General features: G+C 39.0%; 1 protein-coding gene across 1 annotated transcript; it reads left to right on the forward strand.

Annotated features, from left to right (window-relative positions):
- The first annotated feature begins 17240 nt into the window (after positions 1 to 17240).
- LOC149151888 (uncharacterized) lies at positions 17241 to 81990 on the forward strand. Its single transcript, XM_089441721.1, has 2 exons — positions 17241 to 18030; positions 81577 to 81990. Exons 1-2 carry the CDS (start codon positions 18027 to 18029, stop codon positions 81933 to 81935), a joined length of 363 nt encoding a protein of 120 aa, XP_089297847.1. The 5' UTR covers positions 17241 to 18026; the 3' UTR covers positions 81936 to 81990.
- Positions 81991 to 144179: the final 62189 nt, after the last annotated feature.

The raw sequence follows: 144179 nt of genomic DNA on the forward strand, positions 1-144179 counted from the left end.
AATTTACCCAAACGGGGCCCACAGTTTGGCGTTTCATCTTCTAGGGTTAGGTTTTGGAATGTGAAGGGTTTTCCATTGTTTCTCAATAATAAATAAGCCTTCGAGCCTCATTGTAAGACAGTTTATAGGCATGTAGCCACCACATCTCTTCTCAGAGATAAGCTACCATCGCCCTAGCTGGTTTATTTCCATTACTGTTTGTAAGCATATTTCAACATTTTACATTAATGAAATGAAGTATTATTTCCGCTGCATATCTGTGTTTATGGTTATCTCTGTAATTTGTTGCGTTCCTGTTTAGGTCCGGATCAAGTTGTCTGTACACAAACTTCATCTAGTTTTGTAGGGTTAAACATGAGAATGATATGTCTCAAATAACTATGCAATCCTCCAATTTATTTTAGCAAAGTATCTTGAGAGGAAAAATCTATACCCAAAATCAAAGCTCTTTTCCTGAACTCTTGAGTATAAGATTGCACATTTTCCCCTTAGCTTGCCTAAAGTTTTTCCAATCCATGATAACTTTTTACGTGTATGCTAATGGATAAAATTGTCTTCTTATCGCAACAACACAATCATTCCAAGAGGGTAAAATCTTACCATGTTTCTTAATGTCCTCTTGAGTTTTGGCTTCCCACCAAATAAGTGTTGCACCTTCCAATCTAAGAGAAGCAAGCTGATTTTTGGTATCATCATCTCTTTGTATCCTGTAATACACTTCAATCAGGCGAACCCAATTATCTAATTTCTCAGCATCTACCTCCCCATTGTACATAGGAAATTCAAACTTTATATCAAGCTTAAGCAAATGAGTTTTACCATGTCCCTTTGGATAATTTGGAGGTGTTTTTTTTTGTGAAAGGGTATAAGAAGTATAAGAAGATGAGCATGAGGATGATGGAGGTGAAGGTGGTGGTTTGTCACCATTTCCTCCATTCCCTTTTGGAGGTCTTGAGCTCTCTCCATACAACCTTGCATTTATCTCTTCATATATAACCTTAACCATTTCATACATCTCAAAGAATGCTTTTCTGAAAGTTCTTTCATCTTCAAACATCCCTGCAGGACCTTCTTCATGTGCCATGACTATTGAAGCTTGAGGTGTGTTTGTTCTCCTTGAAACAATTTGAGATCTTGACTCCACAGGTGATGCAGGAGCATTTAGCCCAAGAAAAACCATTGTATTTTAGTAGACATAGGGCTATTGTGTTTTCAAGGAAGTTGGTTTCCTAAGAGTGAATTAAATGTAATTATTAATGTTTTAAGTGATTTTAATGAGAGAAGTTAGAATAGGGAGTTAATTCAATATTGTGAGGCATAATTGTAAATGTTCTTGAATATAGGAGAACATGAGAGATTTAGGATAATTGAGAGATTGAGGGATTTTAGAATTGATTGTAAATCTTAGATTAGGAGTTAGTTCATGAATTTATGGATTAGAGAGGAGTTTTAGGAATGAGGAAGAGATTTAGGAATTTTGTTAAGTAATTTATGGATCTAAACCAGAATTGGTTTTAGAATCCCTTGGTATAAATGTAAGCCTAAAAGGCAAAGACAAGGGTTAGAAAGTTAGATAATTAGTTGGTTAAGCTAGAGTGTGGGATTTAAGCCTACGGGTAGAGTGTGAAACAGAGGCCACTGACATTGAAGATCAAGATGAAGAGATTATTTTATGTAAATATTTTTTTATTAATATACACAACTCAATTATGAGTTCAAACGTGTGTTCGAGTGATTGCATGATAAATTCAATGTGAACCAGAGTTCTGTGCAAAAAGTATATGCAGGCGGAGTCATGGTGAATATACAGAGGAGGAGGAGAGACAGAGGATTGTGTGGATCCTTGAACCATTTGAAGGATCAATTAGAGGCCAAGAGGACAGTGATCAAAGAAATCACAAAGTTAAACTCAATCGGAAGTGAACTGAGAGCGGAAGGTCGAAACCATTGAAAACCCGAACCACAACAAACATTGAAGAAGTGGTGGAAAAACCAAATTAAAGAGGCGGACGAAAGGATGAAGAGTTGATGCACTTCAACTGTTGGATCTTGGAGATCAACGGACGGGATGGAAGGAGATAAGCGGCCATGATTAAATCGCACAGTGTAAAGTCAAAGAAGTGAACGACGGAGATCAAAGAGTGTCGCAGCCATAGATGGTATAACATCTACGGTCATCGGATGTTAACCGTAAGGAGCGGACCCAAACTTTTATAAGTTGGGAGTTTATAATTCCCATTGGGTTCAAAAAGGTGTTAACTCTCGTGCTTGTTGTCAACCCGATATTATTGTGGACCGTTGGATCCGCTAAGGGCAGATCAATGGCAGAGAACCGTCAAAGCAGCTTTGGTGATTGGGAAGATAAAGACCATCCAATCAGAAGGAGGATCAACAACGGGGATTTATTCGCATCACAATGTTTCAATGGTAATTGAATTAACCTTGGAACTCAAGTGGAAGTGATATGTGATCAGTGATGTGATTGAATCACAATATTTCATGGGAATAGACCTTGGCTTTAACACATGTGATTATGCGAAGGGGCGATGAGAGCGGACCCGATAGGGAAATGAAGTGCGGTTAATGTTATTTGAAATCTGGAGGTTAATCGCATATCAAAGGAGATGGGAGAACACATATTAATGTGACCCGCGAATGAGCGATTGCGATAAAGGTGTAGTGTCGAGAAACGTGCAATGACCGTATAAAGGTGGAAAGGTATGTTTTGTAGTTAAATTCCTTTGTAAATGGTTTAGAAGGGTTATAATGTCCCGATAGGAAGGTTTAAAAGAAAGGTTTTAATAAAGTCCTAAATGAAGGATAAGGGGTGATTGAAAATCCCGATACATGCATATTGAATGGAGGACTAGACTATGTTGGGGTTTTAATAAATCTTTCAGCATAGGAATTGATGAATGGGCCTTAGCCATTGATGGATGAAGATTTAACTCAGTAGAGAGTTAAATTCTTGGGACAGATCAGATATATGCATAATCCATGCAAACTGTGGGTAAAGCAGGGGTAACCCTGTGTCATTTGGTATCAGAGCGTAATTGTTATTGGAACAAGTGATAGCAGAACAGAATAAGGGAATTCTATAGAAAAGGACTTAGAACAGAGTTGTGTTTTAAGATGTTTATGCAGGCAAGGGGGATTATATTTTAATCTGACAAATAGTAGGCACACAGAGATAAAGTGCAGCAGAACTTGCAGATGCAAGAAACGGAGGACAATCCATTCAAAGTATAGGTAAATGGTGGAACAAGATCATGTAGATATCTTGAAGATGAGATGACATGTTTTGTTTAATTTGATTTGAAGATTAGAGAATGTGTGGGTTTTATATTGATGCACAGGTAACAACATAAGGAGGTGAGAAGATTGCAGCAACCTAGAGAAAGGAGTGTTGAATTGGTTCCATAGGAAAGAACCAGAGAGATGCTAAAAGACTGAGCTCAGAAGAGGAGAGAAGCTTAGTGAGGCATATGTAGCAAGAAGGAGACTTGTTACTGCAGAGGTATTGTTGCAGCTCACAAAGGAAATTCCACAAAGGATGTGGGTAAAATTGCTAAGAGGTAATGAAGGAAGCTGGTAAGACTTTCTAAGTGAAAGAAGAAGTGGTCAGAACCAAGTATTTCATGGTGATTGAAATACAAGAGGACAATTGTGTTCTTGAGAAGGTGCAGATGAGTTGAAGCCTAAAGGAGCAGAGAAGAGTGCTCAAAGGAGGTTCCAGAGATAGAGAACCAAGGGCTTACCAAAAGACTGAGTGAGGAGAGCTTGGTGAGGTAAGTGGCAGCAGGGAGGACTTGTTGTTGTAGAGGCTTTAATGCAGCTCATAGTAAGTGAGTGAGGAGCTCACAAAGATAGAGAAGAAGATGGCTACTGATAGTCATAGCAGAGGTTCTGAAGAAGACCACAACAGAAGAATGGTGAAGGAAGAAGATGCCAAGGCAAATGGCATGAGGATGAGTCAAGAGGAGCTTGACAAAGAAATTGCAGAAATGAAAGAACAACTCAATGTATTGATGATGATACTTGAGGAAAACCAGAGATTAGGTTGGGTCTTGAGGAAGAAGCCAGTGAGGTGGCATAAATTACAAAGGAGGCTACAAAAGAAGAGAAGTCAGTAGGTGAATATGCAATTAGCAGAAGAGCTGATGAAACTTGAACAAGTACTGGGTGTTCAATTGAGATCTGAAGAACTCAGAGAAGCTGAGTTGGAAATGGAAGTATCCATTTGTGAACCAGAGCAAGGTGAAGTTATGGGTGAAGAGGAAGGAATTATTGATGACTTTCTGAATTGTTGGACAAATGCAAACCAGAAGGAAAATGTAAAACCTTGTATTGTTGAATCTAATAACTTTGATGTGATTACAGGTTTTGCAGAGGATGAGCAATCTTTTGAAGCTGTCAAAAGTATGGGAGAATATCTTTCAGAAGATAAAAACTCTGAAGTAAAGGAGGATGGAGAATATCTCTTAAATGAGAGAAGCAGTGATTTATTGCAGCAGAAAGAACTTAATAATGCATTGATATTTGAAACTGTGACAACATAGGAACAATTTCTTGTGAAAGAAGGAGATGAAATTCAGTCTGAAGAACTGATATGTAAAGCAACAGTTGGGACTGTTGAACCTTGTAAATTTCAGATTGATAATTTGTGTATAAATGCAGGAATCATAAGTAATGATGAAGTACTTATGAAGTGTCACAGAGAACTTGAATTGCTGGAGTATTTGCTGGGAAATTCAGAATATGACAGTGTGATTGCAGAGGAAGGAGTTCACTACAGTGGACAAAGGCAGAAAGACATCATAGAAGCAGATGGTATGGAGGAGAGACTAGTTGACAGTCTCGTGAATTTTGTTGGGAACTCAAATCAGCATACTGATGTGCTGATAAAGGAGGAAAAATCAAAGCAGCATACTAATGTGTTGCCAAAGGGAGATAACGCACAGAAGCCTTATGCTTTTTATTTTAACAAGTGTTTTATGAGTGCAGGTTTAGTTGCAGATGCTCGAGGAAATTTGGCATAGATGAGCAGCCAAATAAAGATGAAAGAAGAAGATTCTATGGAAGACTTTAATCCATGGAACATAGATGTTCAATTGCTGGAGAGAATGTTGGAAAGTTAGGATTCAGTGTAGACAGAGATAATATTGACAGAGGGTAAGGATGAAAGGGAGGCAGTAAGCGTAGGAGTCAAAGTAAGAGCAAGAGCAAAAGTTGGAGCAAAAGTAGAAGAAAAAGTAAGGAACCAGCAACTACAAATTGAAAGTAACCTACAACAGTTTGAAGAGTTAGCGAACAATAGCAACAACCTGAAACAGAGAGAAAGAAGAATAAGTAAGTGGAAAAGTATAGACCAGTCCAAGGATGTGTTGGAGATGGAGATTGAAGAATTATGGTAGTTGATGATAAAACAGTCCATATGGAGGAGATTAACAGCAGCAGGAAGAATGATCAATCAGAATTTGAAACTAATTGACAAGGAGAAGAAGATAGAACAGCAGCAACAAAGGAACAAAGCATTTGGATAGTTACAAACTAAAGTTTGGGATCCTGGAGGTTTTTTTTTATCAACTTATGAAGACACATGATCAGGAGATCATGAAAATTTTCTACTTTGGGAGTCTGATGCAGGAGCATTCAACCCAAGAAAAACCATTGTATTTTAGTAGACATAGGGGTATTATGTTTTCAAGGAAGTTGGTTTCCTAAGAGTGAATTAAATGTAATTATTAATGTTTTGAGTGATTTTAATGAGAGAAGCTAGAATAGGGAGTTAATTGAATATTGTGAGGCATAATTGTAAATGTTCTCGAATATAGGAGAACATGAGAGATTTAGGATAGTTGAGAGATTGAGGGATTTGAGAATTGATTGTAAATCTTAGATTAGGAGTCAGTTCATGAATTTATGGATTAGAGAGGAGTTTTAGGAATGAGGAAGAGATTTAGGAATTTTGTTAAGTAATTTATGGATCTAAACCAGAATTGGTTTTAGAATCCCTTGGTATAAATGTAAGCCTAAAAGGCAAAGACAAGGGTTAGAATGTTAGATAATTAAAGCTAGAGTGTGGGATTTAAGCCTACAGGCAGAGTGTGAAATAGAGGCCACTGACATTGAAGATCAGGCCGAAGAGAGTCTTTTATGTAAATATTTGTTTATTAATATACACAACTCAATTCTGAGTTTGAATGTGTGTTCGAGTGATTGCATGATAAATTCAATGTGAACTAGAGTTTTGTGAAATAAGTGTATGTAGGCGGAGTCGTGGCGAATATACAAAGGAGGAGGAGAGACAGAGGATCGTGTGGATCCTTGAACCATTCGAAGGATCAATTAGAGGCCAAGAGGACATTGATAAAAGAAATCACAAAGTTAAGCTCAATTGGAAGTGAACCGAGAGCGGAAGGCAGAAACCATTGAAAACCCAAACCACAACAAACATTGAAGAAGTGGTGGAAAAACCAAATTAGAGAGGCGAATGAAAGGATGAAGAGTTGATGCACTTCAACAATTGGATCTTGGATGTCAACGGATGGGATGGAAAGAGATAAGCGGTCAGGATTAAATCGCGCAGTGTAAAGTCAAAGAAGTGAACAACGGAGATCAAAGAGTGTTGCAGCCGTTGATGGTATAACATCTACAGTCATCGAGCGTTAAATAGATCAGGTGTTAACCGTAAGGAGTGAACCCAAACTTTTATAAGTTGGGAGTTTATAATTCTCATCAAATCTGAAAAGGTGTTAACTCTCGTGCTTGTTGTCAACCCGATATTATTGTGGACCATTGGATCCGCTAAGGGCAGATCAACGATAGAGAACCGTCAAAGCAGCTTTAGTGATCGGGAAGATAGAGACCATCGGACCGGAAGAAGGATCAATCGTGGGGATTTATTCGCATCGCAATGTTTCAATGGTAAGTGAATTAACCTTGGTCCGATCAACGATGTGATTAGATCGCAATATTTCACGGGAATAGACCTTGGATTTAACACATGCGATTATGAGAAGGGGCGATGAGAGCGGACCCGATAGGGAAATGAAGTGCAGTTAATGTTATTGGAAATCCAGAGGTTAATCGCATATCAGAGGAGATGGGAGAACACATATTAATGTGACCCGCGAAGGAGCGATTGCGATAAAGGTGTAGCATCGGGAAACGTGCAAGGACTGTATAAAGGTAGAAAGGTATGTTTTGTAGTTAAATTCCTTTGTAAATGGTTTAGAAGGGTTAAAATGTCCCGATAGGAAGGTTTAAAAGAAAGGCTTTAATAAAGTCCTAAATGAAGGATAAGAGGTGATTAAAAGTCCCGATACATGCATATTGAATGGAGGACTAGACTATGTTGGGGTTTTAATAAATCTTTTAGCATAGGAATTGATGAATGGGCCTTAACCATTGATGGATGAAGATTTAACTCAACAGAGAGTTAAAATTCCTGGGACAGATCAGATATGTGCATAATCCATGCAAACTATGGGTAAAGCAGGGGTAACCCTGCGTCAACAAGTTCTCCTTCTCCTCTTTTAAGCTTAAGCATTGTAAGCATAAGAAAAACACTTCCAAATAAATCAAACGTTCGCAGTAACCTGATGCTCTGATATCAAAATGATCTGTAATTGAAAACTAAAGGTGATATACAAATTGCAAGTGAAATTTTAGATGTGTTTATGGTAATGGATCAAGTTACTAAACACATAAACAAATTATTTTTAACCAAATTTAACAACCAAATAGAGACAAATAACCATAACTAAAACAGATAACACAAAACATGATAAAGGAGTTCACTCCTTTCTTGGGCTACATCTCCTAGTCCAACTTCCAATGTATGGCCTCTTTCACTAAGTGATAAAATTCTGTTTACATGGCTTTAAAATGCTCAAATAGAAGAAATGATGTCTCCAATGGACCCAAAACTGTCAAAAATCCCCATTTGGGTTCTTTCTGCACCTTATTTGGTGAAAAATTAAGAAATTTATGCTTATTTCTAGTTTTTTTTCTATAGCTAGTCATCCTACAATTTGACCCAAATCTAGCTTCATTGCCCCAAACCTGGAATTGACATGAAAATATGGCCTACAATTTTGCTCGATGGGTGAATTTTTTAGACAATTAAACTGCCCATTAACCCCCCAGTTCCGAAAATCATGGTTGCATGGTGGCCATGTGCCTAGGGGCCATGGCTAACCACGCACCACCGTCGGCCGAGCCCCCAACACGTAGTGCTCGATCATTTCGTGCCCATAAAACCTGGGCCTGGTGCCTAAAATTTCACGTTGAGGGATTTAAATCCATGCCTTAAATTTTCAAAATAGCCCCCGCCTGTGGTTGCATGGGTCGCATGTGGCCTGGGACTAGTCCCCTAGGGGTTGGCCCCCCTCTACTCTCTGTCCATGGTCATGCAATAGTAATGTGACCCAGGGTTGGGTCTTTGGGGATGGACCCATTTTAACTCCTCAGTGCTCCTGGTTCCATTGAGGGTCATGTGATCTCGAGGCTAGCCCCTTTTCCAAACTAAGTCGTCGCTTCAACTGTTAGCTCCTGCCACGGTTCTTTGCGATGTGATTATATGTGGTGTGGCTTTGTGGGAGGGCTAGACCATGGGGATGGGTCTAAGCCCTAGCCCTTGGTCCCACCCCTTGGTTCCGAGGGTGTGAGGACTAGGGCTGGGGCTTAGCCCCGACCCCAACCTCCAATGCGATTTGCATTAAACTTTAAATAAGTTTGTATCCTTCTATGGTTAAGAGACATAAAGTGGCATAGTGGTAAAGGCCCTGCACTACCCGATGATAGGTCTTATGTTCGATCCTTTCCAGGCCTGTTCCAACCCAAACAAAATTTTACACCAGTATGAGGAGGCCACGTGGCAGCCAACCATTGGCCCATGTGGTCCTCCGCCATTTGTCCAAATCAAAAACACTAACAACCAATCGAAAACCACAGAATTTTGACCAATCAACGAAGGAAACTTGGCGAGAAACCATTGGTCCGAAATGCATAGTTAGCCTATCCAGTCACCTTCTTAGTCAACGTACATACTACTGACTGGGCTTACCTGCAATTTCAACTTTTAAAAAATTTAATTGTTTGGAAAATCGATTAGAATTCGATATTGAGAGCATACGATATCGGTTTTGAGTTAAACGAGTTGTAAATTCAGATTATTGAGATCTATACAGTCGTTCAAGTTTCTAGCTTTGTCGCATACTTTAAATTTTGAGCACTAAATTGAACCACTGGATCAACCAATAATGAAATCTTACATTCTTTACAAAGGCCAATAGCTGGATCTCTAAGGGATCATAGAAAAACCTTTACACATTTACCAAAATAAATTTGAAAGACTAAACTTGTTTTTGACTACTATAATATAGGACACTGACAATTATATCAAATAATATGGTATTTTGTATTGATGTGTTTGGTTCGATCATGAAACTTTGGGTTCTTGGCCAACTTTATTGCAGAAGTGTTGTCAATCAAAAGAGGAGTTGAATGCACTTGTTTCTCCTGCAAATCTTCTAGGATTTTTCTGAGCTACACAATTTCCTTCATTGCTTCAACTGATGCCATATATTCTGCCTCAGTTGTGGAATCTGCTAGAAATTATTGTTGGTGTGACCTCCAGGAGACAATTCCCGATCCCAGAATCATAACATAACCTGAAGTAGATACCCCAGTTTCTCTATCTCCATTGAAATATGAATCGGAGTATCCAATAAAGCTAAAGTCACGCACCTGTGTATACTTGATTCCAAAGTCTTGAGTTTCCTTCAAGTACTTTAGAACTCTTTTTGCAACATACCAATGACCCTCATAATGTTTTTACATAAATCTGGATAGGATTCCAATAGTAAATGAAATGTTTGGTCTAGTCGTAGTCAGATAGTTGAGACTTCCTACGAGTTGTTTGTACTTTGTTGCATCCTCAAATTCGTTTCCTTCAATGGGTGTGAGCTTTAAGTTTTGTTCCATTGAAGTAGTCAAAGGATTGCACTCAGTCATGCCAAACTTGTTCAACAGATCTCCAATGTACTTCTTCTGAGAGAGGAATATAAACTTCGGATGTTGGGTTACTTCAATACCAAGACCAAATTTGTCATCTCAAAACCTTTCCTCAGTTCCTTCTGTATGGATGCAATGTAACTCTCATTGTTCCCTGTCATCAGAATATCACCTACATACACCACAAGAGATATACTTATTTTGCCAAATTTCTTGACAAACAAAGTTGCATCATGAAGATCATAATGTTTGAAATTGAGTTTCAGAAGATACTTAGTCAATTTCTCGTACTAGGCTCGCGGTGCTTGCTTGAGGCCATACAAGGATTTTACAAGCTTGCATACTTTATGTTCTTGACCCTTCACAACAAATCCTTCAGGTTGGGACATAAAAACATTCCCTTTCATATCTCCATTCAAGAAAGCAATTTTTACATCCATTTGATGCACTTTCCAACTGTTCTGAGCTGCCAAGGCAAAGAGTGTCTGAATGGTAGCCCATTTTGATGTGGGGGCAAAAGTCTCCTCATAGTCGACTCCTTCCGTTTGTGCAAAACCTTTTTCCACAATCCTGGATTTGTGCTTATCAAGTGAGCCATCTGCTTTATACTTCTTCTTGAAGACCCACTTGTAGCCTATTGATTTGGTTCCCAATGGAGGATCAATCAGCTTCCAAGTGCCATTCTTTATCAAAGCATGATATTCTTTCAGCATCACTTCTTTCCATTCATCACGAGAAGTGACTTATTTGAAGGAAGTTTGTTTGAAATCTGTAGACAAATTCAGTTCACAATCGTAAGAAACATCCATATCAATAGGTGAATCAGAATCGTCTACATCACCTCCTTTTTTTCTGGTTGAGCTTCTTGTTCCTATATTTCCAACCTCATCAGGAAGAACACTTTCAAGTGTCTTTGTCGGCCATTTTGGAGGACCTTTCCGAGATGGCCCAAGTTGCTCAGTTGACTGAGATGGGGCTGAATCAAGATTTAGTCTCCCAAGTCTTTTAATCACATCATTCAAAGTGTCATCAGTGGCTGGAGAATCATGCGGGGGAGAGAGTGATTCAAAATAAGATTCCACATATTAATCCAGTATAGGAATCCCCCCTTCAAGATGTGGAATCTCATTATCAAACTCTTGAAAAGACTTTACATGTTCGAATCTATCCAAGCCATCAAGCTACCGCTCAACAACATTGTCAATCTTGAAAGATTTAAGAAAGATCACATCACTAGATGTTATAAACTTCTTATTCGCTTCATCATAGAGACAGTATGCTTTAGAGGTATTTGAGTACCCCAAGAAGATACATTTGCAACTCGCACCGAGTTTGTTTCTCTGTTCTGTGGGTTTCAAGGCATAACAAGTGAAACAAAAAACCCTGAGATGCCTCACCAAAGGAATGTGGCCATGCTACATTTCATAGGGAGTATTTTTTTTATAGTCTTAGATGGACTACCTATTCTTTATATACACAACACATAGAACTGCATCAGCCCAAAACACCAGTTTAACATTCTTGAAAAACATCATGGAACATACCATATTTAAGATTGTCATGTTCATTCTTTCAGCTACTCTGTTCTGTTGGGGATTATAAGGCACGATTGTTTGATGTTTGATCCCATGTTGGCGAAGATAGTTTTCAAATTCATTTGATGTATATTATTTTCCATTATCAGTACGAATAGATCCAATATGAGATTGTGCATCATTTTCAATCCATGCATGAAAGTTCTTGAATGTTTCAAAAGCTTCATATTTTTTCTTCAATAAATAAACCCAACACATTCTGGTGTAGTCATCAATAAATGTCATCATATATTTATTACCATTTGCAGAAGGAACATACATTGGGCCACATAAATCAGAATGAATGAGTTCAATTTTTCTATGTGCTCTGGAATGAGAATCATGAAAAGATTGTTTGTTGTGCTTTCCTAAGATACAAGCATCACATTGCTTAAGTTTCCTAGGAATAGTAGGAAAACTAGTAACACCATTTTTCTTCAACAAACGGAGGTTGTCATAGTTCAAGTGTCCAAATCTAGCATGCCATAAAAGACTTGATGGAAATGTACCTTCATCATAGTCAGAATTGTGTGAAAAGTTATGTGCGTGAGCAGAGTTTCCTTGAAACTTTAGAAGTCTTTCTTCTTCTATCCCAGTGATGACAGGTGAGTGATATGATGTTTTTCTAACCTTAACCTTGACATCAAATATGTGAATGGAGTGTCCTTGCTGGCGGATGTGGACCAAAGACAACAAGTTTATCCTCAACTCCGGGAGGTATAGAACATCATGTAGAAGGAATTCTGAAAGACAAGACATTTTGAGCATGATGGTTCTAAGCCCTGATGGCTTGAGTTTCGACTTATCTACAAAGTATATTGCTCCATCAACATTATCAATGAATTCTTCAAAGAAATATCTCCTGAAAGTCATGTGGCAAGTTTCTCCTGAATCAAGAAACCAAGAATCTTTACATCAAGCAAGTGAAGCATTGAATAAGTCTTCAGTTACTCCAATGTTGAAATGTGCCAAAACATAATGAGTGGACTCAGGTGCTTTACCCTTCCCTTTGTCAGATATTTTACCTTTTCCTTCATTTCTTTCCTACTCAATTCTGTCCCAAGGCAAATTACATGTGGAAGCATCATGTCCATCTCTATTGCATCGTATGCAATGAAGATTAGACCTTTCTCCTTGGAAATGTCTGCCCCCCTGCCTCTAAAATTCTTCCTTCCTCTTCCTCTTTGGCCACCTCTTCCTCTAGAAGAATCTTGTGCATGATTCTTCTCTTTTTATGCAAGGCACACAACTTCTTTAGAAGACTGAGGAGTTGTCTTCTTCCCAAAATCCTTCTCTCTTTCAAAAAATTTCTTCTTAAGGGAGTCAAAGGTAATCTCCTTAAGGTTTCCACTTGCTTGCAATGACTCAAGATAGTGTGAATAAGTGGGATATAGTGCCTTGACTTAAGCTATGAGAGGAATATTTTTTTCAACACCGGTGGCTTTTATGTCATGCATAATGGATCTTACTTCAGATGCTAAGGCAAGAGGGTCATGATTTTTCAACTCAAGATTGAACAACTTGATCATCAATTGAACAACTTCAACTTCATAACGTGAGCCATACAATTCCTTCAACTTATTTAAGGCTTCAAAGGCATTTGAAAATGGAGAAATATGTCGACTCACCTCTTCATTTACTGATGTTGCAATTAAGGCATAGACCTTGATGTTCTTGTTTTCTCAAAAGGCAAGCTCCTTATCTAAAGTAGGCTTTTCCGGTGCATTGTCTCATTTTCCTTCACAAACTCCTTTCCACAAGTCATTAAAAATGAGAGTGTGTTTTATCTTCCAGGACCACGCATGATAGTTCTCTTTGCTAGAGAGAACTACTCCCACAATGGAAATTAAAGAATGCATCATAAAAACTGATCTGGGCCAGAAATTTGCAACAAAAAATTGATGTCTGCAATTGTCTTCAAACAACCGTAATAATCTATTTCAATAATTTAAATAACACCATATATGATCTTCTCAGGCTTTAACTGTATATGTTATAAGGTCTTCAAAAGAGAAACTTAATGCCTATACCATATATCACTTATATATATTTTATACCATATGCTCCTATGGTATTATAATTCCAACTCATATAAAGCGTTTTTTTTTTGAACTCATGAATCCACATGGTTAAAACATACCACTCATCTCTCTTTTCTTTTTGGTTTAAAAAAAAAAACAAGATTTCAACCCACCATTCACGAAACTAAATGCATACCATGACATGAGTTCAATCAACCACTCACAAAACTCAAGAAATAAGTTAACGTAGAGAGGATAACATGAGAGGAGTTCTCCTCATGGTCTTCAAATCACGACTTTAACATATAAATTATGGTGTTCAAAAAACTACTCCAACACACTCTTCAAACGTAACTCCACATAACATATTATAAACACCCCTCACAATACTTTATGATCGGTCTTTAAATCACACCATTCAATATTATTTTACCACAACCAATGCACAATTCAGTTATAAAAATTCAACGCGTCTTTCAACACAGTGACTGAAATGAATTGCTTGAAGGAGATATCGTAGGGAGACCGAAATGAACTGTTAATACAGTCGTTACATGCTGAACTCAACGAAAGACATGGACGTCCACCATATAACAAGGCAACAACGACGCTTTTAAGCGTTATTCCTTTCTGCAACAGTGAAACTCTTCAAGTTCCATTCATCACATGACCTTCAAAAAAACAACGCGCATCAAAGGCATTCCACGCTGCTTCGATGCATAGCTCCAATGCATTGTAGAGATTACACTTGAATTAACACAGAGGTACAATGCAGGGCGTTCCCTTTCTGGCCTATGGATCTCGATGGACTTAGATGCATATAGATTTGAGATTCAAGAAGAATCTGAAATGAAATTTGAGTGGGAGCATAGAACTGTATGCATTCAGCGGACAAAGAAGAATCTGAAATGAAATTTGAGTGGGAGCATAGAACTGTATGCACTCGGCGGACAAAGGACAGAGCAGGGACAACTCTAAGTGAAATCAAGAAAATAGAAGGAGTTATACATTAGCAAAGAGCTAAATTTTGGATTTGGCTCTAATACCATGTCAATGGGAGTAACTCCATGAATTTGAATTAATACCATGTCACTAGGAGTAACTCCATGAATTTGAATTAATTTGTATTAGGAGAGAATGTTGTTAAAATTTTTTTGAATTTGAATTAATTTGTATTAAGAGAAAATGTTGTTAAAATTATATAACTTCAGTCAAATTCCATTTTGGAAAACATACATAATGGAGATAATCATTGCATTGAATTCTTATTTTCGAGAAGATCAAAATAGATCTAAAAATCATTTTATTTAGACAAGCAGAAGTTGATTTTTGAATTTATTTATTTACTCATGTATATTGTATTAGCTCAGCCCTATTCCCATATACAATTGCACAGGCGGGTCTCAACATCAAATGGGTACTCATGAAAGCCTATAAATGGAAGGGACCTCAAGCTCATTTTGGACACGATCATCAAGCACTCTCTCCTCTCTTCTATTGATAGGAGAAAGCTCGTGCAAAGGGTCTAAAACTATAGGGTCAAAGCTCACACATGTTTAGGGTTTTTGTTTCTCGAACGCATGCTCGTAACTAAGCATTCTAGGCCCCAAATGCACGCACAGAGTGGTCAAAGGTGCGTCTGGGAAGTCTCAGATGCACACACACAATGTCTAAGGATGTGTTTAGGAGGCTAGGGTTTCCGCAATCCAGTTTGGCGCATGTAGTTCACATGGGAGCGTCCAACTCAGTCTCAAACGCTTGCATAGAGTGTCTCAGGGAGCATCCAGGACCAAAGGATGAAGTATCAGTGTTCTGAAGATTCTGCCCAGTGATAGCCATATTCAATAGTTGACTACAGTCAGTGACAGTGCATTATAGTTCTCAGAATAAGGGTTTTTGAGCACAAGCATGTTTAGGGTCATGTCATGGATGTTCTAGTTGTTTTGTTACATTGATGAAGATATGGATCATTGTACTCTATTTTGTTAAATCATTTGATGACGATCTAAGAAGAAGAAGAATTTGCAAGGGTTTTTCCCGTAGTGGGTTTTACCTTGGTCTCTGACAAATCGTGACATCTCTCTGTGTGCATGCTTTTCTTCTATTGTTCTTTATGTTTTGCTCCATTGATGATGATGATATTGTTCTTTTTCCATAGTTCCATATGCTGATGAATAATGATGCAAATCTAAATAATGTTATAATGTTATGGAGTGAATTTAATATGTTAATGAAGAAATGTAATTATCAAAGAAAAGAACAATGTAGCCCTAAGAAAAATTAACAAATATAAATATATACAAGGAGAGGGAGACTATTAGGTTTCATCTCCCAATGTCTCTCCATCTGCAACTTCTTTTTATTTTTACTATTTACATTAAGAACAATGTAGCCCTATGAAAAATTAACAAATATGAATATATATAAGGAGAGGGAGACTATTAGGTTTCATCTCCTAAACAAATATGAATATATACAAGGAGAGGGAGACTATTTTCATCTCCCAATATCTCTGGCTCTGCAACTTCCTTTTATTTTTACTATTTACATCAGTTAGCCTAATCCAAAGATTAAATGTCAAAAAAAATATATTTTTTAATAATTTTTAATGATGAAAAATATTCATATTTATTTAAAATAAGATAAATTTATTTTATTAAATTGAAAGAACTTCTTGACTCATTTGAAAATTACCCATTCCACTAAGTAGAAAGTATTCATTCTTATATATTTATATATATGAAATGTAAACATAGAATTTTGGACTTCTCTAATCGGCAAGATTCAAATCAGAATTGTGACCCATTCTTTTTTTTTATATATATTATTTTATTAAAAAAATTATTAATCTAAAATGGTGTAGTTTATATACATATAATAGAAATGGACTTGTCTAATCAAGTGAATATTTGGCACTAAGTCCAGAAATCACTCATTCTTTTATATATATTCTCGAAACGTTAGGACTTTTGTAAGGAGAGGACAATTTCACCCAGATTGTGATTTGTTTGTAGGAAATTATTTATTTTTGTTTTTATATATTTAAGATATGAATATATATTTTTGGATTTGTCTAAGTAGATGATGATTTCACTTGGAGTGTGAATTTCGTATTTGATTTCGTATTTGAATTGTTTTTAATGGTGAAAATAGATTTAGGGCTGCCAAGAACGCATAAGACTTAAAATTATAAAAATTGATAATTATAATTTTATTTCCAAAAAATTCCATCAAATTTCGTCAACATTTATAAAAATGTTATACCTATATAGTCTACCCTTATAATTTTTGACAAGTTTTTTTTTTTTTTAATTCTTTTTTAAATTCAATCTCACACTTTATCAAATATAAAGTTTTAAGAAATCTTCATTAAATTTCAAGTAAATTTACCCAAATTTATATTGTAAAAAAATATCAAAATTAAAAATAATTAAACTACGATTATAAAAATAAAATAAAACGGAAAGGTAGTCTAACTAATAAACAAAATCAGGGAAGAAACAAAGAAACACGGGACTCGACAAAATCAGGGAAGAAACAAAGAAACACGGGTTTCGAGTCTTGAGACCAGCGAAAAATAAGTAGAGCGGAGCCTTTGAGCTTTGATATTCTCATCTTTATGGCCGCAAACTTACCTCATGTAGGGGTAACGGAACCGGTATGGACGAACGCCGCCGGATTTGTGTCCAGGCGAGAAACCTGTCGTGGTTTTGGTTTCAATGGGCTTCCGAGCACCAAGTTTATCACACAAATTCGCCGCAGGTCTAATTAATACCTCCAACTCCAACCCCGCGTTTAGTACTGAGAAGCGGACGCACCCTACCGATCCGCTCCCGGTTTAATTCAAACCATCTTTAGTACTGAGAAGAAGAAACACACCCACCCAAAAATTCCATTCTCTACTCTTACCACCCGCCCACGGATCTCTTTTTCAGATTGCAGGTTAAATCGTAGCCCCAACCAGCCATCCAAGTGGGCATCTTCATTTTCATCCATCCTCCTTTTCATTCTTGGCATAATTCTCCCTCTCCTGGCCATCATTTTTTATCTCTGTTCATCTTGCTCTGCATCTCAAAGCCAAGTTTCTCTTTATTTGGGATTTGGGGTTGGAAGGAAGGATCGGGAAAGAGAAGTATGGATTTGGCTACAGACGTTTTCATTCCGGAGGATTATGTGAAAAGCCGCTACAGGAGGACGAGCGGTAGAACTGAATCACCTTACAGTAATGAACACAAGTATCAGAGTCCAGCTAATCACATCAATCACAATGGGGACTTTGCCTCAAACTCATCCTCAGCTAGATGCACTAGTACTATTTCTGATAGCGCAACCAAAGGAGGATCATGGAGTTGGGAAATCATTATTCTGAATTGTCTCACACCATAAAATTGATTTGAAATCTGTTCAAAACATGGGTAAGATTCATCAACCATACACTTGGTTAACTTGCCTTAACATTTTCCTTTAGATTGCAATGATTAAATAGCTGTATATTAAAAAGCATTGAAATGAGTAAGCAGCTTTCTATTAAAAACTAAGAAAAACATTATATTGGAAAATAAAGTGTCCTCTTTTCCCTATATAAAGAAAATGCGTTTACTTTTAAACAAAAATTCAAGGTTTCTGATCAATCAATGTTTCAAACTCTGTTTAGAAGAGGAAAATGGTACAATAAGACATTAAAAATGGCTCAAAATTTCAAATTAATCAATGTGAAACTCTGTTTAGAATAGGTAATGGTCTCAAACTCTGTTCAGAATAGGAAAATTGTACAATAAGATATGAGACTTGCTTATAGTAAAACTTTCATTATGCTTGAAAATTTTACCTAATTCAGCTGCAAATTATTATCCAATTGAAAATCCATTTGCTATATATTGAGCTGATTCCTGATTTTAATACTTAGTAGACATTTAAATGACAACTTTGCGCAGTATAATTGCCAGAGTTTTGCAGATATAAGCATTTGGTTGGTTTTCATTTTTAGCATTATGCCAGATAATCATCATACAGGTTATTGACGCTCACCCATTTCCGTGGAGGAATTCACAACTCTGCACATATACGGAGCATTGGCAATCCAATTTTTGGAATAAATTTTTTGGTAGTTTAAGTTTAGGATGAGATTTTTAATACATGAAGTTAGGTTTCAATTTAGTCCTTGGCTTGTGTTTGAAAGTAAAACTTAGTTAAGATTTCATTCAAGATGCATTCCAAGTTATCATAACAACCCGACTTCTTAAATGGGATCACCGAGGGTTCAATACTCTGAAGAAAGTTCTTGAAATTCAGATACTCTGCTCAAAAGTCCAAGTATTTTCTGTAAACCTCTTATGAAGGTCACTGTAAACCTCTGTCTATTCAAAAAGGAAGTTGCCCACACACTTAACATCTAGAGAAACAAGGAAATCACGTCTTGCAAAACAAATTAACAATCCCTAAACAAAACAAGTGAGATGGAGAGGAGGATGGAGGTCTTTTCAAATGAGAAACTAACCAGATTCACTGAATATGAAAAAAAAATATAGTCTTTGTATGCAAAGAAGAAAATGACCAGAATCAAACTTCTTAGCTTTATTCTTTATATGCAAAATGAAAGAGGATGTGCTTATATGCAAACTTTATGAAAACTCATAATGGTTCATACTAACCTTTGGTTTAATAAAGCCTTTTATAAACAAACTATAATGTAACTGAATTAATGAAATTAAATACATAATTACCATGTCTTTCTTTCACTTTAAATGCAAGCACAACCTGTAGACATGAAGGCAAAAGAAATATCCTACCCTTATCATAATGTGGAGGTAGTCATATTATATTTTAGCAACTCATACCTTCACCTTGAAAGCAAATGCAACATTGTAGACATGAAGACAAACGCAAGATCCTATCATCACAATTGAATGCGAAGGGAGTTATCTCATCTTTTGGAAACTCCTTAACCTTAAACATAAATGCAACATAGTAGACATGAAGACAAACCAAAGATCCTATCATCACAATTGAATGCGAAGGGAGTCATCTCATCTTTTGGAAACTCCTTAACCTTAAACATAAATGCAACATAGTAGACATGAAGACAAATGAAAGATCCTACCTTCACCATGGAATATAAAGGTAGACGTCTTATCTTTTAGCAACTCTTACCTTCACCTTGAAGAAAAATGTAGCATTGTAGACATGAAGACAAAGGAAAGATTCTATGTTTGCCATGGAAGGTGAAGTCATCATCTTATCTTTTATCAACTCTTCAACAATATGTTGGCTTTATGTCCAGAGTTACTCTTTTTGTCCAAATTTCCAAATAATCCAGCATATGAAATATTATTTCCTGTGTCCAAAATTTGTCTTATTAAGCATGCAAAGACAATCTAAAATGACTATATAAGTGGGCTTTTTTGGATTCCATATTGTCCCTCTTCTTGCCTCAAGTGATCAGTAAGTTGGAAACAAATGAATAAAGTCAAAATTACAAGTAACAGATTTCACTGACTTCTCATCAAAGGTTTTTTTGGGGCTTCTATGATCATTTCTTGTTTTCAAAGTTGATTTCTAGGGCTTCAATTTTTAAATTTTAATATATTAAATCTTGAACACCTAACCAAATTTAATACTTGTTTCTTTCTCCATGTTGCTAATAATCTCATGTTGTGTAGAGAACAAAAGTATGATTCTTATGTAACACATATTTAAAAACTACCTTGCATAGCCTGTCACAATCTAGCCATAAACATATGACCAATTGCCCTCTATGTTCTAAACTACCCTACATAACTTGTCACAATATAGCCATAAACATATGATCAATTTCCCTCTATGTTCTGAGTTCTTTACATTTTTTTGAGTGAAAAAATCTTCATATATCGCCAAAAATTCCTATTCGTTCCCGCTCTCTATAACTTGTCACAAGTTCATTTTATATTGGGGAATTGTGTTTATGGGACTTTTTTTTTAAATTGAAACAAGTGAGATAAATCTGCATTTTGATGAAGTAGGCCGTCTGCAAGGCCACCTCAATTAATTTCTCTATACCGTGATTTTCCCGGTATCCTTCTTTGGCTTTATCGTAAGTTTGGGTTTAATCACAAAAACTTCCATCCTTGTGGGAAAAGGGCATCATTCATCTTACTAAGTGCATGTTCTAATTTAAAGATTTGTAAGCAAGTGTTACCAATAATATTCTTACACAAAGCAGTATACAATATTATACAACACACAATAGAGTAGAAAGGAAAATAACACGAAGTAATGGAGAGAAAAACAATAAGAACTTTATTATAATATCACAACCACAACACCAAACTCTAATTGTCTATTTGTTACATTCATGCCATAATTATACTTAGTATTCAATGATAAGATAGTTATTGGTGTTTAAATACCTCAATTTGTTGACCAACTGTTGACGGTGCTGGACCCGCTAACATGTTAGGGGATCTCCTTGGTAAGAAGTCCTAACTAGGCCTCAAACCTTTTGGTGTAAGAGTCCCAGCAGTGGGTCGTACGGTAATGCCTTGACCGCAATTTCGCACAGAGGAAAGTAAGATAACTCTGTTGGTAACAAGGGTGTGACAGTTGCAGTAAGACAAGGAAGGTGCATGAACGATTCTAACACACAGAGAGTTGGGTGAGTGCGCCCCTTCGAAACCTGTGGTAGCACGCGGGTTGGAAGGCAACACACGAGCGAAGATGCATCACAAACTGGAAAGCAAGTTAGCTAACAATCCAAAGTGATGGTTAAACCAATCAACACATTTAAGTAAGATTCATATATACTTATACAAAATAGTCCATACATGCATGCGTAAGCAAAAAAATACATATACCATTTAGAGTAAACAAGATAGTTGGAATACAATATGACATATGCATGAAACATGTTGGCTTTGTTATATTAAGAAGTGTAAGTTCCAGTCATACAATACATCCATGTCCAGTCACTAGTTTTGATAGCGGAATGTTACATTCACAATTGCCTGCTCCTCCAAAGAGATGTACTAGCTCTACGTAGTGCAGAATCCAAGGCTCGTTACAATATTGTCCAAGCTCTCTCTAAGATAGTCTTATCGGAAGCTTGGTTGACCAAAAGCCTATAAAATGAGTTATGAGGTGCACTATTTATAGCAAAGGGTGGGGTGACCCTTGACATTCTCCTTTGAGATCATTCATCTACCCTCATGACTCTTCAAATACTCTATGATTGTTACATTCAACTATTGACACTTGAACTTCCACTTGACAAGATGTTACATTACAATGCACATGTGCCCATGTGAGACAAAATGGCTTGAGCAAGCCATGCAAGACATCACTAACACTCAGACCATTGTGGTGAGACCAACTCTTTGACATGCTTGTGATGGTCAGAGGTGATGAGCTGATGTCAATCTTGGTTGTCCGTGATGGTGTCCATGCGCTAAATTGTGACATCTTGCTGAAGTGAACTCTTGCCCTCGTTGCATCTGGGTGCACTGATATGGCTCCTCTGTCCAACTCGTCTGATAGCATGTGCATGGTCGTCCTGGTGCAACCGGATCGACAACATGTTGATGCATAGTGTCTATGCTGCTCTCCAAGCATGTGCTGGTGGCCGTGCACATCAACTTGTCGAGGTACATGTTTAGCTCTAGTCGGACTTGCTTCTTGTCTTCGCCTCGATGAGTGTGCCGAATGGGTGGGATCGCACGCTTGCGCACAATGACATGCATGTTGTTGCATTCCCTTACATGCAATCAACAACATTGCTCACCTTGTCTGCTCTGTGCCAGTAGCTGGGATGGATCTATAACTTGTACGTATTAATTTCCTTGTCTACAAACAACTTGATGTCTTCGTGGGTAGGCAAGTTCATAGACACTTGACGACTACATACCCAAGTGTTCTCTGAACGATGTCCTCTACTCTGCTCTCCTGGAAACCATTCTACATGTTTTTCTGAGAGACAGATGAACACCTACCATACCTAGAGACATGGCAACACTCATGGCAAGAAATTTTTCAATCGAAAACCAAAATGAACTTAAGAACTGATTTGCAACATACCTGTGTGACTGATCATGAAGGTTGTGCAATTTCTGTCGGGATGTCGGGAGACTGACTGCCAAAACTGTGCAAGGCACAGTCCAAGCTGTCAGGGGGCTGACTGACTACTGGAACTGTGCAATGCACAGTCCAACCTGGCCTGTTAAGGACTGAAACTGTGCAATGCGCAATTTCAGTCAGTAGTGACATGCAAGCAGTAAACTGCATTGCGCAGTTTTTGAGGCCAACAAGACACTGCCTCCAAGAATTGTGCAATGCAAGCCTGGAGGTCAGTGCATGGCTAGATTTGTGCAATTTCTAGAGGGAAGGCAGAGCCTTCGCTTCCGAAAATTCGTAGTGATAGCCGAGCGAGGCACAGTCCGGGCCAAATCAACCTAGTCCGACCGACGGGCGATTGAAAATATGAGAAGTGTGAATGCATGAGGAGATTAGTGCAAACAAGAGTGAATGATCATTCATGCAAACAACAAGTGCAAGATTTAGGAAACAAGAAATCATGCAAGTGTGTGAAGCGATTCGCTGCAACAACGACGTCCGTGAAAAAACAATTCCATTCATGCGACAGGAGTGAGATGCAAACGAAAATTGAAACGGTGCTATTACAAGCTAGTATGCATGTAAACGACAACAAGCACTCACTGAAATCGAGCAAACAACACTCACACAAAGTGAAACACAAAAAGCGACAGAAATGCAGTGCAAGTCATGAATAGTGAGCTTACCCCAAGAAAACTGAGCTAAATGTACCGACGACTCCTAGATGCAATGTGGGATGCCAGAGCTATAAGGTCGATGTGAGGAATGAGCTCTGTAATGTCCAGTTGATGAGTTTTGATAAGATCGAGGTTGTAACGTGCATGCCACAAATCTAGGAAAAGCGACACTTGGCGGGAGGTTTCTGAGATGATCCTTTCATATAACCTCTAGCTACTAAAAATAGATCCTTGAATCAAGGGATGCCTTTGCATGTTTCCTTGGGAGGAGCAGCCCATGCATGCAAATCAGTTTTGCTCGGTCCCGGAGGGAACCGGTAAACTCAATTGCACATGCAAGAGCCTACTCAACTGTTGGGAGAAAATGCGCATTTTTGGGAGGGAGCTAGGCTGGCTGCCTAGGAGATTTGCTCAATTTCTGGGCAGAGCAGTTGACTGGTGCCTAGGATTGCACAATTTATGGACTGAGCAGCCCTGCTGGGAAGAATAGCACAATTTTCTCAATGAAGCTTAACTAGAAGATCTACACAATTCTAGAGCCCAGCAAGCTGCCAGATAGAATTGCGCAATTTATGGAGGGAATGTTCGTTTCCCTCCAGAATTACACAATTTCTTGAGGGAGTTGCTCAGCCTGCAGCTGCACCAAGTCCGGAAGAACAACCTGTGATGGGAATGGAACAAGCTCTGATGGACAAGCTATCATTCTACAAGAAAATCATTGAATCTTGTGTACTTGATGAAGCAAGACATGCTGCTGTGAAAGGTTGGTAGGGAGGCTCCAAAACAAAGCTAAGGCAAAATTTTGGAGGGTGGTTGTAGCCGCTACAACACTTGGCGACACACTGGTAGAAATCCAGTTCTCTAAATGGACCTTGTTCGTGAAAAACAAGTCTAACACCTTCGGAAGTATTGTTCAGTTCTTAGTTCGTCTTGGTTTCACACTAGCCTGATTGTAAGATGTAGCATCTGCCAAGCTCTTGGTCGAATGACACACATTCCAAGCCAAGGCAACACAGTTGTTTCGATTGGGGTTGAGGGGTATATTGGTGCACAAGCAATATAGTCATCAAAGTCTTAGTTTCATCTCTGGTGTTGCTCCTCTGCCAACAGGCCTGGACAATACCCAAATGGAGTCACAACGGAACACTAGCATGGCTCCACTACCAGCGAGCCTGGTCAATACCTCGTCGGAGTTACTTGCATCACCTCTCTATGCAAGAAGCCTTTCTCTTCTTTTGCCTTATTCATTTTTCATTTTTTGAAATTTTCACTTTTCATTTTTTCATTTTCACAACTGTGCATAGCACTTATTCATTTGAGAGGCGGAAGAGGGATCCTGACTTATTTAGAGCATAAGAGGTTGTTCTTGTAGAGAAGTAGTTTATTGTACCTTTGACATGCCTGTTAAGGTTTTCCCCCTCACCTTAATCTACTTGACTGATCTGGCAATGGCTAATCCAAAAGCAACTGACTAGAGTACGTGACATTAGTTAGCACACAAAAGCTGTGTTTTCACCAAGGTTCACTTCGAACAATACATATTTTCCATCGACGTATCATGGACTAAAAGTAAAAATTTCTTCATACAGAGGCGAGATGACAGATAACCAAGTATTGATAGTTGTACAAGGCCTCTTGTACTTTACCCAGCTTGTTTCAAGAGTCATACATGGTTTCATGCGAAAATAACATATGAACAAAACAAGAAAACGAACAACAAAGCAAAGCAGAAGCAAAAGAAAAGTGAGTAAGAAAACAAGCAAGCAGACAAACAAACAAACAAAACAAGTAAGCAAACAAGCATGCAAGCAAACCAACTAAAAGCAAACAATACTCTTACTCCTAAGCTAACGATGCATGGGCCTGATCAAGTGAAGTGATATTTCCAATGTAGCCATTGGCGCATTGGTTGACCCATGTTGGTGAAGGCTTGTTCCGTGAGCAACCTAGTTATGTGGACCAACAAGCAAGAAAGATATAACAATGAAGGCAAACACACCTCATGTTTAAAAGTTCCCACATGACATAAGTGAGTGCAAGTACATGACAAGCAGTCCGTGACTTATCATGGTGTTGTGCGACACTGCGTGTAGCCGTGAAGCATATGAACATTCTTCAATGTCACATGCAAGAAAATGAAAGAATCAAAGACAAATTGCATCGTGCACATGTGCTTGCAATGTAAGATTCTTCCAATGCATAAGTGATGGGATCGTGCAGTTCGAGTGCAAAAAGCATGATCTGTGTGTGAGATTTATATTCAATGCACACAGATGAGTGATGAGGAGCCTTAGGTGATTGAACAATTTCTGATCAGAAGTGAAACTAACCCCAAGAGAGCGAGGGCCTGACATAAGCATCAGCTCAGGATGAAGTGCCTTAAAATTCTTGGGTGTTTCAACTTCATCGTCAGATAGATCATCATAAACTGGTGGCTTCGAAAAATAAACTACAATAGAATCATGATCATGATCGAATATGGAAGTAAATGGATCACGAAAGCCACGATCAAAAAAATCAGTGTTTTCATCAGCATCCTCATGATCTGATGAATCAAACAGAGGGGTATATGTTAAGTGAACAAATTCATCCTCTGTGTTTCCGGAAAAAGGCAGTTGAAAAACCAAGTGGATTTTCAATGAATAACTTATCCTCTCTGTTTTCAAATGATGTACTTCCATCTAGTGTGTCTTGCGAGTGATCAACAATGGGTGCGTCCGATACACATGCGAAATCATGGATGGCAGGTTCACCAAAGATGTCAGGGAAGAATGGAGGAGGCTTAGACAGAAGGGAGTCATCCTTCGTCAAGTGTTGATGCTCAAGCTCCCAGTATAATCTTCATGAATGACAGCGCATGTTGGTTGTGCAACACCAAACTTGTTGATGGCTTGATCCTCGTTCACAACAAGTGTAGAGTCCGGAATGGAAGAAAACACGACAGTATCATCCGTAGGATTAGCTAAGTACAAAGACGGAGGTTGTGGAACAAAATGCATGTGACAACTCGATGGATTCACAACCAAATCTGCGTGAAAATTAAGTGAATTGATGTTGGGAGGATGTGATAGCTGAACTGATGTGTGAGCTTGATCTCCCGCATCACTCTGCAGTGATGGAGCTATTTGATGAGGGGGCAGCGGATAGTCACTTGTGACAGTGACCGTATCCATCTGTGATTGTGCAGCTCCATCACTGAAGAATACTGAGCGAGTCTTGATTTCAAACTTCTTCTTGGGACAAGCAGATTTCTTAAGGAAATACTTGAATCGGTCCCAAAGATAGAAATACTTCATCTGGCTCTTTGGATCTTGAAACTGCAAATCATGGAAGCACTACCAAAAATCCATAGGTGATTCATGCGGAGCCTTCCATTGTTGTAGCCGTTTTTTGTCAAGATGGTCTGGATCAAAATGATAGAAGGTGTCTTCAACGAGATCACAAAAGTGCTCAAGAGAGTGCACGATGTTAGAAGGCAGGCTGCACAACCATCAATGTGGAGATTCGCGAATTGTGTATGCAAGCAACAAACTGGCCTGTTCATCAGAACATCCATCTTCCTCATGAAGCATGGAAATAAAGTCATGTAGAAACTTAGGCCAGGCCACTTCGCCTTCACCATCATACATGTAAGTGGACAAGAGATCAAAGAACTCCCCTCTGATGGTGACATCTTCAACATGCGAAAAACATCGTGGAGGGAGTAGAGTGCAAGAATCCATGATAGATATGCAAAGTATCAAAATAGGATGAGAGGACACAACTTGTCATCTAGCCCTCCTTCTAGCACCAGAAATGTTGACGATGCTGGACCCACCAACATGTCACGAGATATCCCCAATAAGAAGTCCCAATTAGACCTCGAACCATTTGGTGTAGGAGTCCCAACAGTGGGTCATATGGTAATGCCTTGACCGCGATTTCGCATAGAGGCAAGTAAGATAACTCTGTTGGTAGCAAGGGTGTGACAGCTGTAGTAAGACAAGAAAGGTGCATGAACGGTTCTAACACATGGAGAGTTGGGTGATTGCGCCCCTTGGAAACTTGTGGTAGCACGTGGCTTGGAAGGGAACACACGAGCGAAGATGCATCACAAACTGGAAAGAAAGTTAGCTAACAATCCAAAGTGAGGGTTAAACCAATCAACACATTTCAGTAAGATTCATACATACTTATACAGAATAATCCATACATGCATGCATAAGAAAATAGACACATATACCATTTAGAGTCAACAAGATAGCTGGAATACAATATGAGATATGTATGAAACGTGTTGGCTCTGTTATATTAAGAAGCGTAAGTTCCAGTCATACAATACATCCATGTCCAACCACTAGTTCAGAGAGCGGAACATTACAACCACAACTGCCTGCTCCTCCAAAGAGATGTACTAGCTCTGCGCACTGGAGAAGCCAAGGCTTGTTACTATACTGTCCAAGCTCTTTCTAATATACTCTTATCGGAAGCTTGGTTGACTAAAAGCTTATACAATGAGTTATGAGGTGCTCTTTATAGCAAAGGGCGGGTCACCCTTGACATTCCCCTTTGGGACCATTCATCTACCCTTATGACTCTTCAACTACTCTATGATTGTTACATTCAACTATCGACACTTGAACTTCCACTTGACAAGACATTACATTACAATGCACATGTGCCCATGTGAGACAAAGTGGCTTGAGCAAGCCATTTAAGACATCACTGACACTCAGACCATTGTGTTGAAACCAACTCTTTGACAAGCTTGTCATGGTCGAAGGTGATGAGTTTATGCCAAGCTTGGTTGTCCGTGATGGTGTCTGTGTGCTCAATGGTGACATCTTGCTGAAGCAAACTCTCGCCTTCGTTGCACCCGAGTGCACTGATATCCCTGCTTTGTCCAACTCATCTGATATCATGCGCATGGTCGTCCTGGTGCGACTGGACCGACAACATGTTGATGTATAATGTCTACACTACTCTCCAAGCATGTGCTAGTGGTCATGTGCATCAACTTGTCGAGGTACATGTTTAGCTCTAGTCGGGCTTACTTCTTGTCTTCGCCTCAGTGAGTGTGCTAAATGGGTGGGATCGCATGTGTGCGCACAATGACATGCCTATTTCTGCATTCCTTTGCGTGCAATCAACAACATTTCTCACCTTGTCTACTCCGTGCCAGCTTCTAGGATGGATCTATAACTTGTAGAGGCGCAGTTTCATTCGTGAGTGCATGTTGCGCCCCCTGTTATACCTGTTCCTACTACAACTCATTCTCTCGTCTATGCATCTCCTGTTCTTCCTTGAGTTCCTGCTTCATTACATGCAACTCCTTCTTTGTTTTGTTCTCTCCCTTCGCGTGATCTTCATGTCGTGTCGTTACCTCATAGCCTGAGTCTCCAAAGTTGCTTTCATCACAAGTGGATCTGCTTGAGCTTGCAACTTTGTTTTGCCTCTGTGTTGTCAACAACCTTCCTCTTACGTTCGTTGCATCCAGTATGCTACCTTCAGTTGCTATTGATGGTGTTGCTTGTTGTGATGTTGTTGCCGTCATATCTTGATGTCCTTGTCTATGAACAACTTGATGTCCTTGTGGGTAGGCAAGTTCATAGACACTTGATCGACTGCATCCCCAAGTGTGCTCTGAACGGTGTCTTCTACTCTTCTCTCCTGGAAACCATTGTACCTGTGCTGCTGAGAGACAGATGAACACCTGCGATACTTGGAGACATGGCAACACTCATGGCAAGAAATCTGTCAATCAAAAACCAAAAATAACTTGAGAATTGACTTGCAACATACATGTGTGACTGATTATGAAGGTTGCACAATTTCTGCCGGGAGGTCAGGAGATTGACTACGAAAAATATGCAAGGCACAGTCTGGGCTATCATGGGGTTGATTGCTGCTAGAATTGTGCAATGCATAGTCTAGCCTAGCTTTCTAAGGACTGAAACTGCGTAATGCGCAATTTCAGTCAACAGTGACATGAAACCAGAAAATTTCATTGCGCAGTTTCTGTGGACAACAGGAAACTGCCTCCAAGAATTGTGCAATCCAAGCCTAGAGGTGAGTGCCTGGCTAGATTTGCGCAATTTCTGGAGGGAAGGCAGAGCCTTCGCTTCCTGGAAATGTGCAATGCTAGCCGGGCAAGGCACAGTCCAGGCCAAGGTAGCCCAGTCTGGCCGACAGGCGACTGAAAATATGAGAAGTGTGAATGCATGAGGAGATGAGTGCAAACAAGAGTGAATAATCATCCATGCAAACAACAAGTGCAGGATTCAGGAAACGGGAAATCATGCAAGTGTGTGAAGCGATTCGCCACAACAACGACCGTCCATGCAAAAACAGTTCCATGCATGTGACAACAGTGAGATGCAAACGAGAGTTTTCTGAGATGATCCTTGCATGTAACCTCCAACTGCTAAAAATAAATCCTTGAATCAAGGTATGCCTTTGCATGTTGTCTTGGGAGGAGCAACCCATGCATGCAAATTAGTTTTTCTCGGTCTCGGAGGGAACCGGTCAACTCAACTGCACATGCAAGAGCATGGTCAACTACTGGGAAAAAATGCACATTTCTAGGAGGGAGCTGGGATGGTTGCCCAGGAGATTTGTGTAATTTATGGGTAGAGAAGCTAACTGCTGCCCAAGATTGCGCAATTCCTGAGTTGAGCAACCCTACTGGGAAGAATTGCGCAATTTTCTCAGTGAGGCTTGACTGGTAGATTTGCACAATTCTCGAGCCCAACAGTTTGTCAGACAAATTTGTGTAATTTCTGGAGAGAAGGTTGGTTTCCCTCCATAATTACGCAATTTCTTGAGGGAGCTGCTTAGCTTGCAGTTGGACCAAGTTCAGAAGAACAGCCTATGAGGGGAATGGAACAAGCTCTGATTGACAGGCTATCATTCTGCAAGAAAATCACTAAAGCTTGTGTACTTGATGAAGAAAGACATGCTGCTGTGAAAGGTTGCTAGGGAGGCTCCAAAACAAAGCTAAGGAAAAATTTTGGAGGGTGGTTGTAGCCGCTACAACACCAACTTAAAAATTCAAATAGACAGTGGATTGCTTTTTACTTGGTTGACTATTGAGTGTAGTCGACAAAGTTGACTAGCCCCTCCAACATCTTCCCCCACAACCAATCATTTTTTGTCCCAAAGAAGAGGGAGATGTGGAATTACAAATACAAAAACAACAAATAAATTTTATTTCAAAAGTGTTGTTAAAAAAATACAAAGTTGAATGATGTGGTGCTGAAGTGGCATGCTTCCTTTCTTATACTTTATCAATATTGCTTGGTCCTGGTACTTTTGATACTATTGGATGCAGTTGATGTGGTGTTGTTGGATCTGTTGGTTCTTCAATTTGCATTGTTTAATTGACAAGTTTTTCAAGAATAGTTTCTAGTCATCTATTCAGGGGCACTTCTTTTTATAGCACTCTAACAAATTTGTCTTGTAGACGCCCACTCGAGAGGTCGAAGCCATCTGCTTCAATGGGATAGAAAAATAAGAATCTTGGTCGTGGAGGAGAACTCGACATAGTCTGTGGTCGTGGTTGTGGTCGATCTTACAATTGACTGAAAGATGTCTGATGGATATGGGGTGTCAGTCATTGTAGTTGATATTCAAATGTAGTCCACTCATTAATGGAGCATTGTGCTTGCACCCAAGTGACTTTATCTTGGAAAAGTAATCCAACATTAATTCAGCATTGTGCTTAGACCCCTAAGTGACTTTATCTTGGAAAGGTAATCCAATTTTGATGTGAGTGAGGTGCCCTATATCTCTGCCAAGTCAGGATTATATTTATGTCCTAAATGTTGCACTTGTTGGTTATTTGGTTTAGATATTCGACAATGTTCCCGACTTCGAGATGTGCTTTCTTTCCCTCGTGAAACCATTATCACTTCTTTTGAATTAGTTTTATCTCACTTCTTTTTCCTTCGTCGATTTTTTCTGCCAAGTCCGTGTATACTCTAAAGTTGGTTGTTGAGTGCTTCTTTGCTTTCAATAAAACTTGTTGTACTTTCAATCGACTACAAGTTGATGCAAACTACTATGGCTAGTTGCACAAGATAGTGCTCATTGTAATGGGTTGCTCCATAGTTGTATCTAAAGATTTCTTTATTTCTTTAAATTTTGAATACTCTGTCTGCAAAATTACTATTGTTTGATCGAATTTTAGTCATTTGTTCTCCTCTTGCATTTGTTTGGTATGCTCCTTCATTTGATTTTTATTTTCACTTATTTATATATTCTGCTCATGTATTTGTAAATTTGAGTCGACCAACTACAATACTAATTGCTTCATTGAATCAAGTCAATCAATTTCAAAATTTGGTGGACCAATATGTAATTTCTCCTAGGATAAGTTGATGCTTTCAATCCATGTAGTTTTTTCCTTCTCCTTTTTGGTCGAGAGTCTTTCTATATCTTTGATAGTATTTCTCCATATTATTCCAGACTCTTTCAATGAATCATTGTGCGAGTTGAAGATTTGGTTGTTTAGTGCTTTATTGGGTCAAAGATCACATTTGCTATCCTAGTTAGTTCTCTTCTAGTTGGAAATCCATGTAGACCTAGGGCTTCTTTGTATTTCCTTGAGAATTTTTCTTGTTGATCCTCTTTTTTCTCAACTTTGGTGTTTTGGACACTATCTTTTAAGTCGGTTCCAATGTGAACTTTCTGTCAAATTAATTAGGTCAGTTGCTAGTGGAGGAGGTGGTGTCAAGGGTAGTACTGTGGACGCAGGAATACACAATCCCGCAATCAACTATTTTATCTATTTTTCTATTAGGTGTCCATTCACTCTTGGATTAGAGATTCGTCAATTGGCCCTTAACCTAATTGAGTTGTGGTTGATTGTGCCTCATTCTACTACTTGTTCCATTTCTCTATCCCCTAGTCCTTGCCCTGATGCTCCTCTATGATATACATCATTGGTTGGTCGGTAGGTCCTTTGTTGGACTAGAGGTTGGTTATTGATGGGGCCAGTCAACTGTTGCTACGTGCTTTCATCTAGTTGAATCAACTAGTATTCTTTGATCATACTTATTTTGGTATAACTATTGTTGCTTGTAATGTGCTAACTATTGTTGCTCTCACTGTCTATTAGAATTCTGGTGCTCCTGTCCTACATCATCATTAACTTGGGAATTTGATTGTGTTTGGTCGACTCTTTCAATTAAATGGGCATCGTCATTGTGCAAGATAGATGGAGCCTTCTCACTTTGTACATCAAACAAAATTTTGTTCAACCGTGTATGTTTGGAAAATTGGGCAACTTATCATGTGAATCAGATGAAACCTTTTGTTCTATTTCATTCAAGTGGACCGAGACTCCTTTGTGAGATCTATCTTGCTGATATTGAACGAACTTGCCTTCTTCTTGGCTTGTTTGGAATGGAATTTGTCTAATTGGCCAATTGTGTCTTCTTTGTTCTGCTAGTGGCAATATGTCAAGTTCTAGAAATGTTAGACTCCTTATCTAGTGTCCGCCTCTTCTCCTTTCTCATTTTCTTTTATGTGGCTATTTTTAATTTTAAAGCCTCAAGGATTATTTTCTTTGCTTGAGAAATTGCTTCGACATAGGCAAGACTAACACTCGACCCAAGGACTTTCCTTGTCCAAGTCATTTCTTGTTGAGTCAAATCCCTTTCTAAGTTGATTCTTGACACACTTCTAGGAGATTTTATCAAGCTTTTTCTTCATTTTAATATCCTCGAAGTTGGTCATGTTCACATATTTGAGGATCCCTTGCCAATTAATGTGAGGTCATGGTTGTGTTGTCTCATTGTGCTCAAGTGTTTTTCTCTTTTTAGCCAATGGTCATTAATGTAGTGAGCCCACTAGTGTTTATTGGTCAACTACAAATAGAACTATGTATAATTCAAATTCTTTTTCCACTGCCAATTCTTGTTGAAAATGACAAAAATGTAAATGATTAGTTATCTGGGTAAAAAAAATGTTTATTGTCAATCAAGTTTATAACGAAAAGAAGTTATGTAACAAAGTAGTCCATATTAATTAGTGATTACCCGAGAGGCTTGTAAGCATGGAGAAAAATTCTTGATCAATAAGAGTTCCAATCGCTTGCCCCGTGGAGGTTTCCTTAACACACTGTCAGGGTTTTACCACGCAAAATTTCTTGTGCTACATTGTGTGTTTGTTTTAGTTTCCTAATTTCATTTCATTTCTTTCTTGATTGAATGATAAGCTCTAAAACCAATAAGTGGTATTAGAGCCTAAGAGAAGTCAGGTTAGGGGAGTCTGCGCGTTTGCGTGGTCGTTGAAGTCGTTGAGGATGTTTAAATTAAAGGGACGAGCAAATTGGTGAATTTCTAGGAGTCTTTGTCGCCCTGCCACCGCCGGAGAGAGAGGTTGTTGATTTGTTAATGACTCGCCGCCAGAGAGTGTATAATTTCCCACTGTAGATCAAAATATTAAGCAATAGACTAAAGCAAAATACAAGATCTGCTTCTACAACAAAGTTTGCGGAAGCTTAACCAAATTGAGAAAGATCAATGAGAACACATATAACTGAGAATGAGAAATCAATCACACATAACACAGAAGAAATAACCCAAGGAAAGCCTCAGCCTAAAACCCCAATCTCTGTATTATCATACGAGTGGAAATCTTGTTCAAGTTAGAAAAAGAATCAGCTCTAAAGCTATCTTGCTCTCTCTGCAATCAAACAATACAACTCACAGACTGAATAAACACTGTATATGTCCTCCTCAAGCCCTCCAAGCCTCCCATTTCCTTGCGCAGTTTTTCTTGGGTTCTAGTGAAGCCACATGTGTGAATTGGCCTCATCACACTCACAAAACCTAAAGAAGTAACTGCACAATCCTCAAGGAAAGAATTCCTTCTGCATGCAAGAGATATTCACAATGGAATATTCTAGCAACTAATAGTACACTGCCCCTCCATCTGATCTCAACTGGGTCTCTATCTGAACTGACATGCATGAGTTATTTATGAGAGAATATTCAGTTATCTGAAGTGCAGCAGTTACATGCATGCATGCATTAACTAACTAAACTCACAATTAATTCAACAAACCATTTGAATTAATCTAACTGGACTTGACTCAGTTAACTAAGTCAACTAATTACAACTCAATATTACAACTCATCCTTATCTCTTTAACTGATGGATAAATTCCTCAATTAATGGAGAAACTATTGCATGTCCCCACATAGACTTCATATTTGATTTTCTACAACTAATTAACTCATGGTGAATTAATTAATTATTTTACAAACAGTTGCTAAGATCAAATTTTAATTTTTACTTCTCTATTTTAGTTCAGGGACTAACTAAAATAGGAAGGTATCCCGAAATGCTATTTATAGCAGTACTAAATTTAGCACTTCTATATTTAGCATTTATTGTTGCTATTTTCAACACTCCCTCTCAACAGGAAAGGGATTATCAGTAACCCCAATCCTGTCTCTGTGGAACTCGAACTTGCATTTTGACAATGCCTTAATTAAAATATCTGCATACTGTTCCTCGGTCAAAACATATAACAATAACATGATCCTCTTGACCACACAATCTCGGAGATGATGATACTGGATATCAATGTGCTTGGACCTGTCATGAAAAACTATATTCTCAAAGATTTTGATACAACTCTGATTATTGCAGTAGATCACGGTTGGATCCATCCTCTGACCAAACAATCCCACTAGAATCTTCCTCATCCAAATGGCCTCACATGCAGCATGACTAGCAGCCATGTATTCAACCTCTGCTCAGCTAAGTACAACTGATCTCTATTTCCTACTGTACCAGGAAACTGCAGCTGAACCAAGGTTGAAGATTCCTCCAGAAGTGCTCTTCCGGTGACTCCCTGCCCAATCCGCATCTGTGAAGCCCTAAAGCTTCACTCCCTCTGTCCGTTTGTACCACAATCTGAACTGAGATGTGCCTCTGAGGTATCTCATCACATGCTTCACTGCCTTCCAAAACAGCTTGGTAGGCTGAACCATAGCTTGACTCAGCTGGTTCACCACAAAGCATAAGTCAGATCGTGTGTTCACCAGATACATGAGTGAACCCACTAGCTGCCGATAAACAATAGCAGCTACTACCTCACCTGAAGTAGCATCCTCCTTCCTCTAGTTCCCAGCTAGAGGAGTTTGCATGGGCTTGCACTTCTCCATGTGAAAGTGCCTGAGTATCTCATTGGCATACGTGCCTTGAGACACAAATACTTCACCATCTTTCTGCCACACCTCCATGCCTAGAAAGTAGTGCATAAGACCCATGTCTTTCATTTCGAACTCTCTTGCAAGGTCCTCCTTACAAGACTGTATTAGCTGATCATCACCTGTCAAAATCAGATTATCGACATAAAGAAAAATGATCAATGGTTTATCTTCTACCATGATGTGGTAAATGTTTGCATCTACTTCACTCTTGGTGAAGCCCAACCCGATGAAATAGATTTCGATCCTGGTGTACCAAGCACGAGGTGCTTGCTTTAGCCCATACAAAGCCCTCTTGAGTTTGCACACATGCGACTCACAATTGAAGGTATCGAAACCTTCTAGCTGCTCAATGTACACCTCCTCCTCAATCTTCCCATTGAGGAATGATGTCTTCACGTCCATGTAGTGGATCTTCCACCCCATCTGAGCTGATAGTGCCAACATCGATCTAATTGATGAGTACCTTGCTACGGGAGCAAAAGTCTCAATGTAGTTGATCCCCTCGACCTGTGAGAAACCCCAGGCAACAAACCTTGCCTTATGTTTCTCAACACTTCCATCAGCTGCCTGCTTTACGTTGTAAAGCCATCTGGAACTCACCACTAGCTTACCCTGAGGTTTTGGGACAACATCCCACACACTGTTCCAAATGATAGAGTCGTACTCGTCTACCATTGCATCAACCCAGACTGGTTGCTGCACTGCCTCCTCGAATGAAGCAGGTTCGTTATCTACACACTCCCCAACTAGGGCCATGTACCCAATGTACTGCTCAGGCGACCTCCTCTATTTGCGCTGAGAAGATGGCTATCCCACATTTTCCCATGCATTCAACATCAACCTGTTAGCTTCCCTTGAGCGTTTCTGCCCATCTCTAGAAGTATCAGCATGAGTGGATGTCTCCACTCCCGGATCCTCTGTATGCGGCTGCTCCACATCAATCTGAGGCTTCTCCTCCTTAGGAACTGAAAAGTTCCTCCTCTGCATGCAACTTGAGCTCCCTCTCAAGTGATAATCGCATGGCTTTCTGCTCGTCGAACTTTAGATCCCTACGTACCACAGTCCTCTGAGTGGAAGGCAGGTACACCTAATAGTTTTGGGGTGTATTCGTGTACCCCACAAGTATTCCCAACTCAGTTGTTGGGTCTAGCTTCTTCGTGGCATCTTTGGTCACATGACAATAAACTGATGATCCAAAGATTCGGAAGTGACTTACATCAAGTTGCTTCCAGGAAAAGGCCTCCATAGGTGTCTTCATCGCTAGTATATGGTGCGAGCTTCTGTTCTGCAAGTAGAATGTTGTATTGCATGCCTCAACCCACAAATGCAGTGGTAGGCTTTGGTCATGCAACATCGATCAAGCTGCTCCCACAATCGATCTGTTCTTCCTTTCGGCCACCCCATTCTACTGTGGGTTATGGGGTTTCATTAGTTCCCGTTTAATTCCTTCTGCAGCGCAGAAGTATTTAAACTGTTGGGAGACATACTCTCCACCATTATCGCTACACAAGGATTTTATTTTCTTTCTAGATTCTTTCTCTGCCAAGGCTTTAAACTCACAAAACCTCAAGAAGTTCTGATCCTTCTTTTGCATAAAGTAGATCCAACATCTACGAGAAAAATCATCAATAAAAATAAAATAATACCTATGTTTAGTGGTGGAGGCTGTAGAGAAAGGTCCACAAACATCTGAGTGACCTTGCTCCAAGATTTCTCCAGCTCTACTGTCTCGATCTGAAAAGGAAGATTTCGCATAATTACCCAAGGTACAACCTTTGCATGTATTCATCTGCTCCAGTTTTCCCTTGGGTAATCCGATAGAAATCCGCTGCATGATCTTCACGGCTCCATGGTGCAAGTGGCCCAGTCTTCTATGCCATAGCTCGCCAACATCTTGGCTCTGCACCATCTCAGCTATGGAACTTAATGCAACACAGTTGTCTACCTCCAGCTTGTAGAGATTCTTTACTTGAATCCCAATTCGCTTTGTCTGTCCAGTATCGATATGCCTCAAGATACCTTTCCTTTACTAAAGACTACATCATATCCTTTATCTTCTAGCATAGCAACAGACATAATATTCTTCTTAAGACCTAGTACATACTTTACATCAGTCAGGGTGAGGGGAGCTCCATGCTCCCTCTGAAACACAACTATACCTTCACTTGAAACACGGTACTTTCCATCATCACCCATCTCGATCTGCATCTGGAGATCCTTCTCCTCCAAGGTACTGAAAAGATTCTTGTCACCTAACATGTGGAATGAAGTTCCACTGTCCAGGTACCACACACATCCCACCATGGATGAAACCATGCATGCGATAAGTGAGAAATCCAGCTCAAACTATGAGGCCAGTGCCTCACCATCATATCCCTTCAAGGAGCCCTTCTTGGATTTCTTCTGTGGACAATTCGTAGCATAATGGCCCACTTCATGACAATGAAAGCATCGCATTTTCGATTTGTCAATCTTCTTCCCACCATGGGAAGAACCGAATTTGGAATGGGACGCCTTCCCTTTCCCTTTCCTCACCTTACTTGCTAAGGCTAGATTTTCCTCATCATCTTGCTTCGATGAGGATCCATCACTAGTGCTTCTTCTTATTTCCTCCTGCATCATATCCGACCAAATTCGTTCCCAATCTGGCAATTTTTCTCTTCCATTAACCGAGTCTTGGTAGCTATGCCAGCTCTTAGGAAGGCCGAGGAGTGCAAGACTCACCATGTCATAATCAGCGGTCGTGATCCCTACACTTCCAAGCTCATCCCTGCAGGCGGTGAGCTTGTTCAGAGATGTAGAGATCGTGTCTCCCTTTTCACACTTGATCTTACGAAGCTTGTCTTTCAGTGCCAACTTCCTCTGATCAATGCTGCTCTGATATAGATCTTTCAATGTTTTCCACATCGAAAACGGTGTGTCCTTCCCATGGAGGCTCGAGACAATGTGGTCTCGAACTCCCTCTAGGAGGATTCTCCTTACTCTAGCTACACATTTCTTCCATTCCGCCAGTTGAGTAGCATCAATCGACTTGGGGACTTCTTGATCAAGGAAGTCCTTTAAACCGTTATCCTCTAATACTGCTTCCATGCGATCTTTCCAGGCTATATAATTTGAGCTGCCATCAAGGGCATACTTGAGTCTTAAAACATTGAACGCCATTGGTGAAATTGAGATGTGATAAGAACTTGATTTCTATATTCAGAAACCACAAACTTCGAACTTCTCCCTTCTTGTATACTGTTCTTCGCCTTGATCATCTTTGCTCTGATACCATGTAGAATTTCCCACTGTAGATCAACAAATTAAGCAATAGACTAAAGCAAAATACAAGATCTACTTCTACAACAAACTTTGCAGAAGCTTAATCTAATTGAGAAAGATCAATGAGAACACATATAACTGAGAATGAGAAATCAATCACACATAACACAGAAGAAATAACCTAGGGAAAGCCTCAGCCTAAAACCCCAATCTCTGTATTATCATACAAGTGGAAATCTTGTTCAAGTTACAAAAAGAATCAGCTCTCAAGCTATCCCGCTCTCTTTGCAATTCAACAATACAACTCACAGACTGAATAGACACTATATATGTCCTCCTCAAGCCCTCCAAGCCTCCTATTTCCTTGCGCAATTTTTCTTGGGGTCCAGTGAAGCCACATTTGTGAATTGGCCTCATCACACTCACAAAACCTGAAGAAGTAACTGCGCAATCCTCAAGGAAAGAATTCATTCTGCATGCAAGAGATATTTACAATGGAATATTCTAGCAACTGATAGTACACTGCCCCTCCATCTGATCTCAATTGGGTCTCTGTCTGAACTGACATGCATGAGTTATTTATGAGAGAATATTCAGTTATCTGAAGTGCAGCAGTTACATGCATGCATGCATTAACTAACTAAACTCACAATTAATTCAACAAACTGTTTGAATTAATCTAACTGGACTTGACTCAGTTAACTAAGTCAACTAATTACAACTCAATATTACAACTCATCCTTATCTCTTTAACTGATGGATAAATTCCTCAATTAATGGAGAAATTGTTGCATGTCCCCACATAGACTTCATGTTTGATTTTCTACAACTAATTAACTCATGGTGAATTAATTAATTATTTTACAAACAACTGCTAAGATCAAATTCGAATTTTTACTTCTCTATTTTAGTTTAGGGACTAACTAAAATAGGAAGGTATCCTGAAATGCTATTTATAGCAGTACTAAATTTAGCACTTCTATATTTAGCATTTCTTGTTGCTATTTTCAATAGAGAGAGGCTGTTGATTTGTTAATCACTCAAAGAGGAAGTTTAAATTTTGTTTTAAGAGCCAAGAAAACCTGCCTGCTCGCTCGATGCTCGAAGAGCTGCCTTGTTGTTTTGTCAGTTGATTGACAGTTTGTGCCGTTGTATGAGGGAAAAACTGTTGTGGAGAATCCAGGGTTTCTTCGGCCTGTTCGGAGGGAGAGAGCAGCACATTGAGCCTTTGTCTTAGAGACTATCATTCTGACTGAGGAATGAAACTGTCATTTTGATGTCTCTGCTAGAGAAAGCCACGTAGCCGCCAAAACAGAGCCTAAGTTGCCAGAGAAGTGTAAAATCGATCTGCCGGAGGTTGAGAAAGCCTGTGCCGAGTTGGGGTCGTTAATGTGAATGTGTGAGTTCACTGAAGCCAAGAGAAATTGATCCGTCAGAGGTTGAGAAAGCATGTCTGAGTTCGCTGAAGCTGAGAGCTCCCAAACAAAAGAAGCATCTGTTTGAGATCGTTGAAGCTGAGAGCACCTAAAACAAAAGAACCGTTGGTTGAACAGATAGAGCATTATTTCTTAGAAAGTCAAGAAAGTGAGGTAGTTTTTTTTTACAACAAAATTTGTTGGAGGGTTTCTCTAGTTAAAGGAAAAAAAAAACAGATATATATATATATATATATATATATATATATATATATATATATATCTATTTTAAATTTTGAAAAAGTAACAGAAAATTGGAATAAGAATTTTTCAAAGGGAAAACCCTAGAAAGAAACCAGTAATACGATTTTTTTTAAGAAACCCTAGTTGAAGGAAGGAAACCCTAGTAGGAGAATTTGTAGAAAGAAATGGAAAAATGACGAATGTTAAGTTTGAGGTGGAGAAGTTCACCGGAAAGAACAATTTTGCATTATGGACACTGCAAGTTAGGGATTTTCTGGTGCAACAAAATTTGCACAAAGATTTAGACGAGGTTAAAAAGAAACCCGTTGGCATGACATATTTGGATTGGGAGGACTTGGATGCCCAAGTTATCAGTAGCTTCAAGTTGTGCCTAACAGATGAAGTTCTCTTCAACATTGTTGAAGAAACATCGACATCAGGTTTATGGGGAAAACTATAAACATTGTATATGACCAAATCTTTAACCACGATAATTTATCTGAAAAGACAATTATATAGTCTTTGGATGAAGGAGGGTATAAAAATTGCTGAACATTTAAATGTTTTCAATACAATTATTTGCCAATTTTTAGATATGGAAGTTAAGTTTCAGGAAGAAGACAAAGTTATCACCTTGTTGTGTTCTCTACCTGAGTCCTGGTACCACTTTGTAACTTCTATCAGTTTGAGCACAACTGAATCTTTGGAATTTGATACATTTGTGGGAGCTCTGTTATCTGAAGAAGTACAGAGGAAGTCCAACATTGAAACCTCCACACCAGAAGCCATGGTAGCCAGAGGCTGATCAAAGGAAAGAGGAGAGAAAGCAAGGAGTTCTTCCAGATCAAAATCAAAGGGAAAAAAGTGTAAATCCAAATGTTGCTACTGCAACAAAATAGGACACCTAAAGAAGGAATCTTGGAAAAGGAAGAAGTCCATTGAAAACCCAAATAAGAAAGCAAATCAAGTTGAGTCAAGTATGATTGATTGAAAGTTTTATCTGCTTAATTGGGCATGATAGATGAAGCTTTACCTATTTATAATGTCTCTCAAAATTATGAAAATTGGTTGTTAGAATCTGGTGCTTCTCATCACATGAGTACGCGCAAAAATTGGTTCACTTCATATGAAATTGTGAATTGTAGTTCTATGTTTATGGGTAATAATGTATCTTGTCAGAATGTTGGGATGGGAAATATCAAAATTAAAATGTATGATGATACAGTTAGAACATTAACTAATGTTAGACATGCACCTAAGTTGAAGAAAATTTTGATTTCTTTGGGAGTGTTGGACTCATTAGGTTATAAATTTACAGGTCAAAATGGAGTGTTAAAAGTTTCAAAAGCTGCTCTGGTTGTTATGAAGGAAAAGAAGATCGAAAACCTTTACAGACTTAAAGGAAGTACTCAGGTCAGTGAGGCAATGATTGTATCTGAGAAGACAGAAGAAGGTACTTTCCTATGGAATCAGTGGCTGGGTCACATGAGTGAGAAGGGTCTTCAGGTACTGATGAATCACAAGTTGCTTCCTGGTTTGAAATCCTTGAGGTTGGATTTTTGTAAACATTGTGTGTATGGAAAACAATGTAAACAGAAATTTAAAATTGGAAGTCATAATAGTAAAGAAATTTTGGACTATATTCATTCTGATCTTTGGGGACCATCTCCTACTGTATCTTATGAAGGTGCATTATACTTCTTAACATTTATTGAGGATTTATCCAGGAAATTTTGGGTCTGTATGTTGAAAAGGAAATATGATGTATTTAATGTTTTTAAGCAATTTAAAGCTATGGTGGAAAAGAAAACAGGAAAATCAATTAAATGTTTAAGAATTGACAATGGCGGTGAATTTACTTTCATAGAATTTGAACAATATTGTAAGAATGAAGGAATTGTTGACATAAAATTGTTGTTTATACTCCTCAGCAAAATTGCGTTGCTGAACGTATGAATCAAACTCTTATGGAAAGAACCAGAATCATGACCAGAAATGCCAACCTCCAAAAGGAGTTGTGGGCAGACACAATATCTGCTGCTTGTTATTTAGTTAACAGATCACCTTCAGTTGCCATTAATTGTAAGATTCATGAAGAAGTTTGGTTGGGTCATTCTTGTGATTATTCATATTTAAGGATTTTTTGTTGTGATGCCTATGCTTTTATTGCAAAGAATCAACGTTTAAAGTTAGGCCCAACAAAAAAGTGTTATGTATTTGTTGGGTATGACTATGCGGTGAAAGGATACAGGTTGTGGGATCGTTCTTCACAGAAGATAGTCATTAGTAGAGATGTAACATTTGATGAATATTCTCTTATAAAATCAGATGTAGAAAAAATTGAATAGAAACAGGTAACACAAAATCATCAAATTCAGTTGGAGGCTACACCCTTTTCAGAAAGTCGAAAGGAAGGAGAGACTTCTGAAGAAAAAGGTGAAGAAGATGCAAAGGAAACTGTTGAAGTTCCAGAACCAGTTCAACAACTAGTCACTCTAAGAAGGTCTACAAGGGAAAGAAAAACACCCAAAAGGTATGGAGATTATGCTTCATCTATTGCATTGATTATCGAAGATGGGGAACCTTCTTGTTATTAGGGAGCAGTGGATGATGCAGCTAGAGAAAAATGGAAAAGGGCTAGAGACGAAGAAATGGATTCCTTAGCCAAGAACAAAACCTGGGATCTTGTAGAACTTCCTGAAGGGAGAAGTGTTGTCGGATGCAAATGGATCTTCAAATTGAAGCGAAATGTTGATGGAAGTATCAAGAGGTATAAGGCGAGGCTGGTAGCAAAAGGGTATTCTCAGGTTGAAGGTATTAACTTTCATGAGATTTTTTCACCAGTTGTAAAACTTGTTTCTATTTGTACTGTGTTAGCACTAACTACATTACTTGATATTGAGTTATAACAGTTAGATGTTAAAACAACTTTTATTCATGGTGATTTGGATGAAGAGATTTATATGGAACAATGATCCGGATTTAAACAGGAACGCAACAAATTACAGAGATAACCATATACACAAAGATGCAGCGGAAATAATACTTCATTTCATTAATGGAAAATACTGAAATATGCTTACAACCAGAAATGGAAATAAACCAGCTAGGGCGATGGTAGCTTATCTCTGAGAAGAGATGTGATGGCTACATGCCTCTGAACTGTGTTACAATGAGGCTCGAAGGCCTATTTATTGTTGAGAAACAATGGAAAAACCCTTACCATTCCAAAACCTAACCCTAGGAGATGAAACGCCAAACTGTGGGCCCCGTTTGGGGTAAATTGGTACATCAACTTCCCGGGGTCGTAACTTTGGCATATGATCTCCGTTTGATGCGTACAATAGCTCATTAGAAAGATCTGTCCGAGCACTATCATTGTTGGAACAGGCAACATCGGTCCATCGGTCCATTCCATGGACCCATGTTGCCCCTGTATTCCCCAAAAAACGTCGTTTAGGGCCTCAAAACGGCTCCGGAAGTTCAGGACCCGAAAAACTGCTAAAAATAGTAAGTTGTGCTACAATTAAGGAAACTGAAAATGCTGAGAAAGACAATGGTGGGGGTCCAGGTGGACTTGGCAGGTGGCCACCAATATCCACCTGGATCATTCCTCCCCCCTTAGGAAGCAATGGTCCCCATTGCGTTGAGCTCGTCCATGAGATGAGGAAACTTCTGCTGAACTTGTTCCCTGGTGAGCCACTTGCCCTGCTGAAGGAGTTGGCCTGCTTTGACAACTCGATACAGTTGGATATTCTGTTGGCGAGTGTTCTTGATCTGTGTGTCCATGATTCGATCAGTTGCAGCTTGTCCCATGCAATCTGGATTTAATTCTGTGGGTTTGAGTTGTTCTGCAATGTCGGATGTGTCTAGCAATGGTGGAAAGTATGGCCGAAGGCGGTCCACATTGAACACTAGGTGCAGGCCAAGGAATGGGGGAATGCTGAGCTCAAATGCATTGTCTCCCATAGCCTTAGTAATGGTGTAAGGACCATATCAGAGTGGTCTCAATTTCCGATAGGCTCCAGTAAGGCGTTCCTTTTGCAAATGCAACCAGACTTTGTCGCCCACCTGAAACTTGTGTGGCACCCGATGTTGATCATGTCGCTGCTTGTACTTGGCATTTGATTTCTCAAGAATGTCATGGACCTGCTGGCGAATATGTTGGATGCGCTCAATGAAGCTGGTGGCCTTATCTGTTTCGGACTGGACATGAGCTGAATTCATGTGAGTAGCTGCAAGTGGCATGGCCACATCAATGGGGCACAGTGGCTGGAATCCCAAACCCACCTGAAAAGGGCTATGGCCAGTGGAGCTGTGAAGAGCTCGGTTGTAGCTGTGCTGAACATAGGGGAGGCTCTCGTCCCATGTGCGTGGATGCTTTGAGTTATACATGCGCAAAATGTGCACAATCATCCTATTGACAACCTCTGTCTGGCCATCAGTTTGAGGATGGAAGGCTGTGGACTTCGTGAGTTTGGTGTCCAGCATTGACCAGAGACTGGACCAAAATGTGCTGAGAAACCGACTGTTCCGATCTGAGATGATAGACTGTGGGATCCCAAAGTGCACCCACACTCGTTCAAAGAAGAGTTTAGTAGTGGCTTCTGCTGTGATATTCTTCTTGCAGGCCACCATAATGGCCATCTTCGAGAACCTGTCGACGACCACAAAAACACAGTCATTTCCATGCTTAGTGGAAGGAAGGCCTGACATGTAATCCATGGAGATGGATTCCCAAGGTCGACTAGGGGTAGGAAACGGGGTATAGAGGCCGTGCTTCTTAATGGTCGGTTTGGCAATGGCACAGGCAGTACATGATCGGATGTACTTCCCAACATCCTGTCGAAGATTCGGCCAATAGAAATAATTTTGCAGTACTGCCACTGTTTTCTCGACCCCGAAATGCTCAGCAGCCCGACTGTAGTGTGCTTCCCAAATCATCTTGGCACGCTCGCTTGAAGGAACACAAAGGTGACCGAGGTGGCATAATAGGGCATCCTGGAGGTGAAAATCTGCAACATGCCGACCCTCCAAGAGTGTCTGGTATGTGTGGCCGAATTCTGGGTCGCTTTTGTAGAGAAGTGGCCAATCAGAAGTCTCGTGCCCACAAGAGTTGAGCATGGTGGTCAACGCCATGATCGGTGGTCGGCTGAGGCAATCTGCAACATTATTGGTGCTGCCCTTTTTATACTTGATATTCAAGTGAAACTGTTGCAGGTATGTAGACCACTTCTGATGGCGATCATTCTGCAATTTCCCTTGGGTCTGTATGAACTGCAGGGGTCGGTGGTCTGTGTGGATGACCGTTTCCTTCCCCAAAATGTAATGCTTCCATTGTCGGCAGGCCTGTACAATGGAATACATCTCTTTATCATAAGTGGGGTACTTCCGGACTGTGTCTGAAAGTGTTTCACTGTGATATGCCACTGGATGTCCATGTTGAGTAAGGACTGCCCCAATAGCATAGTCAGAGGCATCTGTCTCGACCTCAAATGGTTGTTGTAAATCTGGTAACGCGAGCACTGGTGCCATGCAGAGGCGATCCTTCAACTCCCTGAATGCCTTCTGTTGAGATTCAGACCAAAAGAATTTTGCTTTCGCCCCTCCCTTGGTGACTTGACTCAAGGGCCAAGAAATATGAGAAAACCCCAGCACAAACCTGCGGTAGAAGTTGGCAAGACCTAGAAAGCTGCGGAGCTCTGTTAGAGTGGTTGGAGAGGGCCAATCCCGAATGACTTGGACCTTGGCTGGATCGACATGCACCCCCTGTTCATCAATGATGTATCCCAGATACTGAACCTGGGTCATGCCAAAAGTGCATTTCTCCAAATTGGCACATAGCTTGTGTTGCCGCAGTGTTTGGAGAACCTGTCGGATGTGGTGGAGGTGCTCTTCCCAACTCTAGCTGAAGATCAGAATGTCATCCAAGTATACTACTAAAAAGGAGTTGGTGAATGGCCGTAAGATGTCATCCATTAGCCTCATAAAGGTTGCAGGAGCATTCGTCAATCCAAAAGGCATGACCAACCATTCGAAGAGGCCCTCCTTGGATTTGAAGGCAGTCTTCCACACATCTGAGGGTTCGATTGGTACCTGGTGATATCCTGACTTCAGATCGATCTTGCTGAAATATTTCGCCCCCTTTAGTTGGTCTAGGAGGTCATCAATCCGCGGGATCGGGTACCTATTACGGACAGTGATCTTGTTCAGCGCCCGATAGTCAATATAGAGTCTCCACGTCCCATCCTTCTTCTGTACCAACACGATCGGGCTCCCACAGGGCGATGAACTTGGATGGATGTGACCTTTCTGCAGGAGCTCCTGAATCTGCCTCTTGATTTCATTATTCTCCAGAACGGAGCGCCGATAAATTGGTCCATTGGGTAGCGGCGCACCTGGGGTCAGATCGATGGAGTGCTTGACTTGACAGTGCAGAGGAACCCCTGCCGGGGAGGTGAAGATGTCTTCGTACTCCTCCACAATCTTGTCCATCTGTAGCTGTCGTGCAGAGGGACCCCGTTTGGAGGCCGCGACCACTGTCTTCTTCTTCCCTTGAGGGCGTATCATCAGGAAAACAAATTTCCTGGTTTTGGAAATGATCTTACTGCATTGTTTTGCAGTAATCAAAGAGATGGCGGCAGGTGGTGCTACCTCTGGTATCCTGAACAACTTATTTCCCAATGTAATAATAACAACACGGGGCCTTGATTCATACACAGCATGTCGCTTCCACAAGTATGGTTGTCCTAGTAATACATCACAAACTTCAAGGGGAGCAATGTCACACAATACCTCATCCGTGAAGGGCTTGATGTTGTATGGAAGGCGACACTGCTGACTCACGCGAAGATCTCGCCCTTGGTGAAGCCACCCAATGGTGTATGGTTGTGGATGTGCTGTGGTCGGTAAGCCCAACCACTTCACGACCTCTGCCGAAATGAGGTTCTTTTGACTCCCGCTATCAACAATGAACTGTATCGGGGAGCCCTTTACCCACATCTGGGAGTGGAAGAGACGCTCCTCCTCCTCTGGATCTTCGGGTTCATTTTTCTGGATCTTTGCGGTAGCAACAGTGGCGCTGGGATCCGCATCAATGATCTGCTTCCCTTTTTCATACCCCTTATCGGGTTCTGACTCAGAGTCGGAACATGCATCTGATTCTGAAACCTTTAGCTCGGCCACCAATGACTGCTTGGCCCGACACTCACTTGTGTTGTGAGTGGAGCTCTTATGGAACTCGCACCATTTTCCAGTGTCCTTTATCGGCTTCGCGGCATTGTTCTTTGCTTACAGCTTCGGCTGGTTGTCTTGGGCTGTCCCGCCTTGGCTCTGTCCTTTGTTCTGTGGTTTAGGGGCACCTTTCCCCTGCTTTGGATTCGCAGATCCAAAGTCTCGCTTCTTTTGTTTAAACTTCTGCTCGACCTTGACGGCATATCGGTATGCTGCGCCAAGCGAGGGGATGTTTAGGAATTGTATTTCTTCCTGGATGTACTTGTGCAGGCAGCCACGGTATTTGAGTATCAAATGTTGCTCTGAATCCTTGATACCCAACTTTGTGCGAAGGGTATGGAAAAGATTGGTGAACTCCGGCACGTCTTGGTCCCTTCCCTGCCGCAGCGTGGTCCACTTTATGTATTCATCCTCATAGCTTCCGACAGGGTAGAAATGCTCCTTGATGGCATCTCGGAACGAATCCCAGGTGGGTGCGGCTAAAAATAGTGAGCCAGTACTTTCATCCTTCTGCTCGCAGTAGGTTTCCCACCAGTCCTTGACGTGGGGGACTGCTTTGAGAAGAGCAAAAACAATCTTTTCCCGACTCGAAAATTCATGAACAGAAAAATAACCCTCTAGCAGATTTAACCATTTATCTATGGCATCGGCGTCTATCTGACCCTCGAATATGGAGATTTCAAAATTAACTTGTACCTTAAAGGGTGTGGCGTTTCCAGAGGAGCTGCTGGAAGCCGATGCGCCGCTTCTGGGTAGCCGCTGAAGGATCTGGGCAAAGTTGTCCATCATCGCGTTCCGTTGTCGCTCGAGGGCTTCTTCGAGCAAGATTTTGATGGGATCTCCTGCCCCCTCGTCTTTCTTCTCGTCCGCCATGGGAGGCCGTCGGGATTTGCGAGGTTGGTCTTGCAAAGGTTCAACCAGTTCAAGCCCTAACTCCTTATATCCCGACCTTGTTGGGGACATGCAAAGAAAAACAGAGAAAAAGCAAACCGCTCTGATACCACTGATCCGGATTTAAACAGGAACGCAACAAATTACAGAGATAACCATATACACAAAGATGCAGCGGAAATAATACTTCATTTCATTAATGGAAAATACTGAAATATGCTTACAACCAGAAATGGAAATAAACCAGCTAGGGCGATGGTAGCTTATCTCTGAGAAGAGATGTGATGGCTACATGCCTCTGAACTGTGTTACAATGAGGCTCGAAGGCCTATTTATTGTTGAGAAACAATGGAAAAACCCTTAACATTCCAAAACCTAACCCTAGGAGATGAAACGCCAAACTGTGGGCCCCGTTTGGGGTAAATTGGTACATCAACTTCCCGGTGTCGTAACTTTGGCATATGATCTCCGTTTGACGCGTACAATAGCTCATTGGTCCCATGTTGCCCCCGGATTCCCCAAAAAACGTCGTTTAGGGCCTCAAAACGGCTCCGGAAGTTCAGGACCCGAAAAACTGCTAAAAATAGTAAGTTGTGCTACAATTAAGGAAACTGAAAATGCTGAGAAAGACAATGGTGGGGGTCTAGGTGGACTTGGCAGGTGGCCACCAATATCCACCTGGATCAAACAACTAGAATGTTTTGTACAAGGTTGCAACAGAAGATTAGTTTGCAAGCTCAGGAAATTATTGTATGGTCTGAGGTAGTCTCCCAAGCAGTGGTACAAGAAGTTTGACTCCTTCATGGTGAGCCAGAACTTTACTAGAAGTGAGTATGATCATTGTGTATACTTCAAGAGTTTCAATGGCATATTCATTATCTTGGTTTGTATGTTGACAATATTCTTATTGCGAGCAAAAGAATGGAAGAGATCAACATGTTAAAGGCTCAACTCTCTAGGATTTTTTATATGAAGGATCTTGGAGCGACAAAACATATCTTGGGCATGGAGATACACAGATATAGGAAAAATGGAAAGCTTTGGTTATCACAGAAGAAGTATGTGGAAAGAGTACTTGAAAAGTTTGGTATGAACAATGTGAAACCTGTTAATGTTCCATTAGCTTCCCATTTTAAGTTTTCTTCGGTTTTGAGTCCTAGAACTGATGAAGAAAATAAGTATATGTCTCGTATACCACATGCAGATGCGGTGGGAAACTTAATGTATGCGATGGTATCTACAAGGCCTGACATTTCACATGCAATTGGATTTGTCAGCAAGTTCATGGCAAATCTAGGGGAAGAACATTTGTGAGCAATGAAATGGGTGCTTAAGTATTTGAGAGGCACAAATGACCAGTGTAACATCTTTAATGGTAGTGAAGGTTCAATCTGTGAATATGTGGATGCTGATTATGCAGGTGGTTAGGACAAGAGGAGATCTACTACAGGATATGTCTTTACTCTTGTAGGTGGAGCAATTCGCTGGATGTCAAAGCTTCAAGAAACAATTGCTTTGTCCACTACTGAAGCAGAGTATATAGCTGCTTTAGATGCCTGTAAAGAGGCAATGTGGTTGAAAGGTCTACTTTATGAGATTGGAAGGACGCAGGAGAAAGTGAATGTGTTCTGTGACAATCAGAGTGTTATTCATTTGTCCACAAATCCAACTTATCACAACAAGATCAAGCAAATTAACGTATGGTACCATTTTGTGAGACATGTGATCGATGGTGGCAAAGTAGCTCTCAAGAAGGTCCATACACAAGAGAATTGTGCAGTTACAGTAGAGAAGTTATAATGGTGTTTGGATTCTCTTGGCTCACAAAAGATATGATAAATGGGCATGGGCAAGGGATTAGGAAAATTGTTGTCAAGGTGGAGAATGTTGAAAAATAACAATAATGTAAATGATTAGTTATCTCGGTAAATTTATTTTTCATTGTTAGCCAGTGTTATAACGAAAAGAAGTTATGTAACGAAGTAAAGTTACCTATTCTTGTTTTTATATATTCCAAATGTGAGTATATAATTTTGGACTTGTCTAAGGTGAGGATTTTTTGTTTTTTAGTGGTGGAAATGGATTTAACACCCTTAAGAACCTTGAGACCTAAAATTTTGAAAATTGATAACTATAACTTTATTTTCAAAAAATTCCACCATATTTCATTGAAATTGTGTTGGAAATGTTATTCTTTTCAGGGTGAAATCTATGTTGAGAACTAAAATTATGAAAATTAATAACTATAACTTTATTTTCAAAAAATTCCACCAGATTTCATCGAAATTGTGTTGGAAATGTTATTCTTTTCAGGTTGAAATCTACGTTTAAACCACATTTATAATTTTTAACAAAATTTTATTTGTATTATTTAAAATATATTTTTAAATGTATAAATAAATTTAACTTCAAACTTCACCAAATATATAGTTTTGAGAAAGCTTCGTTAAATTTAATCTAAACCTATACCATAAAAATATCAAAATTAAAAATAATTAAACTGCTAGTGTAAAAATAAAAATAAAAGAAAACTAAAAGGTAGTCTAACTAATAAACAATAAACAATATTAGAGGAAAAACAAAAACAAAACCAAAAAAAACACGGTTATCGAGTTTGAGACCAGAGAAAAATAAGTAGAGCGGATGCCATTGAGCTTTGACATTGTCGTCTTTTTGGCTGCAAACTTAGGGTAACGGAACCGGTATTGATGAACGCCGCCGGATTTGTATCGATGGAGAAACGTGTCGTGGTTTTGATTTCAATGGGCCTCCGAGCACCAAGTTTATCACACAAATTCGCTGCCGGTTTAATTAATACCTCCAACTCCAACCCCACGTTTAGTACCGAGAAGCAGACGCACCCCACCAATCCGCTTCCAATTTAATTAATACCACCAACTGCAAACCATCTTTAGTACTGAGAAGAAAAACACACCCACCCAAAAATTCCATTCTCTGCAGGTTAAATTGTAGCCCCAACCAACCATCCATCCAAGTGGGCATTCTTCATTTTCATCCATCCTCCTTTTCATTCTTGGCATAATTCTCCCTCTCCTGGCCCTCAATTTTTTATCTCTGTTCATCTTGCTCTGCATCTCAAACCCAAGTTTCTCATTATTTGGGATTTGGGATTGGAAGGAAGGATCGGGAAAGAGAAGTATGGATTTTGCTACAGACGTTTTCATTCCAGAGGATTATTTAGAACTGAAGCATACAGTAACGAACACAAGTATCAGAGTCCAGCTAATCACATTCACAATGACTTTGACTCAAACTCATCCTCGGCTAGAGCACTAGTACTATTTCTGATATCATGGAGTTTGGATTCGTCTCACACCATAAAAGATTTTATATCCAATGTAGTTGAAGCAAGCAAGCAAGCAAGAAGGGGGCATCGCCCACTGTGATCCCATTATCTTATTTTTTACAATTTGATTTTATTGAATTCATCAGTTTTATATGACATTTCATTCACAGTCCCTTTTAACTTCCTGTAAAATCTTTCTTATCCCCAGTTTATTGAATGAAGCCAATGACTAATAGCTAGCTTGCTTGCTGACATGAAGACCTTCGTCCATAACCCTGTTGCATGTATTTATTCGTTCTTTATATTCTCCAGTCGTTTTTGGTACCGGGGTCTTCTGTGATGTCATAACGGATATTCTATGTGTCAGTTCGCATTGCATTCCCACAGTTCAAGTTCAAAACATGGGTAAGATTCATCCACCCTACACTTAGTTTTGTATGGTATAGTTATTTATTTGTTTTAGATTTTTTATTTTTATTTTATTTTAGTAGACATAACAAAATTTCAATTTTGATGGTAGACTAAGAACATTACACATCATACTGATTTGTAAAATGTATCTGTCAATTTAATTTACATTTCAATAACAACTTTGAACAATATAATCGCCAAAAATATTTACATATATAAACACTTGATTAATTTTAATTTTTAATTTTGTATCTGCCCACTTAATTTACATTTCAATAAGAACTTTGAACAATATAATTGCCAAAAATATTTACAGATATAAACACTTGATTAATTTTAATTTTTAATTTTTTAACATTATACCATGTAGTCATCATATCTGTTATTGACGGTCACCCATTTCCGTGGAGGAATTCAGAACTGTACACATATACCTGGAGCATTGGCAATGAGATTTTTGGTACTTAAATTTTGGGATGAGATTTTTAATACACGAAGTTAGGTTTCAATTTAGTCCTTGGCTTGTGTTTGAAAACATAACGTAGTTTAAGATTTCATTCAAGATACATTCCAAGTTATCATAACAACCCGACTTCTTCAATGGGATCACCGTGGGTTCAATACTCTCAAGAAAGTTCTTGAAATTCAGATTCTCTGCTCAAAGTCTTGAAATTCAGATTCTCTGCTCGAAGTCAAAGTATTTTCTGTATGAGGTTAGTGTATAACTCTTATGAAGGTCATTTTAAGCTTCTATCTATTCAAAAAGGAAGTTGCCCACACATTTAACATTTAGAGAAATAAGGAAATCACGTTTACCAGACCAATATTTTCCAAACAGATCAACAATCCTAAAACAAAACAGGTGAGATGGAGATGGAGATGGAGATAGAGGTCCTTTCAAATGAGGAATTAACCAGCACTGAATATGACAAAATTTTTTATAGAGAACAAAACAAATCAGACTTCCAAACGATTAATAATCCCAAAATAAAACAAGTGAAATGAAGAGGGAGATAGAGGTCCTTTCAAATAAGAAACTAACCAGCACTGAATATGACAAAAAATCTTATAGAGAACAAAACAAATCAGACTTCCGTAGTTAGCTTTATTCGTCTCTGCGTACAAAGAAGAAAGATGATCAGAACCAAACTTCTTAGTTTTATTCTTTATATGCAAAAATGAAAAATGACGTAAATTTTATGAAAACTCATAATGGTTGATATTAACTTTTGGTTTAATAAAGTTTTTTTTATGAGCAAATTAAAATGTAATTGAATTAGTGAAAATACATAATTACTATGTCTTATGGCTTTTTTTCACCTTAAAGACAAACACAACCTCGTAGATATGAAGGCAAAAGAAATATCTTCTCCTTGTTAGAATGTGGAATGTGGAGGGAGTCCTATTATATTTTAGCAAATCATACCTTCACTTTGAAGGAAAATGCAACATTGTAGACATGAAGACAAAGGAAAGATCCTATCATCACAATTGAATGTAAAGGGATTCATCTCATCTTTTGGCAACTCCTTAACCTTAAACATAAATGCAACATTGTAGACATGAAGACGAAGGAAAGATCCTACCTTCACCATGGAATATAAAGGTAGACGTCTTATCTTTTAACAACTCTTACCTTCACCTTGAAGGCAAATGTAGCATTGTAGACATGAAGACAAAGGAAAGATTCTAAGTTCGTTATGGAATGTGAAGTCATCATCTTATCTTTTATCAACCCTTCAACAATATGTTGGCTTTATGTCCAGAGTTACTCTTTTTGTACACAGTTCCAAATAATCCAGCGTATGAAAATATTATTTCCTGTGTCCAAAATTTGTCTTATTAAGCATGCAAAGATAATCTAAAATGACTGTAGAAGTGGGCTTTTTTGGATTCCATAGTTTCCCTCTTCTCGCCTCAAGTGATCAGTTAGTTGGAAACGAATGAATGAAGTCAAAATTACAAGTAACTGAGTTTACTGACTTCTCATCCAAACTTTTTTTTGGGGTTTCTATGATCACTTCTTGTTTTCAAAGTTGATTTCTATGGCTTCAATTTTTAAATTTTAATATATTAAATCTTTGAACAACTAACTAAATGTAATATTTGTTTCTTTCTTTATGTTGATAATAATCTCATGTTGTGTAGAGAACAAAAGTATGTTTCTTACATAACACATATTTAAAAACTACCCCATGTAGCCTGTCACAATCTAGCCATAAACATATGACCAATTTCCCTCTATGTTCTAAACTACCTTGCATAACATGTCACAATATGGCCATAAACATATGATCAATTGCCCTCTATGTCCTGAGTTCTTTACACTTTTTTTGAGTGAAAAAATCTTCATATATCTCCAAAAATTCCTATTCGTTCCCGCTCTCTGTAACTTGTCACAAGTTCATTTTATATTGGGGACTTGCGTTTATGGGACTTATTTTGAAAATTGAAACAAGTGAGATAAATCTGCATTTTGATGAAGTAGGTCAGCCAGACCACCTCAATTAATTTCTCTGTACCATGATTTTCTTGGTATCCTTCTTTGGCTTTGTCATAAGTTTGGGTTTAACCATAGAAACTTCCTCCTTGCGGGAAAAGGGAATCATTCATCTTGCTAAGTGCATGTTGTAATTTAAAGGTTTGTAAGCAAGTGTTACCAACAATATTCTTACATGGAGCAATATACAATATTCTACGACACACAATAGAGTAGAAAGGAAGATAACATGAAGTAATGGAGAGAAAAACAATAAGAACTTTATTATAATATCACCACCACAACACCAAATTCTAATTGTTTCTCTGTTACATTCATGCCATAATTATACTTAGTATTCAATGATAAGATAATTACTAATGTTTAACTACCTCAATCAGTTGACCAACTTACTAATTCGACTAGATGACAAAACGTTTTTTTACTTCGTTGACTACTGGGTGTAATCGACAAAGTTGACAAGCCCCTCCAACATCTTCCCCCACCGTCAATCATTTTTTGTTTGAAATAATAGGGATATGTGGAGTTACGAATACAAAAACAACAAAGAAATTTTATTTCAAAAGTGTTGTTAAAAAATACAAAGTTAAATAATGTGGTGCCATAGTAACATGCTTCCTTTCTTATACTTGATCAATATTGCTTGGTCCTAGTGCTTTTGAGACTATTGGATGTGGTTGATGTGGTGTTGTTGGATGTGTTGGTTCTTCAATTTTCATTGGTTAATTAACAAGTTTTTCAAGAATAGTTAGTCATCTATTTAGGGGCACTTCTTTTTATATCACTCTAACACATTTTTCTTGTAGACACCCACTCGAGCAGTCGAAGCCATCTACTTTAGTTGCCAGAGTTGATGATCTTGGCCTAAGAGATGGAAAATTACACTGAGAGGCACTGGGATAGAAAAATTGGAATCTGTTGAAAAAATGACAACAATTATGTAAATAATGTAATTGTGGGTAAATCTATTTTTTACCATTCAGTCAGTTTTTATAACGAAAAGAGTTATGTAACAAAGTATCTCATATTAATTGGTGATTGCCAAGAGGCTTCTAACAAGGAGAAACATTATTGATCAATAAGATTTCCAATCCCTTGCCCTGTGGAGGTTTCCTTGACACACTCTCAAGGTTTTACCACGTAAATTTCTTGTGTTAATGTGTGAGATGGCAGTTTCCTATATTTCTATATTTCTTTCTTGTTTGAGTATTAATGACTGTAAAACCAACAAGTGGTATCGGAGCGGAGTTACGAGGGACGTGAGGTAAAGTCTTGTCTCTGCCACTGAGAAGATCGCACCAATGTGTGTATAAAGAGGAGACGCTAACGCCAAGATGTTGTTTGGAGGTTTGATATGAAAATAGAGATGTTGTCTGTTGTCGTCCTTGTCCAAAGCCGCCAAAAGTTGCAGTTATAAGCCTGATGTCGGTTGAAGGAAGCAATCCAAACTTTGAAGCCATCGGTTGAAGTCGAAAGTGAATCCGGCCAAGCCGTTGCCATTGGAGAGAAAGGAAATCTGATCAAGCTGCCACCGCTGGAGAGAATGCTCGAGAGAAATGGAATCTGGTCAAGCCACCGCCACTAGAGAAAAAAAGAATCGAGGCCGCCAAACATAGAGCCTCATTTTTTTTTTATAAATAAAATGTAGCTGCCAATACCCACAGAGCTTCAATTTTTTTTTTTTAAACACAACCACCAGTTGGGAGTTTGTGTGAAGACCACTGAGCAGAGGCCAGTCAGTCCATGAAAAATTGAATCTGTGTTTGTAAAACTAGTCGCTAAGTCGCTCGAGCCCAGGTTGAAGAAGAAACCTTGTTTTGCATACATCGACGCAGAAATAGAAGAGGCAACCCCTGCAGTGGATTTTGAAGTAGAAGTTCGGACGCCATGTGTTGAGCCCACCTAGTTGTTAGGTAATTTTTTTTGTGATTGACAATAGACAAAGTTGTATGGTGAAAGTGTTGTTAATTTTTTTTTTTAAAGAAGAGTAGATTCAGAAAACAACCTCTGGAAATTATTGAATTTATTGGAAGAAATTTGAAGTAGGGGGTTTGAAGTTTTTTTTAAAGAGGGAGAAACCTAGTTAAAGGAATCATAACAAACCCTAGTTAAAAAAGACCAGAGAAATTCAAAAAAAATGTAATTGAAGGCAAAATTAAAAAAAGGAGAAAAATCTTGGAGGACTTAACAAAATTTATGATTAATAAAGTAGGAAGAAATGGAAAAAATGACAAATACTGAGTTTTAGGTGGAGAAATTCATCGACAATAATAATTTTTCATTATGGAAACTGAAAGTAAGGGATTTGTTGGTGCAATATGGGTTGCGCAAAGCATTAGATGGGGTTAAAAAGAAACCTGTTGGCAAGAAAAATTTTGATTGGGAGGACTTGGATGCCCTAGCTCTCGGTACCATCAGGTTGGTCCTAGTAGATGAAGTTCTCTTCAACATTGTTGAAGAAACCTTAGCATAAGGTTTGTGGGTAAAATTGGAAACACTATATATGACCAAATCGTTAACCAACATAATTTATTTGAAGAGGCAACTGTATAGCCTTCGGATGAAGGAGGGTACTAAAATTGCAAAACACTTAAATGTTTTTAATACACTTATTTTCCAATTATTAGATATGGAAGTTAAATTTCAGGAAGAAGACAAAGCTATTACCTTGTTGTGTTCCTTTCCTGAGTCTTGGGATCACTTTGTGACTTCTATTAGTTTGAGCACAATTGAATCTTTGGAATTTGATTCAGTTGTGGGAACTTTGTTATATGAAGTACGAAGGAAGTCCAACATTGAATTTCCGCACCAGAAGCCATGGTAGCCAGAGGTCAATCCAAGGAAAGAGGGGAGAAAGCAAGGATTTCTTCCAGATCAAAATCAAAGGGCAAGAAGTGTAAAGCCAAATGTTGGTACTGCAACAAAATATGACACCTCAAGAAAGACTGTTGGAAAAGAAAGGAGCCAGTTGAAAACCCAAAGAAGGAAGAAAATCAAGTTGAGTTAGTTATGATTGATGAAGTTTTATCTGTTGAATTAGGTATGGTAGATGAAGATTTACAAGTTTGCAATGTCTCTCAGAAATATGAAAATTGGTTGTTAGATTATGGTGCTTCTCATCAAATGAGTCCACACAGAATTTGGTTCACTTCATATGAATTTGTGAATGATAGTTCTATGTTTACGGGAAATAATGTATCTTGTCAGACTATTGGGATGGGAAGTGTCAAAATTAAATTGTATGATTATACAATTAGAACATTAACTGATGTTAGACATGTACTTGAGTTGAGGAACATTTTGATTTCTTTGGGAGTGTTGGACTCGGATGGTTATAAGTTTACAGGTCAAAATGGAGTGTTGGAAGTTTTGAAAGGTGCTATGGTTGTTATGAAGGCAGAGAAGATCGAAAACCTTTAGAGACTCAAAGGAAGTACTCAGGTCAGTGAGGCAACAATTGTATTTGAGAAGGGAGAAGAAGGTACTCGCCTATGGCATCAGCAACTGGGTCACATGAGCGAGAAGGGTCTTCAGGTACTGATGAATTGCAAGTTGCTTCCTAATTTGAAATCCTTGACGTTGGATTTTTGTAAACATTGTGCGTATGGAAAACAATGTAAACAAAACTTTAAAACTGGAAGTCATAATGGGAAAGAAATTTTGGACTATATTCATTCTAATCTTTGGGGACCATCTCCTACTATATCTTATGGAGGTGCATTATTGTTGGACACCTAATCCTCTAAGAGTTGATGTGGAAGCTGAACAACCAAAGGGAGTCCAAGGGACCACTTGGAATATGAAACCAAGGGTCGCTCCTATGTATTATAAATATGTATCATTGTGAATAATATATGCAATTCATTGATTTAACATTCAGATTATGTTCACATTCCATGTATGTCTGACATGGTATCAAAGTTGTAGGCGTATTCCTGCCCTGCATAATTACTATGAGCCTAATTTTACATATCTGTTGGTCTGCCATTTTCCAACCTGTCAGAACTGTCCTTCTGTAGTTATGCCACACTTAACAGTTTTCAGGGTTTCTTTGTATTCTGAAATCTGCACGTCTTAATTTAGCATTTTTCTGTCCACCAACTCTACTGATTCTCTGGGTTAAGTGCTCTCCTCGAATCTGTCGATTTATGACTGTGAGTTGGTGCCTCCACGCAGGATAGAACTGGTGCGTCGCTGGATGATGTTTGTGTTGAATGCTATGTTGTTTTCAACTAACTGGTTCATGCTCCCATGTGTTACATTGAATGTTGTTGAACGGATACCTCTCACACTCCTGTTATGTTGTATGCTGGCCCGACCTATACCTTCGTTAACACCTCTCACCTCATGCTATCCATTGGCTTTGTTGAATATTGATGCATTGGTGGTAACTTATACCTGAGATATAATGTATTGTGGGTCTGGTTATAACGTATTTTCGCCAGTTCCATTTGTATTGAAACAAACCGCTTGACTCTCGGTTACCAACCCGCCATACCATATAACGCCTCCGTTATAATGTATACTCTGACATACATATAACGCCTCTGTTATATCGTAACTCCTCCTCACAGTTAATACTCTTGCCTTCGTTATATAACACTCTTGCCTCTAGTCAATATACATTTAAAATTCGTTGCCTGGAGACATTGAACCTCCCTCCATTACGTTTAGCGCACTGATATCGACTCCCCTTTGTATCATATTATGCGCCAAACTGTATATAGACTCATGAACATAGCCTGACTCTTGTTCTGTTATAATCACGCCCATCCACCTTCTGGCACCTCCACCTTTCTTACCACACTCACGCTGTCCTCGATATCATGCTTCTTCCAGTTCCTGTGCAAGGCCTCTCACTGGTGGTCGATGTATTAATTGTCATGAGATGGACAGGGGATGTCGTCGACAAGGATGATGCAGCTGTCAGTAACAAAGAAAAGAGGAGCATCGTCAGTCAATATTAATTGCTTCAAAAATGGAATAATTCCAATGACCAGTGCAAGGATTGAAGCTATTATCGATGGTTGAAGTAGTTGCTTTGTTTTCAAGCGTTACAAAAGCAAAGATGCTTGAGAAATGACCACCATTGCCATCGAGCGCCAATCCATTGGTTTTAGCTTATTGTCAACACTCCCTTTAACCTGAAAATAGTTACGGAACACCGCCTTGGTGCTATTGGATTGTCATGGCCACCGCTTGGCAACTGTTGCTTCCAATTTTTGGATGAATCTATGTATAGAATTCTTACAAAAAATATATAGATTATCAAACAAATAGGGTCTAATGGCTATAAAATCTCAACCCGCATCTTTCTTGATGAATTTTGCAGCAGGAATGAATTACGTACACCTATGTACTCCATATGCTTGCACCTCCTCCAGCAAGCAATGTGAAGGGAAGTCTCGAATCCGAAGCTGGGAAAAATAAAATTGATATAGACACCACTGACTCTGCAAGAGTACCCTTGCTTGCAGCCAAGGAAGGAGTTGTTGAGAGATGGCCGGAGTAGATGGTGTAACTATTGCCTTAGAAAGTAGGCTCCCCTTTCATTTAAGTTGAAGATACTATAACAATTTGCTGATACAAAGATGTTTCGGGTATAAGGAGAAGCCAAAGTTGAGGTAGTAGAAGGTTCAGAAATCATCGAGTGTATGAGGGATACAAGACTTTGAAGGTGAGTGAGATCCGTAACTAAACCGTTTAGCATGACCAGCTTGCACAAAAGTTCATATTTCTAATGTTTAGGTGCGCAAGAAACCTCTAGAAGACATTGCTCCTCACGTTGTTGGTGAAGGACTTGTGATAGTATCTGGCTCAATAGCATTAGATTGAAGGGGCCGATTCCATTTGATATTCAACTTATTGGGTTTCGATCATCTTTTCTTTTGAATGTTCTTAACTCTCAGATGTGCATTGGAGAGTTTCCATATGGTTTATGTTCGTTCTCTTTGTTGCTCTTTGTGCTGGTTTGAAACATTGAAGATTGCACACTAAGTTTTATTTATTTTGGATTATTGTTGATGAATTGAGTTGACCTATTGAAGTTTAAAAATGACTCAAATTGGAAATTTATTAGAGTTATTAAGAACTTTAATTATGTCAACTACTGAAAGCACAATCAACATTAGCAAGGAAACTTTTTTTGACATTCAAACTTGCTTGCAACATACACAAGAGAAGATTGATTTTTTGTAGCTTGAATCTCAGCTTCAACAAGATGAGTTACAATAGTTTAAGCATCATGATACCCATCAACAACAAATCAATAATATTGATCTAGTACCAAATGAAGCAACAATTGTACATGCAGATGCAGAAATTCAGCCTGCACTTCCCATGTCAGTCATTAGATCTTGGGAAGATCTTGTCCATAACAAGCACAAAACAAGACTTGGATATGACAAGGAGGTTTCCTTTAATATTCTAGATTACTCAAAGCCCATTCAGTTTTAGAGTGTTGGATTCCTTCATGACAGTTCACCTTCAGCTATTTCAGATTCTGGTCCTCTTCCACAGTAGCCACAACCAAGTGTTAAATGCCAACATTGTGACAGAGTTGGCCATCTAAAAGATCACTATTTTTATCTTCACCCATGTAAGCACTATCATAAAACCAGTCATTCTTCAAATAGATGCTTCAAAAACAAGCCTCCTGAGTCCTCCAAGAACAAAGATGTTAGGGTCCCACCCTAACCCCCTTATTTATGTAATGGGATCGAGTCATAGTCAAGAGTCAATAAAGCCCATATTAATAATTGTAAGTGGTTAACCCACAATTAATGACGGGACCACAGTTAGTTGCAAATGGGCCGTAGTATTAGATGGATGGTATTAATAAAACCCATGGCATTGATCCATGGTATTGCATGTATGAGTCATATATAAAGGATAGAGACTCCCTGCGAGGAGCATCGTGTCTTATTTTTGAATCGAGCTCTGCTCTATTGGAGGTTGCCCCCTCGAAGAGGCTAGTGAACATTGCTTTCTGAATAATAAAATATTTGCTGTTGTCTCTCACTATTCTATGTTCTGGGTATCTTTCTTCACATATTCTATATTTGGGTATCTTTTTATAGGTTAAGAGCATAACAAGTTGTATCAGAGCTATAACAAGTGGAATCAGAGCTATAACAAGTGGTATCAGAGCACTTTCCAGGGCCGGTGGGATCTCCATTTTTTAGCAAAAAATTCTTTTTGGCTAGAGACGTGTTCCGACGTCTTTAAACCACAGGATCTGTCATTGAGCGCATAAACCTGCGGATTTGGGGAGGCATGCGCGCATGAAATACAAGAGGTGGTCACGCTTGTTGGACTTCCTTGTAACCCCTATGGGTACCCCTTCGAGTAGTAGCGCATTAGACAGAACCGCGTACGGACTGTCTTCCAAGTACCTTCTGGGTATATCGGAAGCCCCTTAGCTCCTCCGCAACCTCGCCATAGATAAACCGTCGGCCGTCTTGCTGCTACAGTACACCGAGAACAACACTCGGAGAGATTACTCGCCCGTACGATAGGGTAGTCGGGTTGTACGGCTAAGGGTACGGTTGATCCTCCTTAGTTAGAGCCCTGAAACATTGGGCCGAGTACTACTGTCAGACCCTTATGTATATTGCGATCTGTAGCACCTGACACTCCTCAAGACCATAGTTCCCTTTTCTATCTTGGGATCACACATCATCTCTGCCAGATCTGCTCGTGCAAAGGGGTGCAGCAGCAGCAGACATCAATCCCGCAGTTCCGAGTTAGCAGACCAGCCATTCCGATCTATTAGATCCATCAGATCCACAGTAGAAATCTGTTCAGCCGCCCAGAGCGATCCGATCCACCATTCAGATCTCTCAGATCCACCAGATCTGAGTAGTTGTGTGGGGTTCCTATACCGGGGCATAATTTTCGCAGGACTTTTGGCAACATTGACATTTTGAGGATTTGGCGACTGCAGTATTCATAAGGAAGGAGTAAAACTCCTAACGGAGTTTTCAGAAAAAGAAAAAAAAAAAAAAAAAAGAGTCTGAGATCTCTCGGGGCGCTTATTAGTGATCTAGATCAGGACGACGAGCTAAGCACGGTGGTACCATTCAATTCTTACTGAATTTTTTTTTTGGGTGGCCCCAAATCTCAAGAACATCAGATCGGTGCATGGTAGAAACTAGAGCTCAAGCTATGGCCAATGAGAGGATTGACAAACTTGAACTAACCTTGCAATCCATCCAAAGTCAACTTGACAGACTATCTAGCCTAATCTCGAAGGGCAAGGAGGAAGCCCACGAGGAGGTGTATAATGGCAATGGACACAGTGAGGGTGAGTCTAGCCACTCTCCTCACGTCTGGGGCACCCACCAACAATCCCGTCACCGACCTCCCAAGTTGGATATGCATAAATTTGACAGTTCTCACCCGACAGCATGGATAGAACAAATGGAGCAGTGTTTCAATCTGAATAACATCTTAGATAATGAGACTCAGCTTATGGTGGGGAGCATGTACTTGGACAATGAAAGGTGGCAATGGTGGGAATGGCATCAACATTGCAATGGACCTTTTCTGGCTTGGACCAACTTCAAAAAAGCTCTTACAGACCGCTTTGACCAGGAATCTTCTTTTTTGGGTCGTCTTACTAAGCTTCGACAGACTGGCACAGTGGATGAATATATTACAGCCTTTGAAGCCTTAGCCTTCCGCACTAGGGGTCTCTCAGATGTGTTCTACATGGAATGTTTTATCAGCGGTCTTAAAGAAGCCATAAAAGCCCAAGTCCTACTGCACCACCCTCCCACATGGACGGAGGCTTGCAAGGTAGCTCGTAACGTGGAACGTGCGTTAGCAGCCCAGTACAGTCGCCCAAATTTCTCCGCTAAGGGTCACCCCCCACAGGCTCACAACACGACTCAAACACTTAAGGTCCAAAAGGTGTCACCTGCAGAAATGGCTGAAAGAAGAAAGCAAGGATTATGTTACTAATTTGATGAAAAATACTCCCCAGGTCATAAATGCAAGGAGCCCAAATTTTTTCAAATTGATGCCACTGACTACAGCTCATCGGAGGAAGATCCACCACTTGAGGAACATGAGGCGATAGAAGAGGACAACCAAAAGGACAATGTCCCTGACGAACCAGTTATTTCGCTGCATGCTTTGGCAGGGATTTCTTCACCTCAAACTCTCAAAATCAGAGGTTTTATTAAACATTGCCCAGTAGTAGTCTTGATTGATAGTGGAAGTACACATAATTTCATCCATCAAAAAGTCGCGGAAGCAGTGCATTGTTTTGTACGAGCAGTTTCTAACTTCCAAGTCCAAATTGCGGATGGGGGCACAATGAAATGTGAAGGCCGCTGTGAAAATGTCAAACTTCAAATGGGGGATTATCAGTTGAAGACCCACATGTTTGCCATACACATGGGAGGGTGCGACATTGTCCTCAGCGCTGAATGGCTCCGCACTCTTGAGCCAATCACAATGGATTTCCAGGAGTTATATATGAGTTTTAAGCAGAACAACTCCACACATACCCTCCGTGGACTCCAAGCGGGAGCTCCCTCTATCATCAACTCGCATAGGATGGAAAAATTGCTAAAAAAGGGCCATCATGGAGTTATAGCTCAATTTAATGCCATCCAGGTAGTCGCAACCAAGTCTTGCCGATTCATCCTAAGATGCAACAGATTTTAAATAACCATCTGTCGGTCTTTGACAAGCCTCATGAGCTTCCACCCTCGAGAGGGGAACATGATCATAGCATCACCTTGGTTCCAGGGGCCCAACCCCCAAATGTGTGCCCATACAGATATCCGTTCACCCAAAAGAATGAAATAGAAAAAATAATCAAGGAACTTTTGGAAGCAGGTGTCATTTGTCCCAATGTTAGTCCTTATTCATCACCGATGGTCATGGTGCTCAAGAAAGATGGGGAGTGGCAGATGTGTCCAGACTTTAGGGCCCTCAATAAGTTGACAGTCAAAGATAAATTTCCCATCCCGGTGGTTGATGATTTGCTAGATGAACTCAATGGGGCTCAATTCTTCACTAAGCTGGTTCTTCGCTCAGGCTACCACCAAATTCGCATGAAGGAAGTCGACATTCCAAAGACTGCTTTCCGAACTCATGAAGGCCATTATGAGTTCCTGGTCATGCCATTCGATCTTTGTAATGCCCCATCTACTTTTCAGAGCCTTATGAACCACCTTCTCAAACCATATCTGAGGAAATTTGTCCTTGTATTCTTCGATGACATCCTCATCTATAGTTGCACTTGGGCCGCACATCTTCAGCATGTAGATCTATTCTTGCAACTACTCCGCAAGCATAAATTATTTGTTAAGATGTCCAAGTGTTCATTTGGCATGGAAGAAGTTGAGTATTTGGGCCACATTGTGGGGCATGAAGGTGTCAAGGTGGACCCCAAAAAGATCCAAGCAATGCAGGATTGGCCTCAACCTAGGACCTTGAAGAGCCTAAGAGGATTTTTGGGTCTCACAGGCTATTATCGCAAATTTGTCCACAATTATGGTCGCATAGCGAAGCCCCTCACTCAACTCCTGAAGAAAAATTCATTCTTCTGGAATGAGGACGCACAACAGGCCTTTACAGCTCTCAAAAATGCCATGTGTTCCACTCCAGTCTTAGCACTACCTGATTTCACCAAATCTTTTGTCATTGAATGTGATGCTTTGGGTACGGGTATTGGGGCAGTCTTAATGCAGGAAGGACGACCTTTGGCCTTCACAAGCCAACAACTAAGTGGGAAGCATCTGGGCCAATCTACCTATGAGAAGGAAATGATGGCCATCTTACATGCTGTAGAGACCTGGCGACCTTACTTATTGGGGCAACGTTTCCAAATCCGCACAGACCATCACAGTCTTAAATATTTTTTGGAGCAACGCCTATCCTCCCCACAACAAAATAAATGGCTCGCCAAAATGCTGGGATATGATTATGAGATCATTTACAGGAAAGGCCAAGACAATAATGTAGCAGATGCATTATCTCGCCAATTTGAGGAGGAAAGTACCCTGCTAGCAATTTCCCTTCCCATTCCAGAATGGATTGAAGAGGCTTGCAGGGAATGGTTTTCACATCCTGGGCTCTCCCAACTCATTTCTCAATTGCAGGCGGTTCCAAATTCCACCAAGGGCTACTCATGGCAAGATGAGATTCTTCGCTACAGGGACAGAGTCGTAATACCACCAACATCAACCCTCAAAAGTCGCATTTTGGCAGAATTGCACTCATCCCCCATTGCAGGACATTCAGGCTTTCAGAAGACGTATGCTCGCACCAGAAGATCATTTTTTTGGACAGGCATGAAAAAGGACATCCTTACTTTCGTAGCAGAATGTGATGTCTGTCAACAATACAAAGAGGAGATCGTCAACACACCAGGCACATTACAACCATTGCCCATCCCGACATCAATATGGATGGAGGTTTCCATGGATTTCATTACAGGTCTTCCAAAGTCAGGAAACAAGTCAGTCATCATGGTGGTTGTAGACTTTCGAAGTATGCTCATTTTTGCGCCCTACCCCAACCGTTTACACCGACTTTGGTCGCTTAATCTTTCATGGATCAGATCTTCAAATTGCATGGCATGCCCACTTCTATTGTGTCCGATCGCAACCCGATCTTCACTAGTAATTTTTGGCAGGAACTCTTCAGGCTACAAGGCACTCAACTAAAACTTAGTACTTCCTATCATCCACAAACGGATGGTCAAACTAAAGCCGTCAACAAATGTCTGGAAACCTACCTTAGGTGTTTCACTTCAGAAAAGCAACATCTTTGGGTACAATGGTTACCTCTGGCTGAATGGTGGTATAACACCAACTATCATGCCACCACCAAAATGACTCCCTATGAAGCAGTATATGGTCAACTCCCTCCTTCCCCTACTTCTTATATTAAGAGGTGCTCAAAGGTACAAGCAGTGGATCAACTCCTACAACACCACGCAACCATGCTCGCCCATTTTAGAGAGAATCTTCATCAAGCTCAAAATCGCATGAAGCAACAGGTAGACCAGCATCGCTCAGAGCGCCAATTTCAAGAAGGGGATCAGGTCTTTTTGAGGCTGCAACCATATAAGAAAACATCACTCAAAGACAAGGGTTTTCAAAAACTATCTCCAAAATTCTATGGACCATATCAAGTACTTCAGCGCATTGGAGAAGTGGCTTACAAGTTGGCTTTTCCACCTACTGCAAAAATCCATCCGGTTTTCCATGTCTCATGCCTCAAGAAAGTGATTGGGAACAATTGCAGAATTCAAACCAGTCTACCTGAATTGGACGAAGAAGGGTCAATCTGGCTCCAACCTGAACAGGTCCTAGACACACGAGACAGGCACCTGCGGGGCCACATGATTAGGGAAGTCCTCGTCAAGTGGAAAGACACCTCTTTGGAAGATGCAACTTGGGAACCAGCCACTATTCTTCAGCAGTTTCCGCAGCTTCAGCCTTGAGGACAAGGCTAGTCTTAAGGGGGAGGAAATGTTAGGGTCCCATCCTAACCCCCTTATTTATGTAATGGGATTGAGTCATAGTCAAGAGTCAATAAAGCCCATATTAATAATTGCAAGTGGTTAACCCGCAATTAATGATGGGACCACAGTTAGTTGCAAATGGGCCGTAGTATTAGATGGATGGTATTAATAAAACCCATGGTATTGATCCATGGTATTGCATGTATGAGTCATATATAAAGGATAGAGACTCCCTGCGAGGAGCATCGTGTCTTATTTTTGAATCGAGCTCTGCTCTATTGGAGGTTGCCCCCTCGAAGAGGCCAGTGAACATTGCTTTCTGAATAATAAAATATTTGTTGTTGTCTCTCACTATTCTATGTTCTGGGTATCTTTCTTCGCATATTCTGTATTTGGGTATCTTTTTGCAGGTTAAGAGCATAACAAAAGATTCATCTTAGATGGATCGCTTCTTGCCAATGGGCATCAACAACCAAGAAGATATTTCAGTCATATGTATGAACTTGTTCTAGAGTCTTGAATAGTCTTGCAGTTAAGTTTTCTCCATCATCTCACCTTGTATCTGATAGGGGGGGAAGTGATGGTCATCTACAAGCTTCAAATCCACATCAAGCGAGTCTGAGCCACAACCTGCCATACTAGATTTAGAGTAACTTGTAGCCAGAGACAAAGATGCCCATAAGCATGCCTTCAGTTCGTGATGCCTCTTCAAAGAATTTGGGACACTTCCTCTAGCAGAAGACTTCAGCTTCTTGCCAGTTTTGGAAGAGTTCTAGGAATTGCATTAAGCATTCCATAGTTGGTGGTAATCCTTAAACCATCATAGGTTGAGACCTCCCTTTTCAGGTTGAGGTTCTCCCTTTTATGCGGGGTGAGACCTCCCTTTCATGGTTGAAGGTTTCCCTCTTCAAAACATCAGGAGAACTTCCTCTAACAGAAGACCTCAACTTCTTGCCAGAATTGAAAGAGTTTTGGGAGCTGCACTAAGCATTCCAGTGTTGGTGGTCATCCTTAAAACACCTCCCCTTATACCAAAATTTTAGAGAGCACATTCAACCTAGTGCTGCTATGCATGTTTTTTGCACATTTTGTATTACAACTCTCTTATTGGACTCATACATAACCCTTCGGATTAAGTGGGGGAATGTTCAACACCTAATCCTATAAGGGTTGGTGTGGAAGCTGAACAACCAAAGGGAGTCCAAGGGACCACTTGGAATATGAAACCAAGGGTCACTCCTATGTATTATAAATATGTATCATTGTGAATAAGATATGAAATTCATTGATTTATCATTCAGATTATGTTCACATTCCAGTATGTCTAACAATTATACTTCTTAACATTTATTGATGATTTCTCTAGGAAAGTATGGGTCTATATGTTGAAAATAAAAGTGATGTATTTAATGTTTTTAAACAATTTAAAGCTATGGTGGAAAAGAAAAAATGCAAATCAATTAAATGTTCAAGAATTGACAATGGCGATGAATTTACTTCCCTAGAATTTGAACAATACTATAAGGATGAAGGGATTGTTAGACATAAAATTGTTGTTTATACTCCTTAGCAAAATGGCGTTGTTGAACATATGAATCAGACTCTTATGGAAAGAGCTAGAAGCATGATCAACAATGCTAACCTACAAAAGGAGTTGTGGGCAAAAACAATATCTACTTCTTGTTATTTAGTTAACAGATCACATTCAGTTGCCATTAATTGTAAAATTCCTGAATAAGTTTGGTTGGGTTAGTCTTGTGATTATTCACATTTAAAGATTTTTGGTTGTGATGCATATGCTCTTATTCCAGAGAATCAACATTCTAAGCTAGACCCAAAAGAAAAATGTTATGTCTTTGTTGTGTATGATTATGCAATGAAAGGATACAGGTTGTGGGATCCTTCTTCACATAAGATAGTCATTAGTAGAGATGTAACATTTGATGAATCTTCTCTTCTAAAATCAGATGTTGAAAAAGTTGAACAGGAACAGGTATCGCCGAATCAGAAAATTTAGTTGGAGGCTAAAACTTTTTTAGAAAATCGAAAGGAATGAGAGACTTTTGAAGAAAAAGGTGAAGAAGATGCAAAGGAAATTGTTGAAGTTCCAGAACCAGTTCAACAACCAGTCACTCTAAGAAGGTCTACAAGGGAAAGAAAAACACCCAAAATGTATGAAGATTCTACTTCATCTATTGCATTGATTACTAAAGATGGGGAACCTTCTTGTTATCAAGAAGCAGTGGATGATGCAGATAGCGAAAAGTGGAAAAGGGCTATGGATGAAGAAATGGATTCCTTAGCCAAGAACAAAACCTGGGATCTTGTAGAACTTCCTGAAGGGAGAAGTGTTTTCGGATGCAAATGGGTCTTCAAATTGAAGTGAAATGTTGATGGAAGTATCAAAAGGTATAAGGCAAGGCTGGTAGAAAAATGGTATTCTCAAGTTGAAGGTATTGACTTTCATGAGATTTTTTCACCAATCATAAAACTTGTTTCTATTCGTATTATGTTAGCACTAACTGCATTACTTGATCTTGAGTTAGAACAATTAGATGTTAAAACAACTTTTCTTCATGGAGATTTGGATGAAGAGATTTATATGGAACAACCAGAAGATTTTGTACAAGGTCGCAACAGAAGATTAGTTTGCAAGCTCAGGAAATCATTGTATGGCTTGAGGCAGTCTCCCAGGCAATGGTACAAGAAGTTTGACTCCTTCATGGTGAGCCAGAACTTTACTAGAAGTGAGTATGATCATTGTGTGTACTTTAAAAGTTTCAATGGCATATTTATTATCTTGGTCTTGTATGTTGATGATATGCTTATTGCGAGCAAAAGCATGGAAGAGATCAATAGGTTAAAGGCTTAGCTCTCTAGGACATTTGATATGAAGGATCTTGGAGCAGCAAAACATATCTTGGGCATGGAGATACAAAGAGACAAAAAAAATGGAAAGCTTTGGTTATCACAATAGAAGTATGTGGAGAAAGTACTTGAAATGTTTGGTATGCACAATGTGAAACCTGTTAATGTTCCATTAGCTTCCCATTTTAAGCTTTATTGGGTTTTGAGTCCTAGAATTGATGAAGAAAAGAAGTGTATGTCTCATGTACCATATGAAAATGCGGCAGAAAACTTAACCTATGTGATGGTATCTACAAGACCGGACATTTCACATGCAGTTGGCGTTGTCAGCAGGTTCATGGAAAATCCAGGAGAAGAACATTGGTGAGCAGTGAAATGGGTGCTTCGGTATTTGAGAGGCACAAGTGACCATTGCATAATATTTAATGGTAGTGAAGTTTCAATCTACAGATATGTGGATGCTGATTATAACAATGTAAACTTTGAAACGGGAACTATAAACTCAAAACGGGAACTCTGGCCAAAAAACCCCAAAAAAACATCAAAAACAGTGCTAAAAACAAAAAGTGTGTATACTGGAACGATGTTTTTATTTTTTGGCGTCAATTTTGAACATGTTTTAAAAATGGCAGTGACTACGAAATTTACTATGAAATTTTCGTGCAAAATATAGTTTTAAAATGAAAGTGATGATGCTGGAACAATGATTTTTTTTTTAGGGTCAATTTTCAAAATTTTTAAAAAATGCTAATAAAACCAAATTTTTATGTGTCAAACAAAGTTGTTTATGAGGAAAAAAGCACATTAATGTTTTTGGTAGAATATCATTTTTCTTTCCTAAATATAAATTTAACATGTTTTCAACCATAACCTGCTAGATACAAAAAAAATTGAAATTTTTTCAACTATAAAATTAAAAAACCATGACATTATGAACAAATTACATCACTAAATGAATTCAAAAGTCATTATTTGTATATTGAATAAAACATACATTATATCTCTAATTTAATATTGCATTGTAGATATTTTAAACAATAAAATTTATCGTAATTAAGACATATAATCCAACAACATAAAAATGCCTCATAACTTCTCATTTAACACCATATGGAAAACATTAATTTTATTTGAAGATATGATGCATACATCAGTTATATAAACTGTCTTAAACAATTATTCAAAATCACTCATATTTTCTTTCACACCATCAGAGTTCATATCTTCAGATGAGTGACTGGATGCTGACGAAGATGTTCCATATTCTTCTCTTTCATCAACTAGTGCCCCATCTGAGTCCACATGCATGCCCAACATTTCAGGTTTCAAAATTCTTCTAGATCTACGATTGGTTTCAGCTGACTCCCATGTCAACATTGTTCCTTCTGGTAACAACCTTTTCAAAATCTCTATCATCTTGAAGCGAAGAGTTCCTCTCTTTGTTAAATTGAAGTCATAAACAAGTACGTCAACATCCTCCAATTTTAATATGTCTGTGCGGCGGCAATTTATATTTGTACCCTTTCTTTTTCTTTTTCCGCCATTTATTTTGTCAACTACCATCTCTGGCTTATACACACCATTGAATGGGTGTGTATTTGTGGCATACCATTGCACTTCAACACTTGTAACATCCTCATTTTCTGTAAAGACCTTTATAACTTTAGCAACCCAAAATGGATAGCCATTGGGATCTCCATCTGCTAGCATTGCAATCATGCAACCCTCCTTAATATCATGTACTGAACCCCTATAAAGGTATTCCATGACTTCACGTTGTGCACGAGATCTTCTGGAACCAATATACATCTCTCTTTCCGCTTCCTGTAAAGAATTAATAATACTTGAGATTGTTGCTGTTCAACAATGTTTACTTCCTCATGTTCATTCGACACATTTTGTGGCCAAATAAATGGATTTTTCAAAGGTATATCTTCATTTGTTGTTGTTGAAATGATATCACTTTGATTATTGAAAAATGACTCCCACCAAACTGAATCAACAATTTCAAAGTACTCATATGTATATCTAATACATTTTTTAATTTCTTCTAGGCAATCAGAATAATTTATATCTCTGTTCTGTCTGCGTGCTTTCTGAACTTCACCAACTGATTGTTATAACAATATTTTTGATGCAAATATTGGATGATCTGGAATGAACTTCAAAAATTGCAAACTTGATGACGGTGCCCATTCTGTAGTAGTTGAATACTTCTTGCCCCATATTAGTGTTTTCCCATCAATTTTTTTGATATGAAATTGATGTTGGAAGCTAATGTCATTAAGTTGTTCAATGCATTTCCCCTCACCATATGATCCTAGAATAAACCTTCGCATGTCAATAGTTTCTTCCAACACATCAAAAGTAGGCTCTGGCATGTATGATTTCTTAATACATTCAATTAGTGATGGCAAGCTCCCAACTTCCTTCCTCCTCAATGTGACTGAAAAATGACTGAACATCTGATCAATATGGTCATGAGTGTGCCCAACAAGAAGGAAACCAACCTTTACCTTTTGAAAATTTCTCAATTCAACAAGCATGTTTAGATATCCAAAAACAACCTGATTTTTGTTTTCATGGCAAGTGTTGTCCAATTGTAGATACAAAACTTCAGGAAGATTACCAGACCAATGAGAAATCACATCATGAATTATGGTTATGGTCAGATTTTCATCATTATGAATATTTGGAGCTGTGAAGTACACCCTTGGCAAAATTTTCCCATTGAAGACCATACAATCGACCAAGTGAAACTGAATAAAATTTTCCTCCTGTAAATTTTTGGGTGTATGAACAAAATGTGGTAAAAGTGTTTTCTTCTGGTCCATACCATCAATTATCAAACCCAAATATTTATTCGGATTATCATAACACTTCTTTCGATGCTTGTACAACTTCTTCCTTTCGTTTGTTTGTTGTTCGCGATGCTCTTGAAGTTCTTTGACAATTAAATCTACACAACATAAAAGAAATTCATTAAGAAATATGTTTTCATAGTTGATGACTATACAATTTTAAAAGTTAAAGTTATGAACGCTTACCTCTTTCTGAGCATTCACATTTATCCCTTTTTGATTTAAGAGAAGCACATGTACTGCAAATCCCCGTCCTTGTCTTCTTAGGAATACCGACATTGTTGAATTCTTTCTTCCACACCTTCACAAAATATTGATATGTAATAAACTGGCCATGTCCCTCAGCACCTTCTGCATATTCTTTGTATAAGTTGTAGATTTCTCGTCTTGAAAAATTATCTGGAATATGTATTGTCTCTCTATTTGGCATACACTCTCCATGCTTTGAAAATAAATCTTTCATCCATGAAATTTTAGTATTTGATAATGGCCCAAACTGTCTTTTATGACGTACTTCTGAATAAAATGTGGGATCCTTTTCCAAATTTTCTTGAATTCTCGAGAGACGAAAATTCCCAATCGAATGAAACATTTTGAAACCTTTTCTATAGATAAATAAAGTCCCAATATGATAATCATAACCTGACAATGTAGATTGCATGCACCCAACTAAATATGAATTTTGCATGCTTTTATTCATTGACAAATATCTCTTCCTACTTTCTAATGCAAATTTGAAATCCATATGTTTCAAGAAATCTTTTTGGCAACATTCACTTGAAATGAGAGCACTGATAGAACTTCTTCTCGTCAGATATTCTGCTCTACCCCTTGTATAACTAGAACAACTTGCATTGATACGAAAAGGTCTGCTCCTACTCCTCGATACAATATTTCTTGGCAACATCTCCATCATTGGATCATCATTTGTATAAGGATTTTCATCATCATTAAGAGGAATGTTATCCACACTATGATCAGCTCTACTTTTCAAATATTGACTTGGAGGATATTCTTCATCTTCCGCTTCTTCAGTGCTACTGTCGTAGTCCTTAGAATTTGCACTAAATGGAAAATCTGACTCAATGTTTAATGGTTATTATTCCTCATGTGCATTGTCAGTGCTACTCTCATAGTCCATAGAATTAGGACTACGTCGAAAATGTGATTGTTTACTTATTGAAGATGCTACATCCCGTCCTTTGTCACTCCTACCTTTATACTCATTAGAATTAGGACTAAGTGCATCATCCTGTGCTTCATCACTGCTACTCTCATAGTCCTTAGAATTAGGACTAAGAGGACACAGTGACACTCCATTCTTTTGAAATTCATCATCACACTCTTCATAACTATTGCTCTCATAGTCTGCAGAATTAGGACTAAGTGGACACCGTGGCACTCCAATCTTTTGAAATTCATCATCCCACTCTTCATCACTGCTGCTCTCATAGTCCTTAGAATTAGGACTAACTGGACACTGTGACACTCCATACTTTTGAAATTCAACATCATGCTTTTCATCACTACTGCTCTCATAGTCCTTAGAATTAGGACTAAGTGGACACTTTGACACTCCATTCTTTTGAAATTCGTTATCACGCTCTTCATCACTGCTGCTCTCATAGTCCTTAGAATTAGGACTAAATGGACACTGTGACACTCCATTCTTTTGAAATTTTCCATCATGCTCTTCAAAACTGTTGCTCTTATAGTCCTCAGAATTAGGACTAAGTGGACACCGTGACGCTCCATTCTTTTGAACTTCACCATCATGCTCTTCAAAACTGCTGCTTTCATAGTCCTCAGAATTAGGACTAAGTGGACACCGTGACACTCCATTCTTTTGAACTTCACCATCATGCTCTTCAAAACTGCTGCTGTCATAGTCTTCAAAATTAGGACTAAGTGGACATCGTGACACTCTGTTCTTTTGAACTTCACCATCATGCTCTTCATCACTGCGACTTTCATGGTCCTTAGAAGTAGGACTAAGTGGAATCTGTGACTCTTTATTTATTTGAAATTCTCCATCCCCTCTTTCATCAGTGCTGCTCTCACAGTCCTTAGAATCAGTACTAAGTGGAAGAATTGACTTTCTATTCATAGTGGGAGAATTCCCCCTATATTCATCAATATGAATAGAGTTGTTACGCGATGAAGATGTTGATGGTGTATAAATCGAAACTTCACTATCAGAACAATCCATCCCTTTCAAATAGAAGATGTTGAATGATACAAATGGAGAGTCTCCTAAAGATATTATATAGCTTAAAGAATGAAATTTTCCCTCCAAAAAGTTTCGCGAAAATATTTCCCTCCAAAAAGTCTGTTAAATTTATTTACCTTCATTATTTTGTTCTACAATTTATTGAAAAATGTAAACTAATTTTTTTTATGAAATAAATCATTAAAATTAAAATTGTAAACTACGACTGCTACATTAATTATTTTAATAGTTAAAGTATATAATATTTACTAAACAATTGATTTTTATTTTTTTTTTTTTAATTTTTTTTTTTTTAATTTTATAATATATTCTAAAACAAATTACCCCACATTCAACCTGTTGTAAAACAATTCTACAATATTCGCTTTATAATATTTTAAAACAAATTATCCCACATTCAACCCGTTGTAAAACAAATCTATAATATTCGTTTTACAATATTTTAAAACAAATTATCCCACATTAACTGTACAGTAAAACATCTCCATAATTTCACTTATATATATTAAAATTTCATTATCACTATTACTGACATCACTTCCAGACTTTTTGAAAATTGTTGAAAGACTCGTGAATTTGTGGAGTAGCTACATCGCTATCAACAACATATTCAACGAAGAATTCTCGTAATTGAAAGGTAAGTTAAATTTTTTTATATTAAATTAGTTTAATGAAAAAGTTTTTTTTTTTTTTTTTTTAGTAATTTTCCTGAGCCAAAATAACAATTACATCTATCATGAGCATGGTGGGCCCGATCAAACTCAATCGCTTAATACCCGTGGATGGACCGCCGTGGTGTCACAGGGTGGGCGGGAGGGCGGGTGAGCGGGTGGGGTGTGAGGGCATGGGGGAGTGGTAGGGGGTGTGGGGGAGGCCCAGCAACTCGCCCGCCTGTCGTGAGGTTGGGCGATTCTCAGAATCACCCAATCCCCACGGCGGGCGGGTGAGCTGCCAGGGTGGGCGCCACAACCTGACTCGCCCCCTACCTCCAACCCCTCTCCCGACACCTTCACTCCCTTCACCCACACCCCGCGCCCTGCCCCCTTAACCCCCTCAATGCCACCCTCATCCCTTACCATCAATCCCCAGAGCCCTCACCCTCCCTGGCCCGCTCCCTCCCTCGCGCCCCTCTCTCACCTCCCCGCGCCCCACTAGGCGCCCTCACCCCTCCCTCAACCCCACCGGCGCCCTACCCATCCCGCCCCCCGGACCGCCTCACCACAACCCCCGACACCCACCTCCACCCTCCCGGGCGCCCAGCGACACCCCACGTCCCCCACCCCTGGGCGTGGCCCACCCTCCCTCCCCCCCCTCCCCCTCTCGCCTGGGCGCCCCCTGCCCCTCCACACCACACCTCCCCCCCCTCCGGACGCGCCACGCCGTGCCCCACCCGACCTCCCCTCCCCCTCGGGCCCCCACGCCGCGCCCCACCCGGGGCCCCTGCTGTGCCCCACCCGGCCCCCCTCCCCCCGCCCGGGCGCCCACGCCCCAACCTCCCCCCGCCCGGGCGCGCCCCTCCCCACCCCACCTCACCCCCGGGCGCCTCCCGCCCCAACCTCCCCCCGCCCGGGCGCGCCCCTCCCCACCCCACCTCACCCCCGGGCGCCTCCCGCCCCAACCTCCCCCCGCCCGGGCGTGCCCCTCCCCACTTCACCTCCCACCCGGGCGCCGCGCCGCGCCGCGCCCCATCCCACCCCACCTCCCGCCCTGGTGCCCCCCGTCCCACCCTCCCTACCCCCTGCCCGGGCCGCCCCCGCCACACCCTCCTTCCCCCGGCCGCGCCCACCTCCCTCCCTCGGCCCCACCACGCCCACCCTACCTCGGCCCCTGGGCGGGGCCATAGGCGGCTCGGGTGGCGTCGACCTCGGCAGCACCACCCAGGCTGCTCGCGCCCTCGCCCTCGCCCGACAGGCGGCAGGGGCGCGGACGGCGGGGCCGAGGGAGGGTGGGCGAGGCGCGCCCGTGGGAGGGTGGTTGGGGTGGGGCGCGCCCGTGGGAGGGAGGGTGGGGCGGGGGGAGGTGGGGTGGGGTGCTTGGGGGGAGGTGGGAACGGGCGCCGGGGAGGGAGGGGGGATGGCGGCCCGGGGGGTTGGGCCGCGAGGGAGTGGAAGGGCGCACCTGGGCGGGGGCGAGGGGTGGGTGAGAGTGCCCGGGTAGGGGGTGGGAGGGTTGGGGCACAGGTGGTGGGAGGGCATGCCTAGGGGGGGGGTGGGTGAGGGTGCCGGGCGGGGGCTCGGAGGGTTGGGGCGCAGGGGGTGGCAGGGCGCCCGCCTGGGGGAGGTTGGGAGGGGGCGCCCGGGCGGGGGTTGGGAGGGTTGGGGTGCAGGGGGTGGTAGGGCGCCCAGGCGGGTGGGAGGGCGCCCGCCCGGGGGGGTTGGTGGGTGGGGGCGCCTGGACGGGGGATGGGGTGGAGAGGGGGTTGGGTGGGTTGGGGCGGAGCGGGTCGGTGGGGGCGCCCGCTCGGGGCGAGAGGGTGCGTGCCCTGGAGGGGGGCCGCCCGTGGGTGGGTGGAGTGGAGTGTGGCAAGCGCCCAGGGTGTTGGGCGGAGAGGAGGAGGGCGCTCGTGGGTGGAGTGGAGTGTGGCAAGCGCCCGGGGGGTTGGGCGGAGAGGGGGAGGGCGCTTGTGGATGAGGGGGAACGACGGTGGGGGCGTCCGAGGCTAGTGGATGGTGTAGAGTGCCAGTGGGGGCGATGGAGCGCCATTACATTTTTTTTTTTTGTACTTATTAAAAAAATAGACATTTCATATAATATATGTATATATAGAGTTAATTTTGGAATGTTTTATTCGTGATTTACTTTTTTTACACTAGAATGTTAATGCATGCGCTTTTAGAATGTGAGGGGCGGTGGGTGGGGTGATTGTTGATCATACAAATAAAAAATTTATGATATATTTTCGTTGTTTTTTTTTCTATATAATACTACCTAAGCACCCACGGGGGATTTGAACTGGTGACCTATCGCAAGGAGTGCCTTAACAGTGCACCCATTCACCGTCAATCCAAAGCCCCGTGGGCGATATATTTTCGTTGTTAATTTAAATTAATATGTTTTTATTATTTACTGATTTATGTGTTTTTATTTTTCAGGAAAATGGCATCAAAGAAAATTTCAATGAATCTTTCTGGACCAAAGACTCTTAAAGGTGCATCTTCAAGAAACATTGGTGAACAAACTCCACCTGAGCTCATGACTACAAATCTTTCAAGTGCCTCAAGTGATAAGAAGATGATTTCAGACTGGAAGAATTCGAAAGAGGAGAAATTTCCATCAAAAATCCGGTATGCGAAAGAAAGAGAAAGCACAAATGTGAATATATATCTATATATTGATATACCGAATGATACTGGAATTTTTGAGGTGATGGGAAGAGTCATAGATATGTGTTCGGTACCGGACACTGAAGTTGTTTACATACTTACAAAAGCTCCCAAGTCACTTGAAAGGATTAAATACCGATTATCATATTCATTGTATGACACGAGAGAGGTATCTACAAAGTTGTGTAAACAAATCGTAAATGAAATGACACAAAACATCGTAAGTATTGTTATTTATATTTGTATTTTGCGTTCTTGAAAGTGTCTCGTATGTTTTTTAACTTTGTTTTTTATTGACATATGATATTTTGTTTGGCAGAATTTTGTTGAAAGTTGTTCAATTAGGTTGGGAGGCATTCATTTCATAAAGCATGATATCATGAAAGTTGTCAGTAGTTTTTACGCAGTGTCAGAAGAAGATATGGAAAATAAGCAAAATGTAGTAATTGATAATGCTACAAAACTACATCTAAAGAATCAGAAAAAAAAAAAGGCCTCTGGTGGATAAATCTAGCAAGGGTAAACAAGTTACTTTTTAGAACGATGAAGTTGAAATTGACAATGAAGCATATGTTGCCATTACTGAAGATGACATTGGAACTAAGAAGAGCCATAAAAAACCAAAAGTAACAACGCCCAAGAATAAATCTGTTGGGAATGTTATGACCAAGAAAAGTAAAGTTGAAGATTTTGAAGCAGTCATTACCAGCAGTCAAGAACCTAGTGAAACTTCAAAAGAAAGCAGAGAAATCATTACACCAGGAGCTGATTTAGAGGATGGCATTATCAAAACAAAACAAAATTTCATTCGAGAGAATTTGACAAAGAGAAACTTAATTGATGGTGTTCGCACATTTCAACTTAATGTCAGACAAACCTATAAAGAAAGTGAAGGACAATGTCAATATCAAGTTAGAAAGCCACATCATCTGCATCTTCACAAATTGAAGACATTGATGAGGTACAATCCATATGCTCATGTGGTTAGTTATGTGCTTCTTGTTGATCCACTTCTAGTTCCCAACAAAGAAGCATTTGATAAGTCAAAATGTTTTGAATACAATTATTATGTTCTTGGAGGGAACCATTCTGTAGAAGCTCAAAGAAAATTAATGGAGGAATATCCTAATAACCCACGTTTTGAAACAATGAAATGTATCATTTACGCTGGTTTATCAGATACTGAAGCAAAGTTAGTGGCATGGGATCATAATTCAGATAATGAATATAGGATGTCTATGACTTTCATCCAAAGGGTTAGATTTTTTCATTGTGAATTTGAAGAAAAATGTGGTGGGGATAAGATAAATGTTACTATAGATTTCCAAAAGGAATGTTGTATGGAAATAGGATATCAAATTGAAGAGAAAACCATTTCAAAAGGTGGAAAAGGCAACAAAAATAGTGATTTATTCAGAGGTGTTGATAACATTTTCCAATTGGAGGTTGATTGATGAGATTTTTAGCATGTGGGAAGACATTGCCATTAAAAACCAGAAGGTCAAAAAGTCTAAGCCATTGATATGTGGCAACAGTAAATTAGCTCCTGAAATGAAGTAGCTTCCAGACGATATGACTATCACACCTTGGAGGCGATGCAAGGAGTGAAAGATGAAAAAATTGTCAAAACAATATTATCTCGTGTAAGGTCAGGGGAATTATCATTGGAGAAAATGTCTGAATAATTTCAAAAGTAAGTTTGTTGAAATATTTTTATTTATTTCTAGATTATAATTATATTTTAAATAAAACATGTTGTTCTTGGTAGTATTTGTTATACATATCATTATATTAACTTTTTGTTAATTTATCTATGCAGTCACAAAGTTTATATGAAAATTCAAGAACAAATGGTTAGATTGTTGAATGAAGATAATTGGGATGATGTTGTACGCAACTATCCATATTCAAGTTCTACATCAACATTAAAAGCTTTTTATCTTGCTTTTAAAAAGGCATCTTGATTTATGCATTCATTTTTATTCACCCGGGTACTATTTTTAATTTATAACTTACACATATATTTGTTTATTTTATAAAAGATGAGGAAGGATGATAATGGAGCGCCAGATAGTTTCAAAACCTTTATTGAAAAAATAAAGATCGAAAGACTGAGGAAGAAACGTATTAAGAATGTTCAACTTGATCCAACTCTTAATCATTTCATTTGGAATGGGCTAGACACTATTCAATATCAAGTAATACAAGGTGACTGTGAAGACATTGCTAAACTCATACTTAAAAGGGATTATGCCCTAGTCATTGTAGATATTCCCCATGGTTTCAATATTCCAAACATTGACTATGATAGTGACCCTTATACTTATCAACCTCTAAGTAAAGTGGTTGCGGGATCTGTAGAAGTCACGTCATCACCATTATGGAGATTTGTAACATTTCATTCAAACACACAATTGGCAATGATATTGTCAAGCTTCAAGGGGAAAACAAATTCAAGGATGCAACTTACATGGTAAGACGTTTAAAATGTATATTTGATTAATGTTGAAAAATTTATTTATGTACAAGTTAATTGAACTTTTACTATTTCATGTTACAGGGAAAAGTCAAATCTTCTTAACAATGAAGATCAACAATTTATAAATGATTGTGAGTTCATTCATATTGATAGTTGGGCAAAAGATGATAGCCATATATCTATGATTTTTAATCGGGTAGACGGAAAGAGTCATAGCCAAATACTGACTTATGATGCGGTTGTGAGAAAACTAACATATGAAGACAAAGAAGCAAAATGAGAGATAGTTAACATTTATAAAAAACCACAATTATTGATTAACTATTTTATAGACATTTGTTCAAATGAAGGAGATTGGGTTCTGGATTTATTTTCTGGCTCAGGTAAGTTTTATTATATGGAATTGAATTTCAATATGTTATTTTTTTAATTAATATGTCATTGTACTAATTTAGTTCATTATTTTTTTTGTGCTTGATAATTAGGTACAACACTAGCATGTTGCCTTCAAAAAGGAAGGAATTGCATTGCAATTGAAAAAGATCCAGTACAGTGCAATTTCATTCAACAAAGAATTAATGCTCTTCAATTTCTTCCAGATGCAATGCAAGAAATTAGGTTGAAGAAAGGGGACTTTATTGAATCACATGTGGCAAAAAAGGCAAAGGAACCCCAACCACAATTACATGGAATGTTTGGAAAGACATACATTGGGAGATTCGTAGACATCAAAGACCCATTAGAAGAGGAAAATGAGCAAAAGGAAACAGAAAATATTGTGGAAGAAGACAATGATGAAACTCTAGAGGACGAAGAGTTTGGATTACGAGACATTGTTGATTAAATTTAAGTTATGCTTGTAAATTAAGCCTTGCAATGTTTTGAATTTGACATTTTATGAGAAGAATAAACACTCAATTAGGGTTGTTATACGTTCAATATTTGTAATATGTGATTTTCGCATTGATTTTTAAGTTAATCATTATTTTTTGAAGAAAAAAAAGTGATTATTATTATTTTTTGACATGAAATTCATAAAAAAAGCTATTTTTTAACTATTTTTAGTTAAAATTATTGTATAAAAATTGTGATTTTGACATGTCAATTCTAGTAAAAATGATCAAAACGTGTAGTTTTTTAGTTATATTTATGTTAAAAATGGTTATTTTTATGTCCATTGTGAAAAAATATTGTTTTTTAGAAACAATTATTTCATGTGGATTGAAAAATTAATTAAGGATGTATAAATATGTAAAATATCGAAAATTCTAAATATCGACCGTCTAATTTAAAAATGCAAAACAATAAAAACCTCACTAAAAAAAAATTAAAATTAAAAAAAAAAATGTGAAGAAAATGACCACTTCAAAAATTATCAAATTTACAAAATAATTATTTACATTTTATACATTAAAAAATTTAAAGCCAAAAAACAGGTCTTTTTAAAAAAGGGTGTGATGCAGAATACTCACTTTTTTAAATCAGCATGAAAATCACTACCATTCTAAAATGTAATGTACATAAAAAAAAATTAAAGTGCCAAAAACTATGCTCTAAAAAAAACATGTGCGTTCTACATCACCCCTTTTCAAAATCAGGGCACTTTTTTGCTATCTCTACGAAACGGGTAATAGTATCAGTTCCCGTTTCAAAGTTTACATTGTTTTATGCAGTTGATTTGGAAAAGAGGAAATCTACTACACGATATGTCTTTACTCTTGCAGGTGGAGCAATTAGCTGGATGTCAAAGCTTCAAGAAACTATTACTTTTTCCACTACCGAAACAGAGTATATAGCTGCTTCAGATGCCTATAAAGAGGAAATCTGGTTGAAAGGTCTGCTTGATGAGATTGGAAGGACTCAAGAGAAAGTGAATGTTTTCTGTGACAATCAAAGTGTTATTCATTTGGCTACAAATCCAACTTATCACAACAAGACTAAGCACATTGATGCAAGGCACCATTTTGTAAGACATGTGATCGATGGCGGTAAAGTAGCTCTTAAGAAAGTTAATACACAAGAGAATCGTGCCAACATATTCACGAAGCCAATTTCAGTAGAGAAGTTGTGATGGTGTTTTCCTTCTCTTGGCTTGAAGAAGAGATGATGAATGGGAATGGGCAAGGGATTAGGAAAATTGTTGTCAAGGTGGAGTTTTTTGAAAAAATGACAACAATTATGTAAATAATGTAATTGTGGTTAAATATATTTTTTACCATTCAGTAAGTTTTTGTAACGAAAAGAAGTTATGTAATAGAGGAGCCCATATTAATTGGTGATTCTCCAAGAGGCTTGTAACAAGGAGAAACATTCTTGATCAATAAGACTTCCAATTCCATGCCCCATGGAGCTTTCCTTGACACAATGTCAAGGTTTTACCACATAAATTTCTTGTGTTAATGTGTGAGATTTCATTTTCCTGTAATTCTGTCTTTCTTTCTTGTTTGAGTATTAATGACTCCAAAACCAACATAATCTTGGTTGTGGAGGAGAACTTGAGATAGTCTGTTGCCGTGGTTGATCTTGCAATTAACTAAAAGATGTTTGATGGATATGGGGTGCCAGTCATTGTAGTTGATATTCAAATGTATTCCACTCATTAATTGAGCATTGTGCTTGCACCCAAGTGATTTTATCGTGGAAAACTCAAGTGACTTTATCTTGGAAAAGTAATCCAACATTAATTAAGCATTGTGCTTGCACCCCCAAGTGACTTTATCTTGGAAAGGTAATCCAAGTTTTATGTGAGTGAGGTGTCCTATACCTCTACCAAGTCAGGATTATATTAATGTTGCACTTGTTGGATTATTTGGTTTAGGTATTCGACAATTTTCCCAACTTCCAGATGTGCTTTCCTTCCCTCCCGAAACCATTATCACTTCCCTTGAATTAGTTTTATCTCGCTTATTTTTCCTTCGTCGATTTTTGTTGCCAATTCTGTGTATACTCTAAAGTCAGTGGTTGAGTGGTTCTTTGGTTTCAAATCATTCAATAGAACTTGTTGTACTTTCAATAGACTTCAAGTTGATGCAAACTACGATGGCCAGTTGCACAAGATAGTGCTCATTGTAGTGGCTTGCTCCATAGTTGTATCTAATGATTTCCTTATTTCTTTAAATTTTGAATACTCTATCCGCAAAATTACTATTGTTTGGACAAATTTTAGTCATTTGTTCTCCTCTTGCATTTGTTTGGTATTCTCCATTTGCTTGTTCTTTTCACTTATTTATATATTCTCCTCTTGTATTTGTAAATTTGAGTCGACCAACTAGATTGTCACATTTTTTCGGATCCCTTGCCAATTGATGCAAGGTCAAGGTCATGTTGTCTCGTCATGCTCAAGTGTTTTTCTCTTTTTGGTCAATGGTCATTTATGTAGTGATCCCACTGGTGCTTCTTGGTCGAATACAAATGGAACTATGTATAATTCGATCTCTTGTTCCACTTCCAATTCCTCATCCGTAATTGGAAAGATTGTGTTTGGTTGTCGTTCAAGTTCAACAAAAATATGCTCAAAGGTAGGCTGGTATGAGACTTCCTTGGGAGGAGAAATTGTGTTGTCAGCATACCAAAGCTTGGTTGTGTTCATGCATAACTAAATGTGGGCTAGATCAAGCAATGCTCGACAAGTTCTATGTGAAACCATCCATTTATGTGAGACGCTCTTTAAATTTGTCACCAATTCCTTGAACATCTTATCATTTGATAATGAATCAATCGTTCCTGCCAACCCATTTGTGAAGCACTAGTAGTTAAACATTTTCAACACTTGTGTTTTAGTGAAAGATGTCTTTTTGACTAGGCTAACTTGGCTAACTTGGCTCATAGCTAGCCATATCAACAATGAGGAGAATTTGATGGTTCTCCTCAAATTTTGACACTCTTTGCAGTTGGTCTAAATAATTTCAACCAAATTCTTAACACCAATCACAAATTCTTCCTCATCCTGCAATCTAGCCAATCGTTTCCAACACAAACAATTTGATGTAAACACCCAACGTGACGAAGTGAGGCACAACAAAACAATGATGCATGACCACTTGACATGTTTTTCATTCACACAATCTACAATCAAGCCCTTTGAACTCTTAGCAATGGTCAACTGAAATTTTCAATCCACACACTTGCGTGGGTCATCAATCTTGGGTCATTTTTCTCCTTTGTGAGGCAACCTAGTAACTATATGTGTAATTATGACTGTGATTGGCAACAACCTTTTAACCAAGAGGGTTCTCTCATGGAATTGACTTTATAAATTTGAATACCTCTTATTTCCATCCCCATTGTATACAATTTGTGGTGCCCCCAAATAATTTCTAATATGAGCCCTCAGAACTGGGTCTCCTTTTCCCACTTTCCGATTTCAAACCCCAACTTGTTAATTTTTTTCTAGTGTTTCTCCCCAAGGATTTCTTCCATTATTTCTTGCCAAACATTATTCATTCTTATTTCTAACTATGTGGTAGTTATTTTGTCAAATTTTGGCTTAATTCTTTGTTCAACTAGGGTGACACTTCTTTGAATATGTCTCATCATTTTTGGCCTTTTCTTAGCATATTTTCCAACCAGTTTTTCCCAAAATCCATAGAGATTTGTTGGAATCATAAGTTTCAATTATGAAGCATGTACAAACCTAGTTCTTTTGGGATTTTTTTAGAGGGTTGAGTCCATTTATATATTCAAAAGCACATTTTTAACAACAAAAAATCAGGATCTTGACAAAAATTACACCCTTAAATTTGGACAAGAAAACCCAGACATAAAACATTTAGACTTCACCTAAGGGTAGTCTAACTTATCTAACTTTTGGCCTTTTTCCAGGCATATTTTTCTATCAACTTTACTCGAAAGTGACAAAATTTTGTTGAAATCACAAGCTTTAGCTATGATGTCTGTGCAATTTCAGTGCCTCTAAATCTTCTAAAGTGTTAAATCCATTTATTTTTTTCAGACAAAAAACACTAGTTTATATTATGTACTAGCATAGATCCATCTTAAGTACAGATCTAACATGAGCCGAGAGGGATCAAATTTCTTCATGTGCAAACTTTTTTAGAGTGCAAAATACAATGTGTTATTTTTCGTTATTTAAATTGTATTTTTGAATGCTATATATATATATATATATATATATATATATATATATATATATATATATCTATATATATATATATATATATATATATATATATATATATATATATATATATGACCAAATAAAAAATTTAATCATAAAAACTTGATTTTTTTTTCTATATATATATATATATATGAAGTTGGTATCGACATAAATTAGTTAACGTAGATCTTCAAATAGTTTATTTAAATCTTTTGTTGAAATATTTTTGAAAAATATAATATTTAAACCTCTCATTCACACATTTTTTTACTTCTAATTACTTTAGAACATATTCATTTTTGTTTAATTATAGCCGAAATTATTTTTCTATTTAGAACATAATTTTAAATTTTAATTTTTATTTGAAAGGGGCACGGGCGGACAGACAAACTTACACATCCCTTCATACTGGGTTGTCAAATGAGCCTCTCGGCTCAACCGGTGCATAAGTTCAAAAATGTATCATATGTACAATAAATTGCATAGATCTTCCAACAAACAAAGAAGTGAGAAAGCGAGACATATCTTTCATTGCTTTTAGAAAGACATCAACATTAACAACATAACACAAGGGAAAAGGAGATATTCCCATTCTGAAAACCTGAAAACATATAAAGGAACGTAACCATTTAAACTATCATAGATAAAAAACATGTAAAGTAAAAAATAATAGCTATAGGAGGGGAAAAGTGCCCTCGACACTGATAGAATCAACCTCCTGAAAATTGTAATGCATATAACCAAAAATATCAGGGATACCAAGTTTTGACAATGAGCCAACAACCCGATATTTCTTGTGGAATATGTGTTGGAGAGGGATTGCTATGAATGTGCCATGGAGGATGTTTATCTGGGAGACCCAAGCAAAAAGATGAGGAGGGGCGAACTCAAAATTTGACGACAAACCATTGATAAGTACTTGTGAGTCCCCATAAACAAATAAGGTGTCAATGCATAGCTGTTTGTAAATCCACAGAAGTCCCCACAGATCCAAGATTTCAGCCCTCATGTTAGTTCCCAGACCACCATTCCAATGAATCATGTATTGAAAATCTTGTTTCAGTCGAAGCCATACACCGCATCCACATTGAGATTGTTGTGCAATACCGTCAAAGGAGCGATTTTGTGGGATCGGCCCTCTATTGTTTGAATGAGAGTTCTAACATTATCCATTTGGAGTAGGACCCTGTGTATGATGAGGTGAGTGTTGATCGGATGTTCCTAAAATATGAGACAATTTCTGGCACACCATAATTCCTAAATAGTGAGAAAAGGAACAACTTTATTCTTATTTCCCCGCTGCAACCACCACTTAAGATAATCAACAATGTTTCCAAAACTTCTACAAGGAATATTTAATGAAGTGAATATGCCATTCCAGACTATGATAGAAATCAAGCATTTGAAGAACAAGTGAGTATTATTTTCAGAAGAGGTCCTGCACAGGGGGCATCTCCCAGGCCCATTGAATCCCCTCTTACATAATTTCTCCCAAGAGAGGTTTTTGTTTCTCCAAGCCAACCAGTTGAAGATGATGTTTATAGGGATGTCAATTTTCCATACCATATTAAACCAGCAAGGGTGATGTAAATCATAATAATATAGAATGAGATACCTGCAATTTTCCACCACATCGACCAAGTTGGATCGCAGCTTCCCTACCCAGGTGAGGTTGTCCCCTTCCTCAGATCTGCATAGCCTTGCTAGTCTAAGAGTCTGAATGTATGCATCCCATTCTTCTGCTAAAGTGCTTGTTAGTCCCAACTCACCCACTTGTTTCCAAATAGGAAAACTCTCGTTCTAGCATGTGATAGCCTGTTCCAATAGAAATATGTCGCGAAGGTGTATACGTTGTATCATATCCCTGGTCAAATCTTGTGCAACAACCACTTCCTTGATGCTATCGATCCCAATAATAATTTGATTCCCCCTTCCAAATTTCCAACATATTCTCTACAAAAACAAGTCACTCACCTTTTGGAAGCTTCTCCATATATAGGATCCCGTGTTGCTTCCAAGTAGGCCCGATCTAATCCAGTCTTCTACCCTTCTCCTCTGCAAGTATTTTGTGACAATGATGTCCCTCCAAATTCCTTCCTTGAAAATTCCTTGCCACATTGATTTCATGGTAAGAGACCTTCCAAATACTTTAATGTCTAATATACCCTAGCCACCATGGTCCTTTGGAATAGTAATACTTTCCCATTTTGTAAGATGATATTTGTGGTTTTCCTCCCTCTCTACCCAGATAAAATGTGCAATGATTTGTTTGATTTTGTTGATGATGGTCATGGGTAGCTTGTACAAATGCTCCCAATAGACAGTCAGCTATTGTAGAACATCTTGTGCCAAAATGTATCGACTCCTGAGAGACAAACACCTATTTTCCCATCCATTTATCTGATGTCTGTATTTGTCAATTATCCAAAGCCAATCTACAATTTTATAGTTATTTGGCTTGAGTTTAAAACCAAAGTATGTGAGGCTGTCACACAGTGGTTGGGATTGGAAATTGAAAATTCGAACAATCTCATTAATCCCCCTGGATCTCCAAATGAATATAGTATATATGATTTACCTTCATTTTCCTTCATACCATATGCATCTCCAAATAGCTACAAAATATTATGGAACACCCCCCATTGTGTGCGGGATACCATTCCAAATGCTAAGATGTTGTCCACAAAGAAATTATGTGAGATCTTAATACCTGCAGCCAACCTTATGTCGTTGAAATGACCTCCTGAAACAACCAATTTAATCTTGAGACTAAGGCAGTCCATGATCAAAATGAATAATAAGGGAGAAATTGAACATCCCTGGCGAAGTCCCCTACCAACATTGAAGAAATTTGAGGGATATTCGTTGATCAAAACCACAAATTGTGTTGAAGAAGCACATGCCATGATCCATTCATTAATAGGTGTAGATAAGCCAATATTTGTTAGAATTAGGAGTAAGAAATCCCAATCGACACATTCATAAGCTTCCCAGAGATTCACTTTCATCACTAAATCCTTTTTCTTTCTGGTATGGATGGAGTGAATAATCTCTTATGCGGTGGCCACTGCATTGTGAATCAACCTGTTATGTAGGAAACCCAATTGTTCCCTTGATTTGTGAAGTGAGAGGGTTCCTTTGCTGCGCTCAACAATTAGTTTTGAAATGAGTTTGTAAGTGATGTTGCAGAGTGAAAAAGGCATATAATCAAGAAATGAGGAAGTGTATGATGCTTTAGGAATCAAGGCAATAAAAGTAGAATTGAGAGATCTAGTAACATGCCCCAAGGATCAGGACTCTTCCACCATATTTAACAATTCCACCCGCACCATATCATAGAAATGAAGAAAAACTTCCACTATCCACCCATCCGGGAACAAACCTCTATCTTTGGAAAACATTCTCAACACCTGGAGTATTTCTTCCGATGTGACCGACCTACAGACTTCCTCATTCAGCTCCTCATTGAACATAAGTGGGTAATCATATGTGTCCCATATATGATCCTCTATGAAATATCGTGAATGCATATGAAAGAAGGATTGGTAGTGATGTACAACTTCCCTTTAAATTTCCTTAGTGGAATAAGCTAAGTCTCCATCATGCCTCTTAATTTGCCAGATAGTATTTTGATTTTTTCTCTAGTTTGCATATTTGTAGAAATACTTTGTGTTTCTGTCACCTTCCCACAACCATAGGGCTCTGCTCATTAATCTCCACGTCAATTCTTGGATGAGTAGGATATTTCGCTTCCTACTCTCCAACAATTTTAGCTTGTCCCATATGTTTGCATTTGGAGCACCCCGCTCCACCATTTTGTAAATTTTTTCAATCTCCACTATTACAACCTTCAATTCCATGGACATAGCTTTTTTTTTCTCCCTTTCCCAAATCCCCACTCTGCTTTTTAATGATTGTAGTAATCCTGACAGATGCTGCATTAGGGAGTATCCTACCTCCTAGGTATGTGCCCTCCAAAAATTATTAACAAGAGAAATGAACTCTACATCCTCCAACCAAATTCTATTGAATTTAAATGGTATGCCCAAACGAGGGTGTTCCAGCCTTCATTGAAGTACAATGGGCATATGATTGGAAATCATAGATTTTTCCACCCAGGATCGCATACACCCAAGTTGCTCTGACAAGTTTTCATGAACTAAGAATCGATCCAATATTTTTTCGATGTGCGCATCACCGGCATGTGCATTATGCCAAGCAGGAGTCAATGTAAGAGGCCTAATATTCCAAAGGTGGTTGGAATTGAAAAGCTGGCATAAGTGGTCAGCAAGTGGATCTACCCGACATCAGACACCCCAACATTCCGCCCTGGATAATGTTGCATTAAAATCACCTGCCATAATTAAAGACCCAATTTTGAGTAAATCACAGTCATCCATATGCTTCCAAAAAGAGATTCTGCCGCTATATGGAGCATATAAGTTGAGAAAGTGTAGTCTTAATTCAATATAGATCATAGAAGTCTAAATTCAAAAAAAAAGTACAGTCTTGATAAATTAGCATATCTCAAAGCCAAAACTTAAAATAATTATATTGCTCCATTTTTTTATAAATATAGTGAATTTTTAAGATTAAAATGTTATTAATGAAGTGTGTTTTAATTTTATTTATTATTTTGATTTATAAGTTAATTTTTAAAAGTAATATTTTTTAATGATTTCATTAATGAAATATATATATATTAAATTTACTAGTTAATTGAAAATAGTACTTTCATTAATTTAAAATAATATAATTATAAATTTACTAATTTTTTTCCAAAGAAAAAATCGAACTTTTTATTAAGGTAATAAAATGTTACGTAGTATATGCATTTAAGCATTCAATAAACTGTATGACTTTGTTCAAAGCATAGAGTTGATATGAAATGGTAAGTTTAAGTGTCTTCTAACTCTACCATCTCATTTTTGCTAAATCAAGATCATTGAAATCATTATCATGAGCCTCCTCAATGAGGAAAACAACCCAAATATGATATTGGTCAGCTTTCAGTAACTGTGCCCCAAAAAAGAGCATCACGAATTGATAACTAATAAGCACCAAAAGTATGCCCTGAGCCATTCCCGAGCCTCCTCATTGAGGAAAATAGCCCAAACAGGAATGGGTTCAGCTTACAGTTTAACAATGTATTTAACCAAGTTGTTGTTGTTTTCTAGAACCGAATTTACATGATAATAAGTATGTTTGCTGCTTAAAACTAAAACACTAAAACAATTAAACATAGATGAAAAAGTATCACATGCTGAAGTCAAGTCTGTGTGACAAGATTCTCAAAATGGTGGTTGATCCGACACACGGATCTCATCCAGTTCAGCTTCCTCTATCCTCCAACTGTCCAGATCTTGTTGTAGACCCACTTTAGAAAGTTGGTATGCTGTACTATTGTGTTCCCTGTAGATATGACATAGTGAAAAATCATTAAAAAAATATTTTAAGTATTTTGCTTCTTCTAACAAAGGAGATAAAATGTAATTCTGGCATCTTCTCTCGCCATTGAACCATTTAATAATATTCATCGAATCCCCGAAGATCTAAACCGAGTGGATGCCCAGGTGAGTAAGCCAACAAAGGAGTAGTTTTAAAGCAAGAAGTTCTGCATAATTGTTGGTTCCATTCCCCAATCCAACAGAGGCTTTTAGGCTCTTGTGGTCATTTAGATGAATCACCAATCCTGCCCCACATTTTTTATTTTGATCTGAGGCCCCGTCAAAATAGGCCCATGGAGTTCCTTCTCTTATTTGTTCCTCTCTTACGATTCTTGGGTTTGCATCTCGAATTGGCTCAGGTATACTTGCATAAATTGCAGTGCATCCTACAACAATGTGTCCTGCAGAGGGAGTTTGGTCTTTGAAAATAATGTTGTTGCGGGCTAGCCAGATACCCCAAGCTATGATTAGGGGTAGATTTCTCAAATTTCCTTATGAATAATCCTTCCACCATTTGTTCCATACTTCTGATAGTGTTTCCCCTTCCCAGGTCATCTTGGTCTGAATCAATCTCCCTGATTCCATCCACACCTCCTTTGTGAGCGACCATTTTAGGAAGACATGGTGGATCGTTTCTACGTCATTTTTACATAAAGCACACCTTCCTGGGCCTAACTTGTATCTCCTTTGTAATATGTCCCAGGTTGGCACTTTATTCCTTAGTATGCACCAGAAGAACATTCGTGCTTTGGCTAGGCATTTTAGCTTCTAGATGAGGCTCACCCACCATTCTTGATTCCCCCACCCCTTTCTTGACATGAGAAATTTATAGCCTTGTTTTGGAGAATAGGAGCCCGTGGGGGCATGTGCCCAGACTAGCTGATCTGGTCTATCTCTAAGCCTGACATTTGACCTGGTCAGTTCCTTGGTGAAGTTTTTCCACTCCTCCCTCCATTGTTGATTGAGATTTAGGTTAGTCCTAGATAACCAGGCTTGGCCCCATATCGTGGAATGACCATTCTTTCTGATATGGCTTATATGCTGGATGCCTCTTGAGACTAGTTGGTTTATAAGACCTGGAGTTAGTGAAAATCCTTCATTGCACCCCACCCATGGATCCTTCCCTATCCTGACTTGTTCTCCATTTCCTATTTTCCAGGAGAGGCCTTGTTCTATGATATTGAAGGCATCTATGGTAGCTTTCCACACCACTGATGCATTCCCTTTCTTCTTATTTGGCATCCTGATCCAATCATCCAAAGGAATGGGATCAATGTACTTTCGTTTGACCACTATAGTCCACAAGTTTTCCATCTTTATTAATCTCCATCCCAGTTTTGCTGCTAGAGATGGTCCAAAGGCTGATAACTCTTTTATTCCCCATCCTCCCCATTCCTTTGGTCTTGCCACCTTATCCCAGGCCACCCAGGGCAACACTGATTCCTCCTTCGAACCAACCCAAAGGAAACGGTTGCATACTCGTCTGATCCTTTCCAGAATTCCTTTTAGAACCCATGTAAGTGCCGCCCAGTATACTGGAATGGCCAATATGATTGATTTAATGAGTGTCAGTCTTCCTACTCTGGACATCCATTTGAAGCTCCAATGATTAATCTTGGATTCTATTTTTGCCACCAACTAGAACCAATCTTGTTTCCTGTATGAGTGTGGCTTTAGGAAGAATCCCAGGTACTTGAAACTATCCTCCAAATTTTGATCTTCAAAGGGCAGGTCTTCCAGACGTAAAGAGGATTTATCCTTATTGATGAGCATGCTCGTCGCCTTGAGGAAAAGTTCCAATATCTTTTTTAACTCCTTTGTTTCACTCCTTCTTCCATTGTTGAAGAGAAGAATGTCGTCCACAAATAGTAAATGAGTTATATATAAGTTGGCTGCCACTTCAACTCCTTGGATATCTCATTTCCTTCTGGCTTCTAGTAGCAATTGACTAGGACCTTCTACTACCAGGAGGAAAAGGAGAGGAGATAAGGGGCAGCCTTGCCTCAGCCCTATTTGACCTTGGAAAAAGGGGGATGCCGCCCCATTGATTAACACCGCAAAGCTCACATTGTTCAAACACCCCATGACCCAATTTATGAAGTCCACTTGAAATCCTAGGTGAATTAGAAGCATTCAAAGGTACATCCAACTGATTCTGTCATAAGCTTTAGAGAGGTCAATTTTCACTACTGCCCCTTTGTTTTTTTTTTTAATTTTATGCTATGAATAGTTTCCTGAGCCACTCCTATCACTTCATGAATCTGTCTTCCATCCAGGAATCCAAATTGTTCTTTTGAAATATGCCTGGAAAGCAGTGGCTTCAATCTGACAACAATCACCTTTGCTATAATTTTGTAGATACAATTGCACAAAGAAATCGGTCTAAAATCCTCAAAAGAGGATGGGTCTTCCTTCTTGGGAATAAGGGCTATAAAAGTGGCATTAAAAGGGTCAAAAATTGCACCTTTTCTTCTGGACTCTTCAACCACATCAGTTAATTCACTGCCTATAGTCTCGAAAAAGTGTTGAAACAGCTCCACTGTCCAACCATCTGGACCTGGACTCTTGTCCTTTGGCATTGATTTTATGATTCCTTCGACCTCCCCTCTTGTGACTTCCCCCATGAGCTCATCAGAATCCTCCTGATCCACATAGTGAGGGAAAGCCTGAGTTGTCCGGATCACTTTAGCTAATGACACTTCCGAAGGTGCTGTAAAGAGATTTTTAAAGTGTCTTATTCCCATTGATGATAATTCCTCAAATGAGTTTGCCTGCTTTCCATCCTCTGATTTTAATGACCAAATGGTATTTGCATTTTTCCTTCCTTTTGCATAATTTTGGAAGAATTTAGTGTTTTCATCCTGAGCCCTTAACTAGATGGCCCTACTTTCAAGCGCCATTGTTCTTCTCTTGCTAAAAGGATTTTCCTCCTTTGGGTTTCCAGTAGCTTGATCCTATACCTTTTTTCAGTTGTCTCGTATCCATCAGCTTCAGGGCATTCGAGCTCATTGTTTGGCCAATTTAGTGTCCTAAATTGCTCCACATAAATTATCAATCCGGGTATAATAATATGATGAAGTGTAGTGCACTATATGTGCTAGATGACCCTTCTTACTTCATTGTTTTTGAGTTTTATGTTGTTTTGGGGGTTTTTGGTCCTTTAGTTCCTAATAGATTACAATGTAACTGTTAAAATCCTAAATCTAACTTCTGTAAAGATTGCTAAGAACCTTAAAAAATGAGAAATAAAAGTGCTTTAAGCAAGATTTGGAAGTAAAGTTTAATCAAGAAATGAAAACAGAGTTTCTATTTATGCTCTTATCATTGTTTCCAAATCACGAACTAAAAGAACTTAAAAATGAAATTGCAACTACTGTCTAATCAATTATAGAAACAAGACTAAATAAAATACTGAAAAATGAAAGTGAAATTGCAACTATTGTCTAATTTGTTACAAGAACAAAACTAAATGAAATACTAAAACTGAAAGTGAAATTGCAACTATCTATTATGGAAATAGAACTAGATGAAATACTAAGACTGAAAATGAAATTGCAACTAATCTACTATGGAAACAAAACTAAATGAAGTGCTTAGTTACTCTGCCTCTCAATTTTGGGAGAAAAACCTCCTTGTGATGACATTTTGAGGAATTCTGTACTTCATTATTTTAAGAAAATAAATGCAAAGACGTAGAAAAGACTCATTGCATGAATGAAGTATTCAACCACTTAGTTTAAGATGAATCATCAACTAGAAGGGCTTTTTAGAAACATTCACCTACACCATGAGTCACTAAACTAGTAATAAAATGGCAAGAACAGTAATGGCACTGATCAGTTTAATTGAAAACCTAAAGACTAATGAAACAGCAAATGAAACAAACTACTCTACACTACTGAATTCAACTTCTAACTACTGATAAGAAACTAGAAAGAAATTAAGCAAAAAGAACTATTTTGTACTGAAAGAAGCTATTCTGCGTTAGTAAGAAAATGATAAAGACTGCATTATAAACAAGGTTAGTAAATGGTTATAAACATTATGGAAGAAACGATGAATTTACAGTTCAACTATAAAAGACAAAACAAAATGAAATGAAACCTTAGTCAGCGTAGGGGCCCTCTGCAGCTGCTCAGGTTATGCGTACTTAATCAAAACTCCAAAAAACGCTTTCAAATATCCATGAAACTTGTAGTCTTCATATTAAAAAAAAACACAGTAAATGAGTTTTCAAAATTACAGAGCAGTAGTCTGAGCTTAATACATCAGGAAAATTAGAACTAGTTTTGTGTTCTTCACACAGGTATTTATAAGGAAATTATACAACTGTTTATGGAGAAAAATAAGCTACAGCCAAAAACACATAGCAGACAGGCACACAGAATTCTCTTCCTCGGCTGCTGGAGACATAAATCTAAGGTGATGGCTGTTGGATTTGGTTGCATAGATGGCTGTTGGAGTCCGTGGGTTCAGGAAGTTGTTTCGGATTCCATCATTATGAAATGTGTACAAAACATAGTCCTGTTTGCCTTTGGTCTCTACGTTTGACTTCTCCTTTGACCGGAGTCTTGTACCATCTTCCTTGTTGACCTGGGCTAGGTGAATAGGACATGATCCATGTCATGATGTTTTCCAAGCTGCCCATGTAGTTATTTTCTCCTTCTGACACCTGGAACTTGTAAAAGCATGGAAGTAGCTGTGGAACAACCGATTAGCTGTAGAATAGGCTGCATTCCGTAGCTAAAAGACAAAAACTTATTCAAAAAGCAAAACATAAAAGCATAACATGTAAATCAATAAAATTTTCTCCTTAGGAAAATGTATATTGGTTATTGATGATAGGGATGTATTTTCTTCATGGAAAAACAAAGAAAAGGGAGGAGAAGAGTTATTAAGGAAAGGGAAGTTTTGAGGCTCAACACTCATTGAGCTCCACCCTTATTTGAATTAGGTTTTCATCTTATTTCAATGTCTTGTGTTAGGCCCCTATACTACTAGTGTAACCCCTTATTGTTATTAGTATAACCCACTTATTATATTGATGTACCCATGTAGTGCCCATATTGTTACTATTGTGCCCCATAGAAGCCCACTATTGTTATTATTGTGCCCTTATATTATTATTGTTATGTCGGCTCTGACTATGTTATGACCCCTTAGACTCCTATATATAGAAAGGAGGTCTTTTCATTTGTATCATCAAAGAATTGTTCATTTATGTAATGTAAAGGAGGTTGCCCCCTCGAAGAGGCCGAATTCTAAGGCATTGATCTATCTTTTCTTGAGCTGGTTTCATAACACTATCATAGCCTTCTTAAGGCATTTTAGGTTCTCCAAAAAGTGGAAAGTTTTGTCCCCATTCTCACTTGGCCTCACAGGTCTCAAGGTTTCATTAAAAAGGGTGTTATAGGAATCCTCCATTAGCCAAGCTGGATTGAATTTGAAAGAAGTTGTCGGCTTTTTGGGAGTCCCTTTTAGTTCGAGCAAGACGAGTAGATGATCAGAATCACCTCCCTCCCGTACCCAATGACGAAACACATGGATCTTTTCTGCTACCTCCTCTCTCAGGAGAAAACGATCCAGTCTTTTGGCCACTCGATCTTCCCCTATTCTCCTATTCCTCTAGGTTGGTCTCAGTTTTATCCAATTAATATCTAGCAACTTATTCTCTCAAATGATTTTTGAGAAAAAATCCGAGAGCGAGTCTGCTTGTGTAGAGGGGCCCCAGGTTTCAACAATACTCAGGGAAAAATTTAGGTCACCCCCAATCACCAGGTTCGGGTTATCCATAATGGACTTTGAGCAAAGATTATTCCAAAAGTGGACTCTATCTTTAATTGGCCCATAAATATTGAGAATCAACAGGTTTGTGCAGAGCTCTAAGGAGTAAACTTCTATTTCGATTGCCTGGTCGAGCCCCCAAGTGTTCAAAACTCTTAATTTACCTTCTTTTACACCCAATGCCAGCGCCCCTGAATGACCTTTGGCATCCAAGGCCTGGATGTGCCATCTAGGCATTAGTTTAGACAAAGTTTTTTATACTTCAGATCTCGCACCCAACGTTTCTTGTAAGAGTAGAATGTCTGGGTTGTAATTGTGAATCACCTCCTTTAGAGCCATTTTTTTAGGACTATTGGCTAAACCCCTAAAATTCAGGGATAGAATAATCACTGGATTACCTTTGGGGGGGTTTTCGCTGCTCTAAGCACCCCAGAGATGAACATTTGTTTCCCATCCGTAATGTCTAGTTTGGTTCTCAATTGAGCCTTAAACAAGTTTGACTTCCTCCCTCTAGCCTTTCGGTCCCCTTCTTGGAGATTTTGCATTCCAAGCCCACCCACATCCTCTTAAGGAGGAGGTTTTTTCTCATGGGGTCTGAGATTGTAGAAGGGTTTAACAACATGGGTATCAACAAGGTTCGTGACTTCCTCACCCTTCTCAATGTTTCGGTTCAGATCTAAATCAGGGATTGAAGTAATAATACTATCCAGTTGTTCATTAACAATGTTTGAAAAAGGAATTACAAGATTTTGAGGCCTGGAGGGACCAGGCACTAATGTAGGAAGAATCAAAGAATAAACAGGAGAAATATGAGTAGGAGTAGAAACAAGAACCGTACCCTCTTTTGGATGAGTATGGCTCCTGACCTCCACTGTTGCTGGTTTTGGTTCTGGACTTGTCTTCTTCTCCTGCTGAATTTGCTAAATTACTGGATGACCTTCTTCCTGCACTTCCATATTCTCCACGGTATCCTCCTAAGGCTTATCAATATCCATCTAATCGTCCTCCGATCCCTTATTCGTCTTTTCCCCCTTGTTCTCCTCCTATGCTACTTTCCCTCCCGCTTCCTTCCTCTGCTTTCTTCTTCGCCTAAAGCCCATCGGATATTCTTTTTCCAGGTGTCCATATTTATGACACCCGTGACATCTGAATGGCAGGTGTTCATAATCTAAAATTTGAGTATAAGTGAAGTCCTTGTATTGTAAATTGATTTCCTCCACCAAACCTGCACGATTTTTAAGCTTACCAATATATGAGCCATCCCTTGATCTCTCGTTTGTAGAAACGACATATCTACTTCCATGAATTTGCCGAGGTGATTGCCAATGGCCTTGAATACTGATTCGACCCAGAGAAACGACGGTAGTCTTGGCATGCGTACCCACACAGGTGATTTGTCTACTCTTTCCCTCTGTGCATCAAACATGGGGTTCCATTTCTTAAAGAAAATCGGGTATCTCCTGAAACACCAATTCCTCACCATGACCCATTCCGCTGATTCTCTCTTCCCGAACTTGACCATGAACCAACCTTTCACTAGTGTTGTGACCACAAAATTTGTGTCCGGCGCTTCCTGCCAGTTTTTTGTGGTCCATTCTTGAATATAGTTGGCGAAGTATTTCTTTCCTCTTGCCCTTCCTACCAAGGTTAGTTCAGCGACCTCCATGGCCTCGTCGATTTGGACATCCATTCCCAGGACCAAGTTAGCTACAGTCTCACTTTTCTTGATTATTTTATGCTTTTTCCTCTTCTCCCCCACCTACTGCTATTGAAACCCTCCCTCCCTGTTTTGTGTGTTTGCTTCCACATTGGTTGTTGCTGCCGGGAGCGTTCCTGAATGCCCCTCTTTCTTGAATATTCTGAGCCCTTCGAAGGTCCTTTCGCCTTCTTGGTTCATCTCTTCAAACCCTATGGTCAATACCTTGTCACTCGACTACCATTCCCTTTCGTCTATAGTTTCCTTCTCGGCGTCGATCTGCTTGGCTCCTCCTCTCTTCCCACCCTCCTCAAAACTATCTCCAATCGCCTTCTGACCACCTGACGAGTCCTCTGCTATCTCAAATGGGTTTTGCTGCAGGGCACTTCGACTTCCATTTGTGTGTGGGCTTCTGCCTGCAAGGGTGTGGTTCAGGCTCAACCCGTTCTTCTCTTTCCTTGGCCCTAACCCCTCCGCCAGGCAGGTGCGTCGGCCTTCTTGGCCTTTAAATCCACAACTGATTACTATATCCTCTAAACCGCCTGAGTAAAATTGATTGAGAGAACGAGGAGGGTCGTAACTTACTTGGAAACCTTCGCTATCCACTGCTTCGTGCTCAGAAAAGGACGACCTCTCTTGCAGCTGCTACCCTTCCCAACTTTCCAGACATGACAACCCTAAACTTTCCTCCAAGAGTCCTAGGGATTTGCTCTACTTCCAACCCGCTTCCGAACCTCCTTTCTTCCTCCCTGAACGTCCAGCTGGACGAATATACCGCTCTATATTTTGGTCCGTTACCTCTAGACCCTAGACCGACAGTATGTCCCCAGGTTCGAGGTCCAGATCAACATCATCGCTCTGTTTGACCATCTTCCACCCTCATGTTCCCTGTTAATAGCTTAGCGAAGAAAACGACCCTCTCTGCTCTGACTTCAAGGGCATCTTGAGGGTAGAAGTCAGCAACACATCTTAGTTTATCCGTGAAATCCGTTTCATCATTTGCCATCCTCTGCATTAGTTCGTAGGCTTATTGGTAATTCCTATAACGAACGCGTTCAAGCATGTCGCCTTCCACCTGTCCTCCTCTATCCTCTAGTGTCTGACAACCTCGAGCCTGCCGACGCCATCTGGCTGTCTCCTGTACCTCCTGGCTATCAACGGGAGGCCTCCCGCCTGCAGTTAAATGTCCCAGTTTTGAAACGCTAGTTCCATCGCCTGCTCTCCCTCCATAAAATAGTCTACATTCCACATATAGTATTCTCAAAAATTTACTATTTAATTAAAAATAGTATTTTCATTAATTTAAAATATTATATATATATATATATATATAATTGTGAATATTAAATTTTATTATTATTTAGAATGTATAGATAAATTTAATATCTCTTGAAATTTAAATTCATTTCTGTTATTCAAATTAGATAAATTTAATATTCTTTAAAATTTAAAATTTAAATTTAAATATCTGTTATTCATATTTTAAATATTTAAAAATACTTTTTATAGAAATCACATCAAAAATATTTTGTAGAAATAAATGGACCAAACACCCTGTACCACAATGTTTTTAAATATTCTTCAAAATACTAAAATTGTATAAATTTCACAACTAAAATGGTATAAAATCTCCACCAACTTTTATATAAAATTCACCAAAAAAAACATGCGGCCATTATTAAAACAAAAAAGCGCAATCTTGAGAATCGCGGAAAATTTGGAAAGGGATGCCTTTGAACTTGAACTCATGTAAATCATAACCATGATCCTTTTCTGCCTTTATTGTTGCAAACTTACCTCGCGGAAAATAAGGAAACCGATGCCTTTGAACTTGAACTCGGGTAAAATAATAATGAGGCTTTTACCCTGTGACTTTCCAAGAAAGCAGTGGTAAGGGAACACGGGTATTGACGAACGCCGCCGGATTTGTATCACGGGGAGAAACGTGTCGTGGTTTTGGTTTCAGCGGGCCACGGAGCACCAAGTTTGTTCACGCGAATCCTCTCCTTGTTAAATAAATACCTCCAACTCCAACACACCCTTAGTACTGAGCAAAGACAGGCTCCCACCCAAAAATTTCGCTCTCTACTCTTAGCACCCACTCACGGATCTCTTTTTCAGATTGCAGGTTAAGTTGTAGCCACAACTTCATCTTCATCCATTCTCCTTTTCATTCTTGGAATAATTTTCTCTCTATTGGGCGTCAAATTTGGTCTCTGTTCATCTTGCTGTGCATCTCAGACTCAAATTTCTCATTATCTGGGATCGGAACGAAGGATCAGGAAAGTACAGTATGGATTTGGCTACAGACGTTTTCATTCCAGAGGATTATGTCAAAAGCCGCTACAGGAGGACGAACGGTAGAACTGAATCCCCTTACAGTAATGAACACAAGTATAAGAGCCCAGCTCATCACATCAATCACAATGGGGACTTCGCCGCAAACTCATCTTCGGCTAGATGCACAAGTACTATTTCTGATAGCGCAAGCAAAGGAGGATCATGGAGTTTGGAAATCATTATTCTGAATTGTCTCACCCCATAAAAATGATTTCGTATCCAATGTGGCTGAAGCAAGCAAGAAGAAGGGGGCATCGTCCACTGTGATCCCATTATCTTATTTTTGACAATTTAATTTTATTGAATTCATCAGTTTTATATGACATTTCATACACAGTCCCTTTTAACTTTGTGTAAAATCTTTCTATCTCTAGTTATTGAATGAGGCCAATGGCTAATAGTTGGCTTGCACCTGAAGATCTTCGTCCATAACCCTATATGTATGTATTTAGCCGCTCTTTGTATTCTTCTGTCGTTGTTGGTCCTACTGTGATAACGGATATTCTATATAAACTGTGTCTAAGTTACATGACACTTCGCATTGCAATCCCTTGAACCCTTAGTTCAAAACATTGGGAAAGTTTTATTCACCATACACTTGATTAACTTGGCCTTGACATTTTCCTTTTGATTGAATTGACTTAATAGCTCTATATTAAAAAGAATTGAAACGAGTAAGTAGATTTCTTTTAAAAACCAAGGAAAATATTGTCATAAGATATAACTGCAAACAGATTTTTAATGTGGTGATTCATTTTCTTCGATTTTTAAGTGTTTGTCGAGAATCTGGTGATTCATGTTGTTCGATTTTTAAGTGTTTGTCCAGAGCTTTGAAAATAAATTGTCCTCTCTTTTCTATATAAGGAAATTGTTGTTTTTACTTTTGAATTGGTTATATAACTTATTTAATATATCAGTTTGGAGTATGCTTTAAAATTGTTTTTGTTTGGTTAAGAGTTCGTTTTTCGGGACGAAACAGGTTAACGACCCAATATCTAGCATCTGGCAGGAATGAAAACCTGTCATAATGAAACAGGTTAATGGCCCAAGACCCAAAGGCATCTGGCACGAGTGAAAGCCTACCCCTTACAGAGCACCAGCGGGTTATTCCAAGTGGCCTGGTTTTCTTTGAATAATGGGGATAAATCAGCCTACATTCATGGTTAGCAGTTAAAGATGGCCGTCCTCACTGTTGGTTTGACCACTGAGTTATGATAAATTTTCCTACCTATAAAAAAAACTTATTCCATATATTTACTCCATATAATTGAACTTTTTGAAAATAAATAATTGGTTAACTTTGACTCCAAGTGGCCTGGTTTTCTTTGAATGATGGGGATGAATCATCATACATTCATGGTTAGCAGCTAAAGATAGCTGTCCTCACTGCTGGTTTGACCACTGAGTTACCATATAATTGAACTTTTTGAAAATAAATAATTGATTAACAAGGAGCTACATTCATGGTTAGCAGCTAAAAATAGTTGTCCTCACTGCTGGTTTGACCACTGAGTTACCATATAATTGAACTGTTTGAAAATAAATAATTGGTTAACAAGGAACTGACTAAATCTATAGCAAACTTTCCTTTGTCTAACCGTTCAAAGATTTAAAAATTCAGAGTTTCTAATCAATCAATGTTTCACAACCTTTTTAGAAAATAAACATTTGGTTAACTTTGACGACAAGGAACTGACTAAATGTACAGCAAACTTTCCTTTGTCTAAGATTTTAGAGATTTAAGAATTCAAAGTTTCTAGTCCATCAATGTTTCAAACCCTGTTTAGAAGAGGAAAATGGTGCAATAAGACATTAAGTTTGGCTCAAAGTGTATAATTTTTTTTTAGAATAGGCACATCATCTCAAACTCTGTTTAGATTAGGAAATTTGTACCATAAGATATGGAATTTTTTTTTTCATAAGAAAAAAACTAAACTGAATTTTTATTAAGAAAAGACAAAAATCCAGTTACATATTTTTGTCATTGCTAAATATTCCGTCATGCAATGTGAAAACATAATCAACCAGAGTTGAAAATAACCCCATGCGGAACTTCTTATAGTAAAACTCTGTTTATGCTTGAAATTTTACCTAGTTCAGCTCCAATTTATTACCCCAATTGAAAATCCAGTTGCAATATATTGAGCTTATTCTTGATTTTAGTAACTCATTAGACATTTGAATGACAACTTTGGGCAGTATATTTGCCGGAGAGTTTTGCAGGTTAGTTTTTATTTTTAGCATTATCCCAGATGAATCATCATACCTGTTATTGACGTGCGCGCACTTCCATGGAGGAATTCACAACTCTACGCATGTACTTGGAACATCGGCAGTCCAATTTTTGGAATGAGATTTTTGGTAGTTAAAGTTTAGGGTTAGCTTTTTAATGTACAAAGTTAGGTTCCAATTTAGTCCTTGGCTTGTGTTTGAAAGTATAACGTAGTTTAATATTTCATTCATGATGCTTTCCAAGTTATCATAACAACCTGAGTTCTTAAATGGGATCCTCCTAGCGTTCAATACTCTAAAGAAAGTTCTTGAAATTCAGATTATATACTCAAAGTTCTAGAATTTTGAATTTTCTGTATTAAGCTTTGTATAACTCTTATGAAGGTCACTGTAAACCTCTCCATCTATTAAAAAAGGAAGTTGCCTACACATTTAACATGTAGAGAAATAAGGATACTTACAAAACAAATTAATAATCCCAAAACAAAACAAGTGAGAAATGAGGGTGTAGGTCCTTTCAAATGAGAATCTAACCAGATACACTGAATATGATGAGAAAAAGTATACATAACAAAACAAATCAGACTTCTTAGTTAGATTTATTCATTGTATGTAAAGAAGAAATAGGATGAAATCAAACTTCTTAGTTAGTTTTATTCCAAGTATGAAAAGATGAAGGAGGATGAGCTTATATACCAACCTTTATAAAGTATTTTATGAGCAAATATATATTAATTGAATTAGTGAAACTAAATACATAATTACCATGTCTTGCTTTCACCTTAAAGGCAAGTGCAACCTTGTAGACATGTCTTGCCTTCACCTTAAAGGCAAGTGCAACCTTGTAGACATGAAGGCAAAAGAAAGATCCTATCTTTATCATGGAATGTGGAGGTAGTCTTATTATCTTTTAGCAACTCATACCTTCACCTTGAAGGCCAATGCAACATTGTAGACATGAAGACAAGGAAGATCCTACCATCACCATTGAATGTGAAGGTAGTCATCTTATCTTTTTGCAACCCCTTCGCCTTGAAGTTCAATGAAATGTTGTAGACATAAAAGCGAAGGAAAGATCCTACCTTCACCATGGAATGTGAAGGTAGTCATCTTATCTTTTAGCAACTCTTACTTTCACTTTGAAGGCAAATAAAGGCGAAGGAAAGATCCCACCTTCACCATGGAATGTAAAGGTAGCCATCTTATCTTTTAGCAACTCTTACCTTCGCCTTGAAGGCAAATGCAGCTTTCTAGAAATGAAGTACAAAGGAAAGATTCTACCTTCACCATGGAATGTGAAAAGTCATCATCTTATGTTAAAATTGGCAACTAGGCCAAACTCCATGTGGGTCATATTATTTATGGCAGCTAATATTTTTATTGGATCCCTCACATTGAGAGGTGTAGGATTGATCTAAAGATCATCCCATTTCGATAAGTATTTATGTTATCGACAAATTGTTAAGTCGGCTAGCAACTTATGTAGGCTTAGAAGCCCAACAGTCATGTCTATTCAACCTCCACATTTTAGTATAAATAGAAGAGGACTTCAAGCCATTTATACACACACTTGGATCTCTTCCTCTCTCTACTTGTCTTTGGGTTTTAGTAGGAGGTGTTATAGACATATTTGGGCACTGTAACCCCAATCACATATGTCGATAAACCAAGGGCTCTTTAGTCCCTAAAAGTGTTGTTTTATACCCTAAACGATCATGGTCAACTGATTACATCATTTCCCAAAAGTTGCACCTGAAAAACCACTCAGAATTGGCCAAAACTGGACCATACTCACTGCTCCATGGTCAAGATGCGATGCATACTGGCTGCCACACTAGCCAGGTGCAATGCATACTGAAATGGCCTTCTGTAGGGTGCGATGAGCGAGAACAGACAAATGGTAGAGACAGTTTGCTAAGTGGAAGCTCATGGAATCTTCCAGAAACTTCTCCTGTGACACTTGCCTCTCTGAATTCGCCCAGGGATGAGTAAAAGATCAATGAAATCTCCAAGTGGAACCAATAACTATCAGTGGAATGACACTAATAAAAAACCCAAAGCTAAATCACACCCTTGCAAGACATCTATAAATGGATCCCTCATCTGAGAGATCTGGAGGTTGGAATTTTATAATTTGTAAGGAAGTGCTGTTGGTTTATTTGTGAGAAGAGACATTGTATTGTTGGGTGATCTTGCTTCTCATGAGGTGAAGAGGGCTTTCATGCTAGGAGGATGATGCTGGATTAGACAACTGTGTTGTAATCCTCTCTTCTGCTATTAATAAAGTTCTTTGAGTTTTCCTCCATATAATTGTGTATTTGTGAATCTTATTGTTTATGAATGCAATTGTATGGTCAATGTATTTCTGATTCTGCATTGTTTATGATGTTTTAGATCGAGATGCTTTGATGGTTTTCTGTTACTTTGACTCTATAGGTACTCTCTAAAGTGGGACAAGTAGGAAAGGAGTGGCAAATTCTATCAAGGGAGAGAGAAATCAAGCAAGGATCCAAGCGGAAGATCCAGGTTGGTCCCCTTTTCTTCTCTCTTATCTATTACACTTAAAGGAAATCACAAATTGCTTTGATTGTTTGTTTCTAAAATAGCTACCCATCTTAGTGGGACTAACAGTTCGAATAGACACTAGTTTTCTCGGAAATAGGAGGAGAGATCCTAAGGAAAAGCCAAAAAAGCTGGAAAAACCGAAACTGCCGGAAAAATAAGAACCGCCGGAAAATCCGGAATAGCCGGAAAAGCTGGAACTGCCAGAAAAGCTGGAAAAACTGAAACTACCGGAAAAGCCGGAATTGTCAGAAAAGCCGAAAACGTTGGAAAAGTCGGAAATACCGGAAAAGCCAGAAAACCCGGAAAAGCTAGAAAAGCCAAAACTGCTGGAATTGCCAGAAAAGCTGGAACTGCCGGAAAAGCCAGAAATATTGGAAAATCCAGAAATGTCGGAACTCCCAAAAAAGTCAGAACTGCCGGAAAAGCCGGAACTACCAGGAACTGCCGAAACAGCTGAAGCATCTGTCTTCAAAGGAAGGCAGCATGATGTATGAGATCATGGGCAGCATAATAAGCAACATGATGATATGAGCATGGGAAACGTAATGATGCATGATGATATGAGCATGGGCAACATAATGATGAATGAGATCATGAGCATGGGTAGCTTGATGATGAATAAGACCATGGAATATGCAGCATGATGAGTAGCATGAAGATGAGAGCAGCTCAGTCATCAAGGTTCAACACATGTGACAGTACAACAAGGTGTCACACAATAATGTGTAGCAAATAGACGAGATGCAACACTATGATAGGTGAATGAGTCACCTTAGAGAATCAGTTGAAGCAATATGTCTTCAACTGATCTCATGCCGATATCAAAAGTCAAAGTGATTGACTTCTATTGTAAATGTACTATCTCTCTCACTTTCTCTGCTGAACTTTGAAGAACATAAAAGAAGAATTGATCAAGGGTTTCCCCACATTGGGGTTTGTCCCTGGCTAGCGCCACATCTTGTGTCCTCTTGTCTTGGCTTGTCTTCTGCGATTTATATTTATGTTCTATCTGTAGTTTACTTTATACTGATGTGATTACTAATGTGGAAAAGAAATTGAAATAAATTGCTCTATCATAGAACATACCTAAAATTAACATGGTATCAGAGCTGAGGTGAAGAGAATGCCCAAGCAAGAGTGAAAGAGAAATCACCAAAGACAATAGGGACAAGACAAAAGGATCAATGGGTTCCACATCTCTCTTCTAAGTTCACAAAGGGTGAAGTCAAAGCAGAACATATTATCAGAATGACGTAGCAGAAGTTTATGATGGCCCATCTAAAGATCACTTCATTGGGAAGTTCAGATCTAAGGGTGGAAGGAAAGGCAGATTCCTTGGTTGCAATAAGTTTGACCATTATGCGAAGGAGCGTCCGAAGGTAATGCAGGTCATCAAGGAAATGGTCGACTCTTCAAAGAAAGAAAGGAACCCCGAATCACTTTTATGTACCTGATCACAAGAAGAACCTGATGTCCATCTCGGAAATGGAATTCAAAGGTTTCAGGGTGGCACTAATCAATGGAAAGGTACGTGTTTGGAAATATAATTTTCAAAGATGATTTTGAGTTCAGGGTTGTATCAAATTGTAGGAAGTCCACTGGGGACCATGTCCATTGTCACATAGCACTGAAGGTTTGTGAGTCAAATGGTGACAAGGATGTCTGAATTCAAAAGGATCATGAAAGTACATGTCTGAGATGTACCAAAGGAAAATATTACAAGGGGACCATTCCCCTCATGTAGCAGGTCCACAGGTCCGGGACAACCCAAGGGATCTGAGATTGATAATTAGGAATCTTGCATATGCAGGTGGAAGAAAGCCCTCTATGGCTTTAAGCAAAACACCCCAGGCATAGTATGAGAGGATCGATAGCTGTCTGATAAAGCTGAGATTCACTAGGAGTGAAACGGATCCAAACCAGCCAAAGGTTGTGGATGATAGACCTCTCATACCAGCACCTTATGAGGACGACCTACTTCTAATAGGTGCAGACCCTCTCATTTGCAGAAGTAAGAGGGAGTTGGATTCTAGATGTGGAATGGTGAATTGCAAGCCTGTGACTACCTTGAGGATCTTAACTTTCAGAAGTTATATGGTAGTGATGTCGGACCAGATTTGGGAAATGCCTCTGAATCTCATAAACTCATTCGCGTTGATGTTCTTGGTGAATTTCCGTCCGGACATATGTTTTGCAGTTAGCATGGTGAGCTCATATTTGGTTGAACCTCACTGCATTGGTGCCAAGAATCTTCTGAGATGCCTTCGGGGCACAATCTCTCATGGATTGAGATACACTGTTGGAAATATGAAATTGCATGATTATTCGAATGCTGATTGGGCAGGCAGTGTGGAGGATCACTAGAGCACTTCTTAGTGTTGTTTCTCTTTGGATTCTTCTTCGATATCATGGTTGAGTAGGAAGCAGAAGTCGGTTGTTATAAGCACCACTGAGACTGGATACATATCTATGAGTATGATCTCGTATGAAGTTGCCTGGTTGGGGAAGCTCTTTAAGTGAGCTGTTTGTACCACTGTGATTCTCTATGAAAACCAGAGGTGGGATTCCATTATTGAGGAATCCTGTATTCGACGATTGCTCCAGCAGATAGACATCAGATACTACCTTATATGGGATATGATAAGTCTATGAGCAAGGAAGCTCCATCGCTATGAGATGATGTATAGGTCACTACACTTTGTCTAAGCCCTGGGGGAAAGATCAAATCTATGATTTTCCCGAACAACTTGGAGTCGTCAAGAGACCCTTGTACAAGGGTCCTGCATGTTGTATACATTGAGCTCTGGGAGCTCTGGGGGCTTGTGGTTCTTACTAGAGCAACATACGACCACAAGGTGACTCACCCTCCCCTGATGGTGCGCACTAGGACAGGATGATTCGCTCTCCTGTGGAGAGAATGATTCGCTCTCCTGTGGACAAGATGATTCGCTCTCTTGTGGGAGAAGATGATTCACTTTCTTGTGGGACAGGATGATTCGCTCTCTTGTGGACAAGATGATTCACTCTCTTGTGGGATAAGATGATTCGCTCTCTTGTGGGACAGGATGATTCGCTCTCCTGTGGACAGGATGATTCACTCTCCTGTGAACAAGATGATTCGCTCTCTTGTGGGAAAAGATGATTCGCTCTTGTGGGATAGGATGATTCGCTCTCCTGTGTAGCAGGATGATTAATTCTCCTGTGAGGTCTGGATGATGTGTTCTCCATGACGATTGTGTAGCAGGATGATTAATTCTCCTGTGAGGCCTGGATGATGTGTTCTCCATGGCGATTGTGTCGCAGGATGATTAGTTCTCCTATGAGGTCTGGATGATGTGTTCTCCATGACGATTGTGTAGCAGGATGATTAGTTCTCCTGTGAGGCCTGGATGATGTGTTCTCCATGGCGATTGTGTCGCAGGATGATTAGTTCTCCTGTGAGGTCTGGATGATGTGTTCTCCATGATGATTGTGTAGCAGGATGATTAGTTCTCCTGTGAGGCCTGGATGAAGTGTTCTCCTTGGCGATTGTGTAGCAGGATGATTAGTTCTCTTGTGAGGACAGGATTGATTAAGTTCTCCTGTCGAGGCATCCTACCCATGCAGTCTGGGACTCATGGGAAGTACCTCTCATATGATCAATGAGCAGGGAAATGAGGATAGGGACCATAGTAGTACCGATGGATGCATTGTTGTATCTATCGTACTCCCTATGCTAGGATGACCTTCATTGATCTGGGATCAATGATACTGGTCTGGGACCAGTGGTAGGAGTTGTACCTACTATGACACTAACTTCGGGTCGGTTAAGGACTGTGGGACCAGTGGTACACACTCTGAGATTGAATTCGGGTCAGTGGAGAATGGTATGACACATTCTCGATCAATTCTTCTTCTTCATGGTTCAACAGAGCTAAGTTGAGCAGAGAAGAGCTAGCAGAGCTGAGCAAAGCCAGTAGAGCTGAGCAGAGCCAACAGAGCAGAGCCAGTAGAGCAGAGAAGAGCCAACAGAGCTGAGCAGAGCCAACAGAGCTGAGGAGAGCTAGTAGAGCTAGCAGAGCAGTGTAGGGCATTGATAATAGAGATAGTACAATTGGACATATGGATCAGCAGATGGAGTTCTCCGTAGTTGAGAGGGAGTGTTAAAATTGGCAACTAGGGCCAAACTCCATGTGGGTCATATTATTTATGGCAGCTGATATTTTTATTGGATCTCTCTCATTGAGAGGTGTAGGATTGATCTAAAGATCATTCGATTCCGATAAGTATTTATGAAGTTATGAATTTATTTATGTTATGGACAAATTGTTAAGTCGGCCAGCAACTTATGTAGGCTTAGAAGCCCAACAACCATGTCTATTCAACCTCTACGTTTTAGTATAAATAGAAGAGGACTTCAAGTCATTTCTACACACACTTGGATCTCTTCCTCTCTCTACTTGTCTTTGGGTTTTAGTAGGAGGAGAGATCTGCCGGAAAAGCCGGAAAAGCTGGAACTGCCGGAAAAGCTGGAAAAGCCAGAACTACCGGAAAAGCTGGAATAATCGGGAAAGTCGGAAAAGCTGGAACTGCCAAAAAAGCCGGAACTGCTAGAAACGCCGGAACTGCCGGAAAAGCCGGAAACATCGGAAAAGCTGGAAATACCGGAAAAGCCAGAAATGTCGGAAACGCTGGAAAAGCTGAAACTGCTGGAACTGCCGGAAAAGCCGGAAATGTCGAAAAAACCGCAAAACGCCAGAAAAGCTGCAAATATCGGAAAAGCAAAAAAAACCAGAAAAGTCGGAAAAGACGAAAAAGCCGGAAATGCCGAAACTCTCGAAAAAGTCGGAACTGCTGGAAAAGCCGGAACTACCAGGAACTGCCGAAACAACCAGAGCATCTCCAAAGGAAGGCAGCATGATGTATGAGATCATGGGCAGCATAATAAGCAGCATGATGATATGAGCATGGGCAGCATAATGATGCATGACGATATGAGCATGGTCAGCATAAGGATGAATGAGATCATGAGCATGGGCGGCTTGATGATGAATAAGATCATGGAAGATGCAGCATGATGAGTAGCATGAAGATGAGAGCAGCTCATTCATTAAGGTTCAACACAGGTGATAATATAGCAAGGTGTCACACGGTAATGTGGAGCAAATAGACGAGATGCAACACTATGATAGGTGAACGAGTCACCTTAGAGAATCAGTTGAAGCAATATGTCTTCCACTGATCTCATGCCGATATCAAAAGTCAAAGTGATTCACTTCTATTATAGATGTACTATCTCTCTCACTTTCTCTGCTGAACTTTGAAGAACATAAAAGAAGAATTGATCAAGGGTTTCCCCACATTGGGGTTTGTCCCTAGCTAGCGCCACATCTTGTGTCCTCTTGTCTTGGCTTGTCTTCTGCGATTTATATTTATGTTCTATCTGTGGTTTACTTTATACTGATGTGATTGCAAATGTGGAAAAGAAATTGAAATAAATTGCTCTATCATAGAACATACCTAAAATTAACCTCTTATCTTTCATAAACTCTTCAACAATACGTTGGCTTTATGTCGAGAGTTATTCTTCTTGTCGAAAATTCCAAATAATCCAGCATATGAGTATATTATTTCCTATGTCAAAAAATTGTTTTATTAAGCATGCAAAAACAATCTAAAATCATTGTATGACTGGGCTTTTTCTGATTCCATATTTTCCTTCTTCATGCCTACAGTGATCAATAAGTTGGAAACGAATGAATGAAGTCGAAATTAGATTAAAGTAACTGAGTTTACTAACTTCTCGTCCATGGTTCTTTTCAAAGCTGATTTCTAAGGTTTCAATTTCTAAATTTTGATATATTATTTTTTTTAATAATTAACCCAACTTTAATACCTGTTTCTTTCTCCATGTTGCTGATATTATTCTTTCTCCATGTTGCTAATAATATCATGCCGTGTAGAAAACAGAACTATGTTTTTTACCTAGAATATATTAAAAAACTATCTTGCATAACGTGTCACAATCTAGCCATAAACATATGATTAATGGAACTCTATGTTTTTTGCAATTTTCTTCTGCAAAAATATCTTCATATATCTCCAAAAATTCCTATTCGCTCCCCTCTTTATAACTTGTCACAAGTTCATTTTATATTGGGGACTTGTTTCTGGGGCTTATTTTAAAAAATGAAACAAGTGATTTGAATCAAATAAATCTGCATTTTGAAATAAGTAGGTCAGCCAGGGCGAATCTTTCTTTGGCTTTATCGTAAGTTTGGGTTTAACCACAGAAACTGATGTTGATGCCGATTGAGGCATGGTTAGGCAAAGAAAGTAATTTTTTTGGTTCTATTTGCCGTGTTTAAATAGAGATGAACTTTTCTCTCACATGAGTATGACTGTAAGTATTGAATGAGGAACATGATGTCAAATTGCACCAATGCTTAATGTATTTGACTTGAAAATTTGATCGACCAAATGAAACAATAAATTCTTTCCTTTTTATTATAAACCTAATGTCCATGAGGGGAGGCCTGAAATTGCGAAGGTTTAGGGTTACTGCAGACTTCAGGGTTTGAAGGTTGAGCTAGGAAGGAGGCCCTGGTAGCTTAACACTATGGAACAAGATTTAGACATGGTAGATTGTGGTGAAAGGAATGCTGTAATTCCTAGCTCGATCTTTTGATCACAACTAAAGTTGGTCGAGATATGGGGATATACGAAGGCACTGAATGTAGATTCATTTGATGTTAGGATTGACAGGTGGCAAGCAGGTTGAGGAGGCTTCGTTCCTCGATAGGACAAAGCATATAACAGAAAAATCCGCGAGTAGGATTTGGAAAAGATGGTATTGAATCTCTTAGGAGGTAAACGGTCTTGCCTAAACAAATAAAAGTGGTAGCTGGTCATAATTTGAGTTTGTCTGAGGTAGAAGGTTTGATGGCCAAGGCACTTGTTGGGGAGGTTTATGGGCAAATATATTCAAGCAAAACTTTGATATGGGAGAAATTTGAAGCCAATACTGGGATACTTGCTTACATTTCATTTACTTGTTCGAGGTTGGATCTGTTACCTGGTTTAGAGTGGATGGGTGATGCAGGAGCATCTTTGTTCGGTGAACTGTTTGAGGACCTGCGCCAGCGTTATGGGTAGGAGCACAAGCTTTGCGTATTGATCAATGTATGGTGGAGGATGATAAGCCAATGTGTGAGGAGTAACCTGAGTCGACCATGAAACAATTGTGTAAATGCAGCAAACGTTGGAACTCTGCGGAAAGACGTTGACTGTAAGAGGAGTGTCTAATACCATAATAAAAAAAATTCGGGTTGAGCCTACAATTCGAGATCTTTGAACAGCGTAGATCGCATTGAAGTAAAAGAGAATTAATTTTTACTTAGTAAGTTGATGCATGTCAATTTTCACTTTGGTACGTTGGTGCATATGTGTTAAAGCGAAGTGAATTAATTTTTTGAAGACTTCAATAAAAACGTATGAGAGAATAAGTGGATGTGTAGTGCATTGTTTTTATATACCGTGGTATTCTATAGTTAGAATTATAATTCTATGTTTCATGTACGTGGATTATAAAGGAGAGTTTTGTAATTTTAAGCGGAGGTATAAGGGTAAATATATCATAAAAATAAAGTTGAGAGCTAAGGGGTTTATATAAGAATTAGTAAGGAATTATTGTTTTTATTAAAAGATGGCTCATAGAGTTAGAGGAGCTAGAGGAATTAGGGGAGCTGGAATTGGTCGAAGAAGACCAGCTACAAATCAAGCTCTGTTTGATGAAGTAAGATATATTAGAACTAGATTGGATGCATTGGAGACAACACGTCAAAGAGATGTCGATATCGGTGATATTAGTGAAACGAAAGAAAGCTTAGAAGAAGAAGCTGAAGAAGAAACTCAAGAAGAGAAGATGGTCAAGATGATTGCAGGAATAAGTGTCAAGCCAAGATTGGACGTGCTTATGTATGACGACATTTTAAATACTGAAGAATTGATTGATTGGATTAGTGCCATCGACAAATATTTTGATTATGAAGGTATAGCGGACGAGAAGAAGGCTAAGTTCGCAGTGACCATATTAAAGGGACATGCTGCGTTATGGCGGGACATCGTGCAAGTTGAAAGGATAAATCGAAACAAAGGAAAGATCACTAGTTGGGATCGGATGGTGGCTAAACTCAAAGGTAAATTTCTTCCTCGAGATTATCAATTAAATCTCTTTCGCCAGATGCAAAATCTTAAGCAGAAATTTATGTCTGTAAAAGAATATATAGAGGAGTTTTATAGATTGAGTATAAGATCTAGTCATTTGGAAACTGATGAAGAAAAATTAGCTAGATACATTAATGGGTTGAAATTCGAAATACAAAATGAATTGAATATTTTGTCCCTAAAAACGGTTGAAGAATCTTACTAGATAACTCTTAAGGTTGAAGAAAAATTGGCAAGAAAGCATATTCAAAGAGAAAGAAGATGAAGCAGAGGATTATCAAATCGAGGACAATCAAGCAGAGGAAGTTTTAGTGGAAGATTTGAAAGAGAAGGAGGCAACAATTCACAACACGCAGAATCATCAAGAGGAAATTACAGAGAACGAAGACCATATCAAAGAGGTAGATGCCGTTTTTTTGTGGTAAGATGTTATATATGTAACAAAGTTGGTGACAAGGTTAATGAATGTCCAGAAATATTTTCTAATCAAGGAAGCACACATATAACACAAACTGATACAGAACGTGTACAATCCTCTATGCATGAAAATGCACATGAAACTGGTGAATATCTAATGATGAAAAGAACTTTATTAAAATTTGTTGAGGAAGTAAAAGAACCTACACAAAGAAAAACATTGTTCAGAACTATCTGTAAGTCAGGAGGAAAATTTTGTAAGGTCATTATTGATAGTGGGAGTACTGATAATCTAGTATCCACAGAAATGGTAGAAAAGTTGAATTTAAATAAAACTAAACATCCTACTCCCTACAAAGTTTTGTGGTTGCAAAAAGGACATCATATATTAGTTAATGAACAATGTGAAGTGGAGTTTCAAATAGGAAGTTATAAGGATAAATTTCTTTGTGATGTTATGCCTATGGATGTATGTCATATCTTACTTGGAAGGCCATGGCAATATGACAAGAAAGCAATGCATGATGGAAGGAGCAATACCTACACTTTTGAAAAGGATGGTGAAAAGCATGTACTTTTTCCTTTGAAGAATGAAAAAGTACCAGAAGAAGACCAATCCAAGGTAATGTTACTTAGTGGGAAAGAATTTCTTCAAGAAATCAAGCATGAGGAGATAAATTTTTCCTTGATTGGTAAGCCAAAGGTAGTCCTTACAAGTAAAAATTTGAATGATCTTCCAGAAGAAATTAAAAACATGTTGAATAAATTTATTGATATTGTAGTGGATGACTTACCTAATGAATTGCCTCCTATTAGAAGTATTAGCCATCATATTGACCTCATTCCAGGTGCTAGTATTCCAAACAAAGCAGCTCACAGAATGACTCCAAAAGAGAACGAAGAGATTAAAAATCAAGTGCAGGACTTGCTAGATAAAGGTCTTGTTCGAGAAAGTTTAAGTCTGTGTGTTGTTCCAAAAATATTAACTCAAAACAAGGATAGTGGATGGAGAATGTGCATAGATTCTCGAACAATAACAAAAATTACAATCGGGTACAGGTTTCCATTACCTGGTATTGATGATCTTATAGATTGTCTAAGTGGTGCTGCATATTTTTCTAAAATAGATTTAAAAAGTGGATATCATCAGATCAGAGTCAGAGAAGGTGATAAAATGAAAACATCATTTAAAACTAATAATGGTTTATATGAATGGTTGGTAATCCCCTTCGGAATTACCAATACTCCCAACACTTTTATGAGGCTAATGAATGAAGTTTTAAAAGAATTGGAAATTTTTTTATAATTTACCTTGATGATATCTTAATCTACATTCAATCAAAAGAAGAGTGCCTAAGGCATTTTAAGAATGTTTTAATGAAGCTACAACAAGAGAAATTGTTAATCAATATAAATAAGTGTAGTTTCATGAAGACATAACTATTGTACTTAGGCTTTGTGATTTCAAGGGAAGGACTAAACATGGACCAAGAGAAAGTGAAGACCATAATCAATTGGCCAACTCCAAAAAAAGTTTTAGAGGTTGACATTGATGCGACTGGAATTGCAATAGGAGTTGTTCTAAGTCAAAAAGGAAAACCACTTGCCTACTACAGTGAAAAACTTAATCAAGCCAAGCAAAAATACTCTTCTTATGATAAAGAATTCTATGTCATCATACAAACTTTAAATAAACATAGACAAAAGGTGAGATACAGGTTGAAGGAAGAACTCAGAGTAGTTGAATATAAAGAAGCAACTCACAAAAGTTTTTATACAAGTGATGAACAATCTTTTGAAACTGCCGTGAAGATTGAGAAAGATGAAGAAAGAGAACAAAATCCAAATTTTGTTCTTATCAGAGATGAAGAACAATACTTGAATGGAATTCTCGTCAGGGATGATGAACCAAAGATAGAATGTGAGGATGGACAACTTCTAAAAGTTGTTTTAAATCTGAAGATTGAAGAATTTGTTGGCGACATCAAGACACGTTTCAATAAAGTAGAGCAAAGACTTCAAGAAACAAGTTTACAAGCATGGACTAAGAGTGAAGGTATACTGGTCTGGTCATATACTCTTCTTTTGATGGTTTTTGTGGTTAGTAAAATTCCTCTTGAAATGGTGAGCAGAAACATGGTGAAGACAAATGTTTTACAGCCAGAAAAGCAAGAGTGGAGTTACAGTAAAGTTCGAGAAGAAGATGTAAAAGGACAAGAACATGAAAAATATTATATATGGGATCCAAGAAGACACAACAACAAGACTCATGGTCAGGAGGCCATGGAAATTTTCTACTTGGGTAGTATGATGCAAGAGCATCTCATATTTAATTTTATGTAATTATTTAATTAAAGAATTTATGATTTTCTAGAATTAGTGAGTCATTCTAGAATTAATTAGGAGATAGGGAAGTTAGGATAGAATCCTAAAATTGAGAGGATAGCTCTCAACTTCCTCCAAATATCTAGGAGGAAGTTTCTCTAGAAGAGATATGAGAGACTTCTCTCCTCTAAATAAATAGCCATGTAATTGTTTGTAATGCTCATGTTTGGAGTGTGATTTAATTTAATGAAATTTTATATTGTTTTAAGTTTTTGGTGTTGCACCAATGGGGGTCTCCTTACAACTAAGGACTAGTTATGGGGTTTGTTGGGTTTATGCCTTAAGCAATGGAAGCCAAGTTTTGATCCATGAAGATAACCTACATATATTAAGAATATTTGGGTTTTGCTACCAGGTTTATCAATCAAAATTTGGAACGAAAGTATTTCGGAAAGAAAAACTCTATTGGTCAGATCAATGATTTGGAGGAATTTTGTTGGGAGAAAGTATCTCAAAGCATAGTTCAAGTTATAGTCGAATTAGACCTAAGAGAAGGTCTCTCAGTAGAACTAAATATTGAAAGGCGGATGTGCACAATTATACAAAAGATGTACTATTGGAAAACCCCTTTTAAATGTGGCTTATGCCATGAAGTTGGGCATCTGAGATTTGATTGTAATTTCTTCGGGTATGTGTTGAAAAGTCATAAGAAGTTTTGGGTCAAAATATTAAAAGTCAAGGTAGTGGAGACATCTCTGAAGCTCTTAGAGAGAGGAGGAATATAAGAGGGCTAGGCTTTAGATTCAATTACTTCTTTACATGAAAATAGTCTTCTTGTGCTCATTTTGGGATATGAAATGCTCAAAGCGACATAGTGGTTCCAAAGACTTCATCATTTGAAAAAGGTATGATTAATTCATAACTCTCTTCTGTTATCACGATGTTCCTAGTTGTTCCTTGTTCCCTTTTGGTTGTGAGGTTTTTGTTAAACACATGGAGATTTCAAATGATGGTTATCATGAGTTGAAATTAAACCCTAATTGGAAACTCATGGTTAAAGGTCGTGTTTGGTTTGGGAGAGCCCCATCAAGAGGTAGGGGAGGTTCCCATGATTGGGATTGGAATTGGTTAAACAAAAGACCCCAAATGTGATGCTCGCTCTATTTGAAAAAGATCTAGACCCAAATCCATTAGAACCTAATAAGGATTTGCAAGAATTCAAAATTGATGGAACTTGAAGACTCATTAGATGAGCTTGCTCATTGCAGTCAACATATGACAATTTATTCAATTAGACAATCGTAGATTCTACAATGATTCACCAACTATTATTATTGTTTACCTAAATCTAGCTAACTCATGTTGACTCCCCTGTCGACTGACATTGACAACTCATCGTCATATGAATAGTTACAGGTGACATCGTGATTAATATTCTAGCACCTCCCCTTAATCACGACCTAAGTGTTAACTTGCCTGCTAGTCTAAGTCTCAACTAGGCTTACACCAACACATCTCATTTTTTCCTTCTTGCTAAAGGGTCCATGCTTGTTCATTTGCTGATACAATTTCATCTTCACCTTTCTTACTTTCCTTATGAACTCCTTCAAGTGCTCTTGGCTTACATACTTAACATCAACAACCTCTTCTAGATTGGGATGCAAGGCAACATCCCGAACAATGAAAACAAGGTAATCCAATTCATTCTCTCCCCACTTTCCATGAGGAGCCACCAAAATGCACTTATCTTCGAACATGAGAGGCCTTTGAACAACATCCATGGTCGTATCCTCCACTGTTGCAGCCATCTTAGAAGCGGATCCAATCAAATTTCTAACAATTGGGTTCTGGGATTAGTCTCAATGATTGCAGGAATATTTGGAATAGACTCCAACTCTTGATATTCATGATCATCAATAAAATCATTCTATTTATTGAATAATTATTGTGACTCAAAAATACTACTGGAATAAAAACTATTACCTGACCCAAAAATACTTCCAAATGGACTCTCTAAAAAAGCATCATAAAAAAGATCACTATCAAACATTATTCCACTCATTTCTCAGCTTCCTAATACATGTCCACTGGTTGCAATCTTCCTCGACCACTACGTAAACTAGGCTCTTCACACACAAATTGACAACATCTCTCTTGCAATAACACCGTGTCAGGCTCAGCTCCACGACTGCCACACCAAAGACTTCGCCGCCACATGAACACACACTACTCAAATCCAAAATGAAGACGCCTTTCAAAAGATTGATACTCTGCTACACATGCACTAGTCACAGGCTGCAACTCCACGCTCAACAGATTGGGTAACCCAGATTTTTCCTCAATCCCCTAAATGCATGTGGTTTCACTATGATGGGTTTACGATGGCATTGACTAGATCAAATATGGTAGTCTTATTAGAAAAAATTCATATTTTAACAAAAATTAACTGCTCATGATGCTCAATCCAACACGAGAAGAAAACCTTCAGAGTAATAGTGAAAGCGGAGAGGCAAAGGTGAACAACTTTGCAAAATTTTCCATTGGATTTACAAAACTTGCCAAAATCTCTCGAGAAGACTTTCCACCATGTACGAAGTCCACAACACTATGCAGTTGGCCCCTTTTTTTCTTCTTTAACTTGCTCCAACAACATTAGTATGCAGAATGAGTTATCTCCTCAGTGCAGCTCCACAATTCAAGTAGCTCACGCCCAACAACCATACCTGTAGTCAATGCCTCAATAGTGTGCTCAACTCAATAGGCTCCATGAACTTACTCACCTGACTCGGCTAACACTCAACTCTCACACATAGCAATTCCTCAATGTTCACACAGTAATCTATGTTGCACTCACATCAACTTCATGTGGAAGGTTGTATGTTCTTTCCATGCTCACTGACCACTAATTTTAACACGTTCTCAACACACGCATTGTGGAGACCGAGGCTCACAAAGCTCAATGCACAACAGCTCAAGAGTACCACATAGTCTTCACATGCACAACGACTATTCCAATAGAACACCGATCCCTCAACTCCTCACTCCACCGACCCCACTCGACTATGGCTCTGATACAATAGTTCAACAATACTTCACCGTGTATCCAAGCTCCATGCTCGCTCCGGATCCACGATTCACGTAACTCACATGCTTGCTACTCAGCCATACTTGGCATCTCAAGACAAACACTTGACTCCTCACACCATAGCTCTCTGGTTCAACACTCTTCAATATGCAATTTAGGCTGCTGCAACACCCACAACAACAGAAGACAACTCAACACTCACCGCAGTAGTTTAATCACTACCTGCGATTGGTAGGGTCTTCCAAACTTCACCGTGGCCTCCACTCGACCTTCAGTGCTCCACTACACACTATGCACTCCACATTGCTACTTGATTCCAGTCTCAAACGACTAAGTTCACAGGGCATTCACACTTGGCTCACACACAACTAGGCTCACCCTTGTGGCCTCACAACAACTCACAATCCAAGCTCCAAGAACATTGAATACAACAAATTTACTGGCCTACATCACTACATCACCACCAGTTCTCGATGTCCTCCCGCCACAATGTTGGTCAAACCCTTAGCTCTGATACCATGATAGAACTTGAAGACTCATCAGATGAACTTTCTCATTTCATTTAGCATTAGACAATTTATTCAAGTAGACAACCGTAGATTCACCGAATATTATGGTTGTTTACTTAAATCTAGCCGACTCCTGTTGGCTTCCCCACCGACTGACATTGACGACTCGCTGTCATATGAACAGTCATAGACGGCATCGTGATTAATATTCAAACAAAAAATTGTCTGTAATGCCAAGTATGAATAAGCTGCATGAGGTAAAAAAACTTTTGATGTCATTTCTTTTTCACGTGCATGTAGAGAAGTTAATTCTAGAGTTGATCATCAAAAGAAGCATTTGAAGCTTTACTCTTGGAGGATGGTACTTCAACTGAACATGAATTCAAAGGGAGGATGGTACTTTAACTGAACAAGAATTCAGAGGGGGGGGCTTTCATTTCTAGTCTTAGAAAAATCTTTGTATTAATCCTCAGTTGTTGGCAGAACAAGCCAAAATGATCGTTTAGACATTGCTTTTGTTTTATTTGGTGATAATATAGGATCATTGAGTCCTGATTTTGTTTAGTGGATTGCCATGATATTATCGTTGCCTAAGAAGACTACACTTATGTAATCATAGGAATATTTTTATGGACAGTGAAATGCCAGTTACGAGTCTATGTCTCATGAGAGATGCTAGGTATAGAGTTTTTGGCGATGGCATGCATGCAATACATCGTGAATCATATAAGCAAATCAACATTGATAAATTGGTGGGAAATCCCTTCGTCAAGTGCTTTTTGGTCAAGCAAGGTAACGTAGAAGAGTGGTTTCTTGATGATAAAGGCCTTGCGATTGATTAGGAGTTAAGAGTGCATCCGAACCAAGCCAAATAATTCAACCTAAATGAATTTTGTCTTTTCGTACTTGACCTGTCAATTCTAACAGACTTGGTCACTATTCATTTATTACCGCACATTTTCCATCCTTCTCCTCATAAGTCTACAAAGTTTGGGTATGTTCATGCTTCTCTCATAAGTCTACAAGTCTACATAGTTCTGGTAGGTTGTCTCCTCATTATCTTATTAGATTAATAGGTATGTTTATTTTGGAATATATATTTTTTAGAAATTTAATTTGATTATAATTATTAGGTGAATAGTAAGGACTTAATTTCTAAAAAATATTCTAAAATAGTTTGAGTACTAATCATAAATTAAAAAAAATGAAATTTATTTTAAAAATAATTATGTATCAACCAAGCAGTTTTCCATTAAGAAAAACCATGTTTACATGGATACAGATTGGCATACTATTATTATTATTATCCAATTTTAAGGTCATTTGTATATGAGACCCTCTTGTTTTTGGGACAAGAGACCCAACTTCGCACAACAATTTGATACATACTCTACCCCCTTTGGTTTTGAACCTATGCCTTCTTAGGAGGAAACACATATTCTTAACCATTACGCCCACTCAAGTTGTATAAAAAATTGACATATATACATCTTCAAACTATTATCCACATGGAAACTAAGAAAATTTCAACTAAGTCCATCCACACAAATAACACGGGCCAATTCTATGTCATACCATAAAAAATCTGCCCAATTGGCCAAGAAACCTATCAAAAAGCCTAATAAAACTAATTCTTCAGACAATACAATTGACATGTAAGAAGATATATGACTCCCAAAAAACCATACAACTGTGACACAAACAAAACCAAAAGAAATAAGAGAGTGGATCGATAAACTGGAATTTTTCGATAACCTATCAGTGACACTGTTGAATTCCCTATGCAAATGGGTAAAAGTAACCAACTGGAAAAGTCTTTTAATGGTGTGGATTGAAAATGTGTCATATAACCATGAGGTATGGTTTTTTTGGGCACATGGTATTAGTAAGTTATGGTATTGTAACAAACCTTATTTATAGGTTAAGAATCTTGTTACTTGTTTTTTTAAATGTATAGATGTTTAACCATGGAGATTTACCCCCACTTTATCATGGATATTCAGAATCTATAAATAGGTTTTGTTAGAATACCATGACTTATCAATATTATATGTCCAAAAAACTATAACTCACTTCTTAGGCATTTTTTTTAATTAATCAGTTTAAAAGGGAAAAAATAAACCTAAATACTTTGGAGAATCTCAACCTTTAATACACTTATACTACTAAGAATATATTCTAGAACACTATGTGGAAGTTAATTATGTACCATCCACCTAATAATTATTAATAATTAAATTAAAATTCTGAAATTACTATTCCAAAATAGAAATGCCTATCAACATAGTTAATTATTATTATTATTTAATTAGTTTTTATGATTTTTGAAAATCTTGGTAGGGTGATATATATCATGAGGTGTGCATTTTGATGTCTAGTGTGGTTACCAACCATTTAATTTAGGTGGTCATGTCACTGACATAACTATGATCTAGTGATGTTATAGATGAATATGGATGATCCAGATTGGATCATTATATTGCTTTTCATCCATCTCAATGCATTCAGAGTGGAAAAAGTGGAGGAATCGATTCATGGGACCATTTTTACCGATGGGATCCAATTTGGCGAAACGGGGTTTGAAACCTTCAAGGAGCATTTTGAGGCATCAAACGACATTTTTTGGGGGTAAAAATTTTCTGCTTCAACACAACACCCTTTTGTGTTGTTATACACATAGAGATATTTATAATAGTGCAAGAAGCATGTCAATTAGAGTCCGTATGTAAAAGTTATGTCACTCAGAAGTTGACCTTCATGTTTTCACACCTATAATTTGGGAGGATGCCGCGTCAACCTCCGTTATTCATGGAAAATGGGCTAGCCACGTGTTTGCGATTTAAAATACTTTAGAGGAGTCTATATTATAACTCTATTTAAAAATTGATATAGTCAAACTTAACCACTAGTAGGCTATCAAGCTGTGTTATAACCAAACCACTAGGGGGAAGAGACATTCCATTCTTTCGAGATAATTTTGTTCCACAGTTGAGAAAAGATAGCCAAGATAGATAGGATGTAGAGAACATAGAGGATCTATACACTGTAGCAACCCATGGGCCACAAACATTACTTCTTTGTACCTGAAGCCATATTTCCAGACAAAGAAAGAGAGCGAACACAATCTCACCTTCCAATTGGTTTTCTCCCAAAAGGGTTTCCCAGAGAGCATATCCTGTGTCATATGTGTGTGTGTGAGCTTATTTTTTCTTTCTCTATTTTTCTGCATAATTTCTATTTGCATGCATCCACTAATTACAATTAAGTTTACGGACCTTAAAGTTTAATAAAACTGTAATAGTGTAGATTTTTATTTTATTGTTTTTATTTATTTATTGTTTTTATTTAATTTTATTATTATTAATAATTATTTAATTTTAATTTATTATTATTATTATTATTATTATTATTTATTTATTTCCAGATCTTTAATATAATATTGTCAGATCTGTTGTGATGAACTCTCCAGTGGAATATCCATGACATTTTACAAATCAATGGAAAGCATTTGGTTGATAATATTGAGCATGATGGGTGAAATATATTTGCATATTTCAATAAAATAATGTATTTGTCATTAGTAATGCAATAAATCTAGGGTCTAGTAGGTTAACTGTTTTTTAATTCATATTTAGTGGTTTAATAGAAAATTAATTATAAAATTATAGAAAATGATGCATATTAAAAAAAGGTGGTGAGATCAAATTAATACATTGACTTTCTTGTGGATTGTATTTATGTTCAAACCACCTTTTGGTCTTGGAATAAGACCTAAAATTGCTTTTAATTAGCTAAGAATTCATCTTCCTAATATGTAAGGAAACATGTTAATGGCCCAAGACCTAAAGGCACTTGAAAAGGATGAAATTATAATTGTTGTATTAGCCACTAATGGATTGTTTCTAAGTGGCATTGTTATATGATATTTACAACTGCGGACAAAAGTAACTCCCCTAGGTCGGTGGCTAACCTAGAACAACATAGAGACAAGGAAAAAAATTCTTTTCCTTAAAGTAAATAAATGATGGAGTAAAGCCTATCTGGAATCCTTCGTGCACTTCGCTCCTTCTTTAGCTTGGAAGCTCTAATTCTAGCTATGAATGCCAAAATTAGAACCTGCATAGTCAGATAACATAAGCCAAGAAACTATCAGATATATGCTGTATCATCTAAGTACTTCATTCAATAGATCAAAATGGTATTGAAATATATGAAATAACAACATCACATATATGAAAATAATGAATTCATAGCATTAATATAAATGGAAGGAGATTACAACCATAAGTAGCGGTTGATGTTGTAAAGGAGCTCCTCCAAGTTGTTGACTTGTCCTTTCCTTGTCACAATATGCACCTCTAATCACCCTAAATGCATGAGATGGCGACCACTCACTACAACATAATAAGGGCAATATTACTCTCTAAAATCTAGCCCCCAACCATATAGAAGGTTGGGAATATATAGAGAAGTAAGGTGAGTTGGGATTTCTTATCTAATTACCAATCTAGGGTAAGAGATCCATCTTTGATGGAGGGATATGATCAAAGGAGAAGTGATGAAAAATCCAACGTAGGGAAGGATAAGATTTGAATGTTTATCCAAGGTAAGTAGTTGTAAAATTTTTTGGAAACTCCTAGAAGGAGAAGCTTCTAGAATCGTGATCATTCTCCTGTATTTCTAGAACCAATGTAAGTGCAAAGGGGAGCAACCTGCTGGTGACCAACACAGGCCATAATGGCGCAACGTGTAGGTGAACGCATCATAGTAGGCTTCCAGGGAGCGTTGGTCTTTAAACTGGCTCAGATAAATTAGTTTAGGGTTGAAATTATGGGAGATGAAGGGAACATGCTTAGGGATTTGTGCAAGATGGTGACAAGGGGGATTAGGATGTTGATTGATACCATTAGGAGGCTCACTGATCAGATGGGACAACATGGCATATAACAAAATTCCCCTTAAAGCATAAAGTCGGAGATGATGATTGATGACTGAAGTGCTTTACCTTGTGACAATTCGGGATCAAGGGCAACTGACGAGCTTCATTTGTTACAATACATTTACAACATGACATATTTGTTTGCTGAGGGATGCATATCCATACTCAGCTCATAAGCTAACATAACATGTACAATGATCAAAAGACGTGTCCATAGATGCAATTAGTGAACCCATGACTAGATGACTATCTATATAATCACAACCATCATACATTGTGATTTTTGTATAATTCCTGAAATCACAGCCCGGATGGTAGAAACTAGATCTAGGTTGCTCTATCTTGTTCACACGACCAACCAATGTATGATTCTAACCATGTGAATCAATGAGCTGGAGTCAAACATGGTAGACACCATCTGATTACCGGCCAATGATGTAAGTTGTTAAAAGATGTGAGAGAAACCACTGATGATGTAAATGGTTCTCAAGGTACTATAGTACAATTCGTGTGGTGTGAATGAATGAATTGATGTCGAAAACCACACATACTCTTTCGGTCAAAAGTCATTGATGTCAAAAAAATTTCAAGAGCGAGGAAACTTTCCATTGATGTATGCAAGCACCAAGGTACCAAGGTGTGTTTCTAAGTCAACTTCTTGGATGATGTGTTGATGTCGACAAAAAGCGGCCTATTTTAGTAGGGCCTTGATGTATCCCCCATCAATCACACGAAATGAGTATCATGATTGAGACAGAATGATCAGAAAATTTTTGACATGGAACTGGATCATGAGAGGCAAACATGAAATGAAGGCTTAAGAGTATTGTAGCAGAGATCAACTGAATGACTTCTCTTGAACACATCAACAACACTGAATGGAGTTGGAAGCATTGACCCAAAACCGAAATGGAGGTTCTGAAAATGGTATGATAACCAAAATACAAGTAGATTACCCAACCCAACAGCCACAAAGATGAAGTGGAAGAGTGTCGTGTTCAAGAGTGACTCACTTCCATTAGAAAAATGGAATCCCTTGTTTTCCCAATTTCCCCAACCATATTGGTCAGTACCTCTTTATTTTTTAATAAGCTTGAGGAGGATAGCATATTCTTGATCTGTACGTCCATCCTTTGGATGAATCTCTCTGAGTATATTGAACGAACCCTGAGAAGTTAGTGGCTTGACCCTACCATGATCGATGAGTCCATCACTATTTGATTTTTTTACATGTCATAGCTTTGATAATCTTGTTCATCATGGCAAACCAATTTACAAAATGTGCAGAAGAGTTTCTTTGGTGATTGTACAAAATTTTGTAATAGATAACAATTTATTTGTCGTATGCAATCCTGGTACTTGATAGATACTACACCAGACACTTGAACTAGTGCTTGATCCAACAAGAGATTTTGGTTTCAGCGTGTTGGTACCTCTTGCAACTATATAATCCCGATATATAGGGTACTGGTCCTTATAATGGTCTACAACCTTGCACTTCATGCACCAAACTTCAGGGCGTAGTCCTGACTGAACCTCCTTTCCCTTCTTTAGATCCTGAAATTCCATATGCAGGCTTGCTAACTGTGACTGAATCTGTTGGACTCCTATATTCGTATCCTGGATCAGCAAAGGGTCTAGCTCCATTGCAATATCTAATGCTTCGGCCTGAGATCCGATCTTCTGTTGAGACAAAGGTAGTCTTAAATGTGGCAATAGTGAAGCCATGCACCATTCCTTATGATGTTCGTTTGAAATCTATAGGTTAGCTTGTCTCAGTAAGAACTTCAACCTCTGATCCATATCCCACGCGGACTTGTTAGCTATCTTCTTTATCTCCTTTATTTCAGTGACACACTGAGCTTCTGATTTCGGCTTTCTAAATTCTACATTCATCTCAGTCTTTGTCTCGGCCAACATAGCATTTGGGTTGGTTGTACTATATTTGATATACCATGCAAGTGCTCTGTCCTGTAGTGTTGTAACTAATTGCACTTTATTCATGTCATTATCATTGATCTATTGTGCCTTCCATATAGCTTCGGCTATGAACCAAAACTGATCAATCCTTTGATTCCCAACCCTTGAATACAAACATTTTCACTGTATTCGCCATATTGAAGAATGAAGGTGGAGGTGGAGGTGGATGTGGAGGTGTAGGTCTATGATGTGGTGATGAAGGTGGATATGGGGTGGATGGATACAGAATCCTAGAAGTGCCCTGACCTTCTGTCTGTGACGCACCTCCAGGTGTGTTAGGGCTCGTCCTTTCTTCTTCGCTGTCTGATTCACCCAACAAGGGACTGTACGCACCTTCAATGTATTTGTTTCAATCAGATCTGAATCTCTTTATGCTCAGCATAGATCCAATCTAATCTCTTTTAAACATCAATTCAAAGTCATAACACCCTTTTCATACAACAACATTTTAATCCAAGTTTTTAGTGATCTCATTGTTATGCAGGAATTTGTCACTGTCTCCCTGTCAGTCTCCCTACTGTGTCATGAAATCAAATGCACCATGGTCATGCTCTCTAAATTGGCCAAATGACCCACTTTGCCAAAGTTTATTTCATCAGCGCGACTGTTATTAAAATAACCGTGCTGACTGGCGGCTGATAGTGTAACTGATGCGCTGCCAGCGCGGAAGCACACGGGTTTTCCGCGCTGGTCGAATTTCATGACCCAGCGCATCCTATTATTGTATTAAGTTGCGCTGACACAGCCTGCTCTGTTGCTAAGGTGCGACGTCAGCGCACCAGTCCAGTTATTCACCCGCGCTGATCCTGTTTGGGCGAGTTTGTTCTAACAGCCAGCCTTCCAGATGACTCCAGACCTGGTTGTTGGCCCTGTGAATGTCGCCCTACCATCTATGGCATGTATGTTCGTCATTTGAGCCACCTTCCTTGGAGATAAGCTCGTCCTCCCACCATTCATGGAGACTCCTTCTCCTATTTAAGCCTCCACCATTGCCATGAGCAGCTAGTTTGGATAGTGTGGAATTCATAGTGCTTAGAGTGTTGCTGCTAGTAGGTAGTTGGTGTGACAAGTGTGGATTTGCTAGAGGAAGCTTAAGGAAGGTTGTGAGTATTGCTTGTGTGAGAGAGAGTTTTGTCTTGGGAGAATCTACCTCCAAGGGTGAATGATTAAGAGACTTGCTGGCTGGACCCTCTAGAGAAGGACTCAGCGTCAGAACTTTGGTTGTACCTTTCTCTGTTATTGATTAATAATAGATGACTACTGTTATGGTTCCATTCTCATTTGTCTTTGTAATGGTTAATGTGAATTACATCCTTTATGACTGATGTATAGTTGCTTTTATTAGATTTCACGCTTGTGTTTGTCTTTCTCTTCGTGTGTGCAGGTATCTATTCACGGAGATCATGGAGGATCGTGACCGGCCAGAGCGAAGGAGCGAGAGCGGCATCTCTTCATCAAACAATAGCGTTGGAATCCAAGTAGGTGTTCATTGCCTCTCTTTTATTTGCAATTAGGGACTTGCACAGTAGCATTGATTGATTGTTGCTAGACCCATTCTGGGCTAGTAGGGATCGCCTCTATCCGTAGAGGGGATTTACCTCTCCAACAATTTGGCGACTCCACTGGGGAGCTGGCCTTTGTCTCTTTTTATTCATTCTTGCTTTTAAGTTTGATTGTCACTCTCTTTTCAAAATTAGGGGTTAGTCCTCTGCTGTTAACCTTCCTGGTTCGACCTGGGAAGTGTCTTAATTGTTTAAAGAGTTCTTGCCTTGGCTTGCGAGTTTTTGGCTTGATTCTGCCTCTTTTTTAGCCTCAGCGCAGTTTATATCAAAACAGTCGCGCGGTTTATATCAAGATTAGTGGCTTGACCCTACCATGATCGATGAGTCCATCACTATTTGATTTTTTTACAAGTCATAGCTTTGATAATCTTGTTCATCATGGCAAACCAATTTACAAAATGTGCAGAAGAGTTTCTTTGGTGATTGTAAAAAATTTTGTAATAGATAACAATTTATTTGTCGTATGCAATCCTGGTACTTGATAGATACTACACCAAACACTTGAACTAGTGCTTAGGTCCCATTTAGAGAGTTTGAAAAAGAGGCAAAAAAGAAAACTCCAGATGTCCCTTTTCGTAGGTAGTCCCTTAGGTCCAAAAAAGTAGAAAACAATACCTAAGAAAACCTCTTAGCCATGTTCAATTAAGGTTTTCATTTTTCGTAGTTAGTCCACCTCAATCCGGAAAAGGGTTAAACTTATATTGAGTAGACGCCTTCTCATTTACTTTTACGAGTTCGAAAAGATAAGTTCTCGACAATCTTTTCATATTTTGGGAGTCTGAAAAGAGCTGAAAGAGGACGCTAGGGGGTTCCTTTTTGGTAGGTTTATAGAGCTCTAAAAAGAGATAAAAGTATACTCTGTGGTCAAAGTAACTTGTTCAAACATTTAAAAACCTGCTAACAGTTGTTGACCTGCTCAAAACACCACAAGAAGGATTAACCATACTTGTTTCACAGTAAAACAAAGCATATTTAGGTCAAAACACTAAAAATGAATAAAATAATGAGAAAATGACTATAAATATTCATAATAACTTCGCATTTTTACCATTTCACATTTTACCTTCAACGGTGAGTATTTGGAGCCCTTTTTCCCTCTGTCTTTTGCTGTTGATTGTGGCCAATCCAGGGAACCATTTCAACTCCCTGAGAGTCCTCTAGCATGTCATCCTTCTTGTGATCACTGAGAGACACATCTTCACAGTTTCAGTGGGCAGTGACTACTGCTGGGATGAGGCCCTGAGAGAAGACATCTGTGCAGTTTCAGAATGCAAGGAAAACTGGGTAGCTGAGGGACAACACTACGCAGTTTCAGGATGTAAGACAATGTTGTGGTATGAGGTCCTGGGAGGACACCTCTGCGCAGTTTTAGGATGCAAAACACTACTATGGGATGAGGTCCTCGGAGGAAACCTCTGCACAGTTTCAGGATGCAAGGTAGACAGGACAACTGAGGTACAAAACTACACAATTTTTGGAGACGATGGGTTTCGGCTGAGGGAAGGACACTAGAGGAAACCATTGTGCAGTTTTGAATGCTAAGGGAGGTTGGGATTTCTACGCATTGCACAGTTCTAGTAGGCAAGGGAACAACTTGAGGGTTGCAGATGTGAAGTGCACAACTCAGGAAAGCTAGATGAGGCTAGGTTGCTAGGAAACTATGGAATTTGGCTAAGTGTGGGACCAATGGAACTGATGTGAACAATGATAGGAATTGACTACGATCACACAATTGAGCATTTAGTGATACAACATAGACCATCCAAAACATATAATGAAGACTTCGCTTAATGTAACAACCTTTGTTGCAGCTTACGATAAGGGCATACTTGATGAGAGACTTTGAGAGTTTAAAGGTGACACTTGTGCAAGAGTGCATGAAATGAGTGTGAAACATGTCTATGTGGTGAGGACAACCCATTCTCACAAAGCTTTCCCCTTGAAGCAAGACAAACTTTCCTTTGAATGACAAGCGATAATCCCATGCCCAAAGATGACACATACTATAAAAAGCATGAACAAATCTTAAGACTGAAGAGAGAAGCTTGAGATCATCAAATTAGAAATTAAGTGACTAAGGAAAGTTCGATCACAGGATCCACCGTAGGCTCCGAAATTTGCGTACAGGACAAAATTTTGGAGGGCGTTGCAGTCGCTACAACTCTTGGAGACACACTGGTTGAATTCCAACTTCTCTGTCTTGGTTTGTTCATTGCAGGGCCTTGGTCCATTAGGTAGTATTGATTCATCGTGCAGATTACTTCGGCTTCCCCACTTACCCCATGGACAGACATGGTTTTCCTTTTACCAACTCAGTTGAACACAACACAAGATTCAACCAGACCCTAGTGTTTCGAATTGAGAAGGGTAGTTTAGCTTGTGAGCTTAATATTTTAAGAGTATAAGTTTTCATCTCTGATGTTGCTCCTTTTCCAACAAGCCTAGACAATACCCCGTCGGAGTCATGTAGGAATACAAACATTTCTCCACTGCCAGCAAGGTTGGACAATACCTTGGTGGAGTTGCTTGTTTCACTTCTCTGCACAGGAAGCCTTTCTCTTCTTTTTCCATTTCTCCATTGCCAACAAGACTAGACAATACCTTGGTGGAGTTGCTTGCTTCACCTCTCTACACATGAAGCCTTTCTCTTCTTTTTCCTTTGTTATTTTTAAAAGAGAACTGTGCATAGGCACTTATTTATTTTTGGGGCGGAAGAGGAATCCCGACTTATTGAGAGAAGGAGAGGTTGTTCCTTTAGAGAAGCATGTAAATACCTATGATTTAGGTTTTCTCATTTAGATTTCCCCTTCCCCATTTCTACCCATTGGATAAGCTTAAACACACCAAAGTAGTAAACTAAGTGTAGGAATGAGGTTCCCAGACTGGACACAGGTTCACGGTTGGACCAAAGCTCTTCTTACGAATGGATCGTATCTTCCTTCAAGACTTTATCGGCCAATAGTTACAACCAAACACAAGGAAGATGGACACAGGACTAGCCAAGGGCTGTAGTGTAACAAGACTCTTTGAAATTCAGCCACATACACATTCAGAAGCCAGGATGTAGGTCCAGGCCCAACACTTATTCGCGTTGTGAAAACAAATGAAAAATTGAACAAGGAAGGAAACAAAGCAAAAAGAAAGAAAACATAGAACCAGGAAACCAAAATCAAAAAACAAGACAAGAAAATGACCAAAGCGAACATGATGAAAGACCAGAATAAGAAAACTAGAATGGACTACTGGGAATGAGTGCAAGATGAGTGCAAGGAAAGGAAAAATAAGATGCACTTAATCCTACTCCTATCCTAACAACTAGACGTTCAGGGTTACATGTAATGAAATTTCTATGAAGCCACTGTAGTTGTTCCTGACCTGCATCCACAAATATATGAATGATTAAAACAGATAAACAATGATGTGCAACAGAAAATACAAAAACTTGCACATGGGAAGGAAGGAATTGCTCTTGGGTAGAAAAACGTGTCACAACCACTACTTTTACCCAATGCACATGCTTACCTCTTTGATGGATACCACTTTTCAACAAACCTTGGAAGTCTCTTGTAGGGGCGTCCTTGTCTGCACCGAGATTCTTAGCAAGCCTGAGGAAGGATTGAAACTTGATGTTTGCAATAGAGATTCCGAGTAACATTGTTCCAACCATTCAACAATTGGATTGTAAAATTCATGATGGTTGTCTGGAAAGCTTTGTGATCTTTGAAAGGATAAATTTTCAATTGGAGATATGGGATCACACTAGGAATCTTGTAAAGAAACATAGATTTGATCATTCTCAGTGGTCATGCCGAGACAGTGCGGACCTGCCATAACCATGAGTGAAGGCTGGAGTGCCTCACCTACTTGATAAAAGTCTGAAGAGAGAGATGTTAAATGGTGAAGATTAGAGAGCGCAAAGCCACTGTCATCGGATGTGCTGATGGGAAAATGATAAGCCAAATGATAGTCACCCAAGATAGAGCAATGATCAGATGAGCTAATTGAGACGTCAGATTCCCAGTTTGCAATGGACAAAGAGAAATCCATATGAACGATCTTGCAAATGCTCTGAAAAATCAAACCAAGTTCGTTGTGAGCTAGATATGACAGACCACTTGCCTACAATTGGTGACCAATTGCACAAGCATCATAGTCATCACAAGAATTTAAAAAGGATGCTAGCACTGTGAATGCATGAAACGAGTTGAGGTGTGGTGAATGGAGTGTAACTTGATTCATGTGATAGCTTATGCATTCATCATCACACGGGGATATTTATGGTGTGATTAGATGGAAAATTTACAGTACAAGGTTCACAAGAAGGCCGAGGAGCTGACCATGAAGAGGGAAATTCGATAAGTATGATTGTGGGCAAAGATGGTATTTGAGATGATCAACTTTACAATTCCATGACTTCATGAGAGATGTACATTCTCAAACTGAGTTTGACGTGAGATATTTGCATGAAGATGGATGTGCTGTAACAAATTCGTGAATTCAGTGATACGTGAAATTTTGAAAATTGGAAAGATCACACCCAGAATACCAAATATTTTTTACATGTCAATTCACATCGAGTGCAACCATGAAGATAAACAAATTTTGCGTGAGAAACAAAATCTGATTTGGTTCGGGGGGCTTACCAGAGTCATGAAGTCATGACATAACCATCAATGGACGTTTAAGTGCCTCGACTCCCTGGCACATCCTGAAACTTTCCAAAATTGTTGAATAGCATTTTGAAACTTGAACCAGATCACACATGGCTTGAGGGTGGTTGCTGCTAATTTCAAAACTTCTTTCCGGATGGCAGCCATCTCTGTCACAAATTTCAACAACAATCAGATTTATCAATTGAGGAGGTTCTTTTGATGGTGTCCAAAGATAAATGAATTGGTGAGCTCGCATGAGCAAGATGATTTGACGAGTTGTATTCATGCAACATAAGGGATGATGAGGGGTGGGAAGAGTCCTGTGCAATTAGCATGTTTTTGATTTTATCATGGACAACCTCATCATCTTGTGTCAGTCAAGGAGATGGCTCATTAGATGAAGAAGCAAGAGAACATGGAGCATCTCCATCGCATGTAGATTCATTGTGAATGGTAGGACACAAGGGAAAGTGAGGTGGAGAGGAAGTTTCAATATGGACGTCTTCTTTGACCAGAGCATATTCTAGATTTAGGTTAGAGTCTTCATGAGAAAATGGAAGATCACATGATGTGCTTGGGAATTCGTCATAGCATATGGAAGCATGTGAGTGATGAATGCCCAAGACTGGGGTTGATTGAAAGAATTTATTGTACAAGATGTTCCACCGGTATTAGGAGATTGAGATTCGTTCAAGAATGCAAGGTCATTGTTTTGATGTGGACAATTTTGAAACAAAGAGGGACAATTAATAGTGTCCTCACCTTTATGCTCCCATGCCTGTGTAATGTGACTGCCTTGTGCCTGATCGCAATTTGAGTCAACAACTTGGAATCAAGAGAATGAGAACAATTGGCTGGTTTAATGGGTTGATAAAGTGAGTCATTTTACAAGGAGTCATGGCTTGTAGATGATAGAGGATGGTAGAGGTGAATATGAGATTGGAGACTTGAGTTATGAATGGTGACGTCCTCTTGTAGAATGGAGGAGTGAGTCTTCATTGTAGGCTTGCTGAGCCATTATCGAACGTCCTCAATTGAAGTGGGAGACAGATGAGAAGACGAGTTGGGGACTTGATGCACAATTTTCTCATCTTCATGATCACTGCAAGGGGGCACCCACATTAGGACCAGAAAAGGAGGAGGTCTAGGAACAAACGGGGTAGTGGGCTCCTCCTTTGTATTCTGAGGTGCCTAATGATCCGCAAGAGTTGGGGAAGAAGGGAAATCAGGAGGTTCAACGTATTGGTAAACATGAACCAAGAGTTTGAACTATTGTCTCACGAAATCAAAGTTCAAATATTCATAAGGAATTTCACAACATAGGTGAAGGAACAACTCAAAACAGTCCTCAATTGGTTCATCAGGCTCCATTATTAAATGATAGATTCTTTTACAGACATCTTGGTGGTTTTACTTATCAAAATCTTTACAAAACATCATGGAAAGTTGAGTGAGAGAATGGATAGAAGCAACGGATAATGTATGACACCATTTCTTAACACGACCTTCGAATGTAAGCATGATTAATCTAGTGATGAAATATTCAAAACCTACTTTGTTACAAAAAAAACAATGGACCACTTCAAAGAGATGTTCATGAAAAGTTGATTCACCCTCATCATCAAACTTAAGTTCGGATAGGTCATGAAGGGGTTCTACAGGGATGGTACAATTAAGCTCTTTGGAAAAACATCCCAACATTATGATTTAGGGAAGAGCCATTTTAAAATAAGAGATTCAAGCCAGATTCTATGGGCACATCCTGTTGTCTGCCCCTCCTTCTAGCACCAGAAATGTTGACGGTGTTGGAATCACCAACATTTAGGGGATCTCCCCGGTATGAAGTCCCAACTAGACCTCCCACCATTTGGTGTAGGAGTCCCATCCGGTATAAAGGCCCAGTTTCCATATACTTAGAGATATGCCTCGACTCTAGATATCAGCACATGAGAGCACTGCGGTGGTATCTTCAAACAACAAGGTAAGTTTGTCTGGTGAGTGTGTAATGTAACTTGTGTCTCAATTCTCTTACTGCAAAGGGGGAGGGTAAAGTGAGCCTCTATGTGAGAGGTAATAGTACCACCCAGGAAGAGACCCACATGAACTGGAAAGGTCTGTCCAACATCTAGTGGAATATTCCACAGTGGATGTGACAGTCATTAAAATTGAAGTGCAAGGGACAACATGTACACCACCCAACGAAGTAGTCCACATGGATGTGACACTCATTAAAACCAAAGTGAAGGGGAAAACAGGTACACCACCCAACAGAGTAGTCCACATGGATGTGACGATCGTTATAACCAGAAAACAAGCATGGTTTATCAAGTATCCTGCACAGTAGTCCACAAGGATGTGACAACGGTGATAACCAATACATAAAGGTGGTCTAGCTAGTATCTTGCGGAGTAGTCCACAGGGATGAGACAACAATGATAACCATACAACACATTCCCAACAATGTAAGTACTAAAACAACCGAAGTATTTCAACTATATTAGTATAGGTGAAACAAACATGCATTAAAAATGTCGAAAGAATAGTCTTACAAACATCTACAAAAAATACATGAAAACGTATTGGCCTTAACAGACTTCTGAATTAAGCAAAAGTCCCATGACACATATGTACACCATACATCACTACTCCCATTAGTGGGACATTGGAGCCACTCCTTTCTCGTCAAAGAATTGACTGTCTACTCTTAGAGCCAAGGTGAAAAGTCCTTACTCATACAATGGGAGGGGTATATATAGCTAAGGGTGATGCTTGACTCTTATGACTCTTGGAGTACCCTCATGACTATTTGACTTCCTATGAATTTTAAATTGACATGACTCTCGATCTTCATGTGTGTGTCCATTGGATGTCCACTTTACATTACATTTAGTTACAATAGATATGGCCCATAGTGGTGATGTGGCCTTGACAACTCATGACATAAATTGACACGACACTGCTGACATGTATTGGCTGGTTGTGGTGTCCATGTCAAGTTGTCACACTGCTAAGTGATGGATGTGCTCTCGGGTGTGCTTTTTCTTCTCCTCTACATGGCTTGATGCTGCGGGGTCTTCAATAGTATTGGTATTGCAAGACGGTTCCATGGATGTGTTCCTTTTACTTGTTGCTTGATGTGCTTTATTCGTTCGTCCAACTGCAAGTAAGTATTCTAGCATGTGCACTTCTTCTTCATCCTGTCCATCATCTCGCTATGACCTATCAGTGTACATGTGCCTACAATTCACTCATGACGAGATGAAATCAAATCCAAAAACCTCCTATTCTAGCATGATGAATTATTTTTCCATGTTCCGGGACAGATGACAGGCTAGGAAGAGGGCCTGGTAACTGCACATTGCACAGTTCAAGGTGACAGGGAGGGCGGACTGGTCACTGAGACTACACAGAGCGCAGCCCCCAGCTTGGACAAGGAACTCTGAGGCACAGTCTTTATTGTCGGGGAAAACTGTGCAGAGGCCACTGGGAGTTAGAATTTCACAGTTAAGGACACTAGTGGTAGTTGCAAGGTGGAACCCTAAGGGAAACCTCTACGCAATTTCTAGAGGGAAGACAAGGCCGGATAGCAGAGGGGCCAGAGGAAAATTCTACGCAGTTTTTGACATCAGCGAGTCTTGGCTGAGGTAAGTCACTAGGAGGACATCTCTGTGCAATTTCTTAGAGTAGTGAAAGCACAGGTCTCTTTACAATCCAGGGTTCCAACAAACATGAAGGAGGCTCAATGATTGTTTTTACGAAGTGCACAGTTCAGATAGGAAATGAGACAATTTATGCACAGTTTTGGGAAGGATGACAGGTTTCTCACCTCTGGGATTGTGCAGTGAAATTGACCGGGAGGAAAACCTCAAGCACTGTGTAGTTCTAGATAGTAGAGAAACATCACTGAGGGCTGAGACTGCGTAGTGTAGCTCAGTCAGGGTTTGGTGAAGTGGATTTGTTCAGCCAAAGATATTTTTCAGAAAAATGGCTAAGTGTGAGAGGAAAGTGAACTTATGAGGACTAGACAATGTGATCACACACTTAACATACTTCGACAACACGATGACACTGACCCCCGGGAGAACATAGAAAAACATGACCCTCTGTGGGAATGTCTAGAGCTGGAAATGACAAGTGTGATAATTGGGATAGACCTTTGGACGACTGTGACGACTCTTGCATGACAGTGCTTACAACTTTGTGTGTGAGTGCGATCGATGTTCACATAGCTAAGACAACCCAAACACACAAAGACAAACCTTTGAAATCACCAGAACAAGATCGCAAGCATGGAAAAGAAATCAACATGCCAAAATACGACAGTTGGTTAAGCAAACAAAAGGGAAAAAGACACATAGGGGAAACAAATGGAATGACTTTCAGTGCTTACAACTATGCATGTCATTGAAGACAAAATGATATGAAAATGATAAGAAGTCCATCAAGCTACATTAAAGGTGTATTTCAAAATATTTGCTTTGTTTTCCATACCTACCCTCCAAAGTGTTACGCATTAGATGGAGTCTTCATGCAGTCCTGATATTCTATCATACCTTGGGTTCCTTGTTTTTCTTATCTTCTTCCTCAGCTCCTTGAGAGTCCTCTAGCATGTCATCCTTCTTGTGATCACTGAGAGATATATCTACGCAGTTTCAATGGGTAGTGACTGCTACTGGGATGAGGCCCTGGGAGAACACATCTGTGTAGTTTCAGAATGCAAGGTAGACTGGGCAGATGAGGGACAACACTACGTAGTTTCAAGATACAAGACACTGTTGTGGGATGAGGTCTTGGGAGGACACCTTTGCACAGTTTCAGGATGCAAGGTAGACAGGACAACTGAGGTAAAAATTGCGCAGTTTCTTGAGACAATGGGTTTTGGCTGAGGGAAGGACACTGGAGGAAACCACTAAGCAGCCTTGAATTTTAAGGGAGTCTAGGATTTCTATGCATTGTACAGTTCCAGTAGGCAAGGGAATAGCTTGAGGGTTGCAAATGTTAAGTGCATAGTTAAGGAAAGATGGATGAGGCTAGATTACTGGGAAACTCCAGAATTTGGCTAAGTGTGGGATCAATGGAATTGATGTGAATAGTGATAGGAATTGACTACGATCACACACTTGAATACTTGGTGATACAACATAGACCATCTAGAACATATAACACATACTTCGCTTAACACAAAAACCTTTGTGGCAGCTTACGACAAGTGCGGCTTCGATGAGAGACTTTGAGAGGATAAAGGTGACACTTGTGCAAGAGGGCATGAAGTTAGTGCGAAACATGTCTATGTGGTGAGGACAACCCATTCTCACAAAGATTTCCCCTTGAAGAAAGAAAAACTTCCCTTTGCATGACAAGCAATAATCCCATGCCAAAAGCTGACACATAGTATAAAAAGTGTGAATGCCTCTTAAAACCGAAGAGGGAAGCTTAAGATCATCAACTTACCATATAAGTGACTAAGGATCAGTCGATCATACGATCCACTGTAGGAGGGTGTTGTAGCTACTACAACAAGCAACCAATGCAAATCCCTTGCATACTCACTAGCTCGCCATTTTGAGAAAATATATCCCATGTCATGAAGGATAGGTTCCGAGTACTACGGCTAGCACCATCGGCATAAGCAATGTATGGTTCAAGAGAGGTTGACATATGCAATCCAAAAGTAAAATGTATCAACAAAAACCATGGGAAACTTTGAAAAACACACTGCAAACACACTTAACACACCTATAAACAATATGTACACAATGTACTACGCATGGGATCAAGCATAATATTTTTTGAGGTACATCCCATTCATAGGCCGCACAAGTGGAACTCCATCGTGATCTACTAACTCATAAGCCCATTTTGCAAGGAAACGCTTGAAAATATATGTGCCCAACCACATAGGCTGGAACTTCCATGGACTTAGCTTATCAACCTCCTAGTCATATAAGAGAACCAAATCTCCTTTCGATAAGACTCTAGGCTTGACACTTTTGTCATATTACACTTTGATGCATCTTTATAAGCTTCATTAGCTAACACAACATCGCACCGGGTTTCATCCAAACGAGTTAGATGTAAAAGACGCTCCTCCTCTGTGGAAGTAGCAGAAAGAAGTTCTATAACTTGTTTCAACTATGTAATTTCACAATCAATGGGAAGGATCCCTTCTAGACCATAAACCAATTGGAAAAGTGTGAATCTGGTAGCAGTCCTAACTAAGGTTCGGTATGCGTATAAGGCAACAAAGAGAAGAAAGTGTCAGTCCGATTTGTGGACCCCTGTCATACTTTGAAGCATTGTCTTAAGAGGTTTTTTAATAACCTCAACTTGTATGTTAGCCCGAGGATAATAGGGAGTGGAATTTTCATGTGAAATTCCCAATTTGGCAGTCAATTCGGTAACTATTGCTTGATCCATAACTATTTCTTACGGAAAACCGAACCTAGCAACCACGTGGTTGAAGAAAAATTATGCATTTGTTTTGACTGTGTTGTTATACGTAGGCATCACTTCAGCCCACTTAGTAAAGTAGTCAACAACGACAATGATATATCCATGCCCTCCGGCCAAGTGAGGGTTACATGTCATAGAGTCGATGCCCCATTTCACAAAGGGGTAAAAAAAAACAACGAGATGCAATGAGGCAAGCAGAGCACACATTTTACGATCATAGTCCTGGCACGCATGACACTTCTAGACTACGACTATACAGTCATGGAAAATGGTGAGACAAAAGTAACCAGCGCATAAGATTTTTTGCATAGTAGTGTGTAACTAGATAAATTTCCATCACATGCCACCGAGTGGAATTCATTCAAGACTTTCTCGGCCTCCACGAGAGTGAGGCACCTCTGTAAAATCATATCGATACCATGACGATAAAGGGTGTCGTCAATAATCACATAGTTTTGGGATTGGTACCAGATGCGTCACTGCTCGGAGCGAGAGGTATTGGGTCAGAAAGTATGGGTTTGGAGATAAATCAGAAAATCTCCATGCCATGGGTTAGGTGACTACATCAGAAACAATGACTTGTCAGGGATGGAATCTTTAGATGTAGATTCAAAATCAAGGGAAGGGAGATTTCACATTAGCTTGGCAAAAACTAAGGATTTATTCGACTTGGATTTGATGAATTCTAGGTCTAACTTTTGGAGAATAACGATCCACTTAGACTATTTTCCCCCCAAAAATTGACGTGACAATATGTATGTCATAGGGGTGCAATCTGACATGATTGTAGTTTTCCTAAGAAAGATGTAGTGACAAAATCTCTGGATGGCTTGCACGGCCACAAAATCTAACTTTTCTACATGAGTATACTGGATCTCAGTATCGTTTAGGTTCTGACTCAGATAATAAATGGGATGCTTAGTGCCAATATCATCTTCTTGGACCAACACCATAGCTATAGTATAGATGTTAGCAGTAAGATACAGGAAGTGGTCACACTAATAGTCAAGGGGATATAAGAGAAATGCTCGAACCAGTACATTTTTCAAGGCATCAAATGCTTTCTGTGTAGCGTCATCCCAATGGAAAGGAATCCATTTTCCAGTAAGCGAGTAAATCCTTCGGTCAGTTCAATGTAGTTGGGGACGAACCTCCTCAGAAAGTTTGCTTTCCCTTGGAGTCTTTGAAACTAAATGAGAGTGGAGGGTGTAGGAAAATCAATGATTTCTTGTACTTTTAAAGGGTCAATACGAATTCCTTGTTTCGAAATGAAGAAACCAAGGAGTCGACCAGAACCAACACAAAACACATATTTTTGGGGGTTAAATCGATTGTTATAATGTCTACAATGGAGGAAAATGGCCTGTAAATGCATGGGGTGATCAACCCGATGCTTGGAGTGAGCAGGGAGATCATCCATATAGGGTTTCACGATGTGCTTGATGTCATGGAAGGCATAATCCATTGCACACTGAAACGTGTCCCATATGTTCTCTAAACCAAAAGGGAGATTTCTATAAGCAAAAGTACCCCAGGGAAAAATAAATGCGGTTTTAGGTTGGTCCACCAAGAGAATGTTGATTTGATTATAGCCCAAGAATCCATCCATGAATGAATAAATTTCACAACCAATGCAGTTATAAACAATCTGGTCAATAACCAGGGTCGAGTAGTTGTCTTTCGAACAAGCATGATTCACGTCTAGATAATTGACACAAACTTGGATCATGCCATGTTTCTTCATGACAGGGACTATGTTGGATACCCAATCAGTTAAAGGAACGGGGTATATGAAACCAACTCAAAGAAGCTTTTTGATTTCAACTTTTATCCCAAAAACCTTCTTGGGATGGACTAGACGGAGGCACTATCGAATGGGTTTGGCATTAGGATATATCTTTATTTCGTGAACTACTATGTTTGGTTCGATACCTGGAATTTCATCATACGTCCAAGAAAAGACATATCTAAACTCACGAAAAAGGGCTTGATAAATCTCGATTTCATATGAAGAACAAGATGCTTTGATGTATAAATTTTCGATTATTCCTGGTTTAATCGAAATATTGAGAGTAATGGTTTCTTTGATATCCAAAAGGTTCTTTTCAGAGTCGATCTCATGAATGGAGATGAAATTTGTAGATGGTTCGATAAAATTAGGTAGGTACACACCACTGATATTATCTTCAATGGTATATGGCAAGGAGGAATGATGGTGATGTTCATCCCATTACACGTCGTCTGACATCATGATTTCCATGATGCCTTCATCGGTAGAGAATGTACATGAGAAAGGATCCAGGGGCATGCAATAATGCAGTGATCGGTTTACCCAATTAATCGAAGAAAAAATATGGGCCGCACAAGCCAAATAGATGGCTTTGTAATGTTGCTCAACAGGGCTAAGCGACATTCGATTGCCAAAACTTTTGATGTTAGTTTTACCAGATATAATCCATGGATCAGCCAGGATCGTAAAGGACAATATCATATTGATATAGGCAACCGAAGAGGAGGAGATGGGAAGGTGAGGAGGAGGGAGCGAAAAGGTTCCCATAAGCGATGAATCCTTCAACAAACCAACTCCGACATGCTGATAGGAATGTAGTGCTTTCGTTACAAGAGGGACAGTTCCAATAACATTGGAATCAAAGGGAAAAAAAGTGAATTGATCTATGGCCATGATTCTGCCTTTATGAGGAAAGACGATCATCCGCAAGTAAGTTGAAACAACGAAAACCATACCATAAACCCATATGCATCCTGATAGAATATTATAATCAAGTGGTCCATCAATAACTTCTACTTCAATGGAGACGGATTTTCCCCCAAGTTCCACTTGGAGGGAATTTAGAATCACACAAGGTTTATATGTCCTTCCATCAAAAGATTTTAATGTGGTGGGTGATTGACTTACTTGGGGTGAACCAATCACCTTCACACAAGACAAAGACATGATGTAGGTTGAGGCTCCTTCATCCATAATAGAACAATGGATGTTCTTACCATGGACACCGACTTGAATCATAAAATATAACTGTGCTGGAAGTCAAGGGGTATAGTTTTCATGCGATAAAATTAATAGGTTGGTATCCGATGGATCCACACATCCGATAGATGACAATAAGGCCTTCTTTTGTATGGGAAAATTCTGTAACACCTCAAGAGTCGACATAGCTGATGGAGACTGCACCAAGTCTTCAAGTATATTATAATTTTGGGCGACTCTCAAACGAGGGTTGAAAGCAGAATTATGATAACACCCTTCAAAGGCTTGATAGTCTATTCCATAGGAACTAGAGGTGGAACAAAATTAGATGAAGGTGGTGCCGAACTGGAAGGTTGATCAGGAGCCTGACCGTTCGGTGAATTCACATTACCATAGTCCTTATTTCGAGTGGCCACCAAGACATCAGATTTCAACTTTGAGGAGGAAAGCATTAAAACCGTGTTAGAGGAAGAAGCATCCTGAGAAACCATACGAGTCTCCTGATTGGGAAATGGTTCAGTCAACACAACAAGAGAAGTGGATGATTTAAGGAACTGATTCACTTCAATGTGGTGCAGACAATCATGTGTAAAGTGATCCTCACTACAAATTAAGCATGGGTGTCAAGGTTTTCATTTCTCACCGGAAGACGGATTTGTTTGTTTATTCTGTAATGATGAATATTTATTTTTCTTACCTTTACCTTTCTTCTTTCTTCCAGGTTGTTGTTGAGATTTTCCTTTATTAGATGAGACGAGATTTATCTCTGAAGTAGAAGCCGCAGGAGGA

The sequence above is a fragment of the Pinus tabuliformis genome, chromosome 9 (assembly GCF_031772625.1).
Source record: "Pinus tabuliformis cultivar Carrire ecotype Pingquan chromosome 9, CPIR1, whole genome shotgun sequence".
Taxonomy (NCBI): domain Eukaryota; kingdom Viridiplantae; phylum Streptophyta; class Pinopsida; order Pinales; family Pinaceae; genus Pinus; species Pinus tabuliformis.